This window comes from Lutra lutra, chromosome 17 (assembly GCF_902655055.1).
Source record: "Lutra lutra chromosome 17, mLutLut1.2, whole genome shotgun sequence".
Lineage (NCBI taxonomy): Eukaryota > Metazoa > Chordata > Mammalia > Carnivora > Mustelidae > Lutra > Lutra lutra.
In genome coordinates this window covers 58,020,745-58,137,534 of record NC_062294.1, presented here as the reverse complement: position 1 = coordinate 58,137,534, position 116,790 = coordinate 58,020,745, and the positions used below count along the sequence as shown (strand labels likewise).

The 116,790-nt window shown below is 46.5% G+C and overlaps 3 protein-coding genes and 1 long non-coding RNA gene across 27 annotated transcripts; 2 read left to right on the top strand and 2 right to left on the bottom strand.

Moving 5' to 3' along the window:
• The first annotated feature begins 10,211 nt into the window (after nt 1-10,211).
• ZNF583 (zinc finger protein 583) lies at nt 10,212-28,179 on the top strand. 11 transcript variants are annotated; one of them, XM_047711666.1, is made up of 5 exons: nt 10,216-10,552; nt 11,866-11,962; nt 18,708-18,834; nt 19,122-19,220; nt 25,158-28,179. In XM_047711666.1, exons 2-5 carry the CDS (start codon nt 11,954-11,956, stop codon nt 26,633-26,635), a joined length of 1,713 nt encoding a protein of 570 aa, XP_047567622.1. In that variant the 5' UTR covers nt 10,216-10,552; nt 11,866-11,953; the 3' UTR covers nt 26,636-28,179. The 11 variants fall into 11 exon arrangements, with proteins under 11 accessions (XP_047567630.1, XP_047567629.1, XP_047567620.1 ...); XM_047711668.1 differs by having other exon boundaries at nt 10,216-10,720; nt 11,880-11,962; XM_047711665.1 differs by having other exon boundaries at nt 10,216-10,720.
• An 11,551-nt stretch (nt 28,180-39,730) lies between these two features.
• Nucleotides 39,731-87,184, bottom strand: ZNF667 (zinc finger protein 667). Of its 14 annotated transcripts, XM_047711650.1 has the most exons (8): nt 87,019-87,184; nt 67,667-67,817; nt 55,684-55,710; nt 55,513-55,644; nt 55,299-55,390; nt 53,470-53,596; nt 51,441-51,533; nt 39,731-42,597 (listed from the first exon to the last, which is right to left on the bottom strand). In XM_047711650.1, the coding sequence occupies exons 3-8, from the start codon at nt 55,697-55,699 to the stop codon at nt 41,018-41,020; spliced, it is 2,040 nt and encodes a 679-aa protein (XP_047567606.1). In that variant the 5' UTR covers nt 55,700-55,710; nt 67,667-67,817; nt 87,019-87,184; the 3' UTR covers nt 39,731-41,017. The 14 variants fall into 14 exon arrangements, with proteins under 14 accessions (XP_047567606.1, XP_047567607.1, XP_047567611.1 ...); XM_047711651.1 differs by lacking the exon at nt 67,667-67,817; XM_047711655.1 differs by lacking the exons at nt 55,513-55,644; nt 55,684-55,710; nt 67,667-67,817; nt 87,019-87,184 and adding exons at nt 61,868-62,035; nt 63,656-63,740; nt 65,708-65,944.
• Nucleotides 73,913-77,672, top strand: LOC125089453 (uncharacterized). The gene is made up of 3 exons (XR_007123954.1): nt 73,913-74,164; nt 77,311-77,380; nt 77,469-77,672. It is a non-coding gene; the product is annotated as an uncharacterized LOC125089453 (long non-coding RNA).
• Nucleotides 87,185-91,307: 4,123 nt separating the features above from the next.
• Nucleotides 91,308-106,407, bottom strand: EDDM13 (epididymal protein 13). The gene is made up of 6 exons (XM_047709793.1): nt 106,401-106,407; nt 97,845-97,871; nt 97,149-97,175; nt 94,162-94,286; nt 92,598-92,635; nt 91,308-91,373 (listed from the first exon to the last, which is right to left on the bottom strand). Exons 1-6 carry the CDS (start codon nt 106,405-106,407, stop codon nt 91,349-91,351), a joined length of 249 nt encoding a protein of 82 aa, XP_047565749.1. The 3' UTR covers nt 91,308-91,348.
• Nucleotides 106,408-116,790: the final 10,383 nt, after the last annotated feature.

Sequence of the window (116,790 nt, the reverse complement as noted above, 5' to 3'; positions counted from 1 at the left end):
CCCGGGTGTGCGCGCGCGAGCCCCCGCGGTCGCGTGTGGCGGGGCTGCCCGCGCGCTGCTGGCCGGGCCCGGAGGCGCCTGACGGACGAGGCCTCCTTCCCGTCCGCGCTGTCCCGGAGCCGCCGGAGCTGGCCTTGTGGCTCTTAGGACACGTCCTAACGACATGTCGCCGCATGTGAATGACACGACGGGGTGACCGGTGCGTCCTCCGCTCCCAAGCGCCTGCGTCGTCGCGCAGGGGGTCCCGGGGGTCCGCTCCTCCGAGTTAACCTGGGAGCGCAGCTCGGACCCAGCAAAAGTGCGGGCCGTGGTTTCCCCCTCGAAGTGCGGCGCGCGCGGCTGGCATGTCCGAGCGGAGTGAGACGCCGGGCGCCGGGAGTCCTCTGCGAGAGCAGCCGGTCGGCGTGCGGGCCCTGCCAGGGGCTGCCGCGTGCCGGGGGCGCCCGCCGGCGGTCGGAACGCCCTGTCGCCTCCCGGTCTCCGCGCGGCGAGTGCGAGCCCCGCGCGAAGGGTGGAGATTGCGTCAGGAAAAAACCTCAGGGGCGCCTGCGGGCTCAGCCAGTTAAGGGCTCTGCCTTCGGCTCAGGTCGCGATCCCGGGGTCCTGGAATCCGGCCCCAGTCGGACTCCCTGCTCGGGGGGAGCCCGCTTCTCCCTGTGTTGCGCTCCCTCATCCTCTCTCTCTCTCATGTAAAATCTTTTTTAAAAAATAAAGTATTAAAAAAATAAAGCATTCTAGGGGCGCCTGGGTGGCTCAGTGGGTTAAAGCCTCTGCCTTCAGCTCAGGTCATGATCCCAGGGTCCTGGGATCGAGCCCCGCATCGGGCTCTCGGCTCAGCGGGGAGCCTGCTTCCTCCTCTCTGCCTGCTTCTCTCTGATCTGCCTGTCAAATAAATAAATAAAATCTTTTAAAAAAATAAAGCATTCTGAGAACTTTGTCTAATTTGGATGAATGGATAAAGAAGGTGTGGTATGTGTACAATAACGGAGCATTACTCGGCCATTAACAACAATGAAACCTTGGGGCGCCTGGGTGGCTCAGTCGTTAAGCCTCTGCCTTTGGTTCAGGTCATGATCGCAGGGTCCTGAGATCCAGCCCTGCATCGGGCTCCCTGCTCAGCCGGCTCCCTGCTTCTCCCTCTCTCACTCCTGCTTGTGATCCCTCTCTTGCTATGTCTGTCAAATAAAATCTTAAAAAAAAAAAAAAATGAAACCTTGCCATTTGCAACCATATGGATGTATCTAGAGGGGATGATGCTAAGTGAAAGACAAATACCATATAATTTTATTCTTATGTGGCATTTAAGAGACAAAGAAAAAAAGACTCTTCTTAAATATAGAGAACAAACTGATGGTTACCTGAGAGGCGGTGGGTCCGGTGATGGGCAAAAAGATTAAGGAGGTTAAAACTACCCTTATCTTGATGAGCACTGAGTAATGTATTGAATTGTGGAATCACTATATCGTACACCTGCAACTAATGTAACACTGTGTGTTAAATATACCAAAAAAATTTTAAATTTAAAAATTTAAATATAGAAAAAAATTTTTTAATTTTTTTTATTTTTTATAAACATATAATGTATTTTTAGCCCCAGGAGTACAGGTCTGTGAATCGCCAGGTTTACACACTTCACAGCACTCACCATAGCACACACACACCCCCAACAATGTCTATAACCCCACCACCCTCTCCTGACCCCCCACCCCGTAGAAAAAAAATTTTTAAGTGATTATAACTTTCTGGTATTGGCTCTTGAATTGCCAGACAGCAGAAGAAAATAGAAAGTCAGAAATACTACCAAATACAGAGGGAAATTTAGTGTATAATAGTTGGCAAACCACTGGGTTAAAAATGGACTTTTTAATAAATAACCTTGGGGAATAACTAAATAATTAGATCGTCATTTAGGAAAAAGAGTAAAATTGGATTCATACTTCACATCATGCAAAAGAATAAACTCCAAATCAATCAGAGGTTTAAATTCATACAAGTACCAGAAACATACAGAGTTGCCTTCATTTGTAGCCTGGATGTGTGAAAAGACTCTAGTGATGATGAAAAATCCAGACTTGTATTGTACCAACTTGTATTGCTACCAATGAGAATGTAAAACTAAAACACTTTTGTATGGCGAAGTACACCATAAGCAAAGGCAACAGACAAATGACAGGAGAATATTTACAACCTTGTATATATCAGATAATATACAAAAGACAAAAACCAAAAAACTTCATGCAACTTCTGAACTAATTTAGAAATTGTTCTCATAATAACATGGGTGTCATGATTTGGAAGCAATTCTGTATGCATTGTAGCATTCAAAAAATGTAATGATGGGAGCTGGTGTGTTCCTGTGGCACAAGAGAGACAAATAAGGGGTGATGGAAGGTAAAGAAGAAGCTGTGATGTTGGATTGATATAAACTCGTGATTAAAAATGTGGGTGTTGGGGCAGTTGGGTGGCTCAGTGGGTTAAGCCTCTGCCTTCAGCTCAGGTCATGATCTCAGGGTCCTGGGATCGAGCCCCACATCGGGCTCTCTGCTCAGGAGGGAGCCTACTTCTCCCTCTCTCTCTCTGCCTGCCTCTCTGCCTACTTGTGATCTCTGTCAAATAAATAAATAAAATATATATTTTTTAATGTGGGTGTCTATCTCACCCAGGTGATCAAGGTTAACATCACTAGTGATATCATTTTGATAGTGCATAATTTTGATGAGATGTGATGAAAATGGCATTTAACCTCTGTGGTCTTGCTCTCCAAAACATATAACCATAGTAGAATTAGAAAACATCAGACAAATGCCAGTTCAGGAACATTTTACATAATATGTGACCAGAACTCCTCAAAACTGTAAAGTTCAGTAAAAACAAGGAAAGTCTGAGAAACCCTACAACCAAGAGTAGCCTAAGGGGACATGACTGCTAAAAACAATGTATCCTGAATTAGATCCTGGAACAGAAAAAGGACGGTAGATAAAATCTATGAAAATTACATAGGAATAAAGTATGGACATTAGTTGGTAACGTATCAATTTTGGCTCATTAATTATAACAAAAGCACCATACTACCATAAGATGTTAATAGTAGGGGACAGAGGTACAGGGTGTTTGGGAATTCTGAACTATCTTTGCAGTTTTTCTATAAATCAAAAACTTCTAAGAAAAGAAAAAGCTTGAACTTCCTCATTAAACTCTTATCATTTCCTTTCAAAAATGTGTTTTGGGGCACCTGGGTGGCTCAGTGGTTTAAAGCCTCTGCCTTCGGCTCAGGTCATGATTCCAGGGTCCTAGGATTGAGCCCCGCATTGGGTTCTCTGCTTAGCGGGGGGCCTGCTTCCTCCTCTCTGCCTGCCTCTCTGCCTACTTGTGGTCTCTGTTTGTCAAATAAATAAAGTCTTTTTAAAAATGTGTTTTTAGGGGCGCCTGGGTGGCTCAGTGGGTTAAGGCCTCTGCCTTCGGCTCGGGTCATGATCTCAGGGTCCTGGGATCGAGCCCCGCATCGGGCTCTCTGCTCAGCGGAGAGCTTGCTTCCCTCTCTCTCTCTCTCTCTGCCTGCCTCTCTGCCTATTTGTGATCTCTGTCAAATAAATAAACAAAATCTTTAAAAAAAATGTGTTTTTATATTTTCTGTTTCTATTTGGTGACTGGGCCTGGAAGCAGTGATGCCCCAGAGTAATGAACATAAAAACCTAGTGCCCAGGCCTTGGTTTCTAAAGACCATTCTCCAGTAAAAGAAACCAAAGCTTCTTGGAGACGTATCTGATTCTAGGACTGGAACAGGGAAAGTACACGATGAATATGGGAATTTTCCTGTGCCAAAAAAAAATAGGGCAATGCTCAAAACACTGGGAGGATTCCCTGCCTTGAACAATAATAGTGTAATTGCACTAAACTGGCCATCACGCTCTTAACAAAAAATGAGATAATGTGTAGGAAACAAGTCTTTTCAGATATTGACAAGTAGTGCAAGACTTTGATCCCTGAGAGAATGGACATAAATGAGATCCTATCATTGCAATGGCTTTCTCTCCAAAGACCTATTACATACCACAGAGTAAAGAGGAGGAACCAAGGCAGAGCACAGATTTGCTACGTTGACACAAACCAACAGTTTGGGAAGCCGGAGTGATTAGAATTTCTGGGGCAGAGTGTGGAAGAAGAGTTGGTATTTCAACAAAACAAGACCTCGGTATCTGAGGGTGGGGTAAAGGCTCCCTGTGCCCTCTGAGTTGTAGAGGAGCCAGCGCGGTGGAACCTTAGAGAAAGATTTGGAGACGGACATTTGCTTCATGACATCATGAGGCCACAAGCCCTCACGGAACCAGAACCAAACAGAGTCTGAGCTGGCCCCTGGAGGAGAGGGTGGGACGGTTCCCGGAGAAGAAGGTCACTGGGCCATTTCAGGCTTGTGCTAGGCTGACATTTCCAAGAAATGACCACAGGGGATAGAATTAACATCAGGGCCCTTGGTCAGACTTGATATAAATATATATATATATATATATATATATATATATATATATATATTTGTATATTTTTAAAGATTTTATTCATCTGTGAGAGAGAGAGCAGAGGAGGAGGGGGAGGGAGAAGCGGGCTCCATCCCCGGACCCTGAGATCATGACTTGAACCAAAGGCAGATGCTTAATGACTGAGCCACCCAGGCGCCCCTGGATTTTGTGTATGTTTTAATGGTGGAGTGACAGGATTGGCTGGTTTATTGGGTGAAAAAGCAGGAGAAAGAGAAGTGAAAGATAACGTGAGGAAACTCTGAGCTGAGTAACAGGAAGAACGAATGGCCTTAACTCAGATAGAACACCCGAGAGGGGTGCATCTTTGAAGATAAGAATGGGTGGTTAGGAATGTGATAGACGGAAATGACTGTGAGACACACAAGTGGAAATATTGAGTATCATTTTAGGGGCAGTGTCTGGGCTAGAATCTTAAGTTAGAAAATACTCTTATCATGTAGCTAGTTTCTATTATGTACTGAGGCCAACCAATGTTTTTCATTTATTCTACCTTTTATTTTGCTCAGAAGTTGTTTTCCTACTGTAAATTATAATTGTTCTTTATTTTTCTGTAGAACGTTATGTGGATATCTAAAAATGCATGTACATTGTTTGCAATTTGTTATGCTATAAAGTGTGATGAATCAATGTTATCTGTAATATTTGTACTTTGAAGATTTATTAAAGTTTTCCTCACAGTCTATACATAATTGTTCATACTACATGGCTCTTTGAAAAGAATGAGAGGGGCATGTGCATGGCTCAGTTGGTTGAGCTGGGCATGGAGCCTGCTTAAAATTCTCCCTCTCCCCCATTCACTCTATGATTTCGTGACCTTATTTCAGAGAGCCATGTGTATGTTGTGTCTTTTTCAAGATTTAGTCATTTACTAGAGATAGAGGAGCAGGAGAAGGGGCAGAGGGAAAGGATCTCATGCAGACTCCCTGCTGAACGTAGAGCCTGACGGAAGGTTCAATCTCATGACCCTGAGATCACGATCTGAGCCGAAATCAAGAATCGGACGCGCTCAACTGACTGAGCCACCAGGCACCCCGAACTGTGCGTGTTCTAACCAGACTTATAGAGTTGTGCAACTAAACCACCTGCCATCACTGCCTATTCACACTAGAAACGTGAGTGGCATCCTGAACTCCGCTCTGCCTCATACACCAAACCCGCTGAGTTTACTTTCCATATAGAGGTTTTCTTTCCTGGTGAACAATGCATTTCGTCAGTGCTACAGACTGAATGTTTATGGCCCTTAAAACTCATGTGTTAAAGCTAATTCCCATTGTGGTTGTATCAGGAGGAGGGCCTTTGGGAGACGATGAAGTCACTAGGCGGAGCCCTCATGAATGGGTTTAGTGCCCTTAGAACAGAGGCCCTGGAAATCTCCCTTGTCCTCCCTTGCACAGGGAGAAGACAGCTGTCCATGCACCAGGAAAAGGGCCTTTTCTGTATACTGTACCCTATGCATCCCTTCATCTGGAAGTATCCGTGTCCTTTACCGTATCTTTTTATAATAAATGGATAAATAGTAAGTAAACTTCTGACTCTGTGAGCCATTCTAACAGATTAATCAAACTCGAGAAGGAGGTCATGGGAACCTCCAACTTATAGCTCATTGGTCAGAAGCATTGGTTATAACTGGGACTTGAGCCCTTAATCTGTGTGATGTGATGCTAAACTCAGGCACATTGGGTCAGAATTGAGCTACATTTTAGGGCATTCAGCTGGTGTTGCGGAATTGCTTGATGTTGGGGGGAGAAAAGCCCTCACAATTCTGGTGTCAGGATACTAAGATGAGTAGTAAAGGAGAAACACAAGAGCAAGAGTGTAGATTGGCTTTACAATAACTTAACAAAGTATGTTTGATGCATTTAAAGCAGTGCTAAGAGGGAACTTAGCACTAAATGCTTACATTAGAAATAAAGAAAGGTCTCGAGTCATTATTCTAAGTTTCTACATCAAGAAACTGGGAGAGCAAAAATGAACCCAAACCAAGTAGAAGGAAATAAAAGCAAGGTCTTTCGTAGACATAGATAAGCTTTTTCTAAAATTCACATGGAAAATCATGCTCTAAAATAGCTAAAATAATTTTGGCAAAGAAGAACAAAGTGGGAGAAATTACCCAACACCAATACTTAACTCCACTGGTGCAAGACAATGTGTAAACGGACATGTAATCAACACCAGGTAGCAGAGACCAAGGGATATAAACGTAGGTCAAGGGAACAGAAGAGAATCCAGAAGTGAGCCCACACAAATATACCCAACTAATTTTTATTTTCAGTTACTATTTTTCTTTGAGAGAGGGAGGGAGAGGACACAGGTCCAAGCAGGGCAGGGGCAGAGGGAGAGGCAGAGAGAATCCTAAACAGGCTCCACGTCCAGTGCAGAGCCCCATGCCGGGCTTGATCCCACAACCGAGGTCATGACTTGAGCTGAAATCAAGAATGGGACGTCTAGGGGCATCTGGGTAGCTCAGTGGGTTAAATCCTCTGCCTTCAGCTCAGGTCATGATCCCAGGGTCCTGGGATCGAGTCCCGCATTGAGCCCCACAGCGGGCTCTCCACTCAGCGGGAAGCCTGCTTCTCTTCCTCTCTCTCTCTCTGCCTGCCTCTCTGCCTACTTGTGATCTCTGTCTGTTAAATAAATAAAATCTTAAAAAAAAAAAAAACTAAAAAAAAAAAAAAAAAGGGACGTTTAACTGACTGAGCCACCCAGGCGCCCCTCAACTAATTTTTAACAATTTTAATAATGTTTAACAATTCTTAGCAATTGTATTGAGATATAATTCACACACCATGCAATCTGCCTATTTGAAGTGTACAATTTAATGTTTTTTTTAAATTATATTCATAGGGTTGTATAACTCACCACAGTCTAACTTAAAAGTATTTTTGTCATTCATCACAAAAAGAAATCTGTATCCATTAGTGGTCATTCTTTATCTCCTCCCATCAGCTCTAAGCAACCACTAAAATGCTTTCTGTCTTAATGAATTTGCATATTCTAGTTATTTCCTATAAGTAGACTCATACAATATGTGGTCCTTTGTGATTGGTTCCTCCCACAGTGTAGTTTTCAAGGTTCATCCATGTAGCATGTACATTGGCACTACATTACTTTTATCAGTTTTTATGGGTGACTAGTAACGGGCACTTGGGTGGTTTACACTCTGCCGACTATGAATAACGATGCTATGAACATTTCTGTACTAACTTTTGCATGTATGTAAGTTTTCATTTTTCTTAGGTGTGTACATAGGACTGAAATTGCTGGGATCATAGGGTAACTGTATGCTTAACTTTATGTGGAACTTCTAGAATGTTTTCCAAAGTAGCTGCATCATATTAATTCCCACCGTCAACATTGTGAGGGTTAAATTTCTCCCCATCCTTACCAACACTTGTTATTTAACTTTGATTCTAGCCATCCCAGTGGGTGGTAAGTGGTGTGCCATTGTGGTTTTGATTTGTATTTCTCAAGGGCAATGAATGTTGAGTCCCTCTTCATGTGCTTATGGAGCATTTGTGTATCTTCTTTGGAGAAATGTCTATTCAAATCCTTTGTCCATTTTTAAGTTGTCATTTGTGTTAGTCAGTTGTAAGTGTTCTTTTCATATTCTGGGATACAAGTCCTTGTTAGATACCTGAACTTTTTTTTTTTTTTTCTCTTTTCTTCCTTCTTCTTCTTCTTCTTTTTTTTTTTTTTTTTTTAAAGATAGAAACCAGAGGAGGAGGGGCAGAGGAAGAGGGAGAGGGAGAGATAATTCTAAGCAAGTTCCATCTCACAACCCTGAGATTATGACCTGAGCTGAAATCAAGAATGGGACATTTAGCCGACTGAGCCACCCCAGACACCCCTGAGCCGATTTCTGATGAAGGTACAAAAGCAATTTAATGGAGGAAGGTTAGCCCTTCCAACAAATAGTGCTGGAGCCATTACACATCCATAGCCAAAAAAGAAAAAAAAAAAAAAAAAAAAGAACTTTAACCCCCTGCTTCTTAAAAAATTAAAATAGACCATTTAAATTTGCTCCAGTATTAACCAATGAAAAAATAAATGGATTGCATCTTCATTGTGACAACTGAAGGCAAAATAAATGGGTCCTTTTTTTTAAAGATTTTATTTATTTATTTGACAGAGATCAAAAGTAGGCAGAAAGGCAGGCAGAGAGAGAGAAGGAAGCAGGCTCCCCGCAGAGCAGAGAGCCTGATGCGGGGCTCGATCCCAGGACCCCTAAATGGGTCCTTCTGTCTCTGAGGATTCTGTATTTATTTCTACTTCCGAAGATTATGTAGTTTATGACATTAAACTTAGATGCTGGGCAGACATGTTTGTTGATTATCGATTTGAAACTGGAAACTGTATTTCTTATATATATCAAAGTAAATTTGATTCACTTAGTGACCACCGCCAAGATTCTTAGAGGGTTCTGCCAACAAAAGAAACTTAAGAGATAATGGCTGAAAAGAAAAATGTTACCACACGCTTTCAGGGTAAAGATACCCAATCTGTACACACTTGTGAAATGTAGCAACGGCTGCAAAGACCTGGAAGTGGATACGTCTTCACTTACATAAGGTTTGTCTGTATGGCCTGAAACGGCAAGGGGGGAGATCATCCGAACTTCAAAACTCAAACACAAAACCAACTGCAATTTTCCTTGTGTTCCTTCTACTTTTTACACAGGAACAGTTTTCCAGTGTCGCTGTCTTAGTGCAACTGCAACAGCTCCGTTCCTCCTTTGAAAAATACAGGACCCGGGGCGCCTGGGTGGCTCAGTGGGTTAAGCCGCTGCCTTCGGCTCAGGTCATGATCTCAGGGTCCTGGGATCGAGCCCCGAATCGGGCTCTCTGCTCAGCGGGGAGCCTGCTTCCCCCTCTCTCTCTGCCTGCCTCTCTGCCTACTTGTGATCTCTGTCAAGTAAATAAAATATTGAAAACCCTACAGGACCACCAGCACTTGAGGTACGGCCTCCTCGCCCCACGGTTTTGATGAAGCGGGACAGTCCTCAAACCCGTAGACGTGCCGTTAACCCTCCTTCCGCTCGCGGCCGTGCTGTCCGCGCCCGTCCTTCTGCGACTGTCCGCGTTTCAGGGACTCTCCCGAGAACGATGCGCGTTTACACACCTCCTGGCTGTAAACTCATCGCACGCGCTCCTCGCCGTCGGCTGCTGCGGCGGAAGTCCGGAGGCGCGGAACCCGACTTCGCCGCGGCTGAGGCCCCAACGCGCGCGCGGCTGGCGCAGAGCGGACCGAACGACGGATCCCGCCGCTTTCCCTCGGAGCACCTGTCCTTCCCGTGTCTCTGTCCCGCGAATTCCTGCCGCCGCAGGAGCGTGGGGGCTCTTCTCGCGGCTCAGGCGTGTGCCCAGCGCCCGCAACATGCCTGGCACACAGTCGGTGCTCAATAAGGGAATGATGAGACAAGAAAGCCAGAAAAGGAACGAAGGGCGCGAGACGCCGGCAAGCCGCGCTCCCGCCCGCCCGCACACACCCCCTGGGGAGCCCCCTGCTGCGCGTCCCGCCGGGCCACCCAGCACCGCCAGCTCCCTTCTCACAGCCCGACCAGCGGCCCCGCCCACCGCGCATGCGCACCTCGTCCCCCTTCCACCGGCGGGTACCCCGGCTTGGGTGCCTTTGGGACCGGGCTCGCTGCGCCTGCGCACTCCGAACGGGCCGGTCCGCACTCCGACTCCGACCCGGTCGTTCCGGCCGGGCTGAGCCGGGCCTGCGTCTGGGTTGGGAGGCCCGGGGCTTGGAGAGCGCGCTGCACGACTCGTGGGCAGGAGCAGGAGCCGCCGGCCGGGCCCCACGGAGGGCAGTCCCAGGATGCCCTGCGCCGCGTCCGGCCCGGACTCCACTTCCCAGCGGCCCCTGCGGCCGGCTCCGCTGCCCGCCCGAGCGCCGCGGCCCCTTTGTGAGCCCGCCGGTCCCGCCGAGAGCGAGGCCCCGCCCCGGCCCGCGGGGCGCTGGGCTCCCGGCGGCCGCCGGCGCGGAGGGAGGTGCCGACCCGCGGGGAGGAGGCGGTGAGGACGCCGGGGGCGGGCGCGCGCCCGGGCAGGCCTGCGGGGCTGGAGCGGGCGTACGAGGGGGCCTGGGACCGTGGGAGACCGTGTCGCCGTGTGTGACACCTTGTCACCGTGTGAGTGCCCCTGTGTGTGACTGTGCGAACGTCTGTGACCATGACAGTGACGGTGAGTGTGCGGCTGTGTGGCCGGCCATGTGAGACGGCGTGAGGCTGTGGGACCTAATGCTGCTGTGACAGTGCGACCCACCGGGCGTGACGGGTGCCAGGCTGCCGGGAGAGCTGCCCGCGCGAGGACGTGTGGCTCCGGCCGGGTCGGGGGGCGGGGCGGGTGCTTGGGGAGGCCAGGGTGCTCCGGGCGGGGAGACTGTGTCGGGCAGGAGAGCCTGAGAGGGACTGAGAAGAAGGGGAACGCTCAGGTGGGGAAGGAGAGGGGAGGCCCCACTCCGGCTCTGGAGGGCCGGCGAGCAGGCTCCAGCCTTCTGTGGCACGGAGGGAAGATCTTTCCTTTCCACTCCTAGAGTCTTCATGTGTGTTCGTGGACAGCTCGCCTACTGTGTGCTGTCCACGAGCAGGCGTGACTCCTGCTACCGAGCGCGAAGCTATGCCCACCACTATGCTAAATGCCTCCTGTGGACCGTCTCAGGGTCCTCCCGGCAGCGGATGGGAGGCAGGTACCATTTCACCGAGGAGGAAACTGAGGTTTGGAGCGGTTACTGGGTCATGCAGGTTGCAGAGCTAGTGCGCGGTGGACGGTAGCCGAGGACCGGTGTTCTGATCCCCAGACCCGGCGGTTCTTAGCATTACGCGGCTTTTGAGGTAACTGCTTGGCTCTCCAAGGTAGCGAGGTTTAGCGGAAAACAACTCTTGAGGAGGAGTTTCGGTGACTATTAATGCATAGTCCCCTCCCTCATCTCTTCTTGAGGAAACCGCTCAGAAAAGTTAAGAGATTGGTTTCCAGGTGCCGTATGTCATAAGTCAGGACCGCAAGCAGTGTTCCGGCTCTTTGGCCCACTGTCCTCCAGACCACAGGACCCCTCTGATGCCTACTCTGTGAAGATGCTTTCTCTGAGGCATTGTTTGTAGCTTTATCTTATTTTGAAATAAGGGTGGTAGCATATTCTCTTCTACGACCATTATCTGGGGGGAAGACTAAAGAGTCAGACCTGGATTCCAGTTGGGCTCACTTACTACCACGGAGCCTTGGATAATTTCAGTAATTTCTGAAATTTCTGACCGACGCCTTTCCTGTGTGAAGGGGGGAAATAATGCTGACTTGATAGTGCCATTTATGGTTTCTTTCTACCTCTCCAGCCTTATTTTTCCAGGCACTGCCCTTCCAGTGAGGAGCGTGAAGTAGGAGGACAGAGGAGCTGTCATAAATTCTTAAATTCTTAAAGCCATGTCCAAGGTAAGGGAGGATTTCTTCTCCCTGAGGTGCCTTGTTTTTCAGGTTTCATAGAAACATGCTTTTCTTCTGAAATTTCCCAGCTAACGAAGCTCCATTCATCCAGTGACCTTGTCCTCATGTTCTCCCAATCCAGTAAAACGTGGTCCCCAGTGAGGAGGTCCTTTTTTTCTCAGCATTTTCATCTTCATTCAAGAAACAGTTGAGCACTCCTGCAGGTTAGGTGTTCTGTTAGAAGCTCTCAGAAGCAAAAACGTACTCCTTGGTGGGATAGGAGAGTCTTCGACATAAGGAGTTTGACTCACGGAGATCAGGTACATTTTGATGTGGTCATTACCTTAGAGCTTTTTCACAGACCTAGGTTTGAGAGGAAGGCAACACAAGGGCTGTTGGGCTATCTTAGTCTCAGTACATGACAAGATCTCTTGCTTAAGGTGATTTTGAAGAGTAGTATGTGTTGGGTTTTGAGTATTAAAGTGTGGGTCATGTAGGGCACTCCATCAGCTCTGAAGAATAAGGTTCCATTGGAGTAGTAAGGTCCTGTTACAGGGCCATTTTGAGTTATTAGTGGACATTCTGGGTTATCCAGTTAAGATTAGTGGAATTATTTATGGAAAAATAGGACTTCCTCTTGAAAAAATGAGAATAGAAGAGAGTATTTGAATCTACATTTTAAAATGGCTGTATACATCTATAATGAAACAATAAATAGTATGGAATGGGAGCCAGAAGAAATAAATGAGAAGATCAATATCTAATCAATATCAATATATAATGTCCAGAAATAAACACAAGTGTAAGAATGGAAAATATTTATTCATTCACTGAATATAGAGTTATTAAAGATTTACTGCTAAATACTACATGCTGGAAATAAACACTGTCTTTGTTTTCATGGAGTTTAATGTCTACTAGTTTGTTTATTATATGATAATGTAAGTGACATTATTTTATTCTCTTTTTTTCTTAAGTTTTTATTTGTCAGAGAGAGAGAGAGCACAAGCAGGGGGAGCAGCAGGCTCCCCACCAAGCAAGGAGCCCGATGTGGGACTCATCCCAGGACCCTGGGATCATGACCCAAGCTGAAGATAGACGCCTAACTGACTGAACCACCCAAACGTCCCTGTGATGTTATTTTTAATCAGTGGAGACAGAATGGATTATTCACTTAGAAAAAAGATTTCTTCCTCACACTTTGAGGTTAAATACATTCTATAGGTTAAATGTAAAAAAATAAAACCAAATGAACTGCTAGATGAAAATATAGAGAATGGCTATAAAGAGGAAGATGAACCAGAAGCAGAAATCCACTAGAGCAACACTGTCCAGCAGCACTTCCTATGGTAAGGGATGTGTGGGCGGCTCAGTCGGTTAAGTGTCCGCCTTCAGCTCAGATCATGATTCCAGGGTCCTGGGATCGAGCCCCGCATTGGGCTCCTTGCTTGAGGGGAACCGCTTCTCCCTCTTCTTCCAGCTCAGTGCTGTCTCTCTAATAAATAAATAAAATCTTTAAAAAAGGAAAAAAAAAACCTTCCTGCGATGATTGATGACAGAAATGTTCTATATCTGCACTGTCCCATACGGTAGCCACTAGCTACCTGTGGCTATGGAACACTTCAATATACTAGTGTGACTGAGGAACTCAATTTTTTTTTTTTTTTAAAGATTTTATTTATTTATTTGACAGAGAGAGATCACAAGTAGATGGAGAGGCAGGCAGAGTGAGAGAGGGAAGCAGGCTTCTCGCTGAGCAGAGAGCCCGATGCGGGACTCGATCCCAGGACCCTGAGATCATGACCTGAGCCAAAGGCAGCAGCTTAACCCACTGAGCCACCCAGGCGCCCGAGGAACTCAATCTTTAACATTAATTTTTTTCAATGAATTTTTATTTTAGAATACTTTTAAATTCCAGAAAAATCATGAATAGTAGAGAATATATACCACACTCAATTTCCCATGTTTCTTTAACGTTAATTGATTTAAATTTAAATAGCCACATGTGACTAGTAGCTGTGTATTGGGCAGCATAGATCTAGGCTAATAAAATAACAGAGCCAGGTGAATATAAAATAATATATGCCAGGGGCGCCTGGGGGCCCCAGTCGTTAAGCGTCTACCTTTGGCTCAGGTCATGATCCCAGGGTCCTGGGATGAAGGCCCACATCCGGCTCCCTGCTCAGCAGGAAGCCTGCTTCTCCCTCTCCCACTCCCCCTGCTTGTGTTCCCTCTCTTGCTGTGTCTCTATCAAATAAATAAATAAAATCTTAAAAAATATATATATGCCAAGTTTTGGTGATCTTGTCCAAGTCATTCATTTTACAGATGAGGAAAGACAGGCCAAGGGAGGAAAATGACATACCTACGTCACTAGTGATTGCATCAGATGTAGGCAGTGAGGCTGGTGAGTGATGATTTGAAGAGCGCGTAGAAAATAACGGAGGACCGGGGAACAGTGATGGAGTATATCATTCCCCTTTGCCTGGAACCCTCACTGGCTTCCCAGTGTCCTCTCCACAGTCTACATGGCCCTGCATGATCCCCCTCTTGGTTACCCCAGACCTCGTTTTCTCCAGGTCTTCACCTTCCTGTGCTCCAGTCACACTGGTCAGCTTGCTGTTCCGCACACAAGCTCTTGCCTGTCTCTGGACCTTTGCATCTGCTCCTCCCTCTTTTGTAATTCTCTTCCCTTACATCCGGACATGGTTTATTCTCACCTTTAGACTGTTGTTTAAACATTACGCTTCACTGAGGTTTACCTTGACCATCTAGCTCATCTAAAACAAACACGCTTCACTCTCAGTCACCCTGGTTTTTTGTCACAGTGTCACTACCTGACATTGTACGACCTGATGTTTAATGTCTTTCTCCTCTGTTAGAATCTTAACTCCACAAGCAGAGGAACTGCATTTTGTTTACCTTTGCATTCCCAGTGCTTGGAACACTGTAGGTAGTAGGCATTCAGGAAATATTTGTCAAACTAATACATAAATGAACGGACTGTGAGTTCCTCATCTGCGAGTAAGATCAGAGAGATAAGAGCAGGCTACTTTTTTCCTGCTGCAAAATTGGTAACGGAAAAAGCAGAAAGCAGAGGGCATGACCTGTAGAACAGACAGAGCCCATCAGCCCAAATGCTGTTTCTGGGACCCCGCCCCAGACCTTGTGAATCAGGCTCTGATGGTGAGGCCCAGGAAACTGCATTTTTATTAAGTCCAAGGATCCTTGCAACACACAGTTTTTGAAAGCCTCTCGTTTCTAAAGATTATATTTAAAGGGTGCCTCTATAAACACCACTTTCTTGGTTGTCAGCTCTGTGCCTCTCAGCTCTGTGCCCCCCACGATTCTCTGTACTCACAGGAAGGCACTTGAGTGGCCGTGTGCCTTCCGTGATTCCGTGTGCCTCCCCAAATCCCATGTCTCCATCAAAACATTGATTTATAAAGAAATCTAGTCTGAGAATCTTTGTCTTTTAATTAGTGTTTAGTACATTTTCATTTAATGTAATTACTGACATATTTAAGCCCGTCATATTGCCATTTGTTTTCTACTTACTCCATCTCTTCTTTGTTCCTTTATTTCTCCTTGTTTGCTTCTTTTGGATAAATCAAGTACTTTCTCCTTATTAATTACACATTATTATTCTTTAAGTGGCCACTATAGGATATTTACCCATTTCTTTTTTTTAAGATTTTATTTATTTATTTGACAGAGATTACAAGTAGGCAGAGAGGCAGGCAGAGAGAGAGGAGGAAGCAGGCTCCCTGCTGAGCAGAGAGCCCGATGCGGGGCTCCATCCCAGGACCCTGAGATCATGACCTGAGCCGAAGGCAGATAACCCACTGAGCCACCCAGGCACCCCTACCCCTTTTTAATTATGTAATTATCTCTTTCCTTCCTTCCTTCCTTCCTTCCTTCTACAATCTTCCTTCTATAATTAGTATTCTTACTACTTTCCTGAACAAAAAAAGACCTCTATAGTGGTTTAACTCCAACTTAGTAGTAGTAGTAGTAGATACTATATTTATACTTATTCCTTTGAGGCTCTTGATTTTTTTCTTGATTTTCATTTCCATTTCCTTCTACTCGAAGAACAATTAGTATTTCTTTGCAGGTCAACACTTTAGTCCCAGAGTGAATTATCTTTTCATTAGCTCCTAGTCTTGCTAGACCAAAAAGTGTAATTTAAAATTTTTTCTGAGGTCACGTAAGTTTGGGAAATCCTAGTCTCAGTGGAGAGAATACCTCCTTGGATTTATTTTAAGGAAACAGAGACCTCTGTTGAATCTTTAATTCATACAGTAGTATTATATGAGAACTGCACTATGACATTTAAAAATAGTGTGCATCACTGTTCTCACATCATAGTGAAAAATTCAGATTCAGGTAAATGAAAATAAACAGGGGGTTAGTAAAGATACAGCATATTTATACCACATAATGTTATCCATTTAACAAAAGTGATGTTATAATGAACATGGATAGATAATCATTGACATGTCCGTATAAGGAAATATTTGAACAAATATATACTAGCTGTAAATTTTTGTTGTTTCTAGGAAGAAGGGTGACATGGTGGGTACATGTGGGGATGGAGGACTTGCAATTTATAAAAAGGAAAAATCATTGAGGGTAGAAATACTGGATATTATTTGTTAAGTTTCCTTAATGATTATAAATTGTACGAAATTCCTGTTTTATCAAATAAAAATAAATACTAAAACATTTTAAAGATATTCAAGTCCCATTGAATGGCTAAGAGGAAAAGATCAGACAGTTGAAACCTGGAATGCATTAGTTTGTGTGTGAAGCTAAACAAGGTTTTTTTTTTTTTTTTTTAAAGATTTTATTTATTTATTTGACAGATCACAAGTAGATGGAGAGGCAGAGAGAGAGAGAGAGAGAGAGAGAGAGGGAAGCAGGCTCCCTGCTGAGCAGAGAGACTGATGCGGGACTCGATCCCAGGACCCTGAGATCATGACCTGAGCCGAAGGCAGCGGCTTAACCCACTGAGCCACCCAGGCGCCCCAAAACAAGGTTTTTTAAGGACTTTGGCAAAAGCTGCCTCGTCTCTGTTTACTGAGGAAATGTGTGTAGAACATTTTTGTTTGCACAAAATATTAGTTTATACTGAAGTGTTTGAGTTTTAATGGAACTGATGACTGACAGTGGCCAGCCTTGTCTAGGACAAGTTTCATCTTTTAAGACTCAGTTCACGTTCCCTTCCTTCCTTGAAGCTTTTACTCACTTCCCGTATTTCCGGTGTTAAGAAGTGTTTTAGAGGTGAAGGCATGTGAGATCAAGCAGACGCAAGTAACTGATGTTTCCTGGAGGCGTACTTCTGCTTCCCTTATAGTCTCCTTAAACATTTTGTCCATTACTTGGGCACTAGCAATTTACATAGGAACTCATTTTCTCCATTAAAAATGTTTCTGCATAAAATCATTGATGTGCTTAAATGCATCGTCAATTGGACCATTACTCTGCAGAGTCACACTTAATAGGAGTGATGTTCATATTCGATAACCACTGAGGCAAGGGCACACACCAGAACTCACCCCAGCTGGGATACTGGAGGCTGCTGCTGTGCTGGGCGTTCCCCCTTAAGTTGCTGGGTTGTGGGGAGATCTGTGATGGTCACTCGCAGGGCTCAGTGCAGTAGCTGTTTACCAACCAGTGGCATTGTTTCAGGATTTAACGAGTCAGTTCAGCTCTTCAGATGTGTACCGTTAATTGCGTCTGTGTATCAGCCCAGATAAGGAGCACGCTCTGCTCTGTGACATGCCACACCACAGCGGCGTAAAGCAAACCGTATGAAAGCCCTAGTAAGTCTGCAGCAGATGTACCTCATGCGGAAGAACACCGGTTTGAATTTTTAGGAAGCAGACAAGGTCTTATTCCGGGTTATAAAGATCCTTTATTCAACGGAGTATTACTTGAGAACTGTACTTTAACATTTTAAAAACTCTCACACATTAGACCTGCACAACTGGGTATGTTCCTCTAGTGAGAGCTGTGAGGATTTTTTGTTGTACTTCATTATCACATCTGAAATGTTCACTATCTAATAGTGCTTAAAATTACTGTATTTTGTCTTTGTTACAGCTACCAACTGTCTTTGAAACTCAGTGGGGTTATCAAGAGCTGTTGGATAATCTTATTACCCCAGTTGTTCTCTTATGGCATACATTCATTTAAGTTACATTTTTGTAAAATCACTATGGAACCTGTTTAATATTTTTATTACCTGTATGTTTAGTTTTAGGAAATCAGTATTACAAGCATCAAATATATTTATGTATGTACCCTACTGATCCAGCTGGAACATTAGCCATTCCACTGAAGAGCTCGGGAAATGTAGGTTTAGACCACCTACAACTTACAGGGTGAAACTCATGTTCCCGCCTCCTCCTTAAAGCCTTTCTTCACTGCTCTAGTCTATCCTGATTTTCCATATTGAGAAATGCATTAGCATTTAGTATGAATAACAATTATTTTGCTCATTTGCTCTTTTCCCCATCAATAGAGACTATGTTAGAAATAGTATACTTTCCATGAGAAAATATTAAAACCAAGCACAGAGAAATTTTAGAAATTGCTTGACATGTGTTGTAGAGAACCTAAAATATTGCCAGAAAGTTTTGCTATATGCAACATTTCTCTCCAAAAGTACAAATTAACTCTTCAAACTATGCCAATCTGAGGTGAAAAGTCTAGTTGAGCATAAAAGAATATATTCATGTCATTTCAGGATTTGGTGACATTTGGGGATGTGGCTGTAGATTTCTCTCAAGAGGAGTGGAAATGGCTGAACCCTGCTCAGAGGAATTTGTACAGAAAGGTGATGTTGGAGAACTATAGGAGCCTGGTATCACTGGGTAAGGAGCTTCCCCAGAATTCAGAATCCGCACATAGGGCTGCTTTCCAATGTTTGGGAAGCCTCCGATTTACTTCACTAAGTTTCCCTTTCTTGTGCTTCCCAAAAGAGACTGAGTGTGTAGAACTGGCAGCTTCACTGGACTATTGGTACAACGTCACTTTCCCCTTTCTTCAGAATACTTCACCTCGTCCTCTGCTTCCTTCTATAATGCCCTTGACTTCCTGATGACTAAACACCTTGATCTGACTTATAGGCCCAGCTAATTCCCCCTTTATTTCTTGTAAGCAGGAGTTTCAGTTTCTAAGCCAGATGTGATCTCATTATTGGAACAAGGAAAAGAACCCTGGATGGTGAAGAAGGAGGGGACAAGAGGCACGTGCCCTGGTGAGTGGGAAAGACCTAGAAAGGTAGAAGAGGCCATTGCGAGGAAAAGCTCAGCTGTTCTGAGAGGTTCCAGCTTATCATTGATGTTTCCTGGGTAATTTTTCTTAAGGGCGTACGGCCTGGGAGGAAGCACTGAGGTGCCATTGGCATGATCTCCCTAACTTATTCTCCTTGTATATATTGTCTCACAGATTACGTTCTTCTCTGATAACCTTTTCCTATTCTCTGGGTCCAAAATGTCAGTGTCTGCTTGTTCTTGCTTTTTAGTTTTGTACAAGTTGCCCCATCATACTTTAAAAAACCTAGACACAGCAACGTCTCTTTTTTCATTTTCAGTCACTTATTCCTTTTAGAATGAAGGTTTGATTCATCTATTCATTCGCTTATTCTTTTACCAAGATTCATTGAGTGTTTACTTTGAGAAAATTATTCTGCTAAGGGCGCCTGGGTGGCTCAGTGGGTTAAGCCGCTGCCTTCGGCTCAGGTCATGATCTCAGGGTCCTGGGATCGAGTCCCGCATCGGGCGCTCTGCTCAGCAGGAAGCCTGCTTCCTCCTCTCTCTCTCTCTCTCTCTCTCTCTGCCTGCCTCTCTACTTGTGATCTCTCTCTGTCAAATAAATAAATAAAAATAAAATCTTAAAAAAAAATTATTCTGCTAAATTCTCAAGGTTATTCAGAGGCTTATTAACCATCACAGAAAGAATTTCCAGTTATATTTTCAAGTCTGGGTAACTGGAAAGTGAGACGGTTTAATAGAAAAAAGAATATGCTGGTAGGGGGGAAAGATGATAATTTGACTTAGGACATGAGACTTAGTTTTACAAGATGGAGAAACTGCTGAGTGAAGAAACACAACATGCCACTAGATGGGGACAGGCTCAGAAAAAACTGATTTAGAGATGCCAGTATGAATGGATGGGATCTCTTAGTTTTACAGTTTGAGATAAAACCTGGCATGGGGGCCTTTTTGGGAAAGTGGATCTTTGACAACTTTCTGAATGTTCTCTCTGGTAGTCTCTTTACAGTTTCTGTGTTGGGTGAAATTTTACAAATTTTTACTTTTCCAAATAACTATCTCTTAATTTATGTTATCAAATGTATTTCCATGAATCTGAAGAATATAATCTTATAATTCTTTTTTTATAGCTATAGTTTTCAACTTTATTTTGTATAGCTGTTCTTTTTTAAAAAATTATTAGGTAAGCTAGACATTAATTTAATTTTATTTTATTTTTTTATTTTTTTAAAGATTTTTTATTTATTTATTTGACAGAGAGAGAGATCACAAGTAGGTAGAGAGGCAGGCAGAGAGAGAGAGAGGAGGAAGCAGGCCTCCCGCTGAGCAGAAAGCCCGATGCGGGGCTCGATCCCAGGACCCTGGGACCACGACCCGAGCCGAAGGCAGAGGCCCTAACCCACTGAGCCACCCAGGCGCCCCCATTAATTTTATTTTCAAAATCCAGCTTATGGATTTATTAGTGTTACTATTATTCACTTTTCCAATTCTTTATTTTCTGCTTTCCCTAATGCAATTATTCTCATTTTCTTAGGTTTACTTTTTTTCTCCATTTTGCTGAAACAAATGCTTAATCTATTTGTTTACTTGTCTTATTCACTAATTAGGGGCTATGAATTTTCCTCTGAAATATAGCTTCAGCTGTCCTCCAGAGATTCTAATAGTCACTATTTTTGTTATTGCTGTTTCTTAGATAACCTACTTTTTAAAAAATTCTCTTTTACACGAGAGTTGTTTAAAAGTAAGTTTTCTGGGGGCGCCTGGGTGGCTCAGTGGGTTAAAGCCTCTGCCTTCAGCTCAGGTCATGATCTCAGGGTCCTGGGATTGAGCCCCGCATCGGGCTCTCTGCTCAGCAGGGAGCCTGCCTCCCGCCCCTCTCTCTGCCCGCCTCTCTGCCTACTTGTGATTTCTGTCTGTCAAATAAATAAATAAAATCTTTTAAAAAAAAAAAGTAAGTTTTCTGGGGGCACCTGGATGGCTCAGTCAGTTAAACATCCATCTCTTGATTTTGGGTCAGGTCATGATCTCAGAGTCATGGGATTGAGCCCTGGGTGGGGCTCTCCGCTGTATGGGAAGTCTGAGTGTCTCTCTCTCCCTCTCCCCTTCCCCCCTCATATTCACATGCTCGCTCGCTCTCCTTCTGTGGAATGAATAAATAAATCTTTAAAAAAAAAATTTTTCTGGTTTTAATGTATTTTGGTCAAATAGGACTAGTATTAATTCTTTGACACTTAAGAATTTTGTATGGCATAATATGTAGTTGGTGTCTGTAAAATGTTCCATAGGTTCCAAGGTTAAGTTCTATTTTCAGTGTTAAGAGCTTATTACATGAGTTGTACTATTTCTATGTTATTGAAGTCTATCTTTACTTACCTTTCTTGTTTCCATCTATTTTTTCTTAATAACTTTATTAAGGAATTATTACATGTAGTAAATTGCATCCATATACTCCTACAATGTGACAAATTCTGACTGTTGTATACATCCATGAAACCATTACCACAGTCAAGAAATACAGTATTTCCGGGCGCCTGGGTGGCTCAGTGGGTTAAGCCGCTGCCTTCGGCTCAGGTCATGATCTCAGGGTCCTGGGATCGAGTCCCGCATCGGGTTCTCTGCTCCGCAGAGATCCTGCTTCCCTCTCTCTCTCTGCCTGCCTCTCCATCTACTTGTGATCTCTCTCTGTCAAATAAATAAATAAAATCTTAAAAAAAAAAAAGAAATACAGTATTTCCACCACCCCAAAAGACAGCCTGTACCACCTTGCAGTCCATTTTTGTCCTCCTGGCTTCAAACACTAATCCGATCTTTGTCACTTTAGACTAGTTTCCATCTGAACTATGGATTCATATAGTATATATTGTTGTGTCTGGCTTATTTTACTCATAATTTTGCAATCACCCGTATGTTTGCGTGTATGACTACTTTATGCTGAGTAGTAAAGTCTGCTGTGCAGACGTCCCACATTTTGTGTTTCCTTTCATCTGTCCATGGGCAGTTGGGCTGTTTCCAGGTTTTGGCTATTATAAATAAAGCTGCTGTGAAGCTGTCATTTACAGGACTTTGTGTGCATGTATGTTGTCATTTCTCTTGGGTAAGTATCTGAACGTGCAAAGAGTCATACAAAGGGAATAGGTTTAACGTTCTAAGCAGCTGCAGTTTTCCCAAGTGTACCATTTTCATCCCCACAGCAACGTCTGAGACTTCCATTTCCTCTGTATCTTCACACCTTTGTATTTTCAGTTTTTACTTTTACTCATTCTAATGGTTGTGTTGTGGTATCTCATTGTGGTTTTAATATGCAATTCTCTGATGACATAATGTTGAATGTCTTTCCATGTGCTTATTGGCCATTCATATCTTTTGTTAAGTGTTCAATCTTTTGCCCATGTTTTAAAAAGATTGATTTATTTATTTAACAGAGATCACAAGTAGGCAGAGAGGCAGGCAGAGAGAGAGAGAGGAAGGCAAGCAGGCTTCCCGCCGAGCAGAGAACCTGATGCAGGGCCTGATCCCAGCACCCTGGGATCATGACCTGAGCCGAAGGCAGAGGCTTAACCCACTGAGCCACCCAGGCGCCCTATAAATAGAATTCTTAAGAATTCCATTTTTCACTTGCTTGTTGCTAGTATGCAAAAATGTAAATTGATTTTTAAATTTTTTTTAAAGATTTTATTTATTTATTTGACAGATCACAAGCAGGCAGAGAGGCAGGCAGAGAGAGAGGAGGAAGCAGGCTCCCTGCTGAGCAGAGAGCCCGATGTGGGGCTCAATCCCAGGACTCTGAGATCATGACCTGAGCCGAAGGCAGCGGCTTAACCCACTGAGCCACCCAGGCGCCCCTGTAAATTGATTTTTATATTAACTTTATATCTTATGATCTTGATAGATTTATGTCTACAGTTTATTTCTTCCTTTCTAATCTTACAGGTTTTTTTTTTTTTCTTGACTTACTACAGTAGCAAGGACATCTTCTACAAATGTAGAAGTAGATATACTTGGATTATTCTCAATCTTAAGGGAAAATGCATTCAGTCTTTCACCATTAAGTTGATGTTTCATAGATGCCCTTTATCAGTTTTGTTTTGTTTTGTTTTTGCCCTTTATCAATTTGGCAAACTTTTCTATTCCTGGTTTTGCTAAGAAGTTTTATAATAAACAGATGTTGAGTTTAACCAAATACTCTCTCTACATCTATTGAAATAATCATATGATTTTCCACCTTTAATCTGTTAATGTGGTGAATTACACTGGTTTTCACATATTAAACCAATCTTGCATTCCTGGGATAAGCTCTTCTTGGTAATTATACTTTCATATTTTCCTGGATTTGATTTGCAGTAATTTTACTAAAGGTTTTACATTTATGTTCATATATTACATTGTTTTGTAAACCATTAGTAGGAGCTTTGGTTTTATTATAAATGTGAGAAATCACTGGAAAGTCTTGAGCAGAATAGATGATTTGATTGGGGAATGGAAAGAAGGTGGCAAGTTAAGCCCTGTGGCAGGTTCATAAAATGAAGCTGTTTGATACAAAATTACTTTTTGTAAGAAGGCTCCACACTCTAGAGCCCAATGTGGGGCTTGAACTCACAACCCTGAGATCAAGACCTGAGCTGAGATCAAGAGTTGGACACTTAACTGACTAAGCCACCCAGGTACCCTATATAAAATTAATTTTATGTGAAGGCATTTTAGCTTGGGGTCAAAACTGAAAATTTACATTTCATGGACACCTGGGTGGCTCATTTGGATACACATCTGCCTTTGGCTCAGGTCTCGATCCTGGAGTCCTGGGATGGAATCCTGCACTGGGGTCCCCGCTCCGTGGGGAGTCTGCTTCTTCCTCTCCCTTTGCCCTTCCCCCAACTTGTGCTCACTAGCTCTCTCAAATAAATATTTTTTAAAAATTTACATTTTGTTGAAATATATCACATAGAAAATGCCTGACAAGAAGACTTTTTTTTTAAAAGATTTTATTTATTTATTTGACAGAGATGACAAGTAGGCATAGAGGCAGGCAGAGAGAGAGGAGGAAACAGGCTCCCCGCTGAGCAGAGAGCCGGATGCGGGACTTGATCCCAGGATCCTCGGATCACAACCTGAGCCGAAGGCAGAGGCTTAATCCACTGAGCCACGCAGGCGCCCAAGAAGACTTTTTTTTTATTAAAAAGTAGGCTGCACACCCAATTTGGGGCTTGAACTAATGACCCCAAGAGAAAGAGTCCCATGCTCCACTGACTGAGCCAGCCATATGCCCCAAAAAGACATTTTCTAAACTACAAAAGTTTAGCCATAGTTGGCACGTACAACCTAAAGCAAATAATAGTACCTGGTGTATCTCTGGGTTTGGGGATCTTATGGAAATTTTTTTTTTCAGCCACACTGACCTTATGAAATTGACTTTTTAAAGATAATGGACTTAGCTTGAATGAAGTATAACCTGAGGCAAGGAAGGAAGGGTATTTGGAGACTGTAATAGTAAATTAGATAAAAAATTATTGGGATTTTAAATAGCTTCTTCAGTTTCTAATTTATATTCTAATTCTTAGTTTTTCATTCTTTATAATCTCATATGCTTTATTTTATTTTAAGTATTTTTATTATTTATTTGACAGAGAGAGACACAGTGAGAGAGGAAACACAAGCAGGGGGAGTGGGAGAGGGAGAAGCAGACTCCCCACGGAGCAGGGAGCCTGATGCGGGGCTCAAACCCAGGACCCTGGGATCACGACCTGAGCCAAAGGCAGACGCTCAACAACTGAGCTACCCAGGTGCCCTAATCTCATACTTTTTAGACTGCATCTTAACAGCTGTTAAATCCCCAAACTTCTTATGTATTTTATTCATCAATTTTTCTTTTAGAAGTCTTCTCTTCTGATGAACAAATAGACGTTTGTTTTCTTGATATCTTTTAGATTGGGAGTATACATTTGAAAACAGTGAGTTTTCATCAAAGCAAGTTATTTATGAAGAAACGTCCAAACTAGTGAAAATGGGGAGAAGCCATCTTAGTTACAGCCTTGACTGCCCCAGTTTGAGAGAAGACTGTAAAAGTGAGGACTGGTTTAAGAACCAGTCAGGAAGTCAGGAAGTACATTCTAGACAACTGCTCATCACTCATAAAGGAATCCTTACTGAAGATCCAAGTAATGAATATACTAAATCTTGGCAAACTTTCCATCAGGATGCAATATTTGATATAAAAAAGACTTTTCCCACCAAAGAAAGAATACATAAGCATGAACCACAAAAGAGAAGTTACCGGAAAAAATCTGTTGAAATGAAACATAAGAAAGTCTATATACAGAAGAAACTTTTGAAATGTAATGAATGTGAGAAAGTTTTCAATCAGAGCTCATCCCTTACTCTTCATCAGAGAATTCATACTGGAGAGAAACCCTATGCATGTGTTGAATGTGGGAAAACCTTCAGCCAGAGTGCAAACCTCGCTCAACATAAGAGAATACATACTGGTGAGAAACCCTATGAATGTAAAGAATGTAGGAAAGCCTTCAGCCAGAACGCACACCTGGCCCAACATCAGAGAGTTCATACTGGAGAGAGACCTTATCAGTGTAAAGAATGTAAAAAAGCCTTCAGCCAAATTGCACACCTGGCTCAACACCAGAGAGTTCACACTGGAGAGAGACCTTTTGAATGTATTGAATGTGGAAAAGCCTTCAGTAACGGTTCATTTCTTGCTCAGCATCAGAGAATTCATACAGGAGAGAAACCCTATGTATGTAATGTGTGTGGGAAAGCCTTTAGCCATCGTGGATACCTAATTGTACATCAGAGAATTCATACTGGAGAGAGACCGTATGAATGTAAGGAATGTAGGAAAGCCTTCAGCCAATATGCACACCTGGCTCAGCATCAGAGAGTTCACACTGGAGAAAAACCGTATGAATGTAAAGTATGCAGGAAAGCCTTCAGCCAGATTGCGTACCTTGATCAACATCAGAGGGTTCACACTGGAGAGAAACCCTATGAGTGCGCTGAATGTGGGAAGGCCTTTAGCAATAGTTCGTCACTTGCACAGCATCAGAGAAGTCATACTGGAGAAAAACCTTATATGTGCAAGGAATGCAGGAAAACATTTAGCCAGAATGCAGGCCTCGCTCAGCATAAGCGAATTCATACTGGAGAGAAACCTTATGAATGTAACATTTGTGGGAAGGCCTTTAGCTATAGTGGATCTCTTACTCTACATCAAAGAATTCATACAGGAGAGAGACCCTATGAATGTAAGGATTGCAGAAAATCTTTCAGGCAGCGTGCCCATCTTGCCCAGCATGAGAGAATTCATACTATGGAGTCATTCTTGACTCCTTCCACTCCCTCACCCTCCATGTCCAGTCAGTTGCCAAGACATGTTGGTTTTATCTCCTAAATATGCCTTGAATCTGACTCCTTTAATCCATTTCCATTCCATCATCTTTGTCCAATACACAGTAATCTACTTCATATGCACTATGGAAATAGCTTCTGATTGGTCTCCCTATATTTACCATTTCCTTTGTCAGTTGCCTCCACTGTGGTCAAACTTATATTTTAAAAGTTCATATCACTTCCTCATTGATACCCTTCACTGGTACCCCATAGTTCTTAGGTTAAAGATACACGTTCCTCAAAACATCCTAAAAGACCCTCCTGCCCCAAATAACTTGTCCCAGTATACCTTCCAAAGAACCATTCTTTGGCTATTTATCCAGAATTAAGAACTCCTATTCCAGCATCAAACCAATTTGGGTTCTGATCCCTGCTCATCCATTTTCTAAACCTCTAGTTTCAGAGAAACATTTTGTTCTTTGTAAGGTTCAGTCTTCTTATTTATATTATGGAAATAATAATAGTACTACCTCAAAAGTTGATGGGAGGATTAAATGAGAGAATGCATGTAAATTGCTCAGAGTGCCTAGCATAATCATTTAATAAATGTTACCATAAAATAAAAAGATGCTGTGGTATACAAAGAGGACCTGATCATCTCAGCAAGGTTCATCTGAGAAATAACAAAATCAGCAGCAGTTCAAGACTGAAGAGATTATAAAAAACTGGGATTAGGAACAGTTCTGAAGGTGGGTGATAAGGGTATCTAACACAGTAGCACTGATGTTAAAGTCCATAAGGATATCAGGTAAGGCATGACTTTGTTGGTAAGAAGAACTAACTTCATTAGATACTCAATAGTTCTAAGAAGCCAGATTTTAAAAATCAGAAGTAATAAGTAAGATTTACTGAGATATATTCATCATTTGCAGTAAGACAAAGGCAAAATAGATATTTTTAAAAAGACAAAAAAATCAATAACCAAAGAATAGAAAATAAAATATAAATTTGAAGCCCTCTCCTAATTCCAGGTGGTTGAACTATATTAAATCCATGTTGTTTAAAACTGAAAATATTGTTAAGGTAGTTTTAAACTATAATTCCTAAAACTAGAGGAGAAGAAAATTACAGACCAATACTCATAAACTGGTGGCCCATAAACATGTTTGACTTGGTACTCATCAAGTTTAAGATGAATTAAAAAAAAAAAAAAAGAATACAAATACCTTTATTTGGGCATGTGTTTTCCAGTTCTCCACAGTTCAAACCATTCCTCCTTCCTGTACATCGGACTTACTTTACATTTTGTATTACTTCCTGACTCTTGGAGGCTTTGAATATGCAATCACCTTAGTAACTAATTCACATATGAATATAGGTACAAAGAAACTGATGAAATGGAGTGAAAAGGAAGACTTGAATAGACACTTTATCCTGCAGGGGAAGACTATTCTCAAGATGTTAGGAGGCCCAAAATTAATCTACAGATTTTTGTACCTATCAAAATCCTAAGAAGAATTTTTTAAGGTTTGAAACATTGTGTGCATGTGAACATACACACCTATACATTCATACAAACACATATATAAATAAAAGTAATTTGTCAGTGGCTTAACAGTATCGTTAAAATTGATTCTGCTCTGTACAAAACCAGTTTCTTCAATCTTTTATCCAAATGTGTATGAGTTATTAGAGGACACAGTAACATAATTCATAATCATAATTCCTAAACAAGACATGAGATCCAGAAGCAACACACATAAGATTCTAGATTTGACTACGTAAGAACTTTATTAGGCTTTTATCTAGTCAAGAGTATAAACACAGAGTTTTTAAATATCAGTATTAGAAGTAATTATTACAACATACATGAAATCCATATCCTTAACATAAAAGTGCTCCTACAAATCACTTAGAAAATGACACTACTATTCCCATGGCAAAGGATATAAAGAAGAAACAGGAAATGAATGTAAGATAAATACTGAACGTCACTAGAATCAGGAGAAATACAAGTTAAACCAATGAACTATCCATCTGTCAATATCAGATTGATAAAAAAAAATACACATTGCAAAAACAGGAAAGGAGCACGTGTGGGAGTATGAATTTGTACACAATTTTGGAAAGGCAACTTGTCAATATCAGAATTTTCATTAGAAAAATCAAGATTTTCTTTTATAGTTAACAGTATATAAATTTACCTTCCTTCCATATCCCATTAAATGGATAATATAATGTAAAAGATACAAAAGAAAGTTCAGAAAACAGGGTCATCAGTGGATGAAAAGAGGAACAAATAAAAGACAAAAGGGAGGAGAGTGTTCCTTCATGAAATGTAGCAGAGGCTGCTGTGACCTGAAATGTTTGAACGATAGGGATTTTAGTAACAGGAGCCACTCTGCCCAAATGCTGTGTACATCCCCAGAGGACGCCGAACTTCAGGCTGGTTTGTATATAGAGGCTGGGGTTGTGGGGGAGGTTGGTAATAAGGAGAAACAATGTCAAGACTGAAAGGCTCTTCTGTGTGGAAGCCAACAGTTTCCTCACTCCACCCTCTCTTCTAGAAATTGAATAGGATCCTTACTTCACACCATCCACAAAAAGGGAGTTCCAACTGATTAAAATCTTAAATGTAAAACTAAAAGTAAAAGTATTATAAGAAAATACAGTAGAATATATTAATTGGTGTCGGACATAGGTTTGTAAAAAAGAAAATACTCTTAAAATATAAAACAACAAAAAGGAGGAAATTCTTTGTAATATAATACAAAGGGAAAGATGTAAGAACACCTATAAATAAGCAAAGGCCAACTAAGCAAGTATAAAAATGGACAAAATATGAGAATAGGCAAATCCTAGAAGAAACAGGTGGCTGATGAGTCTGCCTAACCTCACTGGTATTGAGATACCAATTTAAACAGCGCACTCTGAAAAAGTGGCGGCTGCTCGGAGCAGGAAGAGCTCCTCACTGCCGCTTTGGAGGCAGTGAAGTTTTTAAGATGTTCACCACAGTCCAGTCCCTTTGGAGGGCAGTATGGTTAGTACGTGAAACACTGGAAACAATCTAAATTTCCACGGGGCTTGAAATATTAGCAGCAGTTTGAAAGAGTGCACCAAGGACACTGACTTGGATGGATTTGACTAAAGGACACTGAAACAGCAAATTTTGTAGACTTGCGTAGTATTAAATGTTTTTAAAACTTTTCTAATGCATTTAAATAAGTATGCAAATGTTTCAAAAAGGTTCTAGAGAGACACACCCAAATGATAAGTGTTCCTTCTAGGGAGGAGACGGATTGGGTATTCTGGTTAAGAGGACCCTTCCTATTCAGGGAAACTGATCTATATGTACCTAGGGTAAACAAGCCGTTATCATTTTTTTTTTTAAGTAATTTCTACACCCAATGTGGGGCTCAAACACCACCAGGACAAGAATCACATACTCTATTGACTGAGCCAGCCAGATGCCACAAGCCATATCATTCTTGAATATTGGAACAGTTAAGGATCATAACATATGAAGAAAACTATCAGGATAATAAGGACCAAAAGACAGAACTAAACCTACAGTGAAGAAAGTTATGTAATGATAGAAGAAAACTAAATTTTTATGTCAGATTTGAACAGGTAAATATGGAAAGCTATAAAAAAAAGAATTAGAGGGGCGCCTGGATAGTTCAGTTGATTAAAAGTCTACTATCGGCTCAGGTCATGATCTTCTTGGGATCAAGCCCCATGTCAGGCTCCCTGGTGAGCAGGGACTCTGCTTCTCTCTCTGCCTTCCCCAGGCTTGTGCTCTCTCAAATAATTAAAAAAAAAAAAAAAAAGAATTAGATAGTATTGTACACCTGAAACTAATATTTAAACAATGCTAACTAAATGCTGGAATTAAAATGTTTAAAAATCACTTTTTTGGGACTCCTGGGTGGCTCAGTTGGTTAAGTGGCTGCCTTCGGCTCAGGTCATGATCCCAGCGTCCTGGGATCGAGTCCCACATCGGGCTCCTTGCTCGGCGGGGAGCCTGCTTCTCCCTCTGCCTCTGCCTAGCACTCTGTCTGCCTGTGCTCATGCTCTCTCTCTCTCTCTCTCTCTCTAACAAATAAATAAATAAAATCTTTAAAAAAATAAAAAATAAAAAAAAATAAAAATCACTTTTTTAAAAAAGAATATGTCCAGAAAATAATCACCCGTTTTCTAGGAAGAAAAGGTAAGTCAGAACTCCTAAGAATGAAAAGATGTTATTGCTGTAATAAACTTAATAGAAGTTTAAAGGAAAATTAAAAAAGCTTTCCACATTCATAAAAAGAAAGTAAGAAACAAAAGGACATAGAAGTTTAATTAATAGGAGTTTCAGAAAAGTTCACAGAGAAAATATAAGGGATATACCAAATAAATGATTGAGAATCTTTCTAAACTGAAGAAAGTTATGACTGTTCAGCTTGGAATAGCTCACTGAGTGCTGGGCAGGCTGAACTGGCAAAAACCACAATTACAACAGAAAAAAAGACATTGAGAAATATGCTTGTGAAATTTCAGAATACTGAAGATGAAACCATCCTAAGCTTTTTAGGATGGTTTCATCTTCAGTATTCTGAAATTTCATTTTCAGAAATCTGAAAATGTCATTTTCAGAATACTGAAAATGTCTCCTAAAAAGAACATTCAGAACAGTGTAGCCTTCCCTCCGGTTAGCAGTATTAGCTCACAGAACACGGGACAGCACCTTCCAAGTTCTGAGGTAAAATTACTTTGGCTCTAAAAGTCTATACCCAAGCAACAATAAAGCACGAGGCCAAACACTGATATTCTATATATGCGGTTTTCTTCGGTTTACTCTCCTTTACCCTTTAGGGCATAAAGGATCAGCTTTAGTAAAATTTAGATGGAGCAGGAAGGAGGCAACAGGAAAGGCTTCAATAAACAACAGAGCTAACCTGGGAAAGCGGTGTTGAGGACAACTAGGAGGATCGCTCCACAACAGACCAAATTACTGGAAGGCTAGGAACTCAGGGACTCCTTGAATCTTCAGGAAGACTGGAACAGGTTACGTTAAGTATGAAGCTGGAGGATTTTAGCAATATGCTCAAGACAAGTTTCCCTTAGGAAAAAGGAAAGAAAGGCAATTATTGGTTCTAGGAAAAACAAAGGGGAAACTATACCCGTTATCAGGTCTGTGTATAAAACAAGCCCACATGAAATGTGGTGTGATTCTGGAAAATAGAATATAAAAAAATTAACTCCATTTGACTGATATTAGGAAGAGACTACTTTAAGCGCAGACTGGGATCACAACACTGGCCCTACAGAGAAATGTAACCACTATTACTTGGCTCCAACTGTTCAGAGAATATTTACCTCGTCATAATGACCAAGTGCTATTTTATTTCCAAGTTTATAATATATAGATAAGTCACATAAGTCTGCCTCTGTGTGTGTGTGTGTGTGTGTGTGTGTGTGTGTATACCTATTTACTGTCTTTTTCATAATTTAAAAGGCAAAATGTAGCTGATAGATTGGATGGTGGGCGGCTGATAGCAATAATGAGAGAATGAACGAATTGAGGATAAGGGCCAATATTCTGATAGAGGGGGTTCAAGAGATCTGTATAAAGTTGATAGAATAAGAAATAAAGGTTAGCTCTATTTCAAAGTAAAATACAACAGAAGAGTGAATATATAATTCATTTGGTGGGATGAGTTAAATTCTTACCGTTCCTAAGAAAGATTACTAAAAGGTCTGTAAAGTTGACAACTGGAGAAACAGCAACTGCCATACAGATTCTGACAGAGGGGCGCCCGCGTGGCCCAGGCAGGAAAGTGTCTGCCTTCGACTCAGGTCATGATCTCAGGGTCCTGAGATCAAGCTCTGGGTCTGGCTCCTCGATTAGCAGGGAGTCTGCTTGCTCCTGTGACCCCCCACCCGCTCAGCTCATGCTCACGCGCGCGCTCTCTCTCTCTCTCTCACACACACACACAGATTCTGATAGAAACCGAATTCCAATGAGCTCAGGAAAAGGGATTTGCTGGTCCCCGTAACTGAAGGGTGTCATGTGGACGTGCTACGGCTTCAGGCAAGTGCTCTGACTCGTGAGAGATGAACGGCTCTGCTTTCAGTTGTTTCATTCTCTGTCAGGCTCTTTCTTGGTGGGGGGTTGTGGCATCTGATATTAGACTTAAAAGGTCCTTGGAGCTTTTAGTTGCTTGTTTTTAGATTTTATTTATTTATCCGACAGAGAGAGCACACAAGCAGGGGGAGGGCCTGACGGAGAGGGAGAAGCAGGCTCTCAGCTAGCAGGGAGCCCAATGTGGAGCTCGATCCCAGGACCCTGGGATCATGACCTGAGCCGAAGGCAGAGCCTTAACCGACTGAGCCACTCAGATGCCCCTCCTTAGAGCTTTTAATCTCGAAAGGAAGGTGATCTTCTTTCTCTTAGCCTCCGTATCAGAGAGAAAAATTAGGATTTGTTCAGTTTAGGCTGTGTGCCCACTCTGGACCAACCACTGGGTCCATGGCATGGACACCTGGCCAGTCTGCGTTCAGTGCACATGCCTCCAGCAGCAGGGTTAGGTCACTGGGTCCAACAGCTCACAAAGTTCCCATGGAAGGGGGGCAGGGGGGAGGGAGGTTGAGATTCAGTTCCCATAAAGAAAAAACGTGACCTGAACTGACATGAGGGCATTTTTCGATTACCTAAATGTGTGAATATTTGTATGTTTTGCTGCAGAAAGAGTGTGTTTGATTAGGTGGTGCTGCCTCAGACCCTGCAGCGAGGATAAATTAAACTGCCGAGGGCCAAGGGCCTCAGTGCCCTGTAACTTGTCATGCGGCTATCTTGCCAGTGACCCTAAAATGGCGGCATGCTAGACAAGGCCACCTCAACAGCAGGAGACGAGGGCGTGGGTGACAAGTGGTTGAGCCTCATCACCTGGATGATTCCTGCCGGAAGACTTCAGGGGAGACCCTTTTAAAACCCTCCAAAGGCGGCTTCCTTCACAGAAGTGTCAGAGACAACCAACAGAGTGAAGCCGCTTCCATATAGGACAGAAGACCCGATCCACAGAGGGCTGCCTTTAAGTGAGGAAACTTCATTTTCACCCCAGCCTCCCACTGCTACATACCCGTAAGGAGGCAAATTCAAACGTATTTATGAGGCTCCTCTAAACGTATTTACTAATTTCGGAATTTAAAGTGAGGGGTGCCTGGGCTGCTCTGTCGGTTAAGTGTCCAACTCTTGATTTCGGCTCAGATCATGATCTCAGGGTTGGGGGATGGAGTTCCAGGCCGGGCATGGAGCCTGCTTGGGATTCTCTCTCCCTCTGCCTCTGCCCCTCCCCCTCTCCAACAAGTTAAAAATAAAAGAAGGAGGTGCAACCAAGATGTATCTATTCATCTCTCCTTTCTCACACCAAATCAACAAGAATAATACAGGAATACCATCTTCGATGAAGTGAAGAAATATCTACAATTCTGAACCTCAAAATCCGTAAGGAAATGCTGCCAAATGTGGGAAGAATCCTGAGAGGAGGGCGCCTGGGTGGCTCAGTTGGTTGGGCAACTGCCTTCAGCTCAGGTCATGATCCTGGAGTTCTGAGATCGAGGCCCGAGTTGGGCCCTCAGCTCCCCGGGGAGTCTGCTTCTCCCTCTGACCCTCTCCCTTCTCATGCTCTCTCTCACTGTCTCTCTCTCTCTCAAATAAATAAATAAAATCTTAAAAAAAAAAAAAAAAGAATCCTGAGAGGAAACGGATACTGTATTGAAGAGTATAAAGTCCCACTAAAGCAGTGTTGTATCTGGAAAGGAAAAGAAAAGGCACTCTGCGGGGTGCCTGGGTGGCTCAGTCCGCTGGGTGTCTGGCTCTGCACTCAGCCCAAAGTTGGCTTGCGGTTCCTTCTCCTCCTCCCTCTGCTCCTCCCTACCCCTACCCTGCTCTCTCAAATAAATAAAATCTTGTACTTAAGATCCAAGCACTTTGATTGGAACCACAGTGTTACTTCGAAAAGTTCGACTTTAGAAGCCTGCCTAACTTATTTACAGGTGCAGAATGGCCAGCTACGGTCTGAGTTGAGGAGAGGATCTGGGAGTCAGGGAGATTGAAGCGGCTGGAGATCCTAGAATGAAGTGCCTGAGAGCTTTTAGAGAAAAAAAACTCTTAGACATCAGAATTTTTAATCTGTTTAAAAACTAGTTTTTACCTAACCACTGAATGGTGCATGAGTGTGAGGAAATCACCTGAATTGCCTGGGGAAAGAATGGACAGAATTACAAGGAGAAATGGACAAATCCAAAATTATATTAAGAGATTCTGACACACATCTAAGAACAAGTAGACAGAAAATCATAAAGGATATCGAAGACTTGAATGCACTATCGGCCAACTTCACATAATTGTCATTTTAAAAACCCTCCACCCAAGAATAGAATACAAATTATTTTCATATGCACCCAGAATAGTTACTAAAATAGACCATATTCCAGGCTTTAAGGTGTATCTCAATAAACTTGAAAGGATTCAGGTCATACAAAATATGTTTCCTGACCAGAATGGATTAGACATCAGTAAACGAAACATACTTGGAGAATCTCCAAACGTCTGGACCTAAATGGTAACCCATTAGGTCAAGAGAGAAATCAAGGGCAAAATAGGAGGTATTTTAAATTGAATAAAACTTAGAACACAGCATGTCAAAATGTGTGGGATGCAACTAAGAGTTCTTAGAAGGAAATATAATAGTACTAAAGTTATAAAATTTTGAAAGCTCCAAGTGACCTTAATTTCCACTTTAATTAGAAAATGAAGAGCAGGGACGCCTGGGTGGTTCAGTTGGTTGGACAACTGCCTTCGGCTCAGGTCATGATCCTGGAGTCCTGGGATCGAGTCCCGCATCGGACTCCCGGCTCCGCGGGGAGTCTGCTTCTCTCTCTGACCTTCTCCTCGCTCATGCTCTCTCTCACTGTCTCTCTCTCAAATAAATAAATAAAATCTTAAAAAAAAAAAAAAAGAAAATGAAGAGCAATGAAACACAAAGTTAGCATAAAAATGGAAATAATGACTAACAGAAATAAATGAGATTGGAAACAGAAAAATAAAAAGGTCAATAAAACCAATGTATCTTCATTCAGACCGCTGAAAAAATACACGAGTTAAAAATAAGTAAAAATACACAAGTTATTACTATCTGGCATGGCAAAGGTGACATCACCACAAATTCTAGCCATGAAATGGCAAGAGAATGTTGCAAACTTTATGGAAATAATTTGACAACCTAGGTGAAGGGAAAATGGGGAATGGGGAAAATTTCTTGAAACTACCAAGCTTTCTCAAGAAGAAACAGATAACCTGAAGTTATTTTTAAATTGTAATTTGTAATTTTAAAAAAATATTTTGACAGAGAGTGAGTACAAGCAGGGAACTGGCAGGCAGAAAGGGAGGGAGAAGCAGACTCCCCACTGAGCAGGGAGCCCGATGCGGGACTCGATTCCAGGACTGTGGGATCACCACCTCAGCCAAAGGCAGACGCTTAACCGACTGAGCCACCCAGGCACCTCTGTAATTTGTAATTTAAGTCTCCCAAATATTTTCAGAAACCTTACTGTTATTGTTAGGTTAGTTCTGCAACAGACAGGGAATATACTTTATAGAACTTTAAAACTTAGAATTTGTTTTGTGGTCTTGTGTACTTCTTCAAGGAATGTATTCTGCTCTTGTGGTGTTTTATAAATGTCTAGGTAACTTGGTCAATTGTGTTGTTCAGGTCTTCTATATTCTGATTTTGTGTCTACTTGTTCTATTAATAGCTGAAGACAATGGTGAAATCCCCAATAATAGTGAACTGGTCTATTTGCCCTTTCTGTTCTTTTCTCACTTGTGTAACTTGTACTTCTATAACTTGATACATATACACTTAGGATTGTTTACCTGAAAATTGATTCCTTTGTTATATAATGTTTCTCTTTATCCCTGATTACATTTGTTGTTCTAAAGTCAGCTTCATCTGATACTAATATAGTGATTCCAACTTTCTTTTTGTTAGTGTTTTCATGATCTGTCTTTTCCCCACTCGTCAGCTTTTAATGATTTATGCCAGTATAAAGTGTGTTTCTGCTAGCATACACTTGGGTCCTGCTTTTCCATTCAGTCTTAAATCTCTTGTCTTAACTGGTATGCTTAGACTATCTGTATTTCTTTTTAAAGATTTTATTTATTTATTTCAGAGAAAGAGAGAGAGGAGAGATCAGAAGCAGGGGAAGGGGCAGAGGGAGAAGCACACTCCGAGCTGAGCAGGAAACCCGATACAAGGCTCAATCCCATGACTTTGGGAACATGACCTGAGCCAAAGTCAGATGATTAACTAAGCCACCCAGGTGCCCCTAAACCACCTGCATTTGATGTAAATATATATATATTTACATATATATAATGTTATATATTATATATATATCATATATTATATAACTGATATAATATATACATATTTGGAATAAAATCAATCCATCCTCTTAACCATTTTCTATTGTTCTGTCCATTCTTTGGCTTTTGTTCTTTTTCTTTTGCCTTCTATTGGGTTAACTGCATATTTTTATATTATTCCATCTTATTCTATTAACAAATTTACCTCTTTAAAAAATTTTAGTGGTTACACTAGGGTTAACATGTATTTTTAATTAACCAGAATGTATTATCAAGTAATGTGCCACTTAACAAGATTCTGTGTAACATATTCCCAGTTTCTCCCTCCCATCCTTTGCACTTGTCACGAATTTTACTTTTACATGCAATAAACACACAAAGCGTGTTACAGTTTTAAACTTTTGGACATTTACATAAGCAAAGAAAAATCATTTTACCTTCATTTATTCCATTTCTCTTCTTTCCTTTGTGTATACCCAGGAATCTGTTGTGGTTTCACATTCCTTCTGCTTCAAGAACTTCATTTATTTCAGATAGGTCTTCTGAGAATGTATTGTTTTTATTCTGAGAAGGTCTTCATTCCTCTATCAATTTTGAAAGACATTTCCATGAAGTTTCAATAAAGACAGCTTTTTCCTTCCAGCACTTTATAAACGTCATTGTCCTCTAGTTTGCATTACTTCTAAGTCTACTGTAATTCTTCTTATTTTTTAAAGATATTATTTGAGAGAGAGAGAAACTGAGAGGGGAGAGGTCAGAGAGAGCAGCTGTCTCCCTGCTGAGTGGGGAGCCCCATGTGGGACTAGATCCTAGGACTCCAGGATCATGCCCTGAGCTGAAGGCAGCTGCTTAACCAACTGAGCCACCCAGGCGCCCCTACTGTAATTCTTTTTTCCCCCCAAGTCTGCTGTAATTCTTACCATTGTTCCTCCGTAATTAAAAAACCGTTCTTGGTATTCTCTGACCTCTATCTATGTTCTGGTGTCATCAGTCATTATTTTATCTTCAAATATTTCTTCCCCGTTTTCCCTGGTCCTTCTGGGATTCCAGTTATGCATGTGTTCAAACGGTAGATCCTCCCCCCACAGCCCCGGGATGTTCTTTTTTGTCATCTCCCTGCACCCCCTGCCCCCCGCCCCAAGTTGTTCCGGCTTGAGGGAGTCTCAAGTTCACGTACTCTTTCCTTGGCTGTGTCAAGCCTGCTGAAGGCACAGTTTGTGGTCATTTTTAGTATTTCCATCGTTCATCTCTCTCTGCTCAAATGACCCATGTTATTTGCTGCTGTGCAACTTTATTAGAACCTTTAACGTATTAAAAATTCTGTCAGTCCGACCCTATGTACTTCTCAGTAGTTCTGGGTGGTTCTTCCACTTGGTGGGGGCGGGGAGTGTAGATTCTCCTTGCTTTTTTGCAATACTTAATTTTGCTCCCCTCCCGCCGCAGGCCCCAAGCTAGGAATCTTGTACAGGACAGTAGAAAGAGGTAAATAGACTTCCTAGAAATGGTTGTGTCATTTCTTCTGTTAAGCCTCGTGTGTCTGCGTGGCGGGGGGGGGGGGGTGGTGGTGTCATGAATATAGACAGGAGCTGGACTAGGTTTAAGTTTGGCTGTTGCTATGGTTACCCAGAGTTTAGCAGTCTTCAAACATTACTAGTGATTCCTTAAAACGGGAGCTTGTTTTCCCAAGGGTTTATCTCAATAAACCTGGGTCACCTCCAGGTTTAAGTGTTCCCTGTCAATTACATCTCAGAGGAAGTCAGGATATACTATTTTCATTAATCCATTTATTAACTCAATATTTAATAAGTACTAACCACTTCCCATGTGCCAGTCACTGTACTAAATACCAAAATTTGTAATTCCTTTAATACTCTACAACCTCCTGTGACTATTTTGTGCATCTGTACTTTCTCTTTGACCTCAGCAGCCTTCCAACTTTTGTGTGCCTTGCCAACTTTCATGTCCTCTTCTTCCTTTAATATGGTCACTATCTCCAAGTGACCATGTCCCCCTGTCCTCTATTCACCTTGGAGTTCACCATCTTCTTCTCTTTATTACCTGTGTACTGGGTATGTTTCCACATTCTTTTTTTTTTTTCTTTAAGATTTTATTTACTTATTTGACAGACAGAGATCACAAGTAGGCAGAGAGGCAGGCAGAGAGAGAGAGAGGAGGAAGCAGGCCTCCCGCTGAGCAGAGAGCCCGATGCGGGGCTTGATCCCAGGACCCTGGGACCACGACCCGAGCCGAAGGCAGAGGCCCTAACCCACTGAGCCACCCAGGCGCCCCATGTTTCCACATTCTAATATGCTGTATTCCCTTGTAAATTCTAAGTGTCTGTAAGCAAGAAATTGTCTTATCAGTGTATTAGGTTTGTGACCAATGATTTGGAATCAATCTCTATGGCAGACCGACAGAAGAATTAAACGAAGGGAAGGGCATGGAAGGGTAGGAAGAACAGACATGCCTCTCCATGAACCTTTTCTGTATTATCTGCTCACCTATTTGCTCCAAATGTCAGAGATATTTTATGCTGATTTTACAGAACGACTATGACAAGTGTAAATGAAAATTTACTGTTACTCTGTATGCATGCTTACCCTCTGCAAATCTGGATGTTTTCTCAGTTGTGGTCAAAATCAGAGTGACCTAAAGCCATGTGGTCATGCATTCCAGTTACCTTAACAGGATATGGGTGGTTTTAAAAATGGCCTTTGCAGAAGAGTACAAGTATATACAGCCCAGTAACAAAAAAACTGATTTTATTTCTCACATACTTTGCACAAGCTGGAAACAGAGACTGAAAGTTATCATATATGGTGATTAGCAGACAGGAGAAGAGCCTGGTACATAAATCCAGGGTTTCCCCCCCAGTGTTATTAGCCATTCCAGATGCCATAACAAAGTACCACAGACGAGGTGACTTAAACAAAAGAAACTTATTTTTTAGTTTTGGAGGCTAAAAGTCCGAGGTCAGGGTGTCACATGGTTGGATGTAGTGAGGACTACCTTCCTGGCTTATACACAGCCATCTTCGCGCAGGATCTTCATAAACGAGAAAGAGCAAGATCTCTGTCATCCTCTTTTTAAAAGACACTAATCCTATCATGATGCACCTGCATAACCTCATCTATTCCCTAAGTATCTCCCAAAGGTCCCGTTTCAAAGTACCATCACATTAGAGGTTAGGGGTTCGACATATGCATTTTGAGAAGACATATTCAAGGAATGGCATCTCATTTTCCACCAATCACTTATTACACACCAGGGTTCTTACAGGAAAATACCAATGTTTATTTATATAAATATAGACACATTTATTTTTAGTAAAACAGTAACAAATAATTTCTCCCTGCTTTCAACTTCTCATTTCTCTGCTTTCCTTTTCCCCATCAGTTTGTCTCAGGCTTGTCAGATTTTTTACACGATGAATATCACATCTTCATACGGAGACAATATGGCAATGACTCAACTGATTCACACAATTATGAGGACTATCTTTAACCACCTGAAGACTCACTCTTTTCTCACCCCTAATCTTCTGCCAGCTGGAAGTAGCATCCTGGTTTGGCCAGGAAATCTCTTACATGTGATAGTTCCAGTCCTAAGAGACAAACTTACACTCATTCTTCATGTGATCTTAAATCAGGCTCAAAGCCCCATTCACAAATATGGACTCTGTAGTTCTACTTTGTTGTGTGTGACTAATGAAACAGCTTTAAATTACACCGAAAATAAAATATCAGTAATTCTTATCACATGAAGAGTGGTATTCATTAAAAATGACTGATCAAATCATATGAGTTTCCTACTTTGAAATTAGGACCTATGATAAGGTCACTGACTCCGCTGGTCACAAATCATCTGGTCAGAGTCACCCATGACTTCTGCTCTTTAGCTTTCAAAGTGGGACACATCATCAAACGGTCCCATTTTTACAAAACTTATGTTAGAGACAAGTGCATTTTCCAATGCCTTGGTCTCTGCTACTCTGACAGCCTCACTCTAGGGTTTCACATATTTAAAACAGACTTAGGCTTTTTCTTCAGAATGTGTATTCTGATGTCGAATCAGGGATGAACTCCGACTATATGCCTTCCCACATTTACTGCATTCATACGGTTTCTCTGAAGAGTGACTTCTCTGATGCCGAAGAAGATCCGAACCACTGCTAAAGGCCTTCCCGCATTCATTACATTCATAGGGTTTCTCTCCAGTATGACTTCTTTCATGCAGAATAAGGGATGTCCGCTGACTAAAGGCCTTCCCGCATGTTTTGCATGTATATGGTTTTTCTCCAGTGTGAATTCTTTCATGTTGGGCAAGGTGTGCGCTCTGACTGAAGGCCTTCCCACACTGATCACATTCGTACGGTCTATCTTCAGTATGAATTCTCTTATGTCGAGTAAGAGATATTCGGTGACTGAAGGCTTTTCCACATTCCTCACATTGATAGGGTTTTTCTCCAGTATGAATTCTCTGATGTTCAATAAGAAATGACTGTCGGCCAAAAACCTTACTACATTTATTGCATTTGAAAGGTTTCTCTTCAGAATGAATGTTCTGATGTATTTTAAGGTTGGCAGTTCCAGAGAACATCTTTCCGCATTCCTTACACTCAAACAGTTTCTTTTTTCTTGTATGAATTTTCTGATGTTGAATAAGGGATGAATGCCGATTACAGACCTTCTCACATTTACTACATCTGTACAATTTCTCTCCATTATGAACTCTTAGATGTAGAATGAGGGTTGAAAACCGCCTGAAGACCTTCTCGCATTTATCGCATTTATAGGTTTTCTTTGACATATGAATTCTCTGATGAAGCATAATGGATGAAATCCTATTAAAGGATTTCCCACATGCTCTGCATTTATAAGGATTCTCTAAATGGTGACTTTTCCGCTGTGGACTCTGACTTAAGGCCTTCTCACTGTCATGGGTCTTCTCTCCAGTATGATTTCTTTTATGTATAACAAGGGCTGATTTCTTATTGAAGCCTCTCCCACATTTATTGCATTTATATCTTTTCTTTCCACTGTGAATTTTCTTATGAAGTAACAGGGATGACATTCGAATGAAGTCTTTTCCACACTTTCCACACTGGTGGATGTTCTCAACAAAATTAATTTTCCGGCTCACACTGAGAGGTGGACACTGACTCAAGGCCTTCCCACAGTCAGAGATTTCCTTCCCATTATGAACTTTCCCATGTAGAATAAGAGATGTTCTCTGAATGAAGCTTTCTCCACATTTACCACATTCATAGCTTTTCCGTCCGTTGTGAATTTTCTGATGAAGAATGAGGGATGAAATCTGTCTGAAAGCTTTTCTACAATTACTGCATTCATAAGGCTTCTCTCCAGTATGAGATTTCTGATGAAGTTTAAGAGATAAGCTTTGACCAAAGGTTTTCCCACAGTCATTACATTTTAAAGATTTCTTCCCTGAATGCACCTGCCTGGGTTTTATCACAACGGGACTCTTCCTGCAGCCCCTCTTTCCGGCGGGAACCTTCTGTGAGGCAGAGACTGGTTTCTGATAGATGCTTTGCCCAGATTTGCTGCACAGATTTGGATGTAACTTCTTGGTCTCACATTTAGACCCTGAGTCTGAAAGACATCAAGAAATTCAGTATTTGTTTTCCTGTGCTGGAAAAATGAAGCTTCTGTGCAATCATTATCAATGATGATAATACCACCACCACTTCTCAAACATGTAATAATAATGCTGACGGCTGAGACAATAACTTTTTAGTGTCTTATTGTAATTTTAACATAGCAAGGGCTTTTTTAAAAAAAATAAATTTTATTTATTTGTTTGACAGAGAGAGAGAGCTCACACGCAGACAGAGTAGCAGGTAGAGGGAGAGGGAGAAGCCGGCTCCCTGGCTGAGCATGGAGCCTAATGTGGGGCTCAATCCCAGGACTCTGGGATCGTGACTGGAGCCGAAAGCAGATACATAACCAACTGAGCCACCCAGGTGCCCCCACAGTAAGGACTTTATAGAAATATTTAATAATTAGAATTCAGGAAATCTTACAATTTGAAATTAATAAAGTTTATCTGTAGGATAAATTCATACCATTTGCCACATTAAACTCCATAGTTATTCATTGGATAAATGTACTTTTATTATTCGAAATGTCTGAAATAACAGAAGATAAACTACAGATGGAAGGTAAGCTAGTAGTTGCCTGGGGTGGAGGGGAGAATAGGGATTAACTGTAAATGGACATGAAAAGTTTTATTAGGTTGACAAAAATATTCTAAAACTAGATTATGGTGATGGCTATACAACTTGTTAAATCTGTCAAAATTTGCCACTGAATTATACACTTAAAATGGGTGAATTTTACAATATGTAAATTATATCTCAATAAAGTAAAATTTTTTGTGAAGTTATAAATTTTTAAAATGTATTCTTAACATCAAATATTTAAAAAAAAACACAGAAAACAAAAAACAATCAGACTTCTGATTTCTGGCTCCTCATGTAAGAGGCTTGGAAAGCACAACTTCGAACAAGTCGAAAGCTAAACTGGTTGTAAAACCAGCTCTTCTTGGACCCATAAGAGAGGACAAAGTACAAACTACTGCCTCCAAGTCCAGTTGCTTCCAGCCATCCTGTCCCTCCTAGGGGGTAGGAGGGATAAGTATAGGCTGAGAAACTTGTGATATTATTCATACTCCTGAGGCAAAGGCACCTAAAAGACTGAGCCCTAATTCTAGGACGACAGAATGCTTCCCATCCCAACACACCTTACCCACCACGTCACAAAAGGGCTGTTTACATCAGTTCCTTCTACCCGGTACATCACCTCTGGCCATTAAGAAAAAAATTACAAGGCATACCAAAACAGAGAATTTGAAAAGACAGAGCAAGCATCAAAACCAGACTCCGATATGGCAGGGATGCTGGAATATCAGACCAGAAATTTAAAAATGATTAATATGTTAAGGACTCTAACAGGTAAACTATACACCATATTAGAACAGATGGGCAATGTAAGCAAAGAGATGGAAATGCTTAGAATCAAAGCAAAATATTACAGATCAAAAACACAACAACAGAAATAAAGAATGCCTTGGATGGGCTTATTAGGAGATTCAACATAGCTAAAGAAAGATTCTATGAGCTAACTTATCAACAGAATCCTTAAAAACCAGAAAGCAAAGTAAATAAAGACTGGAAAAAACAAAAACAAAAACAAACCAAAATCCCAGACTACCCAAAGACTGTGGGACAACTACAGAAAAAGTAACAAATGGGTTATGAGAATACCAGGATAAAAAAAAGAGAAAAGAACAGAAGAAACATCTGAAGCAATAATGAATGAGAATTTCCCCCAAATTAATGTCAGACACCAAATCATGATTCAAGGCACTCAGAGAACACCAACCAGGAAAAATGCTAAAAAAATAAATTTACAGACACACCCACACACACACTAAAGAAGAACAGAAAATGGGAGTCATAAAAATGTTCATTTAAAACCAGAATAGGCAGCAGTGTTTGGGTGGCTCAGTCGGTTAAGCATCTATCTTTGCCTTAAGTCATGATCCCAGGGTCCTGTGACCAAGCCCCTCACCGGGCTCCCTGCTCAGCAGGAAGTCTGCTTGTCCCTCTCTCTTTCCCAACTTGTGCTCTCTTTCAATCAATAAAATTTTTAAAAAATTAAATTAAAAATGAAAACCATGATAGGCAAAAAAAGTGTGGAAGACAAAAACAGGAGCAAAGAATAAATACAACAAATAAAAATATTTATTTTAAGTGTCTGGGTCATGGACATTGGGGAGGGTATGTGCTATGGTGAGTGCTGTGAAATGTGTAAGCCTGAGGACTCACAGACCTGTACCACTGGGGCAAATATTACATTGTTAATAAAAAAGTATATTTATATATGTATTTATTATATATACAGTACATATCAATCCAATTGTATAAATAATCACTTTGAATATCAACAGTTTAAACCAATTAAGAGAGATTGAATTTAATTTGATTTAATTCAGAGAGAATTAAAAAACATGGCCCAACTGTGTGCAATTAAGAAACGCACTTTATGAGGGGGTGGAAAACAATTTACCGTGCTAATGGACGTCAAAGAAAGCTGGGGTGGCAATCCTTGTTATCAGATAACTTAGATTTCAAGCCAAAGACTATAATAAGAGATGAGGAAGGACACTATATCATACTCAAAGGGTCTACCCAACAAGAAGATCTAACAATTTTAAATATCTATGCCCCTAACATGGGAACAGCCAACTATATGGACCAATTAATAACAAAACCAAAGAAACACATCGACACTAATACATTAATAGTAGGGGACTTTAATATCCCACTCACTGCAATGGACAGATCATCCAAGCAGAAGATCAACAAGGAAACAAGGGCTTTGAATGATGCACTGGACTAGATGGACTTTATAGATCTACTCAGAACATTCTATCCCAAAGCAACAGAATACACATTCTTCACTACTACACAGAACATTCTCCAGAATAGATCACATCCTGGGTCACATATCAGGTCTCAACCGGTACCAAAAGACTGGGATCATTCCCTGCATATTTTTAGACCACAATGCTCTGGAGCTAGAACTCAATCACAAGAGGAAATTTGGAAAGAACCCAAAAACATGGAGGCTAAAGAGCATCCTTCTAAAGAATGAATGGGTCAACCAGGAAATTAAAGAAGAATTTAAAAAATTCATGGAAACAAATGATAATGAAAATACAACAGTTCAAAATCTGTGGGACACAGCAAAGGCAGTCCTGAGAGGAAAATATATAGTGATACAAGCCTTTCTCAAGAAACAAGAAAGGTCTCAAATACACAACATAACCCTATACCTAAAGGAGCTGAAGAAACAGCAACAAAGAAAGCCTAAATCCAGCAAGAGAAGAGAAATAATAAAGATCAGAGCAGAAATCAATGAAACAGAAACAAAAAAAACAACAGAACAAATCAACAAAACTAGGAGCTGGTTCTTTGACAGAATTAATAAGATTGATAAACCCCTGGCCAGACTTATCAAAAAGAAAAGAGAAAGACCCAAATAAATAAAATCATGAATGAAAGAAGAGAAATCACAACCAACAACGAAGAAGTACAAACAATTATAAGAACGTATTATGAGCAACTATACACCAGGAAATTTGACAATCTGGAAGAAATGGATGCATTCCTAGAGACATATAAACTGCCAAAACTGAACCAGGAAGAAATAGAAAACGTCAACAGACCCATAACCAGTAAGGAGAGATTGAAGCAGTCATCAAAAATCTCCCAAAAAACAAGAGCCCAGGGCCAGACAGCTTCCCAGGGGAATTCTACCAAACATTTAAAGAAGAATTAATTCCTGGGGTGCCTGGGTGGCTCAGTGGGTTAAAGCCTCTGCCTTTGGCTCAGGTCATGATCCCAGGGTCCTGAGATCGAGCCCCGCATCAGGCTCTCTACTCAGCAGGGAGCCTGCTTCCCCTCCTCTCTCTCTGCCTGCCTCTCTGCTTACATGTGATCTCTTTCAAATAAATAAATAAAATCTTTAAAAAAAAAAAAAAAATAAAGAGACAAAGAACCTATACTCTGACAGCAATAAAGTACTCCTGAAAGAAACTGAGAAAGACACAAAGAAATGGAAAAATGTTCTATGCTCATGGATTGGAAGAACAAATATTGTGAAAATGTCTATGCTACCTAAAGCAATCTACATGTTTAATGCAATCCCTATCAAAATCCCATCAATTTTTTTCAAAGAAATGGAACAAATACTTCTAAAATTTATATGGAACCAGAAAAGATCTCAAATAGCCACAGGAATGTTGAAAAAGAAAGCCAAAGTTGGTGGCAGCACAATTCCAGACTTCAAGCTCTATTACATAGCGGTCATCATCAAGACAGCATGGTACTGGCACAAAAACAGACACATGGATCAATGGAACAGAATAGAAAGCCCAGAAATAGACCCTCGACTCTATGGTCAACTAATCTTCAACAAAGCAGGAAAGAATGTCCAGTGGAAAAAAGACAGTCTCTTCAACAAGTGGTGTTGGGAAAATTGGACAGCCACATGCAGAAAAATGAAATTGGATCATTTCCTTATACCACACACGAAAATAGACTCAAAATGGAGGAAGGACCTCAATGTGAGACAGGAATCCATCAAAATCCTTGAGGAGAACACAGGCATTAACCTCTTCGACCTCAGCTGCAGCAACTTCTTCCTAGAAACATCACCAAAAGCAAGGGAAGCAAGGGCAAAAATGAACTATTGGGACTTCATCAAGATCAAAAGCTTTTGCACAGCAAAGGAAACAGTTAACAAAACCAAAAGACAACTGACAGAATGGGAGAAGATATCTGCACACAACATATCAGATAAAGGGCTAGTATCCAAAATCTATAAGGAACTTATCAAACTCAACACCCAAAGAACAAATAATCCAATCAAGAAATGGGCAGAGGACATGAACAGACATTTCTGCAAAGAAGACATCCAGATGGCCAACAGACACATGGAAAAGTGCTCCACATCACTCAGCATCAGGGAAATATAAATCAAAACCACAATGAGATCCCACCTCACACCAGTCAGAATGGCTAAAATTAACAAGTCAGGAATGACAGGTGTCAGTGAGGATGTGGAGAAAGTAGAACTCTCCTACACTGTTGGTGGGAATGCAAGCTGGGTGCAGTCACTCTGGTAAACAGCACGGAGGGTCTTCAAAAAGTTGAAAATAGAGCTACCCTATGACCCAGCATCATACTACTGGATATTTACCCTAAAGATACAAATGTAATGATCTGAAGGGGCACATGCACCCAAATGTTTATAGCAGCAATGCCCACAATAGCCAAACTATGGAAAGAACCTAGATGCCCATCAACGGATGAATGGATAAAGAAGTGGTGTATACACACACACACACATATATATATAATGGAATACTATGCAGCCATCAAAAGAAATGAAATCTTGCTATTTGCAACAACGTGGATGGAACTAGAAGGTATTATGCTGAGTGAAATAAGTCAACCAGAGAAAGACAATTATCATATGATCTCCCTGATATGAGGAAGTTGAGAGGCAATGTGGGGGGTCTAGGGGGTAGGAGAGGAATAAATAAAACAAGATGGGATTGGGAGGAGACAAACCATAAGAGACTCTTAATCTCACAAAACAACTGAGGATTGCCAGGGGGAGGGGGTTAGGGAGAGGGTGGTTGGGTTATGGACACTGGGGAAGGTATGTGCTATTTTGAGTGCTGTGAAGAGTGTAAACCTGGCAATTCACAGACCTGTACCCCTGGGGCTAATAATACATTATATGTTGTTTAAAAAAAAAATTAAAAAAAAAAAAAAAAGGAAACTCACTTCAGATATAAAGACACATAATGAAAGTAAATGAATGGAGAAAAATATACCATGCTAACACAAATCAAAAGAAAGCAGGAGTAGCTGTATTAATTTTGGATAGAGCAGACTTAAAAGCACTGAAAGGTATCAAGGATAAAGGGGAGCATTCATTATATAATGACAAAGGAATCAATTCTTCAGAAGACATAACAATTCTTAATGGGTATATGCCGAACAACAAAGCATCAAATTACTCTTATCATAGTTAAGAGACTTTAACACCCCTCTCTCATAAATGAATGGACCTAGTAAGCAGAAAATCAATTAGGGAACTCAACCGTATCTTCATTCAACTGGATATAAGTGGCATCCATAGACCACTTCATTCAACAATAGGAGAAGTCACATTATTCTCAAGCTCACAGAGAACATTCACCAAGACGGACCACACTATGAGCCTTAAAACATACCTTAACAAATGACCGAAATGACGTAACACTCTCAGACAACAGGGAAATTAAAACTAGAAATCTGTAACAGAAAGATCACTGGAAAATCCCTAACTACATGAAGATTAAATAATGCATTTCAAAATAACACATGAAATCACAAAAGAAATTTTTAAATACTTTGAACTAAATGAAAATAAAACAGAACTTTGGGGCTCCTGGGTGGCTCAGTCAGTTGGACACTACTGATGGTCTGACACACAGATGCTGCTACAAAGCAACAGTAATTAAGACAGTGTGGTAGTGGAAAAAAGATACCAAGAGAACAAAAGAGAAAGCCAAGAAATATACTCTTGCATAGCTAATCAAATGATTTTCAACAAGGGAGCCAAGATTACTCAATGAGGAAAGGATGGTCTCTTCCACAAACAGTGTTGAGAAAACTGGATTATCTATATGCGAAAGAATGATCTTGGATTGGACCCTTACCTTACACCTTATACAAAAATTAACTCAAAAAAGATTAAAGACCTAAATGTAAAACCTAAAATTATTGAACTCCTAGAAGAAAACATTGGAGGAAAAGGTTTAGGATATTAGATTTGGCACTGATTTCTCATATATGACACGAAAAAGCACACGCAAATAAAAACAAAAATTAACAAACAAAAAACTCCAGACAAATGGGACTACATTAGCAAGTCAAAAGAAACTATCATAGTGTGCAAAGGCAACCTATGGAATAAGAACAAATAATTACAAATCACCAGATAAGGGACAGATATACAGAATATATAAAGAACTGTAACTCATCAACAAATAACAACCCTATTTTTAAAAATGGGCAAAGGAGGGCGCCTGGGTGGCTCAGTGGGTTAAGCCGCTGCCTTCGGCTCAGGTCATGATCTCGGGGTCCTGGGATCGAGTCCCGCATCGGGCTCTCTGCTCAGCAGGGCGCCTGCTTCCCTCTCTCTCTCTCTGCCTGCCTTTCTGTCTACTTGTGATCTCTCTCTGTCAAATAAATAAATAAAATCTTTAAAAAAAAAAAATGGGCAAAGGACTTAAATAGACACTTCTCCAAGGAAGATAGACACATGACCAATAAACACATGAAAAGATGCTCAACCTCACTAATCATTAGGGAAATGCAAATCAAACCTACAATATCCCCTCATGCCCGTAAGGATAGCCACTACCAAAAAAACCCAAAAAATTACAAGTGTTGACAGGAAGTTGAAACACTTGCATACTGTTGGTGGAAATGACAGATGGTGCAGCCATTATGGAAAATAGTATGGAGGATCCCCAAATAATAATAAATAGAAGTATTTTAAAAAAATTAAAAAAATAATAATAAAATTGAATTGTGGTATGATCCAGCAATTCCCACCTCCGGGTACATATCCAAAAAAAATTGAAATCGGCATCTTAAATACCTATCTGTACTCTGTGTTCATTGGAGCATTATTCACAGTAGCCAAGAAGCAGAACCCAAATAGCCATTGATAAATGGATTAAAAAAACTTGATATATACAGTGAAATATTATGCAGCCTTAAAAAAAAAAGGAAAATCCTGTCACATGCTACAACATGGATGAACCTCAAGGATATTATGTTCAGCAAACAAAGTCACTTACAAAAAGGCAAATACTGTATGACTCCATTTATACAAAGGATCCATGGTAATCAAAATCAGAGAAATACAAAGAAAGGTGGTTACCAAGAGCTAGGTGGAAGGATGGAGGAAGAATTAGTGTTTTGTGAATATAGTTCCAAAAGTTATTACAAAATGGAAAAGTTCTGGATATCTGTTGCACAACAATGTAAATATACATAACTATACATTTTAAAATGGTTAAGATATAAATTCAATGACAAGAATTTTTTTACAATTAAAAAAAACTCAGGGGTGCCCGTCAGTTAAGAGTCTAACTCTATCCCAGGGCCATAAGTTAAAGCCCCATGTTGGGTTCCATGCTAGGTGTGGACCCTACTTAACAAACAAAACAACAACCAAAAAAGTCATAAAACTATTAAAATAAGTAAGTAAAAGTAACCTAACCAAAGAGAAATCTATCAGAAAAGAGAATGAGTTCTTAGAAAGTAATCAAAATGAAAAGTTGTGGAAATTTTTTTTTTTTTTAAGAATGAAGAAAATGATGCAAGTGTGAAATTACCATGAGCAATGCTGTCACGAGAGAAGGCGGAACATGCCAAGGCAGGAAATGTGATAGGTGGGGATGAGGCATTAAGAGCTGAGCTTCTGAGACCAGACTGTGGGGTTCAAACCCGGCTCTGTGGTCACTTCCTAGCTGGGCTACCTTAGGCAAGTCACTGAACGTCTCTGATACCTGGTTTCCTCATATATAAGACAGGAACAGTAATAGTACTTACCGTACAGGACCAGGAGGAACCTATACTCAGAAGCACGTCTGGTACGTAGGAAGGGTTTATTAAATGTTGGTTATTCTCCTTCTGGGGGTCACACTAAAGAGACTAGAATTTATTCTTTACAGGTCTGGGGGCTTTAAGGTATGGAAACTGGCAGTTTGCAAACACCTCCAAGAGGCCACCCTCTCAGGATGAAGGGTACGCTTATGACGGCGACATGTAAGCCTCGATTCTCGATTCTCAGTCACTCACCCGCGCCCCGGCGCTTCCTCACTGGCTCCACCATCCAAGGCGCTCTCCCTTTCTCCAGCAAGGTGATCACATTTGGCCTCCGAAAGGAAAGTCCTACATTCAAGAAAAACATCAGAACTGAGCATGACATGGATGCCCAGACGTCAGAGCCAAGCCCCGTGTCAACAGGAATGAGGACTTAGGAGCACAGAGGATGTGAAGGGCAGGCAGAGGAGGAGGAGGAGGAAAGTTCAGTCACAGCAAGCAGAACTGCTAATTTCTAAGTCTACAAAGCCAATTATGCTCTTGAAAAATCAGACCAGAAACTCCGGAGGCCGGCTATTAAGATACTGCCTGCCCTTCAGCTCCCAATCCCACCCTTCTCTAATCTGTTTTGGGGTTCTGCGAACTATGCTTCTTCACCAGAAGCTCCGTCAGCATCCATCAACAGGGCTCTGCTGGTTTCAATTCTGCTTCTTTTTTCCTCACACTCTCAGAAATAGCCTCATCCTGACCCTTCATGAGTGTAAACAGACTAGTCAGCACACCTCTCCCTTCAGGAGTCTGAATCCCTTACTCTAATTCCTAAACACCCCACCCCCCTGCCCAAATCTCCCCTTGTAGCCCTAGCCCAGGGATGGTGGCTGCATCCTGCGGTTACCATCTCTGCATTACCTCTGCTACTATTTTCCTTTTAATCATAGCTGTTAAGTAGATTCTTCCTATTAAATTCTCTTAAAACAACCAGATGTCTTCAAAAGGTTACATATATATGGGACGCCTGGGTGGCTCAGTTGGTTGAGCGGCTGCCTTTGGCTCAGGTCATGATCCCAGCGTCCTGGGATCGAGTCCCACATCGGGCTCCTTGCTGGGCAGGGAACCTGCTTCTCCCTCTGCCTGTGCTCGCTCTCTCTCTCTCCCTCTGTCCCTGACAAATAAATAAATAAAATCTTTAAAAAAAAAAAAAAAAAAAAAGGTTACATATATAATTACTATATGACAGCAATTCCACTCCTACGTATATACCCAGAAGAAATGAAAATACACAATCACACAGAAACTCATACATTAATATTCACAGCAGCACATTCATAATTGCCACAGAGTGAAAAACTGCTCAAATGCCCATCAACTGGTGAATGGATACACAAAATGTGGACTACTACTGGCCATGAAAAGGAAGGGGGCACAGATAATATGCTACGACGTAGATGAACCTCAAAACTATAATGTCGGGACGCCTGGGTGGCTCAGTTGGTTGGACGATTGCCTTCGGCTCAGGTCATGATCCCGGGATCGAGTCCCACATCAGGCTCCCAGCTCCATGGGGAGTCTGCTTCTCCCTCTGACCTTATCCTCACTCATGCTCTCTCTCACTGTCTCTCTCTCAAATAAATAAAATCTTAAAAAAAAAAACAGAAAACAAAAAAAAACTATAATGTTAAGTGAAGGAAGCCAGACACAAAGGATCACATACTTATGATTGCATTTCTATGAAAGGCCAAGAATAATTTATAGACAGAAATCAGATTAGTATCTGCCTAATCTGGAGGAATTAGTGGGCAAGAGGAAATGAAAACTGATTGTTAATGTATATGGGGTTTCTTTTAGGGTAACGAAAATGTTCTAGAACTGACTGGTGATGGATGTACAGCTCTGTGTATACATTAAAAACCACTGAATTATATACTTTGTATGTATAACATGTGAATTATACACAAATAGAACTGTTTTATTTTTTTAAGATTTTTTTTTTAAAGATTTTATTTATTTATTTGACAGACAGAGATCACAAGTAGGCAGAGAGGCAGGCAGAGAGAGGGGGAAGCAAGCTCCCCGCTGAGCAGAGAGCCTGATGCAGGGCTTGATTCCAGGACCCTGGGATCATGACCTGAGCCGAAGGCAGAGGTTTTAACCCACTGAACCACCCAGGCACCCCACAAATACAGCTGTTAAAAAACAAAACTGCAGTGGCTTCTGTTTTCCTAACTAGACTAATTTATGTCCCACAATGGGTTGGTTGTGGATTACAGGGTGGAGAGAGTCTTACCGACAGAGACCAGGTTCTGGTAGTTCTCCAACATGACATCTTCATACAGGTCTTTTTGAATGGGGCTCAGCCATTCCCACTCCTCCTGGGAGAAGTAGATGGCCAAATCCCCAAATGTCACTGGCACCTGAAACAGAAAGTCACATGTCCTTTCACCACAGGTTTATGCTTCCAAATGGCTAGAGACAATAAGGAATTTGTCCCAAACATGGGAGATCCCTGGTGCCAGGAATCTTCAGGAAACATTTGACCTTCTGAGGCCAAGAGCAGCAGGTGCATTAAATAAAACATAACACAATACAATACGATGTAGCTATTATTAAAAACTATGTCCCATAAAAAGCAGTTCCAACTTGGATTTACTGGGCACTGACAAAGGAAAGGCATTTTTCTAAGCTCCCGCAGGTACTGACTCATGTCAGCCAGTGACCACTGGTGAGAGAATCACAGCAATGTTACAGATGAGGAAGTGGGAGACCCAGAGACGGGAGCGCCACAACTAGTGAATGGAGGACCCGGAGTTCAATCTGGATATGGCTTCTGATTAAGGCCCCTAATTACACACTCTCTAAAGAGCCAAAGGTTCTTTGTAGATGTAACCAAGGTTACTGATCACTTGACCTTAAATAGGGAGATTATCCTGGATTATCTAGGCAGATGACGGAATCACAGGAGCCCATAACAGTAGGGAAATTTTCTCCAGCTGGAAGAGGGGAGTGGAAAAGAAGTCAGAAATCTGAGGCCTGATTTGATCTGCTATTGCTGGCTTGAAGATTTTGGGGTGGGGAGGAACATGTAGAAAGCAGAAGAAACTGGGGCGCCTGGGTGGCTCAGTGGGTTAAGCCGCTGCCTTCGGCTCAGGTCATGATCTCAGGGTCCTGGGATCGAGCCCCGCATAGGGCTCTCTGCTCGGCAGGGAGCCTGCTTCCTCCTCTCTCTCTGACTGCCTCTCTGCCTGCTTGTGATCTCTATCAAATAAATAAATAAAATCTTTAAAAAAAAATAATTAAAAAAAAAATAAAAAGAAAGCAGAAGAAACTGAATATGCTAATAAACAGTGAGTTCTGAAGAGCCTCAGATGTGACCTGAGCCTCAGCCCTGACCACACAGCAAGCCAACACCTTTTTTCAGCCTTGTGAGATTGAAAGCAGAGGACGCAGCCATGCTGCACTATGCCTGATCTCCGACCCACAAACTGTGTGCCATAAATAGGTGATGTTCTGAGCAGCCAAGTTTGTGGAAACAAGTGTTTGTTAGAGAAATCGCATTCAAGATGCTTATTTTAGAAAACCACTTCATCATCTAAAGCGGTGAAGCATGCTTTTTAACAGAAGCTTGACTCACTGGCCTGACTGCAAAGAACCCAATCTGAATGAAAGGTGATGTGGAATCTCTGAAATCAGAGAGCTCTCCTCCTTGTTAGTACGGGCTATACACATAAAAGCAAAGAGACATTAACAGATTAACTCTAGAGCACAACCTCGAGTCCTCCTCTGCCTCAGCAGACGCTGCCTGGGCACTCCTGTCTGCCTTGAGAAAGGATGGTGGCTCTCCTCCTCCATCTAGGAAGAGCCGAGGCACACAACCCAGAGATGCTAAACAAACAGGCAAATAGCCATAAGCACACTGAGAAAAAAGGAGAGGAGGGCGCGGAGTGGTTACATGGGCTGCTGGAGCTCTTCTCATCCTCCTACCCTCCATGGTTGATGGGGGGAACAAAGACCAGAACTTGGATGGGATTCTGTCAGGCAGGAAGCTTCCATGGAAGGAAAGCAAATGACCCATGTCTTACAAGATGGAACTTCCCTGCAAGAACAGTGACTACTTACCTTGGACCTGGACTTCCCTCGCGCAGCAGGCATCCTTTCCTCCCCCTTGAGGGTCCGCATTTGGAGAAGGGCAGAGCGCAAAGAAGGTGGGGCTGTGGGAGAAGAGAAATCATGAGGATAACAGGGCCTTCTGGGTAGTTCCAGAGTCTCTAGGATAAGAACTCCCTGGTCCGTCACCCTGGCCACACATGCATGCGCAAGCACACATACACACAGGTGCACAGACACACATGAAGGGAGGTCAGAATATGTTCTGCAGCATTCCTGACCCTTGTCAGGGAAGGGGCAGAGCCAATGCTATCTGTTTCCAAGATCACAGAAGGCTCCAGATCAGGAGGCAAATGAGACACGAAGACAGCTCTCCATCTGTTTGACAAACACTTGCTGTCAATGCCAGGCATTGTCCCAGGTGCTGAGGAAAGAGCAGAGTTAGACCAGAATTACCAGCTCCCCTGTACCTTACACTCCACCAGGGATGGCAAGTTCATATAGAACACAGCGTCAGCTGAGATCACTGCTATATAAACAAAACAACCCCCCCCCCCCAAAACAGCGCTGGGGGTGGAGAGGTGGTTGAGGGAGGCCTCTCCAAGGATGCAACACCGAGTCGAGGTGCGACTGTAGTACAAGCGTCAGGCACTGGATGCTGGGAAAGAGCGTTCTAGGTAGAGGTACAAAAGGTGCAAAGGCCCTGCAGCAGGTGTGTACTTGGTGTGTGGAGGAAAGTAAATGGTGTGCTTAAGCAGAACGAGTGAGATGGAGAGTTCTGAGATGGGGAACTCTGAGATGACTGGGATCAGGAGGGGCCACATCACGAAGGGGTTGTGAGTGGTCTGGAACTGGTCCTAAGCATGATAAGATATCACCGAGGGAGCAGGAGTCTGAGGAGTGGCGTATGTGACTTAACATTTAACAAAACTTGGTGAGTGGCCCTGTGGTGAATACACTGCGGATGCTGGTGAGAGGTGGAGGGATGCAAGAGCTGAAGAGGCAACTCATCAGGCAGGTTACGTGTGATCTGACAGCGAAATTCGGTGGGATGGACCAGGCGCCTCTATCACTGCGTCACTCTGCACCTATGCTGTTCTACATGCATTAGCTACTGGTGACAACTGAATTCTGGAAATAAGGCTACTGCAATGGAGTGTTTAATGTTATTTAGTTTCAATTAATTTTTTACTAAAGTCTTAATAAAATAATAAATATTAAAGTCAACAATTAAAATTAAATCTAAAATTAAAAACTGATCCTCGATTTAATTACTGTAGAACTTTGAGGAATGTTTGAAATAACTGACTGTGTGAATCTACTTTTCCAATGATAAGTTTTATGAAATTTAAATGCAGATCAAGAGGCACCTGGGCACACTCCGAATCCACAGGGACAGAAGCTCCCACACTTGGTATCTGCCCAGACCTCATCTATGTAGCTCACCTCTGTAGCTCTTCATCTGTACCCTTCACATGGCTCAGTTGGTTAACGTTTGCCTTCGGCTCAGGCCACGGTCCCATGGTCCTGGGATCGAGTCCCATGTCGGGCTCCCTGCTCAGCGGGGAGTCTGCTTCTCCCTTTCTCTCTCCCCCTGCTTGTGCACTCTCTCTCAATAAATAAATAAATGAATACAGATCAAACAGTAAAAATTAAGTGTCTGAGTTGAGGTGTACTGCATGTGTAAAACAGATTTCAAAGACTTAGCATGAAAAAAATGTAAAATATTTCATATTTTTGTTTATATAGATCACAAATTGATGGTTAGGATATATTAAGTTAAATAAAATGTGCTAAGATTAACTGTAACGATTTTTTCTCTCCACTTCTTTCAAAGTGGCTGTCAGAATATTTAAAATTTATGTCTTGCGTTAACATTTTCACAGGGTAACACTGCTCTGTACTAGAACCTATACCATTCTACTGCCTCGTTTTCTTCGTAGCACAGCCTGCCTCCCTAGAACAGCTTACTTTTTGTGTGGGGACAATCTCCCCCACCTTGACCTGGGCTCCATGAGAACGAGCTACTTTGACTGTTTTATTCACTGTTCTCCTGGGAGCTGAGGATGTGCCTGCACAGCGGAGCGCTCAAGAAATACTTGTTGACTGAATCAATAACCAGTCTGGACGCTTCCTGCATGATGAAACCGGGCTGACATTTTATGTCCACATCATCTTACAGAGAAACATTTCTGCTAGCAGTCACTCCAACTCTAAATTTGTCTTTTGGAGAAGGCCACAGTCTACAGAAGGCAGAAATGGAGTGTCCTTTATATATCCCCTTTTTGAAAAATTTGAAATCCAGAGAAAAGAATAGTATAATAAACAGCTGATTCCTTTTCCACCAAATGTTAACATTTTCCTTTTTTTCTGCAATCATTTCTGCGATCAAAATTCATGTCTACATGGTTCAGCACATACCTCTAAAGAATGCCATCAACATACTTCAGTGCCAACAACAGTGCAATAGTGAATATGTCGTAAAAATCTTTTGATTTTTCTTCTCTATTATTTATTTATTTATGTATTTGAGAGAGAGCACAAGCGAGCACAAGTGGTGTAAAGGTCAGAGGGAGAAGCAGACTTCTTGTTGAGCAGGGAACCTGATATGGGACTCAATCCTAGGACTTCAGGATCATGACCTGAGCCAAAGGCAGACATTTAACAACTTAGCCACCAAGGCGCTTTTGGTGATTTTTGGTGATTTTTCTATGAAAAAGGTACAGTAGCATACAGTCTGGAATATGGAAATACAAGTATCTCTCTCTACAGATTTTTTTCTATGAAAAAAGGTACAGTAGCGTACAGTCTGGGATACAGAAATATGAATATTTCTCTCTACAGATTTTTTTTCTCTCTTGAGGGTGGAGTTAGGGAGGCCAAATGAAACCAAGGCCATAGTTATGTTTAGAATTTGAAAAAAAAAAAAAAAAAGAATTTTTTTGAGAATGGGTATGTTTTAATTCAAATGCAAGTCCTAAGATCACCCTATACTGCTTAAAGGAACCCAGTCAGAAGAACATTTAGTTTATCATGCTTCTCTCTTTACAAAGAGAAAAGCAGTAGTAGTAAGCAATAGTAATAATACTAAGACTAATACTAAAATGAATACTGAGTGCTTAAACATGCAAGGTATCACTTTACGAAGATCATCATTTAATCCTCACTCCACTAACACCATTTCCAGATGAGGAACATGAAGCACAGAGTGGGGATCACTTGCTCAAGGTCATAGGGTGGAAAGTGGCAGAGCCAGGATTCAAGCTGAGGTTAACCCAGATACCCCGCTAACCCCCTGGGTCAGAGGGAAGGGCTGTGTTAAACACATCACTCTGAGGGCACCTGGGTGGCTCAGTCCGTTAAGCGTCTGACTCTTGATTTCGGTTCAGGTCATGATCTCTGGGTTGTGAGATCGAGCCCCACGTCAGGCTACACATTCAGCAGGGAGTCTGCTTGAAATTCTCTCCCTCTAGCATTGCCTTCCCCACACTCTTTCATACTCACTCTCTCACACTCTCTAAAATAAATCAATCTTTAAAAAAATAAGTAAACACGTTATGCTGGAGTCAGACCACCTGGGTGTGATAACTCTTTTCATTTAGGTGTGCTACCATGGCCATGTTACTTATAACCTCTCTACCATTTTCTTCCCCGTTAAATAAGAATAATACAGAACTCCTGGAATTGTCATGAGGATTAACAGAAGTTGAATGAAGGTCCTGCATCTCTCTTCTTCCTCATGCAGCCCTACTTGACAGTCCCCGAACGTGCTACCACAGCCCTGCCTCAGTTCCTCACTCATTTTGCTCTATGCTCCGATGTTACTTCTCTGCCAGTCTTACCCTAACCCTTCTAATAACACTGCAACCTGCCTCCCACCCTCCTACCGATCACTCTCAGTCTCTCTTGTCCAGCCTTGACTTCTCTCTTCTCCAGAACTCTGATCACTAATGCTCTATTACTGAGAGAATAAAAAAGATGTATATTGGTCTCTGCCCCCTTCTTTGGTAGCACAGAACTGCTAAAGCGCTTGTAAATTTATAAGTGATAAGAACACTAGAAACGTCTCTTGTTCTAATGAGGTGACTCTGGGTCGCTCCTGGACAGGGTCTGGTCACCAGAAAAGACCAAGCCGTGAGTAGAAACTTGAAATTTTCCACCTCACCCAGCATCTTCCAGGAGAGAAGCTGCAAATGGAATTAATGACTGATCATGCTTCCAAGAGGAAGCCTCCACAAAACCCCTACAGTATGGGGTCAGCAGAGCTTTCAGACTGGTAAACACATCCATGCTGGAAGGGCAGCACACCCCAAATCCACTGGGACAGAAGCTCCCCCACTTGGTATCCGCCCAGACCTCATCTATGTAGCTCACCTATGCAGCTCTTCATCTGTACCCTTTATATAGTCTTTACTAAACTGGCAAATGTGTTTCCACTCTGTTCTATGAGCTGCTCCAGCAAATCAGTTGAACTGGAGGAGACGGTCACAGGAACTTCTGATTTGTAGCCACGCTGGACAGAACTTGTGGGTAGCCTGGGACCTACTATTGTCATTGGTCGGTGAAGTAGAGGGGCAGTCTCATGGGATCGAGTCCTAAACCCATGGGATGATGCACTATCTCCAGGGAGATAGGGTGGTTAGAACGGAGTTAAATTGTAGGACGCCCAGTTGGTGTTGCAAAATTGCCTCATGAGGGAAAAACCCCACACATCTGGTATCAGAAGGGCCATGCTATATGTGAGTAAAGGACACGCATGCGGAAAGACTGAGTCCTTCCCCAAAACACTATGTAACTTGTTTGTTTAGTCTCTGGCGCTACAGTCTGTCTCCATCCACTTAAGCGCACACCCCAAGTGTCACAGTGTGGTGCCTTCACTTCTTCAAAGAGCTGTTCCAGGCCCACTCAGGTAGGGAAGAGGGACCTCTTCAACCTGAGTGCAGTTCTTTGGGTGGGATACTAGTATCATGGTCAGTGCTCAAGTAAGGGTAGCTGAATTTATCATTACTGTTGTTGTTAGGGTGGGGTGGGGCCAGTGCTGTGGGCTGCGAGTCTAAGAAAGGCTGAGTCACTGCCTGCCCCCTTGCTCTGCGGAAGTGCTCAGGTGTGTGTGCTGAATATGCTCACCCCTGGGGGACGGACGGCGTCACCTCCTTGGCTAATAAGTACAAGAATGAGGGCTATAAGGGCACCTGGGTAGCTCAGTGGGTTAAGCCTTTGCCTTCAGCTCGGGTCATGATCTCAGGGTCCTGGGATCGAGCCCCATATCGGGCTTCCTGCCCAGCGGGGAGCCTGCTTTCCTCCTCTCTCTGTCTGCCTCTCTTCCTAATTGTAATCCCTCCTGCTGTCAAATAAATAAATATATTAAAAAAAAAAAAAAGAATGAGGGCTATACAAGGTTTTTTATTTATTTATTTTTTTCATTTAAGACAGAGAAAGAGGGCACAAGCAGGGAGGACAGTCAGAGAGAGAGGGAGAAGCAGATTCTCTGCTGAGCAGGGAGCCCAAGGTGGGGCTCAATCCCAGGACCTTGAAATCATGACCTGAGCTGAAGGCAGATGCTGAACTGAGCACCCCCAGGTGCCCCGAGATATTTTATTTAAAAAATTTTTTAAAAATATTTTCTTTATTTGAAAAAAAAAGAATACAAACAGGGGGAGGGGCAGAGCGAGCAGCAGACTTCCACTGAGCAGGACGCCCATGTGGGGCTCAATCCCAGGACCCTGAGATCATAACCTGAGCCAGCCACCCAGGTGCCCCTGTACTAGATATTTTAAATAAATCACATGATCTTCTTCCATCTTTAGAACAAAAAAGGAACCTCGACATGGACCTGCCTATTGCCAAAAAGCTTTAAGTAATGGCACCTAGGCTTGAGCCCCTACCAACATGCAGCACAATCTCCCTCTTGGAGTGGCACAGGTATCTATACGTGAAATACCCCCGCTGTCCGCTCTGGCGGGGTTTAAGAGACATCAGCGCGGCACCACAGTTACAAGACATTTACCTTTGTTATAGCAGAGCGGCCACAGGACTTGGGGAGATTCATGTTAAGGTTGAGGAGCTGTGACTCAGTGACCAACCAAGTGGTCCATTCTGTGACTGTGCTGAGCAAGGCTAGACAAAGGGGCCTACCCAGAGTCTACAGAGGCCTGAATTCTCTCCACATTAAACTCCGGCAGGGTTATCTGGGTGATTTGTAGGACCTGCCAATTTCCATGGTGTAAACACTCCTCTGAGGGCCCCACTGTAAGCTACCAAACTCATGTCACTGAGCACAGAACTGGGGAAAGGTTTATGATCTAGTGTGAACCAGGCCCAGCACTCCACTACCACAAAGTCTCTTAGAACAAAGCTGCATTCTTTGTCTGGGAGTTCTCCTACTTTTGACTAACAGCCCCAAACTGTAATGGTAATGCCCAGTTCTGTGGTCCAGGACAGAACCCAAAGCAGCTTTATCATTATAGAAAACTTCAGCTGGTTGATTCTGCTTCATTTTCAAACATCCACATGACCGGCATCCTACATCATAATAAATCTGAGCTTGTCTTGATCTAAACATCATACTTTAAACTATTTACCAGTTAATTACATCCCTTGGCTTTTCCCTTCCACTTCCTCAGGCAGAACAGATTATCACAGGAAGGAGAATCGTGTCCACCTTGTGGTTTCTCAAAGCTGCTCGCACTAACCCCAAATTAGAAAACCACAGCTCCTGCCCACAGAACAATTTTCTGAGAAACTCAGCACTGCTGGGGAGGAGGGAATGGCAGTCGGATATTAGATAGTTCTGGATTCAAAATTTGCATCTGCCACATATCAGGGTAAAGAAAACCCTTAGCTGTTAGGAAGTTTACACGAGCTACCTTTACAGGAGCTATCCTCAGCAAGGGGCACACAGTAGTTTCTCACCTTCCTTATCCCTTTTATCTCAGGATACACCAAGCACCCAGAAGACCAAGGAAGCCTGAAACCCACTCAGAAGGCTGTGGGTAGAATTCTCATACAGTGCAGGCCGGAGAGGAACTAGCACAACCTCAGTGGAGAGTAATTTGGCAAATCTTTGAAAATTGAAGGTACACATCCCCTCTAACACAGTAAACCTCATTTCCGGTACTGTGTTTGGAAGTCCTGCATGGGGATAAAATGACACACAAAGGTATTCATTGTGGCAAGGCTTGTAGGAATAGGCAGTTAAGGTTCTACAGTTAAGGGCATGAGCCTGGAGGCTGTCTGGGTTCAACTTCTAACTCTGCAACCCTTCTCTGGGTGAACTCTCATGTCCTCTCTAGGCCTCTGCTTCCTCAATTGGCAAATGGGGCAAGTAACAATGAGCTGAAGGCAGACACTTTAACCCACTGAGCCACCCAGGTGCCCCAAATAAAATCTTTAAAAAAATAAGTAAAGGAGCAGCTGGGTGGCTCAACGGGTTAAGCCTCTGCCTTTGGCTCAGGTCATGATCCCGGGGTCCTGGGATCGAGCCCCGCATCAGGCTCTCTTCTTCAGCGGGGAGCCTGCTTCCCCCTCTCTCTCTCTCTCTGCCTGCCTCTCTGTCTACTTGTGATCTGTCAAATAAATAAAATCTTTAAAAAAAAAAGTTAAAAAAAAAGTGAGTAAGTAAAAACTTTCCAAGGTGATATTAATAGGAAGTCATAGTTCATTTTATTTTTTAAAGATTTTATTTATTTACGTGGGAGAGACAGAGCACAAGAGGGAGGAGGAGCAGGAGAGAGAAAAGCAGGCTCTCAGCCGAGCAGGGAGCCTCACATGGGGCTCGACTCCAGCATCCCCAGATCATAACCTGAGCCGAAGGCAGACGTTTAACCTGAGCAACCCAGGAGCCCCAGGAGGCCATAGTTTAGGACCATTACGCCAGTCTCTATGAGCCTCAGGGGCCAGGGCAAAAGATCAGATCCACCCCCCCACCCCGCCCCCAAACCCAGACCTTAGTGCTGAAGGAGAAAAGTCTGTGATAAGCTCAAAGCCAAACTCTTGGATTCCCTGATCAATACCACCAAGTCACTGCTGGTGGCCCTTTCCAGCTTTGGAGCTGAATGAGATGGGAAATCTGCGTGTTGATCCTGGGCTTAACCCACCGTCCCTTCACCCTGCTGTACTTCTCCCACCACTTATGACTGCTCAATGCAAACTGAACTGTCCTCTCAATGCACACTCCAGATGAGTAGTAACGGGTCTCGCCAGTTGACTAGCACAGTGCCTGACCCGTGGCAGGCCACTACACCGCCGAGTAAGTGAAGCCTCTCAGGGCCCACCCAGACTGCAGAGCACAGACACGCGCTCACCTAGAGATCACCATCGCTTTGTCACCGCTCTCCTCCAGCCCCCCACTCTCCTCCCTATCCTCACACCTTAGTAAAGTCCACGGCGTGCCCTCATCATGGCTCCATACACCAGTGGTTCTCAACTGGGGTGACTGTGCCCTTCAGGGGACACCTGGCAACATGTGGCAACATTTTTGCCTTCACAGCCCGTAGAGGAGGGGGATGTGCTGCTGCCATCTGGTGTGCAGACACTAGGGATAAGGCTAAACACCCTACAACAGGCAGGCCCTCCCCCCACCATATACACACCCCTACACAAAAAATTACCTGGCCCAAAACATCCACAACGCAAAGAAAGAGAAACCCTGGTCTGACACAGGAACATCTCCGATTCCGGTGTTATTGGGAAATACTCCTCCTTGGGCCCTGCTACGTCCCAACCCGGGATATTCAGCTCACAGGCCCCGTCGGGACATCTCTGTCCTGCAAGACCCCGGACTCCTGGTCTGCCCGCCCAGGACCCCGACCAGGAAAGTCTGGACCATCCAGCCTAGACTTTAGGGTTATTTTATATGATCCTGACACGCTCGCCCTGGGCTCAACTTCTGCTGTTCTTCCCCCGATCTTGCTCTCTAGGGGCTGTGAGATCCTTGGGGTCATTATCTCATAACCAAGCACTCACTCACGTGTTCCTCACCGGCCACAAGGCTAAGATCACTACTACCACCGTCCCTGCGTGGGGAGAGAACGAGGAGAAGTGGATTCCCGAAACCTCTCTGGAAGCTGCACGAGGGGTGAGTGACGGAACCCGGAGTCGCCGGCTGGAAAGGAGAGGAGCGGCCCCCGAGCCAGAGGTCCCCGCGGCCACGTGGGCCTTGCTCTCCCTTCCCCTACACACTGAGGCAGCGGCGCTACCGGGAGCACCGCGCTCCACCGTGGGGCCTTCCTCTCAGGCTCCGAGACCGAAGCCGCCCCACATTCAGCACCGCGACCCTACCTCCGCCCCCGAACCTCCCACGACACCCAGCGTGACGACCCACGGCACCCGCAGCTCTGCGCCGGGGTCGCACCCGTCTCACCGAGGGGCACTCCGGCCTCCCCCCACCCCAGCCGCGCGGAACCCTCCCGCCGGGGCAGAGACGCCAGCGCAACCCCACAGGCGTCCCACACGGCGAGCACCGGCCCCCGGGGTCTCAGGCACCGCACGAACGCGCTGCGCCAACAGGAGCCTCCGTGCCGCCTGCACACACTCGCCGCCGCGCCCACCAGCGTCCGCTCCCCGCTCCCGAACGCCCCGTCCCGCACAGGGAACCCCACGGTCCGGGACACGCGCCCGTTCCCACACCTGCCGTCCGTCTCCCGCACGCAGCCGCCACCACGCATCCCGCACAGTGCCGGCCTCCACCGCGCACGCAGCCCCGGGCGCGTACTCGAGCCCCGCGTCACGCCCCCCACCGTCCCGCGCCGCCTCACGACCCCGCACCACCCCCGACCTGCCACCCCGCGCCTCCTCACGACCTCGCACCGCCCCGCGCCCCCGCACAACCTCAGCACCTCACAGACACGCATTCACACTCACCTCAGTCCTCAGGGGTCGCGTCCGAGGAGCCCCCCGCGCCTGCGCACTCTCCTCCGTAACCCCAGGCGCACCCGCCGGCCCCGCCCCCTCACACGAGCAACACGTAGACCGGCCGCCGGCCCGCCCCCTGGGCGTCCCCAAGAACGCTCAGCCCCGCCCCTAAACAAAGCCACGCGGAGCGCACGCGCTCACTCACCTCTCCCGGGACCTTCCCACAGCTGGGCCGAGCCCCACCCCCTCCCGCCCACGCAAGGCACGTACGTAAGCACTGCCGCGCAATCAGAGCGGCCCTGGGGCCGCTGCCGCACGCGCCGCGCCAGGCCCCGCCCCTGCACCCTCCCACGCAACACACAGAACCGCGCGCACGCACAGACCCTTCCGCGCGGTCCGCGGACTCGCTGCTCCTAAGTCACGTAGACGCCCTCAGGCGCGGTCTTTCCGTGATCCATTGCGCCAAACCCAGCCTCCGCGGCTGGCCACCCTCATCGCGTGCACACCCGCAGATGCCCGTCCGGGGGCTTCTCGACCCAGCGCCCTCCCCGCCGCACTGCAGGGCTCACCGACGGGTGCTGCCGCGCGCACTCGCGCGTGCGCACTGCGAGCTCAGGCTGCACGTCCTCGGGGCCTTTGGGGCGCCGCGCGGTGCGGCCCGGGAGGGCCAGGCCCAAAACGTGCGATTGAGGGACCCGGGCTTGCGCTGGCAGAGATCTGTCAGGCCGCAGTCGAAGGGACCCGCAGGAGGGACGGAGGAGGGATGCTCCTCCAGGGCCGCAGGGAATCCCACTGGCGCCTACGTAGAACGAAGAACCCCAGTATCCCTTGCGTGGCGCCTCCCCGGCCCGCAGCCTACGTTTCCCGGGAGCTCCTGCGGCGCGCGATGACGTCACGGCCAGGCGCGACGGCGGCGCCCGAGGCCCCGCCCCTTTCGTGGTAGGGGTTCTGAGAGGCGAGGGGCGTGTGCTGCGGACCCGACCCGGGCGCCTGTGCGTCTGCGAGCGCGAAGCGCAGGGTGGGACGTTGTGTTTGTCGCGGGGCAGGCGTGCGGACTCTGCCTGCTTTCGCACGACGCAGAGCAGCTGTGACACGGCTTCGTGGGGCCCAGGAGCTGAGCTCCCACCTGACCCTGGGTCCCGGCGCTCGCGGCAGTGGGGCGCTGCGCGTGCGCAGAGACTGCGTTTGTGCAGGCGCGCGCTCGTGTAAGGACGCGTGTGAAACCACCGTTGGGACCGCGTGTGCAGGCTCCGTTCTTCTTCCCACCCTCAGACCGTCCTCTGACCCCGGCGGGCTCCTCCGCTCAGCCTGATTCCGACCCAGGGGCCGGGACGACTCCGACGCCCGAGGTCAGGGGTCAGGAGCCCGGTGCCCAGGCCCGCGCCCACCCCCGACCAGACGCCAGCGCCCAGTGCGCCCGTCGGAGGTTCCCGTGACCCGCCTCGCCGGGTTCGACCAACACGCGAAGAGCGGTGCACGCGGCTCGGACAAACGTCCACTCACTAGGTCGCCAGCCGTCCTAAAACGGCCGGACGGAGTCCGCGGGACGGGGCTCCCGGCTTCGGCCGTGGCGGGGCCTCCGCGTGTTCGCCAGCTTGGAGGGCCCGGACGGAGGCTTCACTACGTAGGCATGGCCGTTGGTGACTGGACTCAGTTTCCAGCCCCTCTCCCTTCCTCCCTTCCACAGAGCTGGGGGGTGGGAGTGAAGGCTCGAGCCCTCTAGTCATTTGGTTGGCTCCCCTGACCACCAGCCCCCACACTAGGAGTCCCTTGTCCCTCCCCCCACCCCCACTCCCACACAGCGGTGCCTTTAACATGACAAAAGACACCCTTCACTCGCTCCCCCCTTAGGAATTCCAAGGGTTTGGGGAGCTCAGCGCCAGGAAGGGGCAAAGGACAAGGACCTACTTGTTACTGCAAAGCGCGATACTGCAGCCTCTGTGGTGCAAACGCAGGGTTTGTGGTTGCGCTGGCCTGACCGGATGAATGAACGAGTTCCTGGGGCTAGACACTAAGAGGAAATGTGTGAGGGACTAATTTTTGGATTCCCAATTGTGTGACAAAGCAGTGGTGATATGAAAATAGCAGTTACCAGGGATGATTATCAGGACTTATTATTTACTACCACCCCTGCTGCTAGCACCTACCACATCACAGTCCCTGGTCAAGTGTCTTTTCCACCTTAGGTTTGTTTTTGTTTTGTGTTTTTAAGATTTTATTTATGTATCAGAGAGAAAGTACATGAATGGGGGTGGAAAAGGGAAGGGGGAGAGAGAGACGGAGAGAGGGAGAAACAGACTCCCCCCCCCCCCCCCGCCCCCAGCAGGGAGCCCAGTGTGGCACTCCATCCCAGGACCCCAAGATGGTAACCTCAGTTCAAGGCAGATCCCCAACCGACAGACCCACCCAGGAATCCCACACTTAAGGTTTTATTTAATCCTTTTAACCCTACTCAGAGTTGTTTCTACTTAAATCTCTGGTTTCCAGGTGCATAAATGGAGGCGCAAGGAGGTTAGGAAAGTACTCACCCAAAGGAACAGGGCTAGCAAAGGTCAGAGCTGATTTCCGAATCCAGGTCCTGGGGACTCCAAAACGCCTGTCCCGTTCACCCCTTCAGGGGTTTTTCCTTGGAGGAAGCTGCTTCTTGAACAGGAAGATTCTTCTGCACACCTGGTGGTGCTGGAACAAAGAAAGGGATGGCCAAGAAAATCAAGAAAACCTGCAATCTGGCAGTTCTTCTGTGTTTTCCTTAGACCACCTCCCAAGAGTATCATTCTTTCTGCTGTTTAGGGAAACTTTGGTGGGAAAGTTTGGGAAGCCGTGCACCGAGGAGAACTTTATGAATCCGGACACTGCGTGGCTACAGAGAAACCATAGGGCCAGGGCAGAGATGTCCTAAATCCTGGTAAGGCCCTGTTCTGCCCGTTTCTCTGAATGAGGCAGCCGTCCCGTAAGAATCCTGTGAACGTGTGGAAGGCAGCACACGTTCGTACCGGTTTGTACCGGAACCAGGCCCACAGTCCATTCCGTGTCTTTTGTTCTGTCGGTTTCTCTCTGGCCTCTGGAATTTGGCGACACCTTGAAGCAAACACCTGCTGTTGGGGAAGGCGCTTTCCCTCAGGAGTTCAAGGGCGGAGCGGGGGGGGGGGGGGGGGGGGGGGGGGGTGTGGTCCGGCATCCACAGGCCCTGAGGCTGCTAAGTGAATTCGGGAATGAGAGCATGAATAAATAAATCCTGATAGTTTAAGCGTACAAACCTGAGCTTCAGAGACTGCGCAATTTCTTAAATGAAATTTTGAGAGCCCCGGGTTCAAGCCAGAAATTTCTGGTACAAAGTCACAATGATATTCTAGAGCTTGATCTTAAGCCACTTTTGTATTTAATTTATTCAGTATATTCCTTAGTTTCTATTATGTGGCAAGTGTTTTGCCACGCTGGTATAAAGTAGCAGAATCATAACTAAATAGAGGTGGTCTCCACAGCCGTGGAGACTGATGTAGGAAGGATGTTAGGGCTCAAAGCCAATGTCTAAGAAAGCATTCCTAAGACGTCTTTGGTGCAAAAAGGTGGTTTTATTAAAGCATGGGCACAGGACCTGCGGCAGAAAGAGCTGCACTGGGGGTGGGTGGGGAGGTGCCTGGCTGGCTTAGTGGGTCAAACATTTGCCTTTGGCTCAGATCATGGTCCCAGAGTCCTGGGATTGGGTCCTGCACTGGGCTTCCTGCTTCTCCCTCTGCCCCTGCCCCAAATCACGCTCTCCTCTCTCTCTCAAAAATAAATAAAAATCTTAAAAAAAAAAAAAAAAAAGACACTGGGGTCAGGAGGAGTGGCTCATTATATACTTTCAAGTTGGGAGGGGGTTAGGGATAGTGTAAGTCTCTACAGAATTTTGGAAGCAAGATTTTCAGGACTTTCAGAGGGCTAGCTATTGTTAGAAAAAGGCCATTTATTACCGTCTAATAAAACCTGAGTCATGAGACCCTTCAGATCTACATTGGTGGGTCATACGCTTGGGAGATGAATGCCAACATGTGTTTGAGGGGGTAGTCTATGTAGAGATAAAGGAAGTTTCCAAAAGAACTTTTTTTTAAGATTTTATTTATTTGGCAGAGAGACAGTGAGAGCAGGAACACAAACGCAGGGGATGGGGGGTGGGGAGAGGGAGAAGCAGGCTTCCCACTGAGCAGGGATCACAATGCAGGGCTCCATCCCAGGATTCCAGGATCATGACCTGAGCCTAAAGCAGACGCTTAGCCTCACAGCTGAGCCACCCAGGCGGCCCTCCAACGGAATTTTTATGTTAAAGGAGATTTACAGGATGGGGGGCGGCGGGGGGGTGGTCTAGTGGAATTGCCTTTTATGCTTAGCAAAGTGTCAACATCCTGGCAGCTGAGTTCCCAGAGGAATGTCACTCTACCTTTTTCAAGGACTTGTCAGTGGGCTGTAAGTAATAAGGACATTCAGTAATTTTTCTTCTGCCTTCGTTTCTCACATCAGAACGATAGAAGAAAGCGTTCTGGAGGACTGAAAGGAAAGAAAGGATGTCTCTTTCTCTGACAGAAGAGAGTCCTACAGAGGGAGATGCCGTCACATGTAGCCTCTGCTGCTCGTCTGAGAGGACTTGCTGCCCTCTAGCCTGAGAGAAGGCCCATATAGTCTCTCATGCCAGCTCTTCCCGGGCACAGACTCACGAGCCTTTGAGCCAAGGGGAACAGCTGCCTATTTTGAGACGTTTTGTTGTGTGATAAAAACAAACTCACTAGGACCGCCTGGCTGGCTCAGTGGGTTAAAGCCTCTGCCTTTGGCTCGGGTCTTGGTCTCAGGGTCCTGGGATCGAGCCCCACACTGGGTTCTCTGCTCTGCCGGGAGCCTGCTTCCTCCTCGCTCTCTGCCTGCCTCTCTGCCTACTTGTGATCTCTGTCAAATAAATAAATAAAATTTTCAAGAAAAAAAAGCCTCCCTCCTTTTAGAGTATCAGTCAGGTGTCCCACCACGTGTCGCCGTCGACATCTGCAGTCACACGCTTGGTTTCTTTACACCTGTCCCGGGCAGATCAGCAGGAGAAATTACTGCTTGCCCAAAACGTTCTTAAGCAAACACATTTGGGCCACTGCACAGACGCGTTCTCAGATGACTGAGGATCAGGCTCCTCTGTTTCCCACAGACCTGTATTTTACTTCTCCGATCACAACTGGAAATTTACGCAGTTGATTGTGACATCATATGCATGTGTGTATGTGAGTGTTATACATATAAAACTGTAAAAAGCTAAACAAAGCTTAAAACAATGAACACATATATAAAATGTATATATAAAGAAAACATGTTTATATACAAAATTTATATGTAAAACCTATATTTATGTAAAATATATTTTAAAAACTATAAACATAAACTACATAAACATTAAAACTCTAAATAAATAGGGGCTCCTGGCTGGCTCAGCCGTGCAGCATGTGACTCTTGACTTTGGGGTTGTGAGTTTGATCCCCATATTGGGTGCAGAGATCACTTAAAAAAAATCTTAGGGGGCGCCTGGGTGGCTCAGTGGGTTAAAGCCTCTGCTTTTGGCTTGGGTCATGATCCCAAGGTCCTGGGATTGAGCCCCACATTGGGCTCTCTGCTCAGCAGGGAGCCTGCTTCCTCCTCTCTCTGCCTGCCTCTCTGCCTACTTGTGATCTCTGTCAGTCAAATAAATAAATAAAATCTTTAAAAAAAATCAAAATTTAAAAAAAAAGGAAAAATAATTTAAAAACAAACTAAATATATAAACATAAAAACAAAATTATAAACCTATGTATACATGTCTATAGAAAATGTTTTATATCTAAAACTTATATACAACTTACATAATTTTTAAGTATGAATATATAAATATTCTATGAAAAACATAAAACTACAAAACTAAATAAAACTAAACAAAAACTTGAAATTATAAACATAAAATATATGTGCTCATACATAATTTTTATGTTCAATTGTTTTGAAAGTGTGTGATTTTCACAAGTTTCATTTATATTTTCCTTTTTATCCTAGAGTTGTTTAATGGAAATATTTTATAATTTCTTGTTGTAAACATCTTTTATTTATGTTTTCATTTTCTCCTTTAAATGTCTTCATTTCCTGCATATGAGCATAAATGCCACTTGTCATTTCAATTTTTGGAGGTATGGATGCATTCTTTGTAACCTGACCAAATATATGGTCATAGGAAAAGGAAATGTATGTATGTTTGAAAAGAGGTTTCTTTTTCTCTTTTTTTTTCTTTAAGATTTTATTCATCCATGAAAGAGCGAGAGCGAGTGCACGAGCAGGGGAAGAGGCACGAGGAGAGGGAAAAGCAGATTCCCCCCACCCAGCCAGGAGCCAGGAGCCCGGAGCCTGACATGCGGCTCCATCCCAGGACCCTGGAATCATGACCTGAGCCGAAGGCAGACGCTCAACCATCCGAGCCACCCAGGCGCCCCAGAGGTTTATTTTCTGTTGTCTGTGGTCTGCTCACTTCCAGGCCCTGCATAGGAAGATTCTGAAGAAATGAAGGCAGAGACAGGCCACCCCAAAGGTGTCCCTGGGTAGACTTTTAGTCCTTAGTTAGGCTCCGAGGGAATCAGGAGAAACCATGGCTACCTGAACACTCTTCGTTATAAATTTGCTCAGAGAAACAGAAGTGGGAAGAAACAGACCAAATTGTTGACAGTGGCCATCTATGTAGAACACCAATTCTTTTCAATATTCATCTTGATAGCTTACACTACCCTCCCCTCTTTTTTTCTAAAATAAGAAGTTCTCACTCTTCCCAATGTAAAGCCAGACCACATTATTACGGCTAAACCATAGGAAGTCATACTTATCCATTTACCACAATTCTATCTGATAATAAATAAATTATCTTTGAGATATTTCTCCCTCTAAGTATAATGACTAAGCAGAAAGGGATGTGGTTGGAACAACTGAAGAGCTTTGGGTCCCCTAATCGCTGACAGTTCAGTTCCTCCGGCTGGACCCCTTCCTGCGGAAATCAAAGAGCGATGCCCCAGGCACTGACCTGGGCTTCTCCCGAAAGGGGGGCCCCGTGGGAGCATTCAGGGCGACTTCCCAGCAGCTCCCACCGCGGCAGCACTGTCTCCCCCAGAGAAGGAGCCACCGTTGTTGGAAGGTCCTGGTTAAAAATGCCTGGCTCTGAGCAGGACAAGTCGGTGGGCGGCAAAGGAGACAGGACCCGCGTGATGCCCCTCCTTCTAGTTGTGCAGTGTCCGTGGGGCACAGCGCAGGGCGAGAGGGTGCGTGTCTAGCCCAGGAGACCCATCTCTCAGTGCCATCCTCAAATGTTCCTGGACTATGCGAGCAGATTAATTGGGTATCCGGGAAGCATGAGTTCCTCTCTCTGGAACTTGAGAGAAAGGGCCCATTTCCTCGTGCTCGCAAAGGAGAGATCAACAATAGCACCTTTTTATTCAGAGGGATGAAAAGGATTCTGGAGGGAATGAACAAGCACAGATAGTATTTGCAGTACTGAGGTTTGTTTGTTTGTCTTTAAGGTTTTATTTGAGACAGAGAGAGAAAGAGAAGGAGAGAGAGAACACTAGCAGGGGGAGCGGCAGAGGGAGAGGGGGAAGCAGGCTCCCCGCTGAGCAGGCAGCTCGATGCGGGACTTGATCCCAGGACACCGGGACCCTGACCTGAGCCGAAGGCAGACGCCTCACTAAGCCACCCAGGAGCCCCAAAACGGATGCTTCTCGGGGTGGCAAAATCATAGGCACTTTGGATCTCACTGCACATAGCTTGACGACTGATGTCTTACTCACCCTGGTCACTTTCACGTGCGTGACGTGTTCCGGGCAGCTAGAGGACCCCGGCACGTGGGCAGCACTCAGCAGCCAGATGGAACGGAGAGACCGATCACAGCCTTTCTCACTGCCAGTGGCTCTAACCCTCGGGGGCCGCGAGGCGGCCTACAGAGAGAGTTTGGCTCAACACAGTTCGGGGAGGGGTCGTACAGTTCCACAGCATCCGGCGGGCGGAGGCCAGGGGCACTGCCAACATCACACAGGGGACACGACTGCTCTCCCTGAAGAGCTGCCCTGACCGAATTTCGCCAGTGACGGGGCTCACAGCCCTGCCTTATATGGACAGAAACTTCTTCCACGTGACTTTTCAACAGATTCATAGTTCTGCGTTTTGCAGTATACTCTGATTTAGCCAATCCTCTCAACCACTCATACGGTTTCTCCCTTAAATATACCGTCATTCCCGGGGCGCCTGGGTGGCTCAGTCAGTTAAGCGGCTGCCTTCGGCTCAGGTCATGATCCTGGGGTCCTGGGATGGAGTCCTGAGTCAGGCTCCCCGCTCAGTGGGGAGCCTGCTTCTCTCTCTGCCTGCTGCTCCCCCTGCTTGTGCTGTCAAATAAATAAAATCTTAAAAAAAAATTTAAAAAGCCTTCCTTCAGACTGAAGGGGGGCACCAGGCCCCCCCGGAAAAGGATGCCTCACCCGCTCCGTGGGCTGAGATGTCCGTCGGGACTCAGCCGCGGTGCCTTCTGGGCTCTGCACCGGCCTCCAGCCCATCTGAGCGAGGGGCTCCCCGGCCTCCCTCTGAGAGGCCTGGTGGTGGGCTTATGGGCGGCGTCATCGACCTGACTCTGATCAGAAGTTACTCCCTCCTGCACTTCACCTCAAGACCACTTTGGAGAGCTCTGCCATGTGAACAGGGAAGGGGGGTGTGGGTTACGGGGACGAGGCTGTGGGGGGCTAGCCATGCCCGCAGGGACATTTCCTGTGACACACAACTCCTTGTCAACTTCCATTCCAGTCTGCTGTGTCTTACGACACCCTGGGTGTCCCCATTCTGGACTTTAGGGACGTGGTGTCCCTGGCCCTTCAGAAGACTGACTCTGCCTTGGTCACAAGGGCCGCATTCCTAACCACAGCCGTCACGGCAGCCTCCCGCCGGCTCTGGTGGCTGGAGCAACCACATCGACTCTTTCCATGCCAGTGGCAAGATACCTGGGACTTTACCAAATTCCCCTGGTGAGTAGCCCTGTGACCCTATACATCCCTATTACAAGCATCACTGGCTTTGTTTTCTTTCAAAAAATTTATTTATTTGAGAGAGAAAGTCCGCAGGAGAGCGGGGTGAGGAACAGAGGGAGAGGGAGTGTCCTCAGACAGACTCCCTGAGATCACGACCTGAGCTGAAATCCTGAAATCGAGAGCCTAATGCCCAACTGGCCGAGCCATCCAGGCGCCCCTGGCTTCTTATTTTCACGAAACCAGTCAATTTTTTTGAGCCTCTTGGTCCTACACTACAAAGTGAGGAAAACGACAGTCTTCCTGGAGGCTGCGGAAGGATGGGGGAATGACGTGAAAGTGAGGGGTGAGGACAGGCAAAATCCCAGCGTGGTGGCATTTTGATTCTTCCCTCCTCGTCTCCATCTGTCTCTTCCTTCCTGTTATCACTGGCAGTTCTGTGCACCACACACTGACGTATCCGAAATCATATTAAGATCTCACACTCTCTGATTGTCAGGCTACCAGCCTTTCAAGTTCTTGGGTGACAGTCGTATCTTGCCCAAGGATACTATTTACACATCACAACCGTTACAAAAACAGCCATGATAGTGGCAACCCTTGAAGGAGCGTGCTGACTTCCTGGGATTTTTCTAAGAAATTCTCATCTTGGAGAATCTGCGGTAGAGAGGAATTGTGCCTTCACTCTTGACTGGGGATTTCAGAAGCCGTGAGCCCCAACCCCGGTACCAGCCAGGGGAGGAGAAGAAAATGGTGCATGGAGTGTTCTCAAAAGAAAGCCTGATTTCACTCTCCATTCTTTCTTGTGTTCCTGCCTGGCTGTCAGAGAGAGGTCTGTACCCATGGTGTTTTCAGGCTTCAGACCTGGATTCAAACGCAGCTTTTAAAAAGAAAGATATACAAATGAACACCAAAAACAATTGTCCGGCCCTCTGAAAGACTTAGGTCACGTGACATATTTCAAAAAATGCTATGGAAGGATATTCTCTCCTCCTATTTAATCTAGCTTGTGTTCAGTGCCAGATAAATGGGGCTAGCCAGCCAGAGAGAGAAATTCTGAATTATGTCCAGCATGCTGAAAGATGGGACAGAGGCACAGTGGTGCAGTGTGGTGGTTGCCACAGAAACTGAGACACATTCCAATTAAAGTAGCTTTCTCGAAAGGGGAAGTGGGATTTGAATTTTAAGTTAAGAGATGAGATATTTACCCACCACGCCATGCCTGCAAATGACACCCTCTCAACAAAAGAGAAAACAGTGTTGAGAAGCCTGGGGATCTGTTACGTTGGCGTCAGACATGCAAGTTTTATATCGCACTCTCCTGCTATCCATGTTTTCGCTCACTCCTCCCAAATCATTGTACCCTTCATCCTGCTTCTTTTTTTTTTTTTTTTAAAGATTTTATTTGAGGGGCGCCTGGGTGGCTCAGTGGGTTAAAGCCTCTGCCTTCGGCTCGGGTCATGATCCCGGGGTCCTGGGATCGAGCCCCACATCGGGCTCTCTGCTCCGCGGGGAGCCTGCTTCCCCCTCTCTCTCTGCCTGCCTCTCTGCCTACTTGTGATCTCTGTCTGTCAAATAAATAAAATCTTTAAAAAAAAAAAAAAAGATTTTATTTGAGAGAGAAAGAGCACGTGATCAGGGGTGGGGGGAGCAGAGCGAGAGGGACAAGGAGATTCCCTGCTGAGCAGGGATCCCGATGAGGGGCTGGATCCTAGGACCCCAGGTTCACCACCTGAGCCGAAGGCAGACAGTTAACCAGCTGAGCCAGCCAAGCGTCCCCCCTTCAACTTTCTTGATGCAAAGAAATGTCAATTTCACTATAAATTAAAAAAAAATAATCCACAGAAATAAAATCTTTTTAAAAAGGTGAGGGAGGGGCGCCTGGGTGGCTCAGTGGGTTAAGCCTCTGCCTTCGGCTCAGGCTCAGGGTCCTGGGATTGAGTCCCATATCAGGCTCTCTGCTCAGCAGGGAGCCTGCTTCCCCTTCTCTCTCTGCCTGCCTCTCTGTCTACCTGTGATCTCTCTCTCTCTGTCAAATGAATAAATAAAATCTTTAAAAAAAAAAAAAAGGTGAGGGAGAGCCTGGCGGGCTCAGTCTGTGGGGCATGCAACTCTTGATCTCAGGGCTGTGAGTTCAAGCCCCACACTGGGTAGAGAGAAAAAAAAATAAAATGTTAAAAGAAAAAGAGAATCCACATGAAGTACAAATCCGTAAAAAATACAATAGTACCAATAATTTAAGATTGAATCAAGAGCAAAGAAAAACGGGGCAGGGCCAACTTAAGACCCAGACCTCATGAGTCCTCATACCCACGGCTCCTGCCTTACTTCTGGAGAGTCCATTTCACAAAGCCCATAGAAAAGAAATCTCCCTCGATGCCACAGAGTTATCCTTGCTAAGTTTGAAATTATGGAGAAATGTTTCCAGAAGGTTCGGCAGTCTTTATGCCAGTGCCGCCTCAAAGGCAAGGACATTCAGCAAGGGTGCCATCAGGCAGGCGGCCGGGAGGGGCCCCACAGGCAAGCTCTCTTGCTCTGACAAATCCTCCATTTTCTGTTTGAAGTCGCTACCCTTCTCCGGGCAGTCCCTTGTCTTTGGGCAGAGGCGCCCCGGCTTGCTTCCGTGAGCGCTGCAGATGCCGCGCGCCCAGCAGTGTGATCCCGCTGACTCGCCACGGTGTTTGGGGTGCGGAAGGCACCGAGCAACAGCGGCCACAGACCACACGGTTTCTCTGTCGTCTGTGGCGGCTTCTGCACAACAGCGACAGAGTCCGACAATTGTGATGGAGGCTGGGTGCTGGCAAGGCTGAAGTATTTGCCACGCAAGCCCTTTCAGTAATAAAGTTGGACGGTCCCTGACCTGCACAGGCGAGTGGAGTCTAATTATTTATAACGGGAAGGACTGGAACACCCAGCGCTTTGTTCTTTGGGTCCTTCACGTTTCTCCATCTTCCAGCGAATTCTCTGCCCTGATTCTTGTGCTGCTAATGTAATACAGCACTGCAAAATCCCGTACCCCTGCCTTTCATCTTCTGGAGTCCGCATCACAAGATACTGTCTGTCCCTCAGCCCCTCTATGTGTTTGCATCTGGGGTGTTTATTAATAATAACAATAACGAGTGTCAAATGTGTCATGCCTTTTGCAGAAGAAGCCAGAAAAGAAATGATAAAAAGAAATGGAAATGGTTACTTCCAGAGAATCCATGGAAATGAGATGTGAGTGAAACCTTCCTTTGTCTAACTTTTTATATAAATTTCACTTTTTAAAATTTCACTTTAAAGTATTTTATTTATTTATTGACAGAGCACAAACAGGGGGAGCAGCAGGCAGAAGGAGAAGCAGGCTCCCCGCTGAACGGGGAGCCCGATGCAGGGCTCATTCCAGGACCCTGAGGCTGTGACCTGAGCTGAAGGCAGATGCTTAACGACTGAACTACCCAGGCGCCCCTAAATTTGACTTTTGAACCATGTGGACATTGTACATATTAAAACTGAAAAAACAATTCCATTTTACTTTTTAAACAGTTTATTTATTGGGGTGCCTGGGTGGCTCAGTTGGTTGAGTGTCCCAACTCTTGATTTCAACTCAGGTCAACTCTGGATCCTGAGATGAGCCCCGTGTCTGGCTCTGTGCTCAGCACGGGGTTGGCTTGTCCCTCCCTCTCCCCCTCTGCCCTTCCTTGCACTTGTGCATATTCTCTCTCTCCCTAAAGTAAATAAATACAAATTTAAAACATTTTATTTTTAGATTTTATTTATTTATTTGACAGAGAGAGATCACAATCAGGCAGAGAGGCAGGCAGAGAGAGAGGGGGAAGCAGGCTCCCTGCCGAGCAGAGAGCCCGATGCGGGGCTCGATCCCAGGACCCTGAGATCATGACCTGAGCCGAAGGCAGCGGCTTAACCCACTGAGCCACCCAGGCGCCCCAATAAATACAAATTTAAAAACAAAACAAATTCTATGGGCGCCTGGGTGGCTTAAGCATCTGCCTTAGGCTCAGGTTGTGATCCCAGGGTCCTGGGATCAAGCGAGCCCCTCATCAAGTTCCCTGCGCAGCAGACAGTCTGTTTCTCCTTCTGCCCCAGCCCCCAACTTTGAGCTCTCTCTCTCTCTCAAATTAATAAATATTTTTAAAAAGATTTATTTATTTATTTATTTATTTGACAGACAGATCACAAGTAGGCAGAGAGGCAGGCAGAGAGAGAGAGAGGGAAGCAGGCTCCCCGCTGAGCAGAGAGCCCGACGCGGGGCTCGATCCCAGGACCCTGGGATCATGACCCGAGCCGAAGGCAGAGGCTTTAACCCACTGAGCCACCCAGGCGCCCCATCAAATTAATAAATATATTTTTAAAACTCTAAAGATTTATTTAGAGAGAGTGTGCAAGCGGAAGGGAATCTCAGACAGACTCCACACTGAGCACAGAGCCTGATGTGGGCTCAAACTCACAACCCCAAGATCATGACTGAAGCCAAAGTCAAGAGTCGGACACTTAACCAACTGAGCCTCCAGGCACTCCCAAGAGTCAATTTTATAAACATCTAAAGCTGTGTGGCCTTGAGGAGGGCACTGAACCTCTCTGTGCCAGTCTGGGTAACAGCAGAGTCCACCTCAATGACTCGGTATAGAAACCCAATGAAATCACTTATAGACTGCACTTGGCAAAACATCTAGCTTGTGCCTAGGGCTAAAGAAACGTTCGCTATTATAAACTACTGGCTTTAAGGCTGAGCTAATAATCACTACCCTTCAAGTTGCAGGGAAAATGATATGACAATAATGCAGGTAAAGCATGGGACACGTAACAGGCACTCGATAAAAAGCCACTGGAATGCTAAGGTTCTCCAGAGAACCGGACCCATACAGTGCAGGCGAAGAGATTTATTATGGCGAGTTGGCTCGTGTGTTTACGGGGTCTGGGAAGACCGACAGCCTGCCGTCCGCACGCTGGACACCCAGGAAAGCCTGTGTTGCACATTCCAGGGTCAGGGTCAGTCTGAGAGAATCTGCCCTTCGCCCACTGTTTTGGGCTTTTTGTGCTATTTGGGCCCCTAGCCAGCTGGTGCTGCCCAGCAGAAAGAGGAGCGCCTTCCGCATCAGTCAGTCTGCGGAGGCAGATGCCAACGTCTTCTGGAAACACCCTCAGATTCCCCCAGAACTCAGCTTTAACTGAGTATCTGAGCTGTCCACGATCCAATCAAGTTGACACATAAAATTCACCACTGCGGGCGCCAAAAACGGGGTGAGGGCCCCACTGATTTTAATAAAAAATCCTGCAAGAGCAAACAAACAGGTGTCACGATTTGGTGGGCCACAGGCTACACAGCCGGCCTCCGGATGTGTTTGGCCAATACAGCGTTCGCGGAACAATTTCTGAGTATCCACCTCTAAAAATAGAGACGCTTTCCACATGAATTGGGATTTCTTGGGGGAAAAAATCACAATTGAGGGGAATTCTAGGTCTGCACCCCTGCGTGGCAACACTCTTCTGGGGATTTGGGATGGATTCCATCTTCAACTATCCCCATCGCTCGCCATGACTCCCAGCCTGCCAGCATCCCTCACCTGCACCATCTGTCTGGCGAGAGCCGAGTTCGAGAACCGGGGCTCGCAAGCAACCCCCCTCGGAGCTCCGCCACGCAATGGCGGGATGTGGCCACCAGGTGGCACCATGGCGTGTGCCGTTCAACCACTAGAGGGCGCGCGAGTACTCCCCGGGCGCGCAGCAGCTTTCAGAAAGCGACTCCCATCGGAGGTGGTCCTACTGGGTGCTGGGAGCACCAGGTGTGACTTCCTTAGTCCTCACAAGGGAGTTGTGCCTCCTGGCAGCAGGGGGAACTGAGGCTCAGAGAGAGGCCGCATTTGTTAGACCAGGCAAAGCATCTCTCCGGGGGGCCAGAGGGGTTTAAGGACCTACTGTGTGTCCCAGGTTTGTCAGAACTGCTGCTGCTCGGGGTGTGCTCCGCAGATGCACCTCGTGACCTTTATTATCAGAGTTACTGAGACACGATAACTAGATGCATCTGACCGTCAGCCCTGTGGCTGCTCCCGACAGGGAGGGAACCGGACACTGGGCTGGTCCACAGCACGCTGAGTCACGGCCACACTACTCAGCCTCCTTGGTGGCTGGTGTGCGTAGAACATGGGCAGAGTGACGTACCACCTTTACCCTCTTTCACCCAATCTGTCCCTTCCTTTACACTGCACGGCACTTCTTCCCAGAAGTCCTCCTGGAGCAACCCTGGCCCTGCCTTCCCCTCTCCCAGCATGGGGGAAGGAAGTACTGACTTGCTTGTGGTCCCTTGAGATCCCATACATTTTCTCATCACAGCACGTGCCACACTCATGGCTGCGCATTCATCTGTCTGCCCACGGCCTGCCCACACCACCCCATCCCAAAGGACGCCGAGGTGCAGCTGTCACCCTCGCCCCAGCGTGGGCTCTGAGTTGCAGGAATGAATGAGGAGGTCCTTCTTGGGGTAAGATGTCCTGGCCGCCAGCCTGGACTGGGCACCGGAGGAGCTCCTTCTCCCTTCCCATCTGACTGAGACAGAATCGACACGTAGTAGGTAATACTGTGTGAGTTTAAGGTACACACTGTGGGGACTCCACACCCTTGTGTTGCCAAAATTATCGCTATTGTTCACTAACGCCTCCGTCCAGCCGTGCAATTACCATTTCCTTAAAAATTGGAGCAGCACCGGGCACCTGGGTGGCCCAGTTGGGGGAAGCATCCTTCGGCTCAGGTCATAATCCCAGGCTCCCGGGACCGAGTCGCACATTGGGCTCTCTGCTCAGCGGGGAATCTGCTTCTCCCTCTGCCCCTCACCTGGCTCATGATCTCTCTCTCTCTCTCTCAAATAAATAAAATCTTAAAAGAAAAAAAATTGGAGAAGCACCCGCTGGGCCCAAATGAAGCCCAGTCTCTGGCATGGAGCCCCAGGTGACCCCAAAGTAAATGGAAGCGTGCGGCGCAGACCCTGGTGCTCCTGTCATGATCTCGTTTAAGCCAAAAGAGAGCAGGAGCCTTTCTTGGGGGGAACGGGGCCCCAGGAACCTAGAAAGGGGTTCCGTGTTCTGACCCCGCCTCTAGCTGCAATGCCTGTTGTCTGTGGTGTCGCTAGTAATTCTCTGCACCAGTGGGGCGTCCTACAATTCAACTCAGTTCTGACGCTGTCACCACACAGTGCATCACATCCCACAGGCGAAGGGCTCGGTCCCATAAGACTAGCCTCCCCCAACCTTCAGACACCAATCCAGGTTGTCCCTGAGCTTCTGACCAACCAGCTGTCACTCAGAGGGTCCCAGGACCTCCTCCTCAGGCTCAATTAATTTGCTAGAGCAGCTCACAGAATTCAGAAAAACATCCGACTCACTAGAAAACTGGTTTATTATAAAAGCAGGTAACCCGAGAACAGCCAGATGGGAGAGATGCTTAGGGCCAGGTATGGAGGAAGGGTGTGTGAAGCGCTCCCCACATCTGCCCTCGTTCACCAACCTGGAAGCTCTCCGAAGCCCTCCCTTTCAGGGTTTTGTGGTGGTGCATTATATAGGCATCACTGACGAAATCACTGGCCATTGGTGTTGGATTCAGCCTCCGGCCCCTCTCCCAACCCCAGAGATCAGGGATGGGACTGGAAGTTGCTACCAGCCAAGACTTGGTTGGCTGGTTCCCTTGGTAACCAGACCCACCCCTGGGTGTTTGCCCAAAGTCCCCTCATACATCAGTTAAAGGCACCTTCATCACTCATCAGTTCTCAGGAATTCCCAGGTTTTAGGAGCTCTGTGCCAGGAAGGGGGGTGAGGACCAAATAAATACTTGTTTTTTTGTGTGTTTTTTTTTAAAGATTTTATTTATTTATTTGACAGAGAGAGATCACAAGTAGACGGAGAGGCAGGCAGAGAGAGAGAGAGAGGGAAGCAGGCTTCTTGCTGAGCAGAGAGCCCAATGTGGGACTCGATCCCAGGACCCTGAGATCATGACCTGAGCCAAAGGCAGCGCGGCTCAACCCACTGAGCCACCCAGGTGCCCATAAATACTTGTTTTTATCTAATCACTATAATATCATTCTAATCATTCTAATCATCTAATCACGGCTAACTGGGGAGGTTCTGACACCCAGCAGATGTGCTGGGCCTGCCCAACCGAGAAAGCCTGCTCTGGGAGTGACTTTCTTATTGGCGAAATGGGAACTGTCAAGGGTAAACTATATTCGCGGGTTAGAGTGAAGGTTTAGTAAACAGCAAAGTGTGTCTGCTTTACACACTTCGCCACATTATGACTAGTCAGTACACCACAACTCTCATTAGTGATACAAATTCTATTAAACAGCTAATATGTATCATTTTTAAAAAGGTTTTTATTTATTTATGAGAGTGAGAGAAAGCACGAGTGGGGGTGGGGGGAGGTAGAGGCAGCAGGAGAAGCAGGCTCCCTGATGAGCTGGAAGTCGAATGTGGGGCTCGATCCCATGACCCTGAGATCAAGAGCTGAGCAGAAAGCAGACTCTTAACTGACTGAGCCACCCCAGGTGACCTAAGCTGATTTTTTTTTTTTAAGATTTTTTTTTTATTTATTTATTTGACAGAGAGAGATCACAAGTAGATGGAGAGGCAGGCAGAGAGAGAGAGAGAGGGAAGCAGGCTTCTTGCAGAGCAGAGAGCCCGATGTGAGACTCGATCCCAGGACCCTGAGATCATGACCTGAGCCGAAGGCAGCGGCTTAACCCACTGAGCCACCCAGGAGCCCCCCTAAGCTGATTTTTAAAAGCAGGTTATTTTTCAAAAAATATTTTATTTATTTATTTGACAGAGAGAGATCACAAGTAGGTGGAGCACCAAGCAGAGGGAGAGGGAGAAGCAGGCTCTACGCTGAGCAGAGAGCCTGGTGTGGGGCTCGATCCCAGGCCCCCGAGATCATGACCTGAGCCGAAAGGCAGAGGCTTAACCCACTGAGCCACCCAGGCGCCCAAAGCAGGTTATTTTTAAGAAACTGCAAACACAAGACAAGCTCTAAAAACTGAGCCGTGGTGACCCTTTGTAAGTGACATTTATGTTTCTAAGGGAAATCCCCATTTGTGAGGGTGTCTCTGTGTAAGAGGGCGAGGACTCGAAATTTCTAGGAATTTCCCATCAATGGAAAATCTGCACAAGGACCTGCTCTTGCTCGCTGGGCTTTTCAAGGTCACTTCCATGACTGACTCCCACCACCTTCTGTCTCCAGGGAAGCCGGTATTAGAGGCGACGGCTTCCACCACTTCACTCACTCTGTTTTCCTGGGTCTCTCCCTTGTGCACAGATAGTACAAACCTTATGAAGCTTTTGGTTTCCTCCTGTTAATCTGTCTTATACCAATTTAATGATCAGACCAGCCAAAGAACCTAGAGGAGAAGGGCACACTTTTCTGCCTCTGAGTCGGCTGCTTGGGGAGGGAAGTGAGAGCCGGGTGTTGGCATTTCACTTGGACCCTGAGAAACACCCCAACTGGCAGCTCATGTCGGCGTTAATAAAGTAGGGGCGTTGCCTAGGTCAGTGGTCAGTTTGGGTTTTCTTAAGCGATCCAACCATTACCAAATGACCTCTTGCCTACATGAGGAGGTGGTGGGGTGGACAGCAGCCTCTTCCCATACCTTCCCCGCCCCCCGCCCCGCAGCAGGAATGCTGCCTCTGGAACACCACCAGCCTAGCTCCAGACCAGCTCTCATGGGTGAGCTGAGAAATAAGCACTAACAGCATTACAGGGGATCCTCTGGGGCTGGACTTCACTGCGTGTGGTACGACGTGGCGCCCACATCACACACCAGCCCCCGGATGCTGGGCTCCCGGCCCATCTTCGCTTCTGCACAAGTTGGCTACAGATTCAGAGGCTCCCACTAGTACGGGGCTAGTACAAGTCAGGGAAGCACTATATTTATGGTTACACCTTTATTACAAAATATATTGTGGGGAAGAAAAATGACAGATTCAGAGAGAGAGAGAAAGGTCTGGTCCCTTCATCCCTTTATAAGGACGCCATCCATCCGAGGGTCTCCACCACAAAGACCTCGTCCAAACCCAATCACTTCCCAAAGGCCCCACCTGTGAACACCAAAATATTAACACTTAGGGATTCAACATATGGATGGGAGGGGGGGTGGACACAACAGCTTCTAGAAGCTGGAAGAAGCAAAGAAATGGAGTCTTCCCTGGGCTGTTCACTTAGCACAGGAGGTAACTTGACAACTGTTTGGGGTAAATTCTCTACCCTTCCGAGGGTTTTCTGGATGGCCTAAGAATTAAACTGACACGGGACAGATGCACAGGGGAAAACCAAATTTAATTCTGCACATGCAGGATCCCCACATACACGAGAGGTTCCAAGACAGGAAGGCTGAGGCAGGTCTCCGTGCCACGTGGAGCTAAGGACGGGGCAGGGGGCCGGGGCCTCAGAGGGGAGCAGGGCACTAAGAACACACGTGTGGTAATAGATGTCTGCCCTGCCGTGCAGATGGGGCCCTCAGATAAAACCCGTCTTCGGTAATAGCTCTAATTCTGGAAAAGACCCCCAGTTTAGAGTCTTCTAGGTAGTTAGTTAAGTGAAGGGTGAAAGTTTCTCTGGGGCCTACAGGGTCTCGATCGCCTTGAGCCCCAAACAGTCCACATGCCAAAGCCAAAGTGGGCCAAAGACCTCTTTGGGATTTAGGAATGAAAACATTAATGAATGTCAGAGCACAACACATCAGTTATAGACAGTTTGGTCCATGTTTCAACCCTACCACACATTAGAATCTTCTGAGGAGTTTTACAACACCGTGCACTTAGTTGTGACCATAACAATTTGAACGCTCTCCGGCGGTGGACATGGGCACAGTATTATTTTTTTTACAGCTTCCAAGTGTCTCTGAGGTACAACCAAGCTTGAGAACCAATCAATCTACAAAGTTTTGGGTTTTTTTAAGATTTCATTTTTAAGGGGCGCCTGGGGGGCTCAGTCAGTGAAGCGTCTGCCTTCAGTTCAGGTCATGATCCCAGGGTGCTGGGATAGAGCTCTGCATCAGGTTCCTTGCTCAGTGGGGAGCCTGCTTTTCCCTTTCCCTCTGCCTGCTCTCCCCCCTGCTTGTACACACTCTGTGTCAAATAAATAAATAAAATCTTAAAAAAAAAAAAAGATTTTATTTTCACGTAATCTCTACAGCCAACATGGGGCTTGAACTCACAACCCCCAGATCAACAGTGGCATGCTCCACCCACTGAGCCACCCAGGTGCCCCTCTACAAAGTGTATTTTTAAAATGAAACTTCAGGGCGCCTGGGTGGTTCCGTTGGTTAAGCAACTGCCTTCAGCTCAGGTCATGATCCCAGAGTCCCGTGATCAAGTCCCGCATTGGGCTCCCAGCTCTGCGGAGAGTCTGCTTCTCCCTCTGACCTTCTCCCTTCTCATGCTCACTCTCTCTCTCTCTTAAATAAATAAAATGTTTTGGAAAAAGAAAGATGAAACTTCATTGTTCTGCCCAAATGGAAACCCTGCATCACTTGCCATAAGATACTCCTAACAGTAAACACAGTGAAAAAGAGATATAACCTGAAATAAGGGGATTGGTGAGCATTAGAACTGCTACAGATAAACTTACTCCTTCACTGAGAAGGCCTGAAAAAGATCTGAAAAAAATAACAACTTCCTGATTCAGAATTGCCATGCTTTATGCCTCCCGGGTTGACCAGGGCACTGACCTAGTTAGACCCTGATTTCAGACACAGGGCGAGGGAAACATGAGTTGGCCCAATTTTGCTAGTCGATTTTAAGACGAATAGTAGGGACGCCTGGGTGGCTCAGTGATTAAGCGTCTGCCTTGGGCTCAGGTCGTGATCCCAGGGTCCTGGGATCGAGCCCCACATGGGCTCTCTGCTCAGCAGGGAGCCTGCTTCCCCTCTCCCACTCCCTCTGCTTCTGTTCCGTCTCTCGCTGTGAAATAAATAAATAAAATCTTAAAAACCAGACAAACAAATACTAGGAAGCAGTGAAGGCCTATGTGACACTAGGAAGAAAAGACGCCGGATGCTGAAGGGAGGAAAGCGGGGCGAGGACGGGGCGGCAGACGCCGGATGCTGAAGGGAGGAAAGCTGGGCGAGGACGGGGCGGCAGACCCGATTGCATTTTGCAGGCGGCGCGAAGACGCACGCAGGGTCAGAGGCAGTGCGGGCCGGAGCTAGGCGGGGACGTCCGCGCCCATCCCTCTCCGCGCGAGCAAACGCCGAGCGCACCCCGCTCGAGAACTGGCCGGGCCAGCCGGCAGCGCACGCGACAAGGACACGTCTTGGGAGTTCCCGCGTCCCGCTCCCCGACCCGCGCCACCCTCCGGGAGGACAGCCACGGGCGCTGCGCGGAGACGCGAGACCCGCATCACCAAGCCCACTAGGCCCACTTCTCAGATCAAGCCACCGAGACTCCAGAGCGAGGAAGGGTCGCGTCCGGGTCCCCAGAGGTCACGACACCCACGCGTGAGCGGCCCCTGTGCGCGGGCACCGCCCGACGGTTCCTCAGACACTCCAATTCCATCATCGCCCCGTTCAGATGGGCAAACTGAGGCACGGAGTGTGTGCACCCCGCCCAGGGTCTCGGAGCCACTGAGGGCAGCGGCGCTTCACAGGTCACTTCACAAAGGGGAAACCGAGGCCCACCGAGGACGAGCGGGTTCCGGCCCGAACTTCCCTCGGCGGGGGCGAGGGGGTCAACGGGGGGTCGCCCCGAGGAGGGGCGCGGCTCGGAATCCACGACCTGCTCAGACCGGCCTCTCCCCGCCGCGGGGAGCCACGACGTCACACGGGGGGTGGGGCTGTGACCGGGAAACCCGGGCGTGGAACCGCGGGTCGCACTCACCTCCCGAGCCGACCTTCGGAGCCCACACTTCCGGGAACGGGGCCGGGAGCAGCTCGCCGGCGCGGACTCGGCGTCCCTCCACCAGCGCGGCCTGCGACAGCGCCCGGGGGACCGCGGCCCACGCAGCCCTGGACTGCACGGCCGGCGAGCACGCGCGGGGCCCACTCAGTGCGCATGTGCGCCCCTACCTTGTCGTTCAAAGCCGGCGTGCGGCGTCTCTGCCAATCGGAAGCCTCCTTCCAGCCTGGCCCCGCCTTATTCGCCAGGCGTCCGGCGTCCTGCTGTCTCCAGGGCAACCGTCAGACCGCCTGTCTAGGCAGTGGGCGCATGCGCGGGGGGAGGAAGGGGGTGGGGCGGGCCCGTGGGAGGAGCCAGAGGGTGAAGGCGGAGTTAGGACCCGCAACTTGGCCCAGAAGCAGCCTGGGAAGTCCATCCCCGTCTTTTCCACTTGGAGGAAACTCATCAAAGTGCACCTGAAGCTCATCAAAGAAGCACCTGAGCTCATCAAAGTGCACCTGAAGAATTGGATATTTTCTTTTTTTTTTTTTAAAGGTTTTATTTATTTACTTGACAGAGAGAGAGATCACAAGTAGATGGAGAGGCAGGCAGAGAGAGAGAGAGAGAGGGAAGCAGGCTCCCCGCTGAGCAGAGAGCCCGACGCGGGACTCGATCCCAGGACCCTGAGATCATGACCCGAGCCGAAGGCAGCGGCCTAACCCACTGAGCCACCCAGGCGCCCAGAATTGGATATTTTCATTGTAAATTTTATTCGGCGATAATTTTACGTTTAGACAGAGGTTGCAGGTAGAAGGTGCCCACATGGCCCTGTCCCCCAGCTTCCCCTGCGTTAACCTCTCAGGACTGCAGCACGTTTGTGCAAGCCTCTCGTATCTGAGCAAGGCTATAAACTGAGCCCCAGCCCATTCCCATGGTCCCAGTCTGCCCTCCGGGGTCCTTTTCTACTCCGGGAGCCCCGTGGCGTGGAGTTCCCAGGTCTCCCCAGCTTCCTCTGATCCGCAGCCCTTTTCTCAGACTTTCCTTGTTTGCCGTGGCCTTGACAGTCCTGAAGAGTCCTAGCCAGGTGTCCTGCAAAACGTCCTCCAGTGCTTGCTCCAGACCACTTAGCTTACAACTGGGAACCGACTCTTTAACTTTAACTGAACATTTAACTTTGCTAGTTGAGTCAATGATTGCACAAACTTTAAGTGTGTTTAGAACAATCTGGATATGTGCATCCACTTTTTCAGCTAAATTTCATGAAATCTAATTACACATCAGTGACATTTGGTGAAAAACGAGCATTCAAGCTGAGCTGTGCTGTAAGTGAAAAATGCATACCGGATTTCAAAGGCTTACTACAAAAAGAAGGATATTTATTTGACAGACAGAGATCACAAGTAGGCAGAAAGGCAGGCAGAGAGAGAGGGGGGGGGGGGAAGCAGGCTCCCTGCTGAGCAGAATCTGATGTGGGACTGATCCCAGGATCCCAGGATCATGACCTGAGCCGAAGGCAGAAGCTTTAACCCACTGAGCCACCCAGGTGCCCCCAAAAAGAAGGATATAAGCCAAAGCATTAATAATGGTTTTATCTGTTAAGTATTAAAATGATATTTTGTATATATTGAGTTAAATCATATATACTACTGATTCACATTGATTTCACCTGTTTGTTTTTACACTTTTCTGGCTTTTTTGAGATACAGTTGATGGATAACATTGTATAGTTTTAGGGGGCACAACATGATTGTTTGATATATGTATATATTGTATATATCCATAATAAGATTAATTACCATCTCCATCATCTCATAAAATTACCTCTTTGTGTGTGTGTGTGTGTGTGTGTGTGTGTGTGTGTGTGTGTTCAGGACCTTTACGATCTACTCTCTTAGCAACCTCGAAGTCTATAATACAGTATTGGTCTAATGTCATACATTATGCTTCCAAAACTTAACTCATCTATAATTGGAAGTGTGAACCTTTTGACCAGCATCATTTTACTTTTTAATGTGCCCCCTAGAAAGTTTTAAGTCCCCGTGGCTCGTGTGAGATTTTGATTGGACCCTGCTGCCCTAGGTAACAATATAACTCACCCTTACTGAGAACAATGTCAGCCCTTGTGTTTGACAAATACTGTTTCACTTAAGCCTGAAAATAACCCTGCGAGGAAGGTTCCGTAGAACCTTTCGTAAGCAGACCCCACTGCTGGGTGACTCCTGGGGCAACTGATGTTCGCGTCCCCTCTCTCAGACACGGGTGGGTGTTCCGGGCGGCAGGAAGCCCAAGGCGAGCAAACTGCTTTCTAAAATGCCTGAAGGGGGCGCCTGGCCCGCTCAGTCAGTGCAGCAAGTGACTCTTGATCTCAGGGTTGTGAGTTTGAGCCCCAGGCTGAGTGCAGAGATTACTTAAAATAAAATAAAATCTTTAAAGAAAAAAAAACCCAAATGGGGCACCCGGGTGGCTCAGTCGGTTAAGTGTCCAGCTCTTGATACCGGCTCAGGTCATGATCTCCGAGTCATGAACCTGAGCCCCAATTGGGATCCACACTGGGTGTGGGGCCTCCTTGAGTCTCTTCCTCTCCCTCTGCCCCTCCCCCTGCTTGTGCTTGCTCATTCTCTCTCTTTCTCTCTCAAAAACAAAACAAAAATGTGTTAAATTCAAATCGGCAAGGTAGCTGCAGGAACAGACCTTTTTCTCTTGTTCTCTAGAAGATTTCTACCTTCCAATTGCTCTGTAGGAGTGCTTGTGCTTCTGCTCCTGCTTGAAGGGACAAATTGAAAACTGTAGGTCCACAGACCCACACTAAACACTAAACAAAACCTTGGTTCTCTTAGACCAAATGAGCGTACATCTGTGCGTCTTAAAGTGTTTTTAGTTGCCTATTTTTTAAGAGATTTTATTTATTTATTTTACAGAGATTTATTTACAGAGCACAAGCAGGGGGAGCAGCAGAGGGAGAGAGAGAACCAGGCTCCCCACTGAGCAGGGAACTTGATGCGGGATTCGGGGCTCGATCCCAGGACCCTGAGCCGAAGGCAGACACCTAACCAAATGAGCCACCCAGGCACCTCTTCAACTGCCTATTGTAATGAACTTTTTAAAAATAGATTTTATTTATTTAGTTGACAGAGACAGACAGAGATCACAAGTAGACAGAGAGGCAGGCGGGGGGGGGGGGGTGGGAAGCAGACTCCCCACTGAGCAGGGAGCCTGATGCAGGGCTTGATCCCAGGACCCTGAGATCATGACCTGAGCTGAAGGCAGAGGCTTAACCCACTGAGCCACCCAGGGGCCCCTTTAATGAACTTCTTGCTGAACCAACCAATGACCGCTTCTGATCATGATGATGGGAGGGCTTCTACTCTTCAATACCCCCATCTTACAGATGACAAAATGAGGCATTGATAGACAATAACTTCCCCAAAGTTGCAATCCAGTAAGGGCCGGGAGCTGGAATTTACACTCAAGAAACCTGTCTGCTACAAACCATAAGAGACTCTTAATCTCACGAGGGTTGCGGCAGGTAGGGGGTAGGGAGAGGGTGTTTGGGTGATGGACACTGGGGAGAGTATGTGCTATGGTGAGTGCTGTGAAATGTGTAAACCTGATGATTCACAGACCTGCACCCCTGGGGCAAATAATACATTATATGTTAATTTCAAAAATTAAAAAACAAAAGAAACCTGTCTCCTTGTTAGAGCCCAAGCTCTGAGCCAGGACCACGAGGACACGATCCAATGCAATAGGGCAATGAAGTCCACAGGCTGGAGAGCTGGGAACAGCTTAATCTTGGGCTCACTCCACCTTCAGATCCCTATTTCCTCAGTATTTGTACAAAAATAAATAAATAAATAAAAATACTTTGTGATGAGTCAAACCTGGTCAAACCCCGGCACCTTGACCTTGGACTAATCATCCTTCTGGGCTGTATTTTCTTCACCTCAGAAGCAGGCAGCCTAGCGGAAGCTCCTTGAAGATTGTCACCGGAACTGGCATATATGATTCTGGGCACCTTTGGCCCCCCGTGAATGGAAGAACTGAGCCTTCAGCTGCTTCAGCTAGTGTAGGTTTAATCAGAGAAACAGTGGGGGAGGTTGAGCAAGGTCAGGGAGAGCAATCGTGGGGAGACCCCTGATGCTCACTCACCCTGGGCCTGTTGGGACCCTCAGGGACACCTTCCCGCAGTGCCTCTGGGCAGACAGGTGTCACCCTCAGAGGACCCCAGTTCTTCACCCTCCAAACTGGCCTTCTGGGGCCGACAGGCTTCTCAGGAGGCAAGACTACAGCGCAGATGAAGGAAATAGGGTCGAGCTGAGACGGAGCAGGGTTGCTAGAAAGAGCAGCAGGGGTCGGTCCTGAGGGAGGGGGACAGAGAGCAGAGAAAGGTAGGTGTGCCTACCAGTTGGAACTCAGGGCCCTAAGTCTGGGGGCGGGGGGGCTCCTTCCGTCACTCCCAGCAGGTGCCTCCTCCTCCCAGGGGTTCTTGCCCTCAGTGGGAACGGGCCGCCCCTCCAGTTCCATATTTCACCTCACAGCTAGGCCTTCCACTCCCCTGCTTGGGGAAGTTACCCTTCCCATGGTGAGCTCGGTGACCACAGGGACCTCCCCTGCGGCAGCCCCTGGGTCCCCCCACCCCTTCCATCCCTGGACCTTCGGTGCTCCTGGCCCCTCTGACCACCCACCCCTCCATGCATCAGACCACAACATCCCATACTCTCTGTCACCCCACCCCCCACACCCCGGCCCCTCTGACCCCCAGACCCCCTGCGGCCCCCAGCTTCACTGTACCCCCAGCCGGGCACACAGGAACCTGGAGGGAGTATGTGAGGTTTGCCCTGTGTACTGGGGCCCCCAGGATTGATCAGGTGGACTTCTTCCTCTCAGGGGTCTCACAGTGTAGTGTAGGGGTCCACAGGCAACAGCCTCAGGGTGACTCCAGCCTCCCCCACTCTTTATAGTTTTTTTAAAATTGAGGTAAAATCCGCATCACATAAATTTCACTATTTAACTTGTAACGAATCAAGGATCCGTCCTGGAGTGGCTCCTTAGTACACTGAACGGAATTCCCAGGTGGCCCAGCCCTTCCACTGCTCAGCATGTACCCGAAAGAAGGGAAAACAAGGGTTCGAACAAAAAGGTGCACACAGATGTTCGAGGCACCGCTATCCACCATAGTCAGAAGGTGACAACAACCCAAAGGTCCTTCAGCTGTCGGACAGATAAACAAAATGTGGTCTAGCTGTCGGACGAAACGCGACTCTGCCGTAAGAAAGGGACGACCTTGAAGATGACCTTGAAAACAGGCTCCTCGGCGAATGAAGCCTGACACAAAGGTGTCCAGACCAAGCTCTCCCACAGGGACGCCGGGAGTTGACCAGCGTTTGGGGAAATGCTCCGTAGCTGGACGGTGGTGAAGCCTGCCCCGCGCCGTGGGAGTGTGACTGTTGGTGAACACAACTCCGAGATTCTCCCATGGGCGTTTCGTAGCTCACCTGGGGTTCCCTTCTCAACCTTGAGGCAATGGGGCCAAGCCCCCCGCCCCAGTTGTGGACAAAATGCCCTTCCCGGCCATAACATACCTGATGTCCTCTTCCGTGTTGCAGTAGTGACAGTAACACTTGGGAGGTTGACGAGAAAGTGAACCAGAAACAGGAAGACACAGTTGGTCAGGGTGAGGCAGGTCAGGTTCCTCCCCTCCCTGGTCCTCTACTCCTTCCTTCCTTTTTTTCCTGTCCTCCTCTTTGCTCTCTCTGTGACATCCTTGGGGCTCCCTGCTCCATCAGGCTCACCTCCCACATTCTCGCCCATCTCCTAAGGGGGTGGGCATCAGCCTCTAACGGGGAGGTTTCGCAGCCTCCTCACTGCTGACATCCGGACCAGATCCTTGTCGTGGGGGCGGCTGTCCTGCGCCATGTAGGATGTCTAAGACCACCCACTAAATGCCATGGCTCCCCCTCCCCAGGCAGGACCACCAACAGTGTCTCCAGATGCTGCTGCATCCTCTGGGTGGCAAGGTTATCCCCACTGCCAACTGGAGAACCACCCAAACCCAACCCAGCTCGTTGGTCCCATTTCCCTCCCCCCACCCAGCCAAGCCTCGTAGATCTGCTCCGAGGTCCTCCTCGTGTCCACTCCCATCACCACGCATCCTGCCCGGACAGCCGGGCTGTCTCCTCGCAGTCTCTCTGCTTCCCCTCTTGCCCTGATGCCACGTCACTGTCCGCACGCAGCAGCCACAGTGACCCTTCCGTACTTGGACTCAGATCTCGCAGACGTCTCTCCACCGGACTTGGAATAAAAGCTTCCTTCTTGGGATGGTCTGGGAGGCCCCTTTGGGATCTGGACCCCCTCTGCCCCTCTCAACTCCCGCACGTCTTCCCTTGGTCCCTCAAGGCACGTTTTGGCCCCAGGGTCCTTGCCTGGCATGTTCTCTTGGCTCGCAACAGCCGTCCCTGCAGTTCTCAAGGCAGGCGGCTTCTCGGATCCCCTGGCCTTCTCTGGCAAAGGCGCCCACTGCCCTACAGGCTGTGAGAGGTTCCCTGGATTTCTTCCTTTCCTGGGGCTCCTGGCTCGTTTCCTGTCTGTCCTGCCCCTACCATGTGAGCTCTGCGGGTCCAGGGACCTCGTGGGGCCGTGTAGTCCCCAGCGTCCAGCGAGGGACCTGCTGCGTATATAAACACTTGGACACGTGATGAGCTGAACGACTGCTGGGCCGTGGTCTTCCAAGTCCTGACCCACGCTCTGCCCCCTTACCTCTGTTTAATGCTTAGGAAATGGCTGGGTCCCTAAGAACCTACCTTCCATGGAGAGAGACAGAGGCAGAGGCAGAGAGAAGGTGTGGACGGTAGTGTTTCATAGGATCATCTGGGGCCATGTCAGTACAGAAGGGGGTGGTTTCTATTCAAGCTTGAGGATGGAGGCTGGGGTGGAGGGGGGCCGTGGAGAGAGGCAGGGAGGGAGTGCGGGGAGGGGGGAGGAAGGAAGGGGTAAGGGAGGGCGGGAAGGAGGGCTGGTTCTATTCCCAGAGGCGCTTCTCTCCTACCCCTTCTCTTGCTTGGCATCTCCTTCACGCCCTCCCTCTTGCTCCGCTCTCCCCTTCTGCCTCGCCCTCCCCACTCCCTTCAGTAACGGGCTCCTTCTTACCCAGTCTCCTTTGTTGTAGGACACGAACAAGAAGGTGACCATCATGTAGGCGCATTTTAGAATGTTCCATCTGGATCGCTTGGCTGGCGGCTTCTTGGGGGCGGTGGTGGTCAGGGGGAGCTTCTCTGGGAGGACCCGGAGGGAATGAAGCCGGCTGAAGGCTTGCCCTTCCCGCCTGGAAATCCCTGCCCTTCCCGAACTCCACACCACGTCTCCACCTGCCTGCCCCTCCAAGGGACATTTGGGTCTCCTGCTGCCGGTTCCCCCTCCCTCCGCTCGGCCCCAAGGCGCCCGCCTCACCCGCTGTCCTCCTCCTCCTTGAAGCCCTCAGCCACAAGGGTGCCAGGAGGATCTTTCTAACTTGGACCTAACCTGGTGTGCCAATGTCCCTTCCCCTCCAGCAGGCTTTCCTGCTCTTCTCACTCTAAGCATTTTAGCAGAGTGTAACATACAGAAAACCTCCGATTTTTTCGACTGTGTACGCAGTAACGTCTCCCTAAGAGCCATCTGACCCCGGGAGAGTGTCTTTGTCTGTTTTTGTGGGAAGTTTGATTACAGACTCGGTTTCTTTGACAAAGCATTATTCAGATAGTCCAGCCTTCTTTTGTTTCACTTTTGGTCCTCGGCGTTTTCTTAGGATTTTGTCCATTTTATCTACACTTGCCATCTTACTAGCATAAGGTCTTTCAAGCTATCCTCTTTATTATTCTTTTAATACCTGCAGGATCCCTCCCTCCTGATTTGGTGATTGTTTCTCCTGTTTTTATCTGTTTCTCATCAGCAATACTAGAGAACTACATTTTTATCAGACTTTTCCAAAGGACCAGCTGTTAGCACTGTTGATTACTGGTGTACATTTTCTTCGTTGGCTTTTTATCACTTCCTTTATTCTGCTTGGGTTTAATCTCATTCTCTTCTTCGAACTTCTTTAAAATAGGTACTCAGATCATTGGTTTTCTGCGTTTCCACCTTCCTTCCCTCCTTTCTCTTAATGTACACATTTATGATTATAAATTTCTCTCTGAGCAAAGCTTTGTCGGGGCGCCTGGGTGGCTCCGTCGCTTAAGCGTCTGACTTCGGCTCAGGTCATGATCTCAGGGTCCTGGAATCGAGCCCCATGTCCAGCCCCTCATCACACTGGGTCCTGTGCTCAGTGGGGAGTCTGCTTGTCCCTCTCCCTCTTCCCCTCCCCCACTCATGCTCATGTGCTCTCAGATATAAATAAATAAAATCTTTTTGGGGAAAAAAAAAAAGCTTTGGGGCACCTGGGTGGCTCAGTTGTCCGACTCAATTTTGTCTCAGGTCATGATCTCAGGGTCCTGGGATCGAGCCCCACATCAGGCTGCCTGCTGAGCAGGGAGCCTGCTTCCCCCTCTCTCGGCCTGCCTCTCTGCCATCTTGTGCTCTCTCTTTCTCTGTCAAATAAATAAAATCTTTAAAAAAGAATAATAAACAATAAATGATTTCAATCTGAAGTTGACTGAGGCTTGTTTTGTGAACAAACGTGCAGCCAATTTCAGTAAGGAAAGTGATCCCACGTTCACTGAAAAGGCTGTGCATTCCCCTGGGGTTGGGTTCAGCATTCTTTCCACGTCAGTCATGTCATGTTTGCTCGTCGCTCTCTAGACGCTCCGTAGGCAGTTTTACCGACCTGTCCTGTCACCTGTTGCGAGAGGTGTCCAAGTCGCCCACTACGTCATGGATGCCTCTATTTCTTCTTGTCGTTTGCCCTGCTTTTCCTTTTATGCAAAAACCCGCTCCTGTGTGAGAACAGATTGAGAACTGGCGTCTTTTCCTGGTGGATTAATCTCTTTCTCGATCTCAGCGTCCCACTTTGTCCCTCAGAGCACTTTTTGACTCTGAACCAGCAGTGTCTGGTGTCAGAATCGTATGCTGGCTTCCTTTCACTTCAGAGACTTATGTCTTATGGTAGGAGTCTCCTTACTTTCCTTTCAAATTCTCTGTCTCTCTCTTACAGATTTTTTGTGGGAGGGAGAAGTTAAAAACATTCTCTTTGTCTGTGGTTTTAACCTACTTTGTGTCAAGGTTCCTAGAAGTAGTTTCCTTTATAATCATTCCTCTTGGAGCTCTCAGAACTTTTTTTTTAAGATTTTTTTTTTAAAGTAATCTCTACCCCCAACGTGGGACTCGAACGCACGACCCCAAGATCAAGAGTTACATGAGTTTCCAACTGAGCCCTACCAGACGCCCCTCTCAGAACTTTTGGAAATCTGTTGCTTGATGGTTATTTTTTTACCAAAATGCAAAATTCTTAGCCATTAACCCTTGACATATCACTTCAGTTTCATTTTCTCTCACTTCAGCTTCTTAAATTCTCACTTCGCCTATGTCACAGCTTTCACTGGGTCTAAGTCTTGTGTGAGTCTTTGTGTATTTTGTACTCGTTTATCCACCGTGGTTCACTTTGAGTAAGTCCCCTTGACCCGTTCTCTAGGTCCCTGATCGTGCTCTTGGCTGTTACGACCAACCCCTGAATTCGTCATTTCAGTTACATACTTTCAGTTCTGGAATTGCCATTTGACTATTTTTTTTTTTTAATAAACTATAACTCTCTGGTGAAATTCTTCATCTAATTTGTGAACTTAATAAGAGCAAGCTTTTTTTTAAGTGCTTCTGGCCATTATCTGGACCACCCGGAACCTCACTTTTCTTGCCCGGCGTCTTCTTTCCCAGTTTTCGGCCACGCAGCCCTGACATTGGGGACTGACATGTCACTTCCAGGGGGAACAGGAATGGGTCCCACGCCTACCTCAGTGTGCTGGGTCTCCTTGGCACCCGTGAGCGGCACGAAGGAGCAGGGTGGCCCGAGGGCTCTGGCTGCCCTCCGCACCGACACCTTCACGGGCACAGACGTCCAGCCCGTGCTTACCTGGAGGCTTCTCTTCTAGCAGCTTCCTCGGAAACGGGAAACGGGAGGAAGGAACTCCCTGTCCTGGGGCAGGAAAAGGTGCAAATGCACGACTTACCTCCTTCCTTGCAACCACTTGTTTCTTCTAAAAGTGAACAAAGAGGGGAAAGAGGAGAAGAGAAAATCATCAAGGGAGCATGAAAGGGAGAGAAGCAGTGCCTCTGGGTGCAGCGGATGGGGAGGGGAGGGGATGCTGTGGCCTCCTCAAGGCCGGTGGTCCCCAGGCACTCGCCTGCCTCTTGGCCTTGGCCCATTCTGTTCCCTGTGCCTGGAACACCCTTGGCATGGCCGGCAGCAAGGCAGTCGACCCGGCTCCCTGCTGAACTGTCACTTGCCCTCAGCTCCCGCTAGAAACCTGTCAACCTCTCCCACACTGTCTTTCCTTCTCCCTCTCTCCTCCGTGTCCACAGGACTCACCCACCTCCAGCAGACACCTCACCTACTTCCTTTACTTATATTGTTCAAATGCAAGCTCACGCAGGCACCGATTTCTGCTCGTTTGGTTCCCTACTCTTTCCCGGCTCCTAGAGCCGGACTTGGCCCAGAGGAGCTAGTCTTCATCAGCATTTGCTGGAGGAACGACTAAAACGTTGAACCACTCATGATGGGAGCCACAAAGGTGAGAGGGGGAGTGCGAGGTTCGGTGATCTCTAAATTTCTCTTCCAACGCTGAGAAGAGGAGCGAAGAGCTCTGTGTTTCTGTGCAAGGGGGTGAAGGCAAACAGAAGGGCCAAACGGCTCGGGCACTACTCACCGTTCAACACCTGGAGGCTGAGCAAACCTACGGAAGACAGCGCCAGCTGAGCACCGCGAGAAGTGGCATGAACAGTGCCCTTGGGTCCCCAATCCAACAAGCTCAATACAAGCTCCCTCTCCTCCAGGAAGCCCTGCTGGATTCCAGGCACCTCCCTCGGGACACGGATCCCTACTGCCTTATAACCATCATCTCCCCCAACAGACTACGAGTTCGCACAGACGTGCGAGCGTGTGGGGTTCATCTTTGGGGTTCCCACCACTCTGCAGGGTCCTGGCACATATCCTGGCACATGCCAGACAAGCTTCCCACCGAAACCCCCCCACCGTGTGCTCGGAGTGCGATTCTTTTTTTTTTTTTTTTTTTTAAGATTTTATTTATTTATTTGACAGACAGAGATCACAAGTAGGCAGAGAGGCAGGCAGAGAGAGAGGAAGGGAAGCAGGCTCCCTGCTGAGCAGAGAGCCCGACGCGGGACTCGATCCCAGGACCCTGAGATCATGACCTGAGCCGAAGGCAGCGGCTTAACCCACTGAGCCACCCGGGCGCCCCTCGGAGTGCGATTCTTACCTAGGATCTCTGGTGTTGCCCATGCAGAGGAAACGGTATCCGGGAGGCAAGTCATGGGGGCGGACAAAGTCCAGAGTGTTGAGTCCAAGAGTCATGAGAGACGAGGCCGTAAGGAGGAAACATCACCATCACCAGATCAGAAGGTAGGGGTACTGGGAGCCCATGAGATCAGAGCCCGGGGTGGGGGGTGTGGTGATCAGTTAGGACTTGGCAGTGAACAGGGGAGACCATCCAAAGCCTCATTGTCTGGGTGGGGGGAAGCAAACGGCTAAAGACATCTGCACTGGATTGGGGTTAAGCTGGGAAGGCAGCCACCAGCCCTCCCCTTATAGTTAGTGTCCCTGTGTTGTAAGTCCCTCGCAGACTTTGGACGAAAAATGATGACTTTGCGAAGAAAGACCTTGTGGGGGAGGACAGAGCTTGATACCTGAAAGGTGCCGCCTCCAGGGCCCTGCATTTGGGAAATTCTTACTGGATTTTCATTACTATCCTCACCATCCTCACCATATCATCGCCATATCCCCGAGGTGAGGAGGGAGGTTGGTCCCATAGGACACCCCACCTTTTTGAATGTCAAAGTAGGACAGCTATTTTTTTCAAGTCCCTGGATTTTAAAGAAATTTCCCTAGAGATGATCCGTGGCTAGGAATGGACCCCTTAGCAGAGACAAGAAAGGGAACAAAGCTGGGGGAGAGGGACAACATGAAATCAGAATCTTACTTTTCAGTACTGCTGAGATGCAGGCAGCAAGAAGGCAAACACCCAGTAGGGGTCGTTGGGCACCGAGAGAAACAGAAAGGAGGGGACTGAGGTGTTAATGGCTCCTTCTTAGCTCACCCCACCCTGATGGCTCCCAAAGAGACCCTCCCCTAGGAGGGAAAGGAGGGGATCCCCTAGATTTCATGGGACGCTCTGGGGGCCAGTGCGGGTTGGTTCTACTACATATGTCCCCTTTGGAGACACATCTGTCCAGGTGACCAGAAACTGCAGGTACCCGAGGAGATGGGGGGGGATTCACCCCCCAGAGATTAGAAAGATTATCAGCAAAGGATCCCCTTGATCCATTTTACCTCATTTCTCTGCTGAGGGTCAGGAAAGAGTAGGCTGTACCTCTTACATGTAACTCAATACATCCTTGAATTTTGGGGCAGTGGTTCTCGGGTTTTGAGAATCTGATAAAGTCTGGGGACCTCATATGCATATGTGCTCACATACCCGGTCATACCTGCAGCCTCGGACCCACCTGAGTCCCAGGCACCCAATCCCGATGATCCCCACAGCCTCGAGGGGCAGGTGGACCCTACAGCTCATCCTGAGCCTCCCGCAAAGGTGGGGGCAGTGGGTGTAGACTGAGACCCCCCCAGCAGAGGGTCTCTCAACCTGGGCCCTAAATCGAAGAGAGCAACTCAAAGACCGCCTTCTCTTTCTGTTTTCTATACTTCATAGCACCCAAACACACCCCAATGACCCCTAAAAAAAGAAAAATAACTCACTTTTCACTGTAGGGTGCAGCAAAACCAGAAGTCAGGAAGTCAATATGGAAAAGAGCGGGCAAGAGAGTAAGACCACATTAACAGCACCCCAAGGACACGCCATTATTCCTTCATTAAATAACCTTAAAATCACTTTCAACTTTTTATTGTGTACTAATTAGGAGCTCACAAAATATTGCAAAAATAGTACACACAGGGGTCCTCTGTGATGGCCGTCCAGCTTCTCCCAGTGGCAGCATCTTATGTAACCAGAGGACATTGTCAAAACCAGTAAATTGATGTGAGCACTATGCCAGTACTCAGAGAGTAGAATGGGCTCAGATCACCAGTTTCCTTGTGCACTCTTTTTATAAAAACATCTTTGTTTTATTGAATCCTCATCTATCTCATAGCCATAGGGAAGCCATCTTAAAATAACACGGACATCATCACCTTGGTTTATGAGTGAAAGAAGGGAGACCCACACGGTCACCAAGGGCATTTAGAAGAGCCACATGGTGACCCAACATAGGGGGGTACCAGGGATTCACCATCTCTCCACCTGAAGGGGAGAGTAGAGGTGGGACTTGGGACTGAAGATTAAGGGGAACGCACCACTTCTTTATCTGTCCACTTGACCCCCCCAAAATCATGATGGGCCCCACCAAACAATCCGCTTATGGAGTTGACGTTGGTGGGTCCATTTGAGTAGACTAGCCTGTTCAAGGATCACCCCCTGGGAAGCTTGTTACAAACAAGGAGCCTGAAGCTCTGCCCCAGATGTCCTGATTCTTCAGGTAGTTTGAGATGGGATCCTAATTTTGAATGAAGACCCTGAAAGGCATTGCTCAAGCTCAAAGATCAACAAACATCTTCTTTTTTAAAACTAGGCTCCACACCTACTGTGGAGCCCATCACAGGGCTTGAACTCATGACCCTGAGATCAAGAGCCAGACATTTAACCGGCTGAGCCCCCTCAGGTGCCCCAACAAACATCTTCTTTCCATAAAGGGCTAGATAGTAGCTATTTTAGGCTTTGCGGGTCAGCAGTCATAGTGGTGACTATACGAGTGTCCTGACAGCAAGAACACAGCCATAGAGGATGCATAAATGGATGTGCGTGATTTGGTGTCAATAAAACTTTATTAAAAAAAAAAAAACAGGAAGTGGGCCAGGCTCTAGTTGGCCAACTCCTGCTCTAGCTCAGTGGTTCTCCAACCATCTGAATCACCTCTTGAAACAACAGGTTCCTCTATCCCTCCCATTGCTATTCTCATGCAAAACTGTGGGTGGAACTCAGAAAATCACATTTTGTTCTGTTCTGTTTTGTTTTGTTTTGTTTTTTCAACAAACAAATTTCTGATGATCAGCGTTTCGGGGAGCCATGTCTTCTGACTTGAGCTCCCTACGGCTCATGGTGCTGTTGTGAGAATTCACTCATGTCACAGAGACAGACACTCCCCCATTATTTCTCTTTGACTCCTCCCAATTAACAAAGAGAGCAGGCATTAGCCATTGTAGGGGATGTTCTTTTCCTTCCAGAAACACTTGTGCAGCCCAGCTGTGTCCCAGACCTTTCTCTAGGCCATAGATTTAAAAGACGGACAAACCCTGGCCTCAGAGGAGGAGGAGAGAAGCTCCCTTTCCCACACCATCTCCCCCTGAGTGGTTCACCACCTGGTGGCTGCACGCAACGGCTGAGCATCTCCAATGGAGTCTGTTTCTACCGACTGTGCTCCTGGCCCCAGGCCAATGTCTAAAGGCCAGGGTCTGGACCAACCCTTTACCACGTATTTTAAGGAATTTCAAGGCCCAGAGAGGGTTACAAGAATGTAATCTCAAGGACACGGTACTCACTTTCTTCTTCTGTCCTGTCTGGAGGGGAGAACGCAGGCAGCCAGGTCCCGACGGAGGCACAGGGTAGAAAAAGAAATGGGCATTAAGACTGGGAGCCTAGATGCCGGCAGGCACGTGTCCCTGACCAGTCAGAAGAGAGCCGAAGCAAAGGAGCCCTGGAGATGAGGCCAATGAAGGCTTGGACTCCATCATGCAGTCAGTCTCTCTCCCACAGATCTGGATGGAGCTTCTACGGTGTTCAAGGCGCAAGGACACATGGACAGCAAAGCGGACAAGGTCCTAGAGCTCAGGGAGTCAAGTCAGAGAAGCAGTGACAAGGGCCATCTATGGAGCGCTAGCCGGGGACCGTGTCTGGGTGAACCTGCGGGGTGCAGTGGGAACCTGTAGGGGGTGTGGTTGCTGACCTTGTGGTGGCACCAGGGAAGGCATCTTGGAGGCACTGTCCCTGTGTCTGAGACCTGAAACACGAGTAGGGTTAATCGCGGGAGGACTTTGGAAGCAGAGACAGCAAAGCAACCCAGGCAGGGGGAACATCGAGGTGCTGGGTAGGAGGGAGCCTGGGCCTTTGGAAGAATTTTGACGGCCCAAGAGTGTGGGGAGCTAGATGACACAGAGCCCTGCAGGTGAGCTGAAGGCCCTCAGACTCCATCCTAACAACAGGGACGCGGCATTGCAAGATTTGGACCTTGTCCAGGTCCCAGCTCTACCCCCACTGGCTTTCTGACCCGCAGCAACGTGCCCCACCTCTCCACGCCTGTGTCCTTGTCATAAAAATGGAATTCTAACAGGATGACCAGCCATTCTAGCTTGCCTGGGACCAAAGGGGAGACATTCCCGGAGAGAGAGTCCCTCCTTGGGACTCGTTACTTGCAGACATGAGCAGATTTCTCCCGGGACCCGGCGGCGGGGCGTCCTCCCCTGCTGATGAACCTGCTCTCTCCAAGCAGCAGGGCCAGTGAGAGGGGTCTGGAGTCCGGAACCCACGGAGTGTGGGCTGGGCGGCGTTGGCAGCTCTGCCAGCTCCCCGGCACTGAGTGGTTTGTATATTTTGTCTCAATGTCATAGGCACTAGCCCTGGTTTGTGGGAAGAACACAGACTTGTCCCTGGTCACTCGGCAGGTAGGGAGTGGAGTGGGTTGGAGCTCCAGCCACATCTGCTTCTGGAAGGCCAGCTCTCACCCCCTCTTCTGGGCATCTGGGGCCATAGACATCCCCTGGGAAGTGGGGTGTGAGCCCTTGGTGATGGCCGAAGCGGTCTCGGGGCGGAGAGCAGCCTGGGGGTGGAGTGGGGAGCCGTTCCCCTCACCATTCCCCGGAAGATGATGCTGGCTTGTCTCTTACCCGCCTCCAAAGCTCTTTCTACCAAAGTAGGGAGAACAGGCTTCCAATGAAGTCTCGATAGAGACCAGCATCGTGTTAGAGTTCGCTAACATTTTATTTTCATTATATGTATTTTTTCACAGTGTCTGCTTATAATGAACGATGCTGGCTTTCCACTTTCTCATGGGGTGTCTTGTTTCCTTTTCGAGTTTTTCTCTGTAGGTAAAAGAACTGAGTCCGTTTAAAGAAAAATATAAGTGGTCCTAGGGCCGGTGCCTGAATGTGGGAGGAACTCCCACCGTGTCTGTCTCCCTGTTTGTACAAAATGAGGACCCAGGTTTTCCAGCCATCCCAGCATCGAAAATCAAGAAGTTAGAGAATTCCCTGTGCATTCTTGTTGGCCGTTGGTGGGAGCGTGAATGCATTCAGCCTCTGTCCCCATTTTAGATGCCTGTGCCCCGGACCCAGCTGGTTCCCTTCCCTGCTAGGAGTTTCTCTCACACATAAGACAATGCAAACACGGGAAAAGCAAGAAAATCGAAGGAGAGCAAGCATGTTGTAGCATAAACATGAACCGAAGCAGAGAGGAAATGAAGATAAGAGGGAAACGAAAGTTCTGTGACCAGGAGACTCATTAAATTACACCAGAGTGAGTGGAATACAGTTCAGGTGTTTGAGAGAAAAAGGCAAGTTCTGCTGAAAGGCACAACAGTTTGAACTCAGAAAGCTGAGGGTGACCATATGTATGTATGATTGTTTCTGGCAAGAACACACCAGAGACCCGACGGACCCGGGAAGGGATGAGGAGAAGATTTCTGTCATTGATTTTATGTCCTCTCGACTTCTCCCACGTGCATCTACTAGATTTATAATGTCAAAAATCTACAGCCTAATAACTATAGCATAGAGTCCCAGCTCTGCCACGCAGGAATGAAAATTTCCATCACCTTAAAATTCAAAGAAACACAATGGGACAGGATGCTGTCAGAATGGTTCTTCCCAATAAATGAATAAATAAAACACGTATTTAAACAAATAAGTAAATGACTCCATCTGTAAGTCTGCATAACCTTGTAGACAAGAGAAGGGGAACACCAGAAAGGGTACGGGTTTCCCACTTACCATCCGTTGACAACCTGGTCATCATACCTGAGGAAGAAGATACACCCCACAGTAAGCAAATATGAACAAAGAAATAGTCCTAATAAATGGATTTCCCCAGCTCAACAGATTGAACAACTTCCCTTCCTTGGGAAGTATGGCTACGGTGTCTCAGGCACGATCTAGGGTTTCCCTCAACATCCCCACCGCCCCCTTTCCCCATCATCACTGGCAGGCATCCCTTGTCACTAATATCATCTCTGTTTATTCTTCTCTGTTCTCTGCCAGTGTCTGAGTTCTTAAAGGGGGAGCATGTCTGATCCCTCTGGTCCAGGAATGAGGAGATGCTCAGAAATTCGTGCTCCAAGTCCCCCACCAAAGCTCACAGTCCAAAGCCATCACGAGCATGGAAGGGACTTACTTAGGATTCCTGAAGCCGCCATCCAGAAGAGTCAGCATGTGGTGGTCAAGGTCACAGATGTGGTACAGAATGGCAGAGTCATGGAAGGAGCCCCAGGTAGAAAACCAAACATAAAATGAGATGGTGGGGGTCAGGAACAGGCTGGGGAGTAGAGTCTACAATGGGTGGTGCTGGGTAGGTAGGGGCTGTGACCCAGAACCCTGGGGGAGGCTGGAGTCTTTGCATTTGACGTTGGAAGGAGCCAAAGTGAGCTGGGGAATGGTCATGGATCACCGCTCCGCCATGCTAGGACTCAGATTTAGCTCCTTGGCCTGATGGCTTTCCCTCAGCCATATGGAAACTATGAAAATGTGCTCAATTTCTGGGCAGCTGGGTTTGATTGATTGGCTAGGGGGAGGGGAGAGAGGAAGGGGGGTGGTATTTTGTTTTCCTCAAGATACTCTAGTACTCGATTTTGTACTTTTCTAGAGTAGAAGCTAGGCTGTAGACAGCCAGGAGAAGAAAGACCCACTGAAGTGCAGCAGAAATTACCCCTGTCGGACACGCACAGCCAAACCAAGGGGAGGCAGGTGGGCCAAGAGTCTCACCTTTCAGCACTGTTGGTGGGCAACCCCCAGGAAGGAGAAGACCAATGGCAGCCAGCGGGAGTCGTTTTCCCAATAAAGTTTCAGAAAGAATATGAAATCAATCAAGTCATGCTTCATACCTCCTTGTACCCCATAGGTCCCCAGATAGAATAAGGAACCAGATTGAAAGCTGGCACCCGTCCTAAGAGCCCTGGACCCCTTTGGAGATGCATTTATCCCAAAGTCAAAGAACCCCAAGGATACCAGTTATCGGAGGCAGACTACTCCCCCTCCACCAGGGTTTTGGGAGGGCTGCAGAAGAGGGCTCTTTCTCTGTAACAACCAGTTGTCATCTCCACTTCTCAGCAGAGACCAAGAAGGTTAATACTCAGAAAAAAAGGGAGCTTCTCCACTCTACACCATGTTTTTCTCGACTAAAACCCACCAAATGAATATGTGCAGTCTATTCTAATCCAGCTATACTTTTTAGAGCAGAAGGTCACAGATCCTACTGAAAGTCTGATCAAAGCTGTAAAGTCCACGTTCCCAGGAAACCACACCAATTCTCAATCCTCTGTCTGTCTGTTGCACACTCAGTTTTACACGTGATTGCAAAGGCTTGTTGACCTCCCTGAAGCCCACCTATTTGCCCCCTGGGATCTGCGGATTCTGGGTTTGGAGCCTGAGTCAGGACTGAGAGCCTCTCCCGGAATCTGTTGTGGGTGATCTTGGTGGTCAACACTTTTGCCTATTCCTTGCACCTCTTCTTGGGTTGAAAGTCTCCCTAGTTAGGTAGGGGGAAAGTGGTAGGACTTACTTACATTTTACTGGAAGGGCAACAGAACCAGGAGTCAGTGGGTTGACGTGGAAAATAAAAGTAAAGGAGAGAGTAGGATTAATGCTAACATTATCCATCTCAGTTAATGTCTTTATGCCTTCAAGGAGCATTTGTGTCTTTACTGCCTACCGGTCTTCCCTGCCCCCAAGACAAAGCCTGTGTGCCAGACCCAAGTCCCACCTTTCCCCAGCATTCCCTGAGGGGTCTTGACATCGGAAGGAATCTGAGAGGAGCTAGCTATGGGGGTTACATATGGGAGCTAGCTTGGGGGTTACACAGTTCTTACTTTTTTCTTCAATGGCGACTGGAAGCAAAAGTGTTAGCCATCCAGATTCCAACAGGAGCAGGAAGTAAGGAGAGAATTCAGCATTAGATCACTGTGTTGCTCAAGGAGACTGATGACCCACCCACCGTGCATGTCGATAATCTACTCAGGTCCACCTGTCACCCATCCATCATTCACCCAACCGACATTCATTTGGCACACACTCTGGCCACCGCCGTATGCCGGAAGCTGAGGATGCCATGACTCAGACTCAGCCCCTGCTCTGTACACATTTACGAGACTAGTTGGGAAGAGAGATGCTGGCACAGAGCTAACAAGACATCTCCAGCCCTGGTCTCATGAATGGAACCGGTAACCAATGAATGTCCTGAACTTCCTCCAGGCTCTTCAAACATAGCGTGTCCCTAAGAGACTTTGTGGTCGTCACCCGCCCACCCACCAAAAAGTAACGTTATTTTTCGTTAATAAAATAAACACCCATGCATTCACAGTGATATAGATGAATACTTGAATAAATAAATGGAACACATTCCTCACAGAAGAATTCCAATGAAGGAACAAGAGAAATAGAGAATCACCACGGAGTGATACGACGACGGTGATCGTCTTTGCAGGCAAGACCCACCAGTGGGCGCCATAGCTGGTCGGCGAACGTTTAGGGAGAAAGGGTATTTGCACGGTCTCCAGCTGTCTCTTTCAGGACACTCATTAGTTACAAGGCGAAACAGTTCCTGGACCGTGGAGAACCCTAGCAGACACACCACAACCAAACGGTCCAGCTTAATATCTCAAGTAAAGAGACACATCGACACACCCCTTCCGTGCCCTGCCTGCCCCAAACGTGCCCCAAACAACATAATCGTGAGACAACCTCACACAAGTTCAGACTGAGAGACATTCTTCAGAATATCTGACCAGGGCTCTTCTTTGAAAGTGTCAAGGTCGTGAAAGGTTGGCCAACTCAGCCATGAGTTGTAAGGACTAAGGCAAGAGTGAGGAGATGGGATGACTCGGGGCAGTGTGGGATCCTGGATAGGATCCTCAGATAGAAAAGGGACATCTGTGGGGAAACTAGTAAAACTGGAACAGGTTCTGTAATTTAGGTGGTAGTTTTGTAATGGTGTCAAGGTCCTGGTTATCGTCACTGTGCTGTGACTGGGTGAGATGGTAACGTGAAGGGAGGTGGGGAGGAGGGTATTTGGGAAGTCTAGTTTTGTGACTTTTCTGTATGTCTCAAATGACTTCAAGGAAAAGTTAAAAAAAAATCAATTGCTCTGCAGAACTGTCCCATCTCAGTTAAGGGCAACCCAATCATCCAGCTGCAAAAGATAGGAAATGAAATGAAATGAAAAATAAAATTATAGGTGTCTTTCTCCACTTCTGTCTTTCCCTAATCCTGGTTCCTGCCCAATGTATTCTTCATTAGGACCAAGATTGATCATATAAACACACATACACACACACACTCCCCTCCATGACACTCCCTTTCTGACAGCCTTGTAATAGCCACGTCTTAATCTGACCCACAAGAGCCCCGTGTGCAGGTTTCTGCCTCCTCTCCATTCTTACTTGTGACATCCTCACCCATCTTGTCCCTCTCCCCATCCACCGTGCTCCAGACACACAGGCTGCTCTCAGATCTATGAAGGAACCCAGTGGCTTCCTGCCCCAGGGCCTTTGTGCATACCCCCCCTCCCGGACTGTCTCCCTAACTCCGGCTGGCCAGCTCGTACCCACCATTGGCATTTCCCCTCAAACGTCATTTATCCAGAGAGCCCTTCTCTCGATGTCCACGCTGGGAAGTGCTTATTTGTGTAACATGAGAATTCTCAGAGGATGGGACTGTGTCTGTTCTTTTCACCCACTGCATTCCCAGCATCGCGCACAGGGAACAAGCCGGAAACTCAATGCATGTCTGTGCAGCAAATGAGGCGATAGGAACTCAGCTTTGTGATGAGACCCAAGTGCTCTTTCCAACAGGTGGTGTCCTTACATGGTAAAGATCTGGGGTCTCACTAGAGCTCCGTGACCATAGGAATGTCCACTCCCAGGCACTATACAAACATAACCACATCAGTGACACACAGAAGGCCGACGGACTCGAGATGCTCATGATGCCCTTTGGCCCAACGAGGATGGTCAGGCTTACTCAAGCAGCGTCTCCCCGCCAAAGGCACCAAGAGCCTTAGGCACAAGGCTGATTGATTGTGACAAAACCAGATTCAGATGCCAGTCTGTCTCCAAGGCAGGGCTCCGGCAGGGCTACTGGCTTACAGGGCTCACCCACCCTCCCATCTCCTACGGGGAACCGGGAAAAGAGGGTGTCTACACCTGACGCCAGCAGGAGTCTGGTCGGACTGCCGGAGACCGTCTGGAGCCAGCCCTGCCCCTGCCCACTGCAAGCAGAAAGGCAGAAGAGATGGGGAGTGGGAGCAGACGTCACCTTCACGGGGAATGCAGGCTCCGGCCAGTCCCAGGAAAAGCAGAATCAGCAGGGGTGTCCGCAGAAACAGCTCACACCTGCGCATGGTGGGGCAGGATGTGGGGACGTTCTCCTTCCAAGACAAACAGGACTCTGGTCACCCGCTGCCCTCCCAGACTCCCAGGGCCAAGCTCCCTTCCCACGCACGCCCTTTCCCGCCCAGGAGGCTGGCAGGTACCCAGCCCCGGGCCCCTGCAGCCCGCTGCTGAGGCGGGAGCTGCCTTTCCTACCCGCCTTGCTTATTTATCTTAAAGAAACATTGTAGATAAAGTGCCCAGCGCGAAGCTTGCCATCCTGCTTGTCTCCTGTTACTCCAAGGCCCTTGAGCTGAGTCATTTTTAAACAGTTGGTCGGGGAAGACGAAAGAATACTATCCCATGGCAAGTGGAATTCTAGCTTCCGCAAAGAACATTTTATTGGAACACAGCCCGTTCCTCCGTGTCCTGCACGAGGGCTTTTCTGCTCCAACGGCGGAGCGGAACAGCTGTGACCCAGACCTTCTCACCCACAAAGCCAAAAACAGCCACGATCGGACTCTTGACGGAGAAGTGTGCCGACCCCGTCCTAGGCAAGTTGTAAGTTTCCAAAAACAACACCACAAGCAAACAAGAACACCTGTCCTACTTCTGCCCAGAGATAAAAATTATTTTCACATTCTTGTGCATTTCCGTGTGCCTAACACCCACTGGCCATGTGCCCTGAACAAGTTACTCAACCACTTTGTGTCTCAGCTTCCCCGACTATAAAATGGGGATATTGCTATTCTCAACCTCATCGGTGTTGAGATTAGTTGTGCATATATCTCTAAAACACACAGAATGGTGCGATCGTCTCTGTGTGTGTATCAAGAATACAATATATGGACAAATCATGATTGCACATACATTTCATACACGATATACGTGATATGCATGCATACCTTTTTTTTCTTTAAAGATTATTTATTTATTTATTTATTTGACAGAGATCACAAGTAGGCAGAGAGGCAGGCGGGGGGGGGGGGGGGGGAGGCAGGCTCCCTACTGAGCAGAGAGCCTGATGTAGGGCTTGATCCCAGGACCCCGGGATCATGACCTGAGCCGAAGGCAGAGGCTTAACCCACTGAGCCACCCAGGCACCCCGCATGTGTACCTTTTAAAAAATATTTATTTCAGAGAGAGAGTGAGAGCAGGGGGAGGGGCAGAGGGAGAGGGAGAGAGAGAATCCCAAGAGGGAATCCCAAGAGGTGAGCATGGAGCCCAAAGGAGGTTCGATCCCATGACCCTGAGACCATGACCTAAGCTGAAACCAGGAACCAGACACTCAACCAACTGAGCCCCCCGGGCGCCCCCATGCATGCATATCTCAAAAAGTGATCATTTGGGCACCTGGGTGGCTCAGTGGGTTAAGCCACTGCCTTCGGCTTAGGTCATGATCTCAGGGTCCTGGGATCCAGCCCCACATCGGGCTCTCTGCTCAGTAGGGAACCTGCCTCCCCCTCTCTCTCTCTGCCTGCCTCTCTGCCTACTTGTGATCTCTCTGTCAAATAAATAAATAAAATCTTAGAAAAAAAGAAGTGATCATTTCCTGCATAAAATATTCAAAATGCTTTATTCTTCATGCACAGTGTGCACTGAGCATTTCTCCAAGGCTTCAAACATTCATTAACTGTAAAGTTTTATGAGCAAAACTTTGAAATTTTTCATCATAAAAATAAAGCATATTTATTTATAAGTTTACTTATAAGTAAATGAGGCAGAGGGGATTTTCAGTATTACCCTGCAATGGTGGGTGTATGACAGGCATTTATTAAAATCCACAGAAATGCACAACAGGGAGTAAACTCTAATGTAACCATAAACTCCAGTGAATAATAAAGTATCAACATTCATTCATCAGTTGTAACAAATGTACCACACTAGTTTAAGATGTTAATTATAGAGGACACTCTTGGTGTCCAAGATCAAGGTGACAGCAGTTGGGGGAGGGGCCCCCTTTGCCTGCAGGCAGCTGCCTTCTTGTGTCCTCACCTGACAGGGAGCACAGGGAGGGAGCACACTGATCCCATACCTGAGGGCTCCAGCCTTGTGACCTAATCACCGCCCCATGTCCTCACCTCCTAATAGCATCCCATTGGGGATTAGGATTTCAACGCATGAATTTGGGTCCACAGCACCTGCAGATATTCAGAGAGGCACTGTTTGTAAAAGCCAAAAAGTGGAAGAAACCCAAACATCTACAGATGGGTGAACGGATAGGCAAATGTGGTCTGTCCATCTCCTGGGATGTACTTCCCTGGGAAGATAAGGAAGTCCTGCCATGTGCCACAACGTGGATACACCTGAAAACAAGCTCAGGGCAAGCAGCCCGCACAGGAGACCGCATCGTCGGTGACTCCGTTTATATGAACATCTGGAATAGGCAAATCCCTAGAGACAGAAAGTATGGTGGCTGTCACCAGGGGCAGGGGCAGGGAGGAGGGGGGGTGAGTGTTGAATGATAATGGGCTCTCCTCATGGCAATGAAAATGTTTTCAAATTCGGTACAGGGGATGGTTGTACAACGTTGTGACTGTGCTAAATGTCACAGGATTGTATATTTAAAATAATTAACTTTAGGGTTAGGCATCTGACTTGGGCTCAGGTCAAGATCTCAGGGTCCTGGGATCAAGACCCGCATCATGCTCCTTGCTCAGTGGGATGTCTGCTTCTCCCCCTTCCTTTGCCTGTCCTCCTGCTCATGTGCGCTCGCTCTCTCTCTCTCTCTCTCTCTCAAATAAATAAATAAATAAATAAAATCTTTTAAAAATTTGACTCTATTAGGTAAATTTTTTCTATCCCAAACAAAAAAATCTTATGTGTGGAAAATACATCAAAAGACCGCAAAATAACAATCAAATATACTCCCGCATTACCAGAAAAAGGACATGCACAGTGACTGCTCGTGTTAAAACTAACCCAATTTAAAAATTAAACCACCAGAACAGCAACAGCAGCAGCACCTCCCCCCTCCCCCAAAGAGAAATTAATGAAAACAGTTCAATCCTTCCATGCAGTTCCCGGAGCAACCCCAGGGCTTGGCCACAGTGGGAGGGTTGAGCACTGTGTCCCCGGCACAGGGTCATCACTCCCACGGGGCAGCACCCACACGGGTCGTCACAGCCCCAGCTGCTGGGACCTGCTTGGCCACATCGACACTGTTCTCCCCAGGGCCGTCTGGCTTTCTTCCTCCACCCTCCGAAGATTCGCAAGCCAGGGGCTAGGTCCCAGGATGGACCAGCCACTTCCGGGGCTGTGGCTGGCTCTCCGCTCTGTTCCTGCACAGCTATCCGGGACAGAGGGCCCAGTGGAGTCTCTTGTCTCCCATGGGACATATGTGGGAACAATGAGTTTCAGAAATTCGCCCAGAAGGGGCTGCCAACAGGTCACAGGAACGAGCCACTGTGGAACCAGAAAGCTACAGAATCAAGCCTTAGCTCCCCCACCTCCTGGCTTTGTGAACTTGGACAAACTCTTTCTCCTTTTTGGTCCTCAATTTCTGGAGAAATAGAAATGGGGCATCACAGGAAGAGCTAATACATTTTAGAGCGTCGGCTATAATCCCAACGCCCTTCCAAGTGTCTTGGCATCCAGGAACTCCTACGACGCTACGAGATAGGAACTATTATGGGCCCCATTGCATAGATGAAGAAACTAAGAGCCAGAAAGTGTAAGGCCAACAAAAAATCACACGGGCAGGGCTGGGCTTTGGAAGCGAGCGTCTGAATATGCTTTGCACGCTCTAACCAGCCCCTTCCAACAGCACTTTCTGCAGTGACACATATGGCATGTCCTCCCGCTCTGTCCAACACGGCAGTCGCATGTGGCTGCTGACCCCTTGAGATGACACCAGTGCAAGAAGTAAAATGAACTTTACTTTCATTTCATTTTAACGTGTCTAACGTTAAATAGCTCCGTGGCTTCATGGCTGTCATCTTGGATGACACTGCTCTGAACCACTAGCCAAAGCTGACTCTCAGCCTTGTCACGCTGTCTCCCTGGTGGGTCATGGGAGCCTGAAGACAGAACCGCATGGGCAAGCCGTCCTCGCTGCACCTAGGAGACCCTGATGTGGGTGTGGCATGTCTAGCTCTGAGGCGTGTGCATCCTGGGGCAGGAAGACAATGGATAATATGACTGCAGCTACCGCCATCACTGCAAGGAAGGCACATAAAGTGGGGTCACGTGGCACACAGGGAGGGTGTTGGGGTGATGGTTCAGCCTGGGGCTGCCCGGGAAGACCTCACCGACACGTGCCTCAGGTTTTGGTCTGAGTGGGTGATGATCTGGAGTATTGGGATACAACCTGTGCAAAGCTCCCGACACAGAAAAGAGTGGGAAGGATTGGAAGGACGGACAGACAGACATGGAAGCACACACTTTTCCTTTAGCCTCTAGTGTCTCTTCTGCAAGATGCTATGTCCAAATGGAGCATTTTAGAAAAATGGGCCCACAACAAATCAGAAAGGACAAAATTCCTTATGGTGTTGCCTGTTTCTGCAAACCACAGTTGAAGAAAATCAAGAGCCAAAGGCTAGTGGAAAATGTTCTGAAGATTTTTGTTTACTTATATCTGATGGCTTAACTGCTGATGGAAATGACTTAATTTCTTAAAATTCTATGAGTTTTGAGGCTGCAATTTGAAAACTTTCTTCCAGCTGATCAGTGATCTCAATCAAAGGAGCCATCCACTGAATGAGGGTCACTGAATGCACTCCTTGAACAACCCACCAGAATAGCACCAAATGGACGAGTGTGCCTCCCCCACAGGTAGGAAGACACAGCGTTCTTAAAAACCTTAAAAAGCCCTAGGGCGCCCAGATGGCTCAGTCATTGGGTGTCTGCCTTCTACTCAGGTCATGATCCCAGGGTCCTGGGATCAGCCCCACATCGGGGTTCCTGCTTAGCAGGAGGCCTTCTTCTCCCTCTCCCCCTCCCCCTGCTTGTGTTCCCTCTCTCGCTGCCTCTCTTTCTGTCAAATAAATTTAAAAATCTTAAGAAAAAAAAAGAAAACCTTAAAAAGCCCTAAAATGCCATTTTATGATATTTATTAATATTTATATTTATTTATGATATTTTGTGATTCAAAGTCACCAAACCAGAAGGTGGGGGAGGTAGGATTTGGACCCTCATTCAACCTGCTTGACACACTTCCAAATCCCAACCGTGAAATTCCTTCCGAAGGTGTCTCTAGCCCCTCAAATACGTGAGTCTTCAGGTGCTGAGGTTCTGAATGTGGAGGACTTCGCGCATTTCACACGTACTTCTCCCCGACGGCGAGGACAGAGGGTAAATTTGAGGCAGGACAGAGAAGAGGCCTGGGACCACCAGAGACCGGATCTGAGGGAGCGTGCCAGCTGGACTGTGCAGATGGAGACTCCAGGGGCGCCGTCTGAGGACTAAGCAGGGAGAGGACGGGGTCAGAAGTGTGGGCTGGGACGTTCCGACACGGCCCCAGCTACCTGGGACCAAGTAACACGTCACCCCAAACTCAGTGACTCAAAAGAGCAAGAGTTATTGGAGGACCTGTCATGGTTTTGAGGCCAGGAATTCGGGGAAGACCCTCCCAGTGAGGGGTTTTGGCCTGGGGTCTATCAGGCGATGACTGGAGCAGCTGGGATGGGTCACCGCCTGTCTCTCCGTGTGTCTCCATGTGGGATGGGCTGGCTGGGGCTTCCTCACAACATGGTGGCTGCGAGCTGGGCGAGAGCACCGCAACCATCCTGGAAAACCAAAGCAGATGGTTCATGTGTCCCTTTGTGTGTCTGTCACCTCCCCTCGACCAGCAGTGAGGTCTTCTCAGGCGGGAACTTTCTGGTTTCCCTCAGTCTCCCCAGGGTCCACACGGGTCTAGAACAGGGTAGGGAGGTGCTCGTGTGTGTGGAAGGCTATCTAGGTGGCCTGAAGGGGGCTTGTGGAGAGGGTGGGCTTGACCTGCCCCAAGACTGCACCCCTGGAACGCCCTAGGCATGGCACCAAGGGGCAGGTGGGGGCAGAGTTCTGGAAGCCTGCCAGAGGCTTGCAGACTCTCCCAGGCCCGTGTCGGGGAAGGTCAGGCTGAAGCTGTGGGGAAGACACAGGACGGAAGGCAGCTTGCTTGCCCACCAGCTGAGGACGGTGGGCATCAAATTTCTGCACCACAGCGACCTTTCTAGCACGGAGGGCACTCTGCAGCCCACGTCCCAGGAATAAGTGTTCCGTGTCCTCTCGGTAACTTCTCCTGAGAACATGGAGATCAGCCCTTGGGTTCATCTCCAGTGCCCCCGGGGAGTCACCTGCTTCCAGAAATAGCCCTCAAAACTCTGCCGTGTTCTCCATGCACAGAATCGCCCTGACTCGGGCCACCCCCTCAGTTGCCCTGGTCCCTGCTTCTCCTGCCCTTCGTCCTTCCTCTGGGACCTGAGCCCGTGGGAGGTGATCCCCGCACACTCTGAGTTATCTGGGCTCATTCACCCCTCTGGAGGTGATGGCCGGGTCTGGGGAGAGGTGACGGCCGGGTCTAGGGAGCGCTCCCAGGCCCTACAGCCAGGTATCCCGCAGACCCCGCAGACCTCACAGACCACTAACGATGAGCACTAAATTTCCTCCTTCAGACCCGTTGCTCATCCTGTGTTTCCTTTGAAGAGGAACCCCCAAAGCAGCCGGTTTGCTTTTCTCCCCCATCTGCTACGGATGGGCCGTCACACCTGCTCTCATTTCCATGGCTCCTATGTACGCCCATATATGCACGCGTGATGTACGTGTGTGTCTACAAACTCGTCTCTTACACGTACACACCCGCGTAGGGAAAACATCGGAAGGACACGCTCTTTTTTTTTTTTTTTTAAGATTTTTTATTTATTTATTTGACAAAGATCACAAGTAGGCAGAGAGAGAGGAAGGGAAGCAGGCTCCCTGCCAAGCAGAGAGCCCGGTTCGGGGCTTGATCCCAGGACCCTGAGATCATGATCTGAGCCTAAGGCAGAGGCTTAACCCACTGAGCCACCTGGGCGCTCCGGAAGGACACACTCTTAACAGGAAAAGCCGCTTGTCTCTGCGTGGTGGGGTCGTGGGCGGCTTCTTCTCCTTTGCTCCTTACTTTTCAAAGGTATTCAGCAATCGTGCATATATTACCTTCATGATCAGAAGCCTATGGTGATCACTGTTTTTTTAATAAACAGTTGAAAGAAAACGGGCCCCCAGGAGGCTGGCCTTGGACAGCGGTTCCCAAGACCTTCAGAATGAACTTTCTGACGCCAATTTCGCACATCTGTAGGCAGAAAGGGAGCTTCGTGCTCTGGGAGTCATTAAAATCGCCTTAACAGCCCTCACAGGGACCCTGAAGGTGAGGGAGCCGCGTTCTTCGTCCTTCCTGCCGCTGGGAAATGATGGTCACCATCGCTCTGATCCCAGGGCTGCAGGAAAAACAGCTTCTCCTTTGGGGGGCGGGGGAGGGCGGTATTGAGATGCCAAAGGGAAAACCCCTTGGGCCCCAGGCAAGCGAGCTTTGGGAATAAATACACTTGAACGCATTCGCATTCAGGGGGGAATGAAAACTTTGAAAGAGCAAGAGGAGAGTTACCTGAGGCTGTAATTAGGCAGCTCTGCCCCTGTGAACGCTGAGGCTGTTTTGGTTTTCTCTGTTTGCCTGAGGACACCCGGGGCTGGGGGAGTTCTTGTCCTCAAGGTCAAGTCTGCTTCCTTTCCCTGACCCCCCCCCCCCCCCCCCCCCCCCCCCCCCCCGTTCCCAGCTGGCTCTTGACCACACTTGGCTCAATGTTTAGATACATATTTGCATTTTTGTTTCCCTAAATAGTCAAACAAAAGCTTTTAAACTAAAATAAAAGTATCTTGGGGCACCCGGGTGGCTCAGTGGGTTAAAGCCTCTGCCTTCGGCTGGGGTCGTGTTCCCAGGGTCCTGGAATCGAGCCCCATATCAGGCTCTCTGCTCCGCGGGGAGCCTGTTTCCCCCGCGCCCGCCTGCCTCTCTGTCTACTTGTGATCTCTCTGTCAAATGAATAAATAAAATCTTTTTAA

Excerpts from the sequence above, each read along its gene's own strand:
- EDDM13 (XM_047709793.1), bottom strand. Across the intron at positions 97,176-97,844 it reads CAGCCTCCAGGTGTTGAACG|AAGAAACAAGTGGTTGCAAG; the intron begins GTGAGTAGTGCC and ends GTTCACTTTTAG. Across the intron at positions 94,287-97,148 it reads AAGTGGTTGCAAGGAAGGAG|AGAAGCTCCCCCTGACCACC; the intron begins GTAAGTCGTGCA and ends GGGTCCTCCCAG.
- ZNF583 (XM_047711664.1), top strand. Across the intron at positions 18,835-19,121 it reads TAGGAGCCTGGTATCACTGG|CAGGAGTTTCAGTTTCTAAG; the intron begins GTAAGGAGCTTC and ends ATTTCTTGTAAG. Across the intron at positions 19,221-25,157 it reads GACAAGAGGCACGTGCCCTG|ATTGGGAGTATACATTTGAA; the intron begins GTGAGTGGGAAA and ends GATATCTTTTAG.
- ZNF667 (XM_047711650.1), bottom strand. Across the intron at positions 55,391-55,512 it reads TCATGTGTGTCTGTGCACCT|CCCCACCTTCTTTGCGCTCT; the intron begins GTGTGTATGTGT and ends CTTCTCCCACAG. Across the intron at positions 42,598-51,440 it reads GAGGAAGCGCCGGGGCGCGG|ACTCAGGGTCTAAATGTGAG; the intron begins GTGAGTGACTGA and ends GATGTCTTTCAG.